This window comes from Carica papaya, chromosome 3 (assembly GCF_054855325.1).
Source record: "Carica papaya isolate Zhongbai chromosome 3, ASM5485532v1, whole genome shotgun sequence".
Classification (NCBI taxonomy): domain Eukaryota; kingdom Viridiplantae; phylum Streptophyta; class Magnoliopsida; order Brassicales; family Caricaceae; genus Carica; species Carica papaya.
The window spans coordinates 2,896,379-3,040,557 of record NC_142311.1 but is presented as its reverse complement, the minus strand read 5'-3'; the positions used below and the strand labels follow the sequence as shown (position 1 = coordinate 3,040,557).

General features: G+C 35.8%; 11 protein-coding genes and 1 long non-coding RNA gene across 16 annotated transcripts in view; 6 read left to right on the top strand and 6 right to left on the bottom strand.

The window, feature by feature from the left end:
- The first annotated feature begins 12,014 nt into the window (after positions 1-12,014).
- MSS1 (Major facilitator superfamily protein) lies at positions 12,015-17,558 on the top strand. Its single transcript, XM_022051324.2, has 5 exons — positions 12,015-12,265; positions 13,913-14,238; positions 15,259-15,383; positions 16,245-16,536; positions 16,630-17,558. Exons 1-5 carry the CDS (start codon positions 12,130-12,132, stop codon positions 17,347-17,349), a joined length of 1,599 nt encoding a protein of 532 aa, XP_021907016.1. The 5' UTR covers positions 12,015-12,129; the 3' UTR covers positions 17,350-17,558.
- Positions 17,559-18,702: 1,144 nt separating this feature from the next.
- Positions 18,703-20,499, top strand: LOC110821492 (Cupredoxin superfamily protein). Its single transcript, XM_022051356.2, has 2 exons — positions 18,703-18,991; positions 20,006-20,499. Exons 1-2 carry the CDS (start codon positions 18,832-18,834, stop codon positions 20,371-20,373), a joined length of 528 nt encoding a protein of 175 aa, XP_021907048.1. The 5' UTR covers positions 18,703-18,831; the 3' UTR covers positions 20,374-20,499.
- A 272-nt stretch (positions 20,500-20,771) lies between these two features.
- On the bottom strand, positions 20,772-23,035 carry LOC110821458 (sugar transport protein 8-like). Its single transcript, XM_088214680.1, has 4 exons — positions 22,827-23,035; positions 22,003-22,322; positions 21,292-21,918; positions 20,772-21,212 (listed from the first exon to the last, which is right to left on the bottom strand). Exons 1-4 carry the CDS (start codon positions 22,936-22,938, stop codon positions 20,772-20,774), a joined length of 1,500 nt encoding a protein of 499 aa, XP_088070806.1. The 5' UTR covers positions 22,939-23,035.
- Positions 23,036-23,809: 774 nt separating this feature from the next.
- LOC110821474 (Major facilitator superfamily protein) lies at positions 23,810-25,856 on the bottom strand. Its single transcript, XM_022051334.2, has 4 exons — positions 25,549-25,856; positions 25,147-25,466; positions 24,439-25,065; positions 23,810-24,352 (listed from the first exon to the last, which is right to left on the bottom strand). Exons 1-4 carry the CDS (start codon positions 25,676-25,678, stop codon positions 23,924-23,926), a joined length of 1,506 nt encoding a protein of 501 aa, XP_021907026.2. The 5' UTR covers positions 25,679-25,856; the 3' UTR covers positions 23,810-23,923.
- Positions 25,857-26,992: 1,136 nt separating this feature from the next.
- Positions 26,993-51,897, bottom strand: CLC-D (chloride channel D). 4 transcript variants are annotated; one of them, XM_088215115.1, is made up of 24 exons: positions 51,691-51,897; positions 51,296-51,570; positions 51,064-51,136; positions 50,311-50,532; positions 50,170-50,216; positions 49,984-50,082; positions 48,694-48,768; positions 42,532-42,620; positions 42,229-42,369; positions 42,064-42,134; positions 41,881-41,960; positions 41,628-41,771; positions 40,720-40,779; positions 40,553-40,627; positions 39,178-39,329; positions 30,069-30,204; positions 29,859-29,990; positions 29,255-29,332; positions 29,117-29,172; positions 28,937-29,023; positions 28,700-28,856; positions 28,414-28,515; positions 28,286-28,332; positions 26,993-27,350 (listed from the first exon to the last, which is right to left on the bottom strand). In XM_088215115.1, the coding sequence occupies exons 2-24, from the start codon at positions 51,473-51,475 to the stop codon at positions 27,272-27,274; spliced, it is 2,382 nt and encodes a 793-aa protein (XP_088071241.1). In that variant the 5' UTR covers positions 51,476-51,570; positions 51,691-51,897; the 3' UTR covers positions 26,993-27,271. The 4 variants fall into 4 exon arrangements, with proteins under 4 accessions (XP_088071241.1, XP_088071239.1, XP_088071242.1 ...); XM_088215113.1 differs by having other exon boundaries at positions 51,296-51,562; XM_088215116.1 differs by having other exon boundaries at positions 28,291-28,332; positions 51,296-51,562; positions 51,691-51,896.
- Positions 51,898-74,018: 22,121 nt separating this feature from the next.
- Positions 74,019-82,766, bottom strand: LOC110814060 (MACPF domain-containing protein At1g14780-like). 2 transcript variants are annotated; one of them, XM_088215112.1, is made up of 7 exons: positions 82,207-82,766; positions 77,852-78,090; positions 76,700-76,901; positions 76,529-76,606; positions 76,245-76,428; positions 75,696-75,862; positions 74,019-74,821 (listed from the first exon to the last, which is right to left on the bottom strand). In XM_088215112.1, the coding sequence occupies exons 2-7, from the start codon at positions 78,088-78,090 to the stop codon at positions 74,117-74,119; spliced, it is 1,575 nt and encodes a 524-aa protein (XP_088071238.1). In that variant the 5' UTR covers positions 82,207-82,766; the 3' UTR covers positions 74,019-74,116. The 2 variants fall into 2 exon arrangements, with proteins under 2 accessions (XP_088071238.1, XP_088071237.1); XM_088215111.1 differs by lacking the exon at positions 82,207-82,766 and adding an exon at positions 79,404-80,346.
- Positions 80,797-82,022, top strand: LOC110814065 (oil body-associated protein 1A-like). Its single transcript, XM_022041383.2, has 3 exons — positions 80,797-81,055; positions 81,160-81,563; positions 81,647-82,022. The coding sequence occupies exons 1-3, from the start codon at positions 80,934-80,936 to the stop codon at positions 81,823-81,825; spliced, it is 705 nt and encodes a 234-aa protein (XP_021897075.1). The 5' UTR covers positions 80,797-80,933; the 3' UTR covers positions 81,826-82,022.
- A 21,867-nt stretch (positions 82,767-104,633) lies between the features above and the next one.
- LOC148266608 (uncharacterized) lies at positions 104,634-106,679 on the top strand. The gene is made up of 2 exons (XM_088215110.1): positions 104,634-105,055; positions 105,851-106,679. Exons 1-2 carry the CDS (start codon positions 104,930-104,932, stop codon positions 106,202-106,204), a joined length of 480 nt encoding a protein of 159 aa, XP_088071236.1. The 5' UTR covers positions 104,634-104,929; the 3' UTR covers positions 106,205-106,679.
- Positions 106,680-110,545: 3,866 nt separating this feature from the next.
- Positions 110,546-113,462, bottom strand: LOC110825491 (large ribosomal subunit protein eL31-like). The gene is made up of 3 exons (XM_022055954.2): positions 113,324-113,462; positions 112,280-112,393; positions 110,546-111,022 (listed from the first exon to the last, which is right to left on the bottom strand). The coding sequence occupies exons 2-3, from the start codon at positions 112,360-112,362 to the stop codon at positions 110,743-110,745; spliced, it is 363 nt and encodes a 120-aa protein (XP_021911646.2). The 5' UTR covers positions 112,363-112,393; positions 113,324-113,462; the 3' UTR covers positions 110,546-110,742.
- Positions 113,463-113,984: 522 nt separating this feature from the next.
- Positions 113,985-119,267, bottom strand: LOC110825492 (Nucleic acid-binding proteins superfamily). Its single transcript, XM_022055955.2, has 10 exons — positions 118,875-119,267; positions 118,264-118,423; positions 117,690-117,751; positions 116,631-116,790; positions 116,409-116,529; positions 115,585-115,666; positions 115,326-115,429; positions 114,613-114,691; positions 114,377-114,427; positions 113,985-114,290 (listed from the first exon to the last, which is right to left on the bottom strand). The coding sequence occupies exons 1-10, from the start codon at positions 119,124-119,126 to the stop codon at positions 114,207-114,209; spliced, it is 1,155 nt and encodes a 384-aa protein (XP_021911647.1). The 5' UTR covers positions 119,127-119,267; the 3' UTR covers positions 113,985-114,206.
- A 13,991-nt stretch (positions 119,268-133,258) lies between these two features.
- Positions 133,259-133,848, top strand: LOC148266607 (uncharacterized). The gene is made up of 2 exons (XR_015817473.1): positions 133,259-133,416; positions 133,545-133,848. It is a non-coding gene; the product is annotated as an uncharacterized LOC148266607 (long non-coding RNA).
- Positions 133,849-143,774: 9,926 nt separating this feature from the next.
- Positions 143,775-144,179, top strand: part of LOC110817191 ((-)-germacrene D synthase-like) — a 3,634-nt gene continuing 3,229 nt past the window's right edge. The window contains exons 1-2 of the mRNA XM_022045629.2: positions 143,775-143,937; positions 144,050-144,179. The exon at positions 144,050-144,179 is cut by the window's right edge and continues 141 nt beyond it. Of these exons, the coding sequence (XP_021901321.1) occupies positions 143,806-143,937; positions 144,050-144,179 (262 nt within the window). The 5' untranslated portion in view covers positions 143,775-143,805. The remainder of the gene's footprint in view (positions 143,938-144,049) is intronic.

Below are 144,179 nucleotides of genomic sequence, written 5' to 3'. Positions count from 1 at the left end.
CCTCAAGTAAATGTTTAATAATTTTGGGGGTCAACGTGATTGGAGTTGACTAAATATGACTATGACTGATTATAATAATAACTCTTTTGACATATCTATTAGAAGTGAAAAAATAAGAAGAAATTATTATAATAATTGTGATAGTTCGAAAATATCATCGAGTTGATTTTTTATTGTTGATATATTTAATTTAGTATTTATATGTATTTAGAAACATACAATAAAATTAAAAACATACTTTAAAGTCAAACGGAAAAATGATAGATAGAGATGAATGAATTAGAATAAGCATAAAAATATATAGAAAAATGTGGAAATTTTTTTTAATAAATTAGTATAATGAAAAGTGATAACTTTTAGATAAAGTGACATAACGGAAAGTGACAAGTTTTAAATGAAGTAATATGTGAAAAGTAATAATTCTTTAAATAAAAATATATGTGAAAAATAACTTATTAGATAAAATGACATATAAGAAGTATTAATTTTTTAAATGAAGTGACATAATGAAATATTGTAACTTTTAGATAAAATGCCATGACGAAATAGTGACAATTTTTCTCTTGTGGTTTTTCACTCCTATAAATAGGGGATTGGAGAATGGAGGAAGAGACATTCTGGATAAGATAAAAATAGTAAGAAGTATAGATGCGAGGGAAGAAGAAGGAATACGAAGTGTGAGATTTTTTAGAGTATTGTGAAGTTTTAGATAAAAATCTTTTAAAAAAACTCTACTAAATTCGTGAGAGTAAACAAAGAGAAAAAGATGAGGAATAAGGCTCACAGTCAAAGAAAGTCATAAACCGTTAGAAATGTAAGTCTTTTTTTAAATTTTGAAGTTCGATTTCTCTTTAATTTTTGAAATTAGTTTTTGAGTATTGCATTTGATATTTTTTAGTCAAGAAAGTGAATAAAAATCATTCTAAAACTCTGTTAGATTTTTTACAGAAAAAAATCATAAATAAAGTTGGAACTCTATCAGAATTAAGATTACAACTGCTAAGAATCTAAGGTAAGTGGATATGATGGATGCATAACTCATGTAGTTTTAAAGTATTTTACGTATTTTCAGTATAAAAATGTGAAAATGTTTAATTTATTTTTCGTATTTGCTAAGTATTTGATAAAGTTTTACTTAAATAGAAATATTATTTCACTTTTTATTTTCAAAATGTGATTTTGATATATGTGCATCACTCGTTGTGGAAGGAAGCTGTTTCGAAAGCACCTGCATTAGGCTAGACTTCAATGTGGTCATACATAACTGTTCTGTATTCGGGTGTATAGGAAAACAGTCTGATATGCAGATTTTAACCGTTATGTGTTCAAGGGATAGCGGTGTTTCAAGGTACTCATGTGTCACAGACTATATCTCATCTTATAGTGTAATGGCTAGAACTTATTTACTTAAATCATATACATTTGAGTTAAGTGAAATAACTTAATTTTATTAATCATAAATGTAGCGCCCGGGGAAATTGAAGAAGAAGAGAAAAAAAAAAAAAAAAAAAAAACTCGCGTGCCACGTCAGCAGCCACGTCAGCAGACGCAGTCAGCGGTCCTGGCCAACCAGGACCTGCCACGTGGCAAAACCACGTCGACCGGGGACGGACTACGTTGGCGATCCGCGTGCGCGCGATCGGATGGCCCAGATTTAATCGCACGGACGGCCCAGATTAAATCAAAATGGACGGCTGAGATCAAAAAGTAAAAGGGTATAAATAAGACCCCCACACCAGACCCCAAACCCTAGCCGCCTGCCCTCGCCGGAGAAGACGAACCAGAAGCCGGCCGCCGCCACCCGCCGCCGCATCGGAGGGATTTCTGACCGCCGATCGAGGTAAATTTCATACCCCCGACTCGTTTTTCCACGCTGATTTCTCCAGTGGCCAAATCAGAGCCAAAATCCCGGCCAAACGGCCGAAAAACACGCCGAAAGCCAGCGGCGCCGCCGCGCCCCTTCTCGGTTTTTTGCCTCCGATGAGGCCCTTCTCGGCCTCCGTTTAATACAATTTTTATATCACCGTGATCACCATTCTTTTCTCTACAGGTTGATTGGAGCCGAATCACCAAAACACGAACTTCACCGGAGAGCCACCGCACCCGAGAGCACCGCCGCCGGTAAGCTTCGGTTTTTCGTAAATTTTCGGCCCCCGAGGGCCGTAGGGTTGTTTTATCGCAGGAACCAATGCGAGTGTGGCCGAATTCGGCCGGAAACGGCCAACCCGAGGCGAACCGCCGCTGTAAGCGGCGGCGCCGTCGCCGGAGCAAGGCGGAGCCGCCGTGCCGGAGTTGCGATATTGGCCGAAAGGGGCCCTGGGCCTAATTTGAGATTTTTTGGAACACGTGCAGGTACCAGTAGTGCGTTTCAGTCCCCCAGGAAAAATTCAGGAAAAATTGGGGACAGCCTGTAGGCGCACTGTGAAGCGGTGTTCGAACCCCGAAACGAGTAAGGACCCCTCACCTTATTTCCTATCACGGTTTTAAAGTTTAATAAATGATAAAACGGTATTTCATGAATCAACGAATGTGTGAAATTGCTTAAGATCACTAATGGAGCCCGAGTCTAGTGTGTTTGTCGGTTAACTGTTATTTGGCCTATTTTACAGTTTTAAATGCAGCATGAGGTTCGATGTTTTCATTTTATAGTTTCGTGTGCATATTTTACTGTTTTATTGATTATGGATTTAATGACCGGGATATTGATGTTGTATGTTGTCTGTTTGGCATAAATTATCGTTTTGCTTGTTTGTATGTGATTGATAATGCTGACTGAGGGAAAAGGAGAATGAAAGATTATGTAAATGGAAATTGTATAATGTGTTCAGCCTGACTAGATATCCTGGGAGATGGTGGACGGACCGGGTCCGTAGGGAACCCTACCGGGATTGTGGTCTCCCATACCGGACGGGGTATGGAGATCTTATGTGTTTTGGCGCCCATACCGGACGGGGTATGGGGACGACCCGTTTCACCCTCATACCGGACGGAGTAATGAGGTCTATGGTTTGGCGCCCATACCGGACGGGGTATGGGGACGGCCCTGGAATATGATTTCAAGTGTTAAGGGTTAACGGGTAGCGGGACCCCTATGGATCCCCATGGATACTAGTGGGCTGGTAAATGAGGAAAATATGTTGTGTACCGATTGGATTACGAAAAGCTTGATAGGTATTATGTTATACAGTTTATATATATGGTTTTATGATGATGATGATGTTATTGCTTTCGTATATTGTTTTATGAATTCACCGAGGTAAGTGAATGGTAAAAGTTTTATTATTAATAAAAGGATTTGTTGTAAATTATGCTCAATTGGTCTTTTTGTGTTTTCTACCCACCTTTATCTCCGTGACGGTGAGATATCGTGATGTCTTTACTGGGCTAGTGTAGCTCATTCCTTACTTAATCATTTCAGATCAAGAGGACATCGTTCCCGAGCCGGTTCCGCAGGAGGACGACGAAGGGGACGCCTAAAGACTCCTTAGTCATATTCGTAGCTTTTACTTTCAAGTTTCTCCTTTAGGTAGTTTGATCTTTTATATTTTGTGAGCACGTTTTTGGTTTTAGTGTAAGAGATGTTATTCAAATTTTGACTTCGCTTCCGCATTTGATATTTTTAATATACATTTCATTATGAATTTCCGGGGCTATTACAATAAAAGAGTAGCAAAAATATTACATCCCTTAAATATAAAATAAAAATATATATATGGGCCTCTAAATTTTTTTACTTACATTACTAAATAAAAGTACGAAACAGTAACTTTAATCTTAGAGTCTAGCTTCAAATTTTCTTTCATATTACCACTCATTCTGCAACGGTATCTTTAATATCTGGAGGGTGATAGAGGGTTAGATAAAATATCCTAGAAGTGATATTATAAAATCACAACATAACACACGCAATATATAGTTTCTTTACACACAACAAAATATATATTATATAATCTTTCCAAAATAGATATATAAATTAGAAGATGAATGCACAAATCAAAAAATAGATTCATAATTATTTCATTGTATACTTTATCACTATTATAGAGGGTTAATTAGTTATCATACATTATGTGTAGATACATATACTTATCACTAGTTTCCCATGTACCCAAACACGGAACGACATACATGAGTATCTTGAAATACTGCTACCCTCCAAACACAGAACAGTTAGGGTACGCATATTAGATTATTTCTCCAAATATCCGAACATGAAACGATTATATATGGGTATACACTTATCACTTCGTCAATACACCCCAATACATAACGGTTATGTACAGCTACTTTAAAGCCAAGCATAATAAATGTGCTTTCAGAACAATTTCTTTCCATAATAAGTGATGCACACATATTAAAATCATATTTTAAAAACAAAAGGTGAAATAACACTTACATCAAGCAAAACTTTAACAAATACGAAAGACAATTCAAATACTTTTACATTTTTATATTGAAAATAAATAAAATACTTCAAAATTACATAGGCTTCCATAATATCCATTTACCTTAAGTTCTTAGCAGTTGAAATCTTAATTTCGATAGAGTTCTAGCTTATTTATGATGTTTTTCTCTAAAAAAATTGATAGAGTTTCAAAATAATTTTTGGTCACTTTTTTTATTTAAAAATATATAATATAATACTCAAAAATTAATTCCGAAAATTAAAGAGAAATCAATCTTCAAAACTTAAGAAAATACTTACCTTTCTAACTGTTTATAACCTTATTTTGACCGTGAGCATTCTTCCTCTTCTTTTCCTCTTTTTTTACTCTCACGAACTTAGTAGAGTTTTCCCAAAATTTTTATTTAAACTCTCACAATACTATCAAAAATCACATATTTCGTACTTTTTCTTTCCTCACCTTTATGCTTTTCACTATTTTTCTCTCATCTGAAATGTCATTTTCTCCCTTCTCCCATCCCCTATTTATAGGAGTGAGGAGCCACGAGAGAAAGTTTACTACCATTTTGTCATATTATTTCATCTAAAAGTTGCTACCTCTCATTATATCACTTTATCTAAAAGATTATCACTTTTCACATACAACTGAATCTAAAATATTACCACTTTTCACATGCCCCTTTATATAAAATATTACTATTTTTTATATGTCACTTCATTTAAAAATTGTTACTTTTTGTTATATCACTTTATCTAAAAATTATCACTTTTTGTTATGTCATTTTATCTAAAAATTATCACTTTTTATTATACAACTTCATATAAAAAGTTTCCACCTTTTTTCATGCTTCTTCATGCTTATTTTAACTCTTTCATCCTTATCACTCTTTTTTCTAGTCGACTCTAAACTATGTCCTTAATTTAATTATATAATTTCAAACACATATAAATGCTAAATTAGATATATCAAACATAAGAAATTAACTCGGAGGTATTTTCGAGCTATCACATTCTCCTCCCTTTAAAAAAGAAATTTGGTTCCTCCAAATTGAACTTACTAATTATCACAAACATATATTGGTATTTGGCCTTTATTTTCTATTCTGGCTCCCATGTGACTTTTTCAGTTGAATGATGTTGTCATAATACCTTTACTAAGGAGATTACCTTAGACCGTAATATCATTTCTTTGCGATCCATTACATGCACAGAAAGCTCAATGTATGACAGGTTGTCCTAAAATACAAGGGGTTTATATTAGAGTACATGCGATGGATCTTGGTAATATTTCTTCAGTATCGACACATGAAAGATATTGTGTATATTATCTAACTCAACTGGCAATGTTAAATGGTAGGTGACAGCTCCCACTCTATCCAATATCTTAAAAGGTCTGATACATCTAGGACTGAGTTTTCATTTCCTCCCAAATCTCATGATCCCTTTAATTGGTGATATTTTTAAAAAATACATGGTCGCCTACTTTGAATTTTAAATCTCTTCTCTGATTGTTGGCATAAATTTTCTGCATACTTTGAGCCTTTAGACGATGTTTCATGATCAATTTCACATTTTTTATCGTTTCTTCCACTAATTTAGATCTAACCAATTTTCATTTCTGAACTTCTTCCCAATAAATAAATGATCTGCAAGGTCTTCCGTACAAAGCCTCATAGGGTATCATTTGAATGCTGGACTGATAGTTATTATTATATGCGAACTCAATCAGAGATAAATGATCGTCCCAATTACCTCACAACTCAATGATGCAAGTTTGTAGCATATCTTCTAGATTTTGGATTGTCCGTCCTGATTGACCATCCGTCTGAGGATGGAAAGACATACTAAAGACTATCTTAGTCCTTAAAGTATTCTGTAGACTGGTACAAAATCTTGAAGTAAATCAGAGGTCTCGATCGGAGACGATTGTGATTGGAATTCCATGCAATATCACAATCTCTTTAATATAGATCTTAGCTAATTTGTCTAGTTGGTCATTTATTCTGATAGCCAGGAAATGAGTAGACTTAGTCTATCAACGATAGCCCAAATGGCATCATGCTGGAATCCTGTTTTAGGTAGACCCACCACAAAATTCATGGTAATATGTTTTCATTTCCACTCTACTACCAACAAGGGATAAAGTAGTCCTACTGGCCTCTAACGTTCAGCCTTTATTTGTTGGTAGGTGAGGCATTTGGAAACAAACTCTATTATATCCTTCTTCATCCTATTCCATCAGTATTTGATTTTCAAGTTCTGATATATCTTAGTATTGCTAGGATACATAATAAATATAGAGCAGTGCACTTCTTCTAATATCTCATTTTTCATACTGTTATTATTCAGCACGCATGCTCTATTTCTAAATCTCAATACACTATCTTCCGATAGTTTGAATTTTGGCCTAAGTCTCTTACTGAGATCTTCCATAATCGACTTCAAGGTAAGATCAGACTGCTGAACTTTTCTGATTTTCTACACCAAAATGGGTTGTACTTTTATATTAGCTAGGTATCTTCCTAATCTCTTATGTCAAACATTTAGGTTCAACTTCTGAAACTCCTCTATGAGTCTCTATTTTGAGGTCATCATGTAGGCAAGAGTGTAAGTACTCTTACTACTAAGTGCATTTGTAACTATATTACATTTTTTTATGCTATAAGATCTTACAATCATAATTCTTAAGTAAATCCATCTATCTCGTTTGGCGTATATTAAGTTCTTTCTACAAAAATAAATACTTCAAATTTTTATGGTCAGTGTGAATCTCGAAATTTTTACCATATAGATAATGATGCTAGATATTTAAGAAAAAAAACTATGACAGCTACTTCTAAGTCATGGTATGATAGTTATGCTCATGATTCTTTAATTTTTTAGAACCATATACTATCACTTTTCCGTGTTGCATTAACAAACATCATAATCCTTTATTTGAAGCATCACTGTAGATAGAGAATCCACCAATACTGCTAAAAATAGTCAAGACTAAAGCTATTGTCAACTGCTTCTCAGTTCCTAAAACTTTTGTTCACACCTATCATTTCACTCAAACTTTGTGTCATTTTTAGTTAGTTGAGTTAGTGGAGTAGTGATCTTTGAAAAACTTTCAATAAACTTCTTGTAGTGTCCAAGTAGATTGAGGAAACTTTGAACTTCAGTTACCGTTGTAGGCCTTTTCTAGTTTACTACCGCTTCTACCTTAGATGGATCTATTAATATCCCATCCTTTGAAATTATATGTTCGAGAAAGGCAACCTCCTTTAACTAAAACTCACACTTCTTAAACTTGACATGCAACTTTTTTTCCTAAGTATCCCAAGTTTGTGGACCCTATAAGTCAGAATGAATATAATTCAACTTACCTCTGGTCTTGTGCACTACCTTTTTGTTGAATTTCACTCTGTTTTGTTTGCAAAACACACAGTATTAATAAGAACCTTAGTTCATTCTTTATACTTGTTCAATAAACTCTATATGCTCAAAACAAATAATCCATTGTCACTCATATGACCTAAACATAAATGCCACAATTGCTTCTAATTATTGTTCTCTGATGCTACAACAGCTTTCCCTAAAGCTACATTTTTTAAAAAAAACATACAATCTAGATTCTAAACTATCTTTCATGATTACCTTAGAGCCTTTACATACTTTAAGAGTACCATTCTCTACATAATATTTATAATCTTGAGATGCCAATATAGAAAGAGAAATCAGATTCATCTCATCTGAAGAATATGTCAACACTCAATAGTTTTGATGACACCATCAAATATTCTTAATATGATGTTACCAATCCCAGCTACAAATAATGAACTGCTATTTTCTATATACACAATATCACTCATCTGCTTGGAAGTAGCAAATTAATATTTATGCAAACACATGTGGAATATAGCACCAGAATTAAGAATATAGAAATTCTTTATATGATCTGAACTCATAAATAAAAATACCCCAACACTATTATCACTATCATCAAATTTATCCCTATCAACTATATTAGCAAAACTCTCATGCTATTTTCTTTTATTCAGTCTAGGACAATATCTCTTAAAGTGACATTTCTCCTTACACTAAAAATAATTTTTCTTTTTACCTCTAGATTTTGAACTGCTAATTCTTTGTGCTCTTCCCCTCCTTCCCAAACTTTACTCTTTTGTTCTATGCTTTGTAAAGTTCTTTTTCAATTCTTTTGATTTTAGTGCATTGCTAACATCATCTAGTAAAATACTATATTTTCCATACAATAAAATATTAATAAAAGTCTCATAAGAAGATGGTAATGAACACAATACAATTAATGTATATTATTTTCAATCTTAATATCTATGTTATTCAGGTTCATAATTAAAGAATTAAACTCATTAAGATTCTATTTAATCGGTATACTTTCACTCATTCTCATATTATATTGCATTTTCTTTAAATAAAGGCAACTTATCAGCGATTTTACAGTGTATATCTCTTTCAGTTTTTTCCACACAGTTGAAGTCAAAATCTCTTTAGCAATTTCTTGCATAACATTATTATTCACACTCATAAAAAGCACACATAAGATTCTATCTTGTAGATTTACCTTTTCTAACTCTCTCATACCCTCATGATATCTTTCTTCAATTGACCCACACAAGACTTATAGAATTAGGGACGAACTCATTTTAATCTTTCGTATCGCCATCAAATTTCTCTATCTTATACATTATGAATGTCATCTCAAATCCCCAGACTATGTACAAAAAATAAATAGAGAGAAATATAAATGTCAGAAAATTAAAAAAAAAATCACTCACAGGGAATCACTACTCCACGCAACCACCAGAGCATTGCACGTGCCTCCATATGCCTCCACACGCGCGGTCGCATGAGCTGTTACGCACCGCTGCGACCACCATTCACCATTGTCGAAAAGTATAAAAAAACACCACAGAACCGCGCGACTTGTCGGATCTAACACAAGTATGATGAAAACGCGCTGAAAAAAGTGTCGGGCAATGCCTTCAAGTAAAATGAGTGTCGCGACTCTTTTTTTTCTTTAGCCTGTATTTCGCTGCGTGCAGAGCCGATCGTGCACTGGTCTGCCTCTTTCTGCTGCCTCCTTGCACCAGTCTGAGCTCTCTTGAGGCTATTGCACAGTCAGCTGATGTGAATTGTGCAATTTCCTTATAGATTCGCGGATTTAATCGTTGGCTTGTAACTTGCCAACCGTCGCGCCAACCAAGCTTCCTCCTTCAGGTCGCGCTGCCGATCAACCTACCAGCTTCATCTAGTTATAGCTTTGTCAACAGTTGTTGCTACTACCGCGTCATTGATCTTGTTTTGTGGGAAAGACCATATCTGTTGTAATTTTTTTTATTTTTCTCACTAACTGATATGCTTTCTCTCTCTAGTCTAACTTAAACCCGAGCTCTGATACTACTTATTGAGAAAATTAAGCCCTGAACTATGCATAATTACACCAAAATAAAAGTAGAAAGAAAAGAACTCAAGATTTTAATGTGGTTCTTCGGCACTGTGCCTACATCCATGGGCAAAACCGACAAGAAAGTATTTCACTATAATCAAATAAGAGTATATCACCAATAAGTTAACAAATCTATTTATAGAGAGACTGACAGAGTTTTTTTTAAAAAAAAAAAAATTAGTAGGATATACATCAAATATTTTTTATGATAAATACAAAAATATTTCCAAAAAATACACAAAACACCCACTAGGATAAACATAAGCTATCATCTAAAATATAGATAAATATCACCAAAATTCAAACTACATCAACAGAAGAACTACTTGGTCTTGAGTTACTTTATCTTAATGCAATTGGTGTAATATTTTATCTTGCTAAAAATATATAATTTAATATAGTATTTTCTGTAAATTATTAGCAATATATTATTTTGTCATCTATAAGAAGATATAGGAATATAGTTAAATGTATATTCAAATATCTCTGAATAACCATAGACATAAATAAATTTATTTTATTTAAAGGATAAAAACAACAATTAATTGGTTGTGCAAATGCAAGTTATTTATTTTATCTATATAAATTTATATCTCAGTCATATTTTTTCCTCATATATGGTGATACAGTAATATTATAACAGTGAATAAACTAATATAGTTTTACTTGCTGTATATGAAGCAAGTCAAACATATATATAGTTGAGATTGATGATTCAGCATATTAAATAGACATGTGGTCTACCTAATACAAGGAATGTACTAACACTTTTTTATGAGGATAATAGTACATGCATAGCTCAATTAAGAGAATGATACATTAATGATGATTGAATAAAACATATTTTATCAAAGATTCTTTTTATGCATGATCTATAAAAGAACGGTGATATTGAAGTTCAACAAATACATTTGAATAATTTGTCCGTTCTATTTACCAAATCATTATCCACTATTAATTCGAAAAATTAATATGCAATATCGGTACTTGTTTGCTGTGAGAAATAAAATAACAATTTTTATTGTGGAGGAATATGTTGTATTCTCTTTTACTTGACCAAAGTTATCTTATTGAGTTTTTTTGGTTAGATTTTTAACGAGACAACTCTTCTATTTTAAAATGGATATCCAAAGGAGAGTATTATGAAATTTTCAAATTTTACAGGTTATGGATGCCTATACTTCTTCACGTTCTAATCCTCTTCCCTTGACATAATTTCCTAATTATTTGTTATTTATTTTTAATTTAATTATCAATCTCATATATTCCTATAAAAATAAGTTGTAATAAGGGTTGTTATATAATGAATTTGAAGAAAACCTTCTTGACTATCTTTTTATAACTTATTTATTTATGTATTTTTATTACATTGTTATCATACATTCTTAAAATTTATGAAAAATATTTAATATTTATTATCATAATTAAGAACATTTTATTAGTAATCAAATTTTTATTTTGTTTTATTGCTGATTAACAAATATTTTTATGAAACTTTTAAAAATTTATAAATTTATTTTTTATGAAAATATTATATAGTTAAGTTATTTTACAAAAATATTATCTAAATAAAGTCGTTGTTCTTGTAAGTTTAATATACCTTGTTTTACTTAAAACGTACATATTTTTAATTGATTGTGTGGACCGATCATAATTTTTATCATTAATTAAAAACACAAAAAAAAAAAAAAAATTCATCGTTGTTTAAACTAAGATTTTATATAAATGTCACCTACACTTTTGGCAGAATAATTTTGTCCTAATTAAAAAATTAATATATTAATATCTTATATTATATAAACCAATTTACAATAATATCACCCTTTTTATAACATTAATAAATACATTATTTAATTAAAAAAAAAACCATGTGCACGTTTTCTTAATTCTTTCTTGTTTAAAGTTTTGCTTTGACTAAAAGGAGCCAAATTACAACACTCCAGCCAGCACCCCCTATTTTTAATTATTAAAAACAAAATTGAAAATTCGCCTTCTCGTTTCATACTCCCCTCTTCATCCGAGAGCCGTTCATTGACTGACAACTAAGCGCGTCAAAGTGCCACGTGGTAACATCCTAACGCTGGTCGCCTACTGTAACACCCCCGACTCCCGCCTATAAGTACAACTTCCTCCCTACCATTCCATTTCAACTTCATTCGACGTTTACTTCTCCATTTCCTTCTCCATTTTGTTTCACGATAACGTAATCCTTTTTCTTCTTTCCAACAGTTAAGAGTTTTAAAGTTTCGTGATCATGCCTGCGGGTGGATTCTCCTCCGTGCCGCCATCGGGTGTGGAGTTCGAGGCCAAGATCACTCCCATCGTCGTCCTTTCCTGTATAATGGCTGCCACTGGCGGCCTCATGTTCGGTTATGATGTTGGTGTCTCTGGTAATTAGTCCTTTTACATCCTGATCTCTTGATCTGATCTCCTTTATCTCCACAATATCAATATATATATGCGCATTTATCTATAATTGCATTTGTGAATGCATAAACCATTAGTCCCGTGGAGAGGAAGCATTGTTCGATCACGGTTTCGAGTTTTAAAGTAATTTGTCTTTCGTCAGAAGAAACTGCTTTGGTCAACGCCTATTTCAAAATTTCATACCAAACAGTTCTTTGAAAAGCTCTTTCTCTCTCTCTCTCGTATATAATATAATAGTATATATATATATATATATATATTGTGTATATGATATGTATGTTTATAATTAACACAATCATGTCTACTGTGTCTTACAAGTAATTTCCCTTTTTCAATTTATGCAACTAAAACTGGTATTTTCTTAGCTCTATTTCTGTGTTTCAACTTCCAAGGTCATTCGTAAACCTAGTCTAAAATCGACATGGATAAACCATTATTGACGTTAGAGTCATTTGTTTTTGGTCGAAGAAAAGCTGTTTAATAAGTGCTGATTAATTTATTTAACTTTTTATTAGTTAAGGAAGGAGGAAAATTATAAGTTTTAGAATTGAGAATTTGACAAGAAAATGAGAGGGAATAGACGACTTTCTCCCGCCAAACTGGAATCTCTGGTCAGCTTCTGTTGATCAGTGTGAAAGTATTAAAATAGGCATGGTTAAGAAATAAAGCGTAGGGGTATTATAGGGATTTCAATTAATTTTATCGTCGTCACTCCGTTGACGAATAGAGCGTCGGTGGAGTCCGGCCGTTGATCTGTTTCTCTGACCAATAGAATTCACTCTCTCTCTCTCTAGCTGTTCATCTTTTTAATTGGCCATGATTCTACAGCTACCTCCTTCTGATTTAATTAATAGATAATATAAAATATATTTTATTTTATTTATTTTTTAATTAATTAATATTGATTTCATCCCGATGTTATCTGAAAGAATCACAAGCTTTAATTATTTGATATCATAATCTTTCCTGATTCATTGTGTGGATATTATAACTTTTTCTGGATGGCGTAATCCACATATCATACTTTAAATTACAAAATCCCTGTTTAATCGAAATCAAGTACGATTATAACTAAATGTTCTAAAATAGCATTTACCAATATGGAAAAAAGCACCTTTCGAAGTTTCCAGTTTCAGAGCCCGTGTTGATTAACTTTATGTTTTGCCTTTTTGGGGCAGGAACTGAATACTATTTTGCCCAAAAATAAGAAAAATATTGCGGGCATGTACCTGCCAAATAGTTTGGTGCAATTTTGTTAAAGGGAGTTGTCAACATAAAGCATGAAGTTTGCATGAGTTCATTTCTCTTTTCAGTTGGTTACTGGCAGTTATGATATTCAGTTGGAGAAAGTTGCTTTTAATTATGTAACTTTAGGCTATGTTGGGAAGAAATTAAATTAACCTAGTTTCTAGAATTCATTTGAATATTCAGTTAGTTTAATTACCATTAAGGGAAAATTCTATTAAAATTAATGAAATTGAAAATATATTCATTTAATTCAACTTTAAAATTTCCTAAAAATTTAATTTTTGTCAACTAGAAGATGTGACGAAGAAATAATTAGCAATTAATTAATATATGTGAATTTTGGTGGGCATGTCAAATTTCAGGAGGTGTAACATCAATGCCGGATTTCTTGAAAAAATTCTTCCCAGTGGTGTATCATAGGACGAAACAGGATGCGGAGCTGGATAGCAATTATTGCAAGTACGACAATCAAGGCCTACAACTCTTCACATCGTCGCTGTACCTAGCCGGCTTAACGGCCACCTTCTTTGCCTCCTACACTACCAGAATGTTCGGCCGGAGGCCTTCCATGCTCATTGCTGGCTTTTTCTTCATCGTCGGCGTCGTCCTCAATGCTGCAGCCCAAGACCTTGCTATGCTCATTATTGGAAGGATATTACTTGGTTGTGGGGTCGGTTTCGCTAATCAGGTATGTAATGTCCATAAAATTTATTTTTAATTCTTATAATTTAAGTTAATTCTTATAATTGTGGGATCGAAATCACACTTTTATATATATATATATATATATATATAAAGAAGGTTGGTTTTTATATGTGAATTTTGTTATTAATTAAAACTTAATTAATAGTTTATTTTTACATTTCCTTTTATAAGAATGTGAGTTAGAAATTGAATTATATTTTTGTATATGATTGATTATATTGATAGTGGTGTATAAATATTATTAGTTAAGAAATATATAAATTTACAGTCAAAAAATAAATCTTTATCTTATTTTGACTGATGATAACTTGAAAAGATTAAGGGTAATTATAGCGGTATTAAACTGGTTAGCTATTTAACTTCTTTGATGACAATTAGTAATATCCTAATTTGATCAAATATAAAATTCTCACCTCAAGATCTGTCGAATAAGCTTGTCGAATAAACCTGTCGACGTGCTTTCTTACACGGTGGGTGTACCAACTGGTGGAAAGAAGTGTTCCTGATCAATTAAATGAGAAACTGTGATAGATATATAAGCAAGTGTTTGACTTATCCCAGATGTGATTGAGACATTTGTCATCCTTTTCTGACTTTAATTTGAGAAGCCATATATATCGTACGATAAAAGACGTCAAAGCGTGGAGTAGATATTGAGAAAGTTCAATGAAAGCTCATTTCTTAGGACTTGCCACCTTGCTTTAAGAACCATTTTTTTTTTTTTTTTTAATTAATTCATTGTTGGAGACGTGATTCTCCAATTTCCAAATTTCTACTCTGTCCTCTTGTAATACTAATTAAAATATTACTGCTGCGGCGTGTGTATGACCCAAGGGGGGTGACACACTGAGACTGGCTATCTACATATCTCTTGCTAAAATGTATATATAGTTAAAACATCATGAACTTGTTTTTATTTCATCATTTTGAATGTTGAACTTATGCAGATATTTTCCTGATGTATAACTATTTCACTATAGTTAATTCAATATGCTTGAAACAGGCAGTGCCATTGTTCTTATCAGAGATTGCACCTACAAGAATTCGCGGAGGATTAAACATACTCTTCCAACTTAATGTCACTATCGGCATCCTTTTCGCCAATCTTGTCAATTACGGGACTGCAAAGTAAGTTGATTCTCTCAAAACACCGTTTCCAAATTCTTTTATTCGCTTCCACCCACAACAAAACAAACAACGCTATTTTAATAACCAGTAATGAAACCATTTTTTCAAAGTGATTATTATTTTTACGGATATTTAAGTTTAATTGTTTAATATGTACGTCAGTATAATTGTTGCTGATTTTCAGTCTGACCGTACACGTGCCGTGCGGCTACATTATATCACCTTAGTTAATAGGTTTATGTGCCAACTATTTTATTTATTTATTACAATTTATATCCATTTATTTTTTGAGAGGTAATTGGTAGTCCGTATTGACTTATTTATTCTTTTGTTTATTCAACGGCTGCGTGTTTGACTTATTTATTATTGTTATACCTGACGATGCGGATATATATATAATCTGGACAGCCGAATATTAGATTTATAAATAATTTAATAAAATACTTTATTCTATCAAAACATGATAATATATCAGGCTCTTATTTACTAAATAAAATCATTCTTATAGAAAGTCCAACATCTCGTAATTCATTATAAAAAAGATAAATATCAAAAGAATAAGATTTTTAACATGGAGATTGGTTTCACCTTGGGCACGGTGGAAGAGGCCCAAGGGCCGGTATTAAGTGTTCTTTACTAATTGTCAGGCCTTTGTTTATGTGGTAAAAAGCCAATATATATATATATATATATATATATATATATAGATTGTTCCTTTTTGGTGTCTGAAAGTTTGCCTTCTAGTGTGAATATTTCATCATTTTTGTAGCCCATGTATGCAAAGTTGGGAGAAGATTAATATTTTATTGCCCTGTACCAGTAATGAAGACTGATATAACATTGGTTTGGGTTATGCCACAGGATTGAGGGAGGGTGGGGTTGGAGAGTATCATTGGGGTTGGCCGGCATTCCAGCAGTTCTCCTAACCTTGGGGGCCCTCCTGGTAGTGGAAACTCCCAACAGCCTGATCGAGCGTGGCCTCCTCGATGAAGGAAAAGCTGTGCTCAGGAAGATCCGCGGCACCGAGAAAATCGAGCCCGAATTCTTGGAGCTCGTTGAAGCCAGCCGTGCTGCTAAACAAGTCAAGCACCCTTTCAGGAATCTCCTTAAGAGACGAAACAGACCCCAACTGGTTATTGCAGTCGCCTTACAGGTCCCTCGTCTTTTCCTTCTTTATTTTCCCCATATGTATGCAATTGATATTCATGTCTTAATTATATATAATATATTGGTGTTTTCCAAACAGATTTTCCAGCAACTCACCGGCATCAACGCAATCATGTTCTACGCCCCAGTCCTATTCGACACTTTAGGATTTCATAGTGACGCTGCCCTTTACTCAGCAGTGATTACAGGTGCTGTAAACGTTCTATCCACCGTTGTTTCTATCTACTCAGTGGACAAAGTGGGTCGGCGCATGCTTCTGCTTGAAGCCGGTGTGCAAATGTTTTTCTCTCAACTTGTTATAGCAGTACTACTAGGAATCAAGGTGAAAGACCACTCTAATAATCTATCCCAAGGTTTCGCCATCTTGGTGGTTGTGATGGTTTGCACTTTCGTTTCTGCTTTTGCATGGTCTTGGGGTCCTCTTGGTTGGCTCATACCAAGTGAAACTTTCCCACTTGAGACTCGCTCCGCCGGACAGAGTATCACTGTTTGTGTCAACTTGGTCTTCACTTTTGCCATAGCTCAGGCCTTTCTTTCTATGCTCTGTCATTTAAAGTTCGGCATATTCATCTTCTTCTCTGGCTGGGTGTTGATCATGTCAATCTTTGTTCTGTTTCTGCTCCCGGAGACTAAAAATATTCCGATTGAGGAGATGACGGAGAGAGTTTGGAAACAACATTGGTTCTGGAAGAGATTTATGGATGAGGACATTCATTACCCCCACCCACACCCACAAAACGGTGTCGCTTCTAACAAAAAGTGGCATGTCAATTCCTTTGATCCTGCTTCCCAATTGTAAGATCTTAATTAATTATTGCCGAATAGTTAGGAATATATAGACAGGGAAAAAAAGAATGAAAAGGAAAGATAGGTGCCCCATGTAATTTTGTCTTGCGTTTATGTATTCGCCACAATTTGATGTTCTTTGTAATTCAAATCGATCAGTTTCGATCTGTAGTATGATCGGCAAGGTTAACACTGAAGATGAAGTCAGAGCTCTTAACCCAATCCTTCTTCCCCTGGCTAATCTTCAAATTAACTTGAGTAAATATGACCCCTTCATTGAGGAATCTGTTTTGAAAGAGAAATGATAAAATATAATACTTTAATCCGACCAAAAAAAGGAAGTCGAAGGCAAGAAATAGGTGGAAGAACATAATGAATCACCGAACTGAAAGTCCACCGCTCTGCTATGCTGATTATTTGAATTTTTTACACATGGGAGGAAATGCTCCAAATGGGGGATTAGGCTGGTTGGTATTAAAAACACATTTCCTAAACTAATCATCAAGTTTGGGCCATGGACCATCAACAACTAGGCTGACAATCAGGGGATGTCCACCCACGTTAGTGCTGCAATTTAAGTTTAAAACCATTACGATTTCTTATTTTATTTGGTTAAAAAAAAAAAGAAGATAATCATGACTCGTGGGAATAGAAAAATAATGGGTGGTTTTGATTAGGGAAGAGATTAATTAAAATTTGTGGGGAATACAAGTAGATGTAGATGGAGATGAATTTGCATAACGTGGGGTAGGAGAGAGTAGCAGGAAAGCAATAATGTTTTTGTCATTTAAGGGGAAATAAATTATGATATTTCAACCAAAAACGAAACATAATTGAAGTGTTATTGAGGACAAATGATGAAGGAGAGTCATGATGGATGGCATTCCCCCTTTTGCCTATAGAAAATGAAACTCCATCCGCACCACCCCCAACTGCAAATATATACATTTGTTTCTTTTCTTTTTCTCCATTCCCAAATTTTCTTTTCTTTATACCCACGAGACGAAAAGAATACTACTAAGACAAGCACTCACCGCTGCTATTTTTTTTTTTTTTTTATAAAATTGAACCCATCAAAAATAAAAAGTAAAGAGAGTTTAAAAAATTTTAGTTGTCTTGTTACTTCATCCTTATTACAAATATGTGGATTTATTTCATCATATTAAAAAAATAATAATAATTTATATTTTTTTATATTTTTGATTAGTTTGTATATATTTTTTTTAATTAATAAAAATAAAAAGTGAACTTGGTGACTTAATTTTTCTGAAATAAAAAAACTAATACAAAAAATTGCTTAGAAGAAATGCGTGTTAAAGAAAGGGGGACCAGACCAAACCAAACCAAATGATGAATTGACGCACACTTACACCTCAACAATCAATAAAGGTCCACTCCAAAAGACTTATTTATAAACGCCTGCAGACACCCGAGTCCTTTCAATTCCCTCTCTCTCTCTCTCTCTCTCTCTCTCTTTTCTCGCATAGCTAAGCTCATGGCTTTGGTGGTGGTATTGCTAATTGCCATGGCCATGGTGCAGTTGTCACATGCAGCCGTTTACAAGGTTGGGGATTCAGCTGGATGGACCATCATTGGCAATGTTGACTACAAACAGTGGGCTGCTACCAAGAATTTCAAAGTTGGTGACACTATCAGTAAGTCTCATTTCCTTTTCTTCTTCTTTCTTTATTTCTTGTTTTGGGGTAATCAATCATATAACAGATACTTAATTTCTTGATTTGAACCCAATTCAATCTTCTCTACATCCCTAATTTGTATACTCTTTTTTTTTTTTTTTTTTTTTTTTTTTTCCCGCCTTGATCTGCTGAGAATCTCAATCTTCTATTTTATTCTATAAGATGTGTGTGTGTGTGTGTATTCTTCCTACCCAATTATCTGTCAATTCTCAGTTTTCTCTAATTATTACTGCCTTCTTCACTAGAACCCTAGTGGCCCTACTACTGTTTCTCTTTGGTTGGTAGATTTTAATTTTCTGGATTTTCTTTCAAGGTTATTTTATCTTCAGTGGTCCAAGTTTCACTTGGTTTGGGCATCATGTTCCCTCATTTTATTTTCATCTATCTTTTATGTTTATTTAATTTTTTATGGACCCGGATATGTAGAAGTTTTAAAAAGTAAAAAATATAATATTCTGAAACATGTAAGACATTATAATGCATGAAAAGAAAGGAATTGGCTATTCTTGATTGGGTTGTAAAAGTTATTTTGAAAGTACCAAGAATTTCTAAACTTTTGTCTGGTTTGTTTTGATGGTTTGTAAATTCTTGGAACTTGGTAAACCCTAGTTATGGCTTCTCTATCTTTTTGTTTTTGTTTTCCATTTTCAATCTAACATCACGCGGTCTCCAGCAATTGTAGGTATGATAGAAACTTTTTCTTTTAGTGTAGCATTGATGGAAAAGGTATCTTTTTCTTCTGTGCTTTCATTTTGGAATATCCATTCATCAATCCACCCATTAGCGCTAAAGCAGGCAAGAACTGTGAACCCATTATATCAATCTTTATCTGCATAAATTATGATTACCCACCCCCCCCCAAAAAAAAAAGAAGAAAGAGGCAAATGCAGCAAGTTTTCAAGTGAAGGAGCCGATGATTTGGGATCTGCCAATGCTAATTAATATTGTAATGATGTTTTATTGTGGGGACAGTTTTTCAATACAATGCTCAATTTCACAATGTGATGCGGGTGAATCATACCATGTATAAAGCTTGCAATGCCTCGGCTCCATTGGCAACTTTTACCACTGGCAGAGACTCCATCAATATAACCACTCACGGCCACCATTACTTTCTGTGCGGTGTTCCTGGCCACTGCCAGGCCGGCCAGAAGGTTGACATCAATGTCATTCGAGCTTCTGCGATGTCTCCAACTCCCTCCATGGAGTCTTCCCCTTCCCTTGTCCCTGCACTTGCTGCTTCTGCACCTTCACCCAATAATGCTCCTTCTTTCAAGGGTAGCCTAATTGCCCTCACTATTCTCGGTGTCTTCGTAATTTATGTCCTGGGTCTTGCTTAAACACCTTGTTGTTAGCCTTGTGTAGCCAGCTATTGTGGGTGTTTTGAATTACCTCCCAGCCAACTCATCATAATTTTGTACTCTTTCTTTAGAATTTAATAAACAATATTTTCATTGTTTATCTGACATTACCTTCAAATTACTTTCTTTCAGTATATAATTCTAAAGAAAGGTGCAAGTGCTGATAGAATGTATTCTATCATTGTCCTGCTGTCACAGATTGATCTGAATTGAAACTTTGAATGTATGTTCATAATCCAAATCCCCACGTATTTATTGAAGCAACAAAATTTTGAATGCTTGAATCATAAACTAAAATAGAGAATTAAATATAAAAAAAAGCCTAGCTAGCAGCAGAGTTTGAATTTAATGGAATCCAAGAAATGAAGAAGGGTTTTCTAAATGTTGGATCTTGAATCTGCATCAGCATCCTCCATATAATTTTTCCAGACAGGATGTTTCTTCCAGACTCTGTCAACCATGGCATCAATAGGAACACCCTTTGTCTCTGGCAAAAGGAAGATTGTGAATAATCCCATCACAAAAATCCAAGCAGCGAAGAAGAAGAAGATAAAAGCTCGCATATGACACATCATCGACAAGAATGCTTGAGCTATAATGAAGGTGAAGAGCATGTTAGAGCTGACTGCAAATGCAAACCCTGCAGTTCTTGTTTCCAGAGGGAATGTCTCACTAGGTATCAGCCAACCAAGGGGACCCCAAGACCAAGCAAATGCCATTACAAACAGACACACGAGAACCACCACCAACCATGCTTCTGATTTCGATAGCGAATTCGTAGCTTTCAGATTTACCAGAAGAATAACTCCAATCGCACTCTGCACAGTTTAATTACTCGTTATATTCATGTGTCTATCAATCAACTCATATCTGTAATACATAAACAAAAAGGTATACCTGGCTGATAAACATTTGTACACAGGCTTGGAGAAGTAATTTCCTCCTACCAGCCTTGTCAACAGCATAAATGGAGACTAAAGTGCTAAACACATTGACAAGTCCGGTAATAACAGATGACAACAGCGAAGCATCGTTCTTGAATCCAACAGTTTGGAAGAGCACAGGTGCGTAGAACATAATTGCATTGATCCCTGTAAACTGTTGAAACACTTGAAGACAGATACCGATAATCAATGGTGGTCTGTTAGATCGATTCATTAGATTCTTAAATGGGTGCTTGACCTGTCTTGCAATGTCGCAAGCTGTCTTGATTTGCTTGAATTCTACATCTACTTCTTGGACGCCTCTGATCTTCTTGAGTGCTTTTATGCCTGCTTCCTCTTTTCCATGCTCCACCAGGCTCGTGGGTGTTTCAGTGATCACCAACGAGCCAATGAAGAGGAAGATGGCTGGCACACCGGCCAGTCCTAGAGACAATCTCCATCCATATGGGTGCATGTTTGAGGTTGCGTAGTTCACAAGATTAGCTATGAATATTCCTATAGTTACAAATAATTGGAACAGAATGTTCACTGCTCCACGGCTAGTAACTGGAGCTATCTCGGACAAAAACAAAGGAACAGACTGCAAAACATATCAATGGTAAATCATTTGTTGGATCATCAACACATGAAACATACATATATATATATGTATAGATAGATATACCTCATTGCCAAATCCAACTCCCAAACCCAGAAAAATCCTGCCTGAAATGAGGAGGAAAAGGTTATGAGCAGCAGCACTTAAGGCAGCTCCGAGCAGGAAAAAGCACGAGGCTACGAAGATGGTAGGCCTTCGACCGAATGTTGAGCAGACTTTTGAGGCGGCGAAACTTGAAAAGAGAGCAGCCAGGTAGAGTGAAGAAGTAAAAAGCTGAAGATACTGGTTGTCGTATTTACAGTAATTATCTTCTTTAGCATGAAGCTTTTTCTCATATACAGAAGGGAAGAATTTTATCAGGAAATCAGTCATGGCGGTTACCCCTCCTGTACTCATCACATGTAATGAATCATAAGAGAACTTCCACTGTTATTGATCCAGATAGGAAGGAAAATGTTTGCAATCATTTTCAAAATTTTTTTTTTCCATAAAAATTTCATTAAGTAATAAATACACATGGATCATAATATAATTTTTTAACGAATATCAATTACATTACAATCAATTAATAAGAATGCACGAGATAATTTGATTAGAGATGAAAATACGATCTCATATATTAAGTAGGTATAATTTGATTGAAGAACAAAATTTAACAACAAAATTCCTTTGTTTATTTCAAATAAAACCTTAGTCTAAATAGTATCTCTATTACCACATTACAAAATGGATTCATGCATGAATTTATGCAAAAACTTAACAAATAATTTCAACTTTAAAACAATGTAAACCTGGTTTTTTACTATTTTAATTTTCATAAAACGATAAGTTAATTAACAATACAGTCTGATAATCAGTTTAATCACATCCGATAATAAAAGAGAAGAAACCTGAAATTCCAATGTCATAACCAAACATAAGACCCCCGAAGGCAGCAAGAATCCAACATATCACCACATAAACGGTGCGTTTTGATGGAAAATCCTCTGACTCATAACTCATTTCTTTCTCTTCTTCTTCTTCTTCTTCTTCTTCTCCTTCTTCTCCTTCTTACTGGGATCTGCTTCTCCAATGCTTTAAAGTTGAGAAACCGAAAATAAAGAGGAGAGAGAAAGACATTATTTGTATTAAATTAAATTAAATTAAATTTCTTAAGATGTAAAGTTGATTGGTAAAATCCTAAATTACTTAAAAGACGTTGCAAATTATGAGCAGAGACGGTCAACAGTCATTCAAAACATTTTACTCAATCTGTCCATTAAATTTTCATTTGTGATATTTTCCAAAACCATTTGTTATTCTTTCTTCATATATAATATATGCCAGCTTCTCCATTATATTTTTATATTCTCCTGCATTTTATATTATCTTCCCTACTCCTTTTCACTAATTATGCAGGAATAAATTCAAAATCTTCTTAAATGGAATTCTTGATCCAGTATAAATATATAATCTTCCTCATCACTATCACCATAATATTCACCCCAATTTTGTAAAATTCTCCTTTATGTTCTCCACCTCTTAACTTTTTGTATGTAAATCGAAGGGGGTTTAATATCTAACTTCACTACTATCATTCATGATGCTTGGTTCTTCAATTCATGGTGGATTCAAAATTTTTTTATACTCACTTGATTTAATATTACTGTAACTTGATCATTCTTATACATTCTTCTCAGATAAAAATCTAATCGTTTCGTAGATGAAGCACAATATTATCATGTTCTTATGGGTTCGTATTCTTTATTATTCTACTATTTATTTTATATTTTCTCGTGATAATATAATTATTAGTGTATTCCTCAATTTTATTATTAATACTCCTAAAAAAAATTTAAACTAAGTCACTATCTTTTCATTTTAACACAATAAATTAACGCCAAAAAGAGTAAATTATATGAATTTATCTTGTTAATGAAACTTATAAAAAACAAAAAGTTGGGCCATACATGGGAGAGCATATTTATATAAAATGATATAAAAACAATCAATCTTCATCTTGGCCGTCAACAAAATATCTCTTCCAGAACCAGTGTTTTTTCCAGACCTTCTCAGGCATGGCGTCAATGGGAACACCCTTGGTTTCTGGTATAAAGAAATATGCAAACAGACCCATCACCACAATCCAACCCACGAAGAAGAAGAAGATTCCGGCCTGCATGCTGCACAGCATCGACAAGAAAGCCTGCGCAATCAAAAATGTAAAGAACATGTTGCAGCACACCGCTAATGCAAATCCTGAAGTTCTCGTCTCCACCGGGAAAGTCTCGCTCGGAATCAGCCAACCCAGCGGCCCCCATGACCATGCAAATCCCATCACGAAAGCACACACGCAGATTACCACGATAATTGCCTCTGCTTTATCAAGTGACCCAAGTGGTTTCAAGTCCTTCAATAGAATCACTCCGATGATACCCTGTTTGGAAAAGAAAAAGACGTTTGAGATAAGATTTAACTCTGATGAAGAAGATTTTGACTATGATAATGATTATGATGAAGAACCTGGGCAATGAACATATGAACAGAGGATTCCAGAAGTAGAATTCTCCTTCCTGCTCTGTCAACCAGGTAAACACCAACGAATGTGCTCAGCACGTTGATACTTCCTGTAACAACAGAAGACAGCAATGAAGCGTCGTTTCCAAAACCAACAGTCTGAAACAACACAGGAGCGTAGAACATAATGGCGTTGATGCCGGTGAACTGTTGGAAAAGTTGGAGTAGCATTCCGATCACCAATGGAGGTCTACTGGCAGGGCTAAATAGTTTTCTATAAGGATCTTTGATCTGCCTTGCTGAATCACATGCTTGAACAATTGAATCGAATTCGAGATCGACATTTGCTACACCACGAATCTTTTTTAGAACTTTCTTGCCTTGATCCAGTTTCTGGCGCTCCACTAAGCTTGTGGGTGTCTCACAAATGGCTAAAGAACCCACACCGAGAATGAAGGCAGGAACACTGATTAGACCTAAAGCCAACCTCCAGCCATTAGGATGAATGTTGGAGCAGAAAAAGTTAACCAGATTGGCTATCAAGATTCCTATGGTTACAAATAATTGAAAGCAGATGTTGAGACCCCCTCTGAGCCTTGCCGGTGCAATCTCTGAAAGAAACAGAGGAACAGCCTGCAAAAAATCATCAAATCAATTTCAATAAAACCCTTCAGTTTAAAAAACTTAAAAAAGGAGAATTGTAATTGTGATTACTTGATTCCCAAATCCAACTCCGAACCCGAGAATAATTCTACCAAGGATAAGCATCCACAAATGTTGAGCACCAGCAGTTAATCCAACTCCAACCAAAGAGAAAAGAGAGGCTAATTGCATTGTGGCTTTCCGGCCAAGCTTTGAGCAAGACTTAGAAGCAATGAGACTGGCAACAAGAGCAGCTAAGTACAAAGAAGATGTGAAGAGCTGGAGTAATTGATTGTCATATTTGCAGTAATTATTTTCAAAGGCCACCTTCTTTCTCTCATATACTACTGGGAAGAACTCTTTCAAGAAGTCATCCATGGCTGTCACCCCACCTGACAGATTCACCAGTTGAAAAAAAAATGAATACATTCTCAAAAACATACATATTTACGTATATATCTAGAAAATTCTGACCTGAAATTCCAATATCATAGCCAAAAGTGAAGCCACCAAAGGCAGAAATAAGGACACAAACTAGGACATAGATGGTAACCTTGCCCTCAAACTCTGGGGCATCTTGAGAAGTGATGACAACTGCAGGCATGTTGGAGATATATAAATCTCCTGGTGTATGTAACTGGGTTTAAGTAGTAAAATGTGAATCAGCATACACGGGAAGCTCAGATTTGAGATGGAGCAGATGAATACAAAGCAAGTTAAAAGATCCGAAGTACAAGAGACAGGACAAACTGCGAAGAGAAAAGACCTGTAAGGATGTGTTAGAGAGAAGGGATTAATATAAATAAAAAGCAGACCAAGTCGAATAGAGATAAATGCTAAAAACGGAAATTGAACTAAAAATAGAATAAAGAAACTAGAGCCCCATGTATAGCGCTTTCCCAGCAGTTTTCTAGTGCCTATTTTGTTTTTCTCGGCTGTTTATCTCCCTCAGATATGAAAAGGTTAACGAATTTATCCTTAACAAAATCCAACAAAAGTATGAGTTTGCTCTTCTCTACTTGCCAACTTTCTCTCCCTCTTCAAACTTACACCCATAAGTAGGTTAAAGTTTCGGTTGGAATTTTATTGGATAACTACAAATTTGCTATTAAAATCTAAATATTTTGTTTTATGTATATTTTTTTATTGGCTTCCTTTTTAATTATTCCAGTAATACTGTTAATTTTGGTATAACGAAATATGGAAAATTAACAAATAAATTTGTAGTATGTCATGTCATGAATATAAGTAAATTTAGCACCAAAAAAACATTACAAATTTTTTATTTTTTATTTAGTTGTATAAATAATTTAATCCAATTTATCTATATTATTTGCATAAAAAAAAAATATAATTCAATTCAAAAAATTCAACACTTTTAATATTCATTTATTTACTAAATTATTTATTATAAGTTAATGTAAAATAAATTTTTTTTTTTTTGTGTAATTAAAATTTAAGTATCACTTATTTTGATAAATGACAAAGCATGTTATGTTTGTTTTTGTTTGTATGACATACTACATACATGTTCTAGTACATTAAACAAAACAAAATCGATTACTAGAAGCGCTCATCTCTGCAAATGTTAGGTTTCGTATATATTTAGCTCATTTTCTTCTTAGCATTTGAATTCCAACTCCTTTTTTTTTAATATAATTTCATTCTTTCACTTGAATCGAGTATTTTTAAGCCCAATCTCCCACCCACAAATAAATGTGTCCATATTTATAATGTCCATATAATTAGCTGCCCGGATACAGTACATGTATATATATGTATATATATATGTACATATATATACATGTACACAAAACACATAAACCTTCTCTCAAATGACTGAAACACGTCAAAAAACAACATTCAATTGCAACCTACTCTTTTGAACCAAACTTCTGGAACATATATAATAAATACCTTAACCATAATTATTCTGTTATAAAATTAAAAGCTCCATTAATTCCAAACTGTTGACACTAATTCATCTGAAGATTTGATATAATACAAAATTCTATGTGTGGTTCATGACAACCCCGCATTCTAAGGGGTTAGCAGTTAATGAAGCCTCCGTAGCCTATGATGATTTTATGGTGATAAACAAAAAAGAATATTATTCTCTGCACAAAGAATAGATTATGTGATAAGGAATTGATCTTCAAGGAATATCAGATAAATGCATTAATACGTTAATGATCTTCTAGCCCAGAAAACCATTTAGAAGAGGCCGCTCTGCATCTGAATTCCTCGAGAACATTCCTCTATTGCAGTGTGAACCACTGCCATCAGAAAATTTAAGGGATCAAAAAGATTACAAATGAATAACAAAGCAATCAAGTAAACATTGTAAAAAACTGTTTAAACTTCGATGGTATACATAATGAAATCAGTGTCTCATGAAAATAAAAAAGTTTTAAAAAAATTAGAGAGCATTTTCTTAGGAGCTGAAGGAGCTACATCCAAGTTTGAACAATTCTGATTCAGGTTCCATCACACATGAAAACATCAACTGGTAACATAAATGTAAAGAAAAAAGCCCTTTGATATGCATTAAATCCATAGATGGGGGTCGAGCTCCATCAACATATAAACATGCAGATATGGCAGTAACGGAAAGGAAAATTGAAAAGAAAATACTATATCCTTACAATGTAAACACTGCTCGGCTCACCACGAGGAAAAAGATCTCTACAGAACCATCAAATTGGAGGTAATCCAAATAATCCTATATCTTAACCAACTAAATAATCTAAACAAAAACATAGACCATGAAGCCCATCCTAATTGTTTGATGTACTTCCTTTTTCTCCTGTTATTTCGAAAAAAAAAAAAAGAAAAAAAACTTCTCTTTTCTCCTTGGAACTCTTGATTTACCCATCATTTGCCAGGAGAAAGTGAAAATCCATGTTAAAAACCCAAATGAGGAGGAAGTAAACAAAAATTTCCAGATTTTTCATTGTTTTTCTATAGAAAAGGGTATCCTAAATTTTCCTCCTTCCCTACCATCTCGTTCAGACAGACAGAAAAAAAGTTTTGTTTTCCATTATGTTTTTCATCCACACTTCTCTGGTCTCCCCTCTTCCAAACTTTTACCAAACAAGGTATGAAAAAAAATTAAAAATGTCAACAAGAAAAAAGATAAAGGCAACATATATCAAACTCAGATGAGAGAAGCACATGTGCATCAGGAATCCAAGTGAAGCAGCAGAGAGACCTTACACTAGTTGATTGGAGTTCCATTGTAGTTGAATCCTCATTATCCTGAAATAAAATCATTAAATCCAAATAATATTCCAATTCAGTGTTTGTCAAAAGTAAACACGAAGCTAATGTGATCAATACCTCAATCAGCAAATCCTTTCTGGTAATAACACCAACAACACGAGAAGCACGAGGAACAACAAATAAATGCCGCAATCCTAGTTGGCGGAAAAGGTTGTATACCTACACCATTGGTAAGATTAAATAATATTATCAGATAAGAGAAAATAAAGACGTACAAGAGCTTCTGAATATATTATATTTTCTTTTTGAAATAAATATATTATACTTTTATTTTCAGGAAAAAAATAGAGAGAAAATAAAGAGGTACAATAGAGAAAGATGGTAATCAAATAAAAGTACTTACCTTCGTCAATGACATATCTTCAGGAACAACATATGGAGAGGGATTCAAAAAAGGAGCAAGATCCATATACATTTCTAAATCATCTGTGCTTAGATGTATATCATCTAAGGATATTCCTTTACTGGAAACAGGTTTCACAAATTCACCAAAATTGTGCCTGCCATTAAACCCGATTCACCCAGGAGGAATAAGTAACTATAGAACTGACAGGTATTACAAATAAGATTTTATGTTCACCTCATTACTCTGGATCCAGGTCTAGGATCACAAGGCAAAGGACTATGCTGGAAATCTACTTTGGACTGAAGAAGTACAAGCAAATGACTGCATTATAAAACAAATAGAGAAGTTAGATTCCTCAGCCAAAAGTTACTTCCATCACAGATGCAGAATGTGTATAAACTCAATATTCTTTACCTGCGAAGCACTAACCCAATGACAATTGTTTCTCCATTCCTCACTTGATCAATTACCTATATGAGCCACAATATCAAAGATGCATACAGAATTCACTAAGATTATACAATGCAATCAAACATGGAGAGTTCAGCTTACAGGAAAACCATTGTGCTTGTTGCTCTGTAAAATGGAAATTACATCTGCAACCTTGACGACACGAGGGAGAGAAATAACCTTCAAAGGTGAAAAATAAACCAGTTAGGTTACATACAAATAGAACAATCTATGAATTTTTGCAAGCAATAAGGGGAGACGAGAATCACTTAATACAGGAGGGCATTGTCATGTGACATATCAATTTACATTTGAACAGGCAAGCCTATAGAACTACTCTATTCCATCTCGCTATTTCATCTTTGAAAGGCCAATTTAAGTAAATACATATGATTTTTCCAAGAGTTCCATTTATAACCAACTTGGAATAAGAAAGCAAACGAAGCATAGTTCGACTTCCAAATTACTAAAATAGTTTGGGACATCCAAAGAAGAAAAGGTGACTACTAAAATAGAACAGAATATGTTGCTTATTTCCCATATATACCAGAAAGTGTCCACTCCTCAAGTTCTCAATTTAGAGGACCACAATTTTGATCATTGTAATTCTTTATGGCTGCTTTTGACACCATAAGGACATGGATCATCATCTATTTTCCATGATTTAAAAGCCCCGTAAAACAGACAAAAGACAAAAGAGAGTCACCTTCTGAGTTCCACATGCTTCTTTTGCAGTCATTTTCCGCATCTGATATTTAGGTCTTGATTCTAGCAATGGAATGGCCCTAAGTTGTGCTTGCACTTCATACAGACCCTCATTAAAAGCATCACCAACAGCCTATGGTTGGAAAGGAATTGAGTACTTCTAAAAGAATAATAAATAATAGGAGAACAAGTAATGCTGTTTATATTATACCTTTGATATAAGAAGAACAAGCATAATAAGAGGTAAAAGTTTCAAGTTATTTGTGATTTCAACCATAATGACACATAGAGACACTGTCATCCGCATTGACCCTCCGAGAAAAGAAGCAGCTCCAAGCAGTGCATATCTAGAATTCGATCAAAATTTACAACAAAATATCAGCAATGGAATTAAAGTACGGCACAATATTGCTGAAGGAAATATTATAACTATATGGAAAGATATAGCAGCAGTGAACAGCCCACTAATAGCATAGAGTCCAATATGAAAGCATGTAAAGCAACAACATGAACCATCATTAAATTCATTAAAAAAAAAAACTAAAAAAAAGGAGAAACAAAGGGGGGAAAATTAGGCAAAAATGCGCTAAATTTGTGGTGTCACAAAGTCAGACCTCTATTTATGATTATCTTTTTACACCTACCAACTTCTTGTCTCAAATTTGGACCATCAATGAATTCTGGTAATAGTCAGCATAAAAAGTATTTCACATGTTCGATACATGTTAACATATTTTAAACTTAAAAAGATGCCCCTAAATTAAAATTTCACTTGCTGCTCAAGCTTTTTTTCTCTTTTTAAATTTTGTTCCTCTTTCTTTCATGCCAAACACACCCATTGGCCTTCACGCAACCATCGCTCTCTCCTGCTCCCATCCTCCTCTCTCTCCCACACACTCTGAAAATTCATTTCAATTTGTTAATTGCCAATTCATTTCAATTTGTTAATTGCCAAGAATGGTCTTGCACCTGAAGCCACCTAGACTCACAAGAAGAATTTGTAACTCGAAATGGCATTGACAAATTCAAAAGCATAACTAGTTCATTAACAGCAAAACAAACAGGAGAGCTTAATAAATTAAACAATGCGGACCTTGCTTAGGCTTCCCCAAAAAAAAAATATATATCACACATGGTATTCAGCTTCTTGATGATAGTGTCTAAGGCTTTGACCAGCATATCCAGGATGTTATGAAGGAATTCATGTGTAGATGGAACTGGTGAATCTATGAAGAGCGTCACATCACACAATCACAAATCAAATTCTCTTATCAACCATTGTAATGATTATATTAGATAGCTACATGTGCTGATACCACTAAAATTTGATCTATGGTAACCATACCAGTCCTATAAACTCTCATTAGGAGGGGGAGAGAACTAAAGAGGATGTAGCAGGAGAACTGGCACTTGGTAGACAGCAAGTGCATATTTGCAAGGAAATAATGAGCAAGAGGGGATTAAAAAAGCCCGCATCAGTAAGATTAGTCTTTATGCTAAGAGGCAAATTTTTTCATTTCAAAATATTACATTGTTGACTATCTGATACTTTTCTGGAAGAATGAGTTGTGTACTTTACTAAGTCTTGGAATTTTATTTATACAAATCCCTAACAATCATATAAGGAAACCGAGTTAATTACAAAGATCGCAAAGAATTGATATATTACTAATATATTTTTTACCCAACTCATTTACACAAGTACACTTTCCAACACTCACCCTCAAGCTAGCGAATAGATATTATCCATTCCTAACTTGCCAATAATAATCTGAAACTCATGATTACTCAATCTCTTGTTCAATACATCTGCAAGTTACAAAATAGTAGGCATGTAAAATGTGCATATCAATCTGCTATCTAGCTTCTCTTTGATAAAGTGCCGATCAACTTTAACACTTTCTCCTGTCATATTGCACAGGGTTCTGAGCAATACTAATTATTGATTTATTATCACAACAGAATCTCATAGATCCATCCTACTGAATCTTCAAGTCTTCCAAATTATCTTTAACTATAGTAACTCACATATCTCAAGGTCCATAGCCCTAAACTTTGACCCAACGTTGGATTAGGATACAAAATTCTACTTCTTACTTCTCCAAGTTACTAGATTTCCTCCAAAAAAGGTACAACATCCCGATGTAGACCTTTTGTGAACTAAAGTGTGACACCCTGCACCTTTGTGCTTCATGTACTATTAAAACTCTATTTTATTTGGGCTCTTGGACATTAAACTTTTATGATGTAATATTTTTTTTCATTTTATGTTATTTTGAATTTCTATAGTTTTTCTTTAATTTATCAAAATTTATTTTATTATCATTGAGTTATTTATTGTTGTTTTGTTTTAAAAATTTTTGAAGGTTTCAAATCAAAAGAGAAGAGAAAAGAAAATTTGGAAAAATTTTGTTGTGAGAAAAAACCCCAGCCTGCGCGGGCCTGCCCACATGCTCGCGTGAGAATGCCCCACACGTCGTGCACCTGCGCACACGCGCCAGGCCAGCTGCGCGTGCACGCAAAGGCACACGTCCCATCAGCCCGGGTGCCGTACCGCGCGCAGACACGCAAGTCAGGCACGTGGATCCCACGTGCAGTGCTGTCGCATCAGGCACACAGCAAACTTGGACCACGTGTGGACCATCTAGCCCTGCACTGTGCCACCTCGAGCTCCGCACCCCTGCCGCCACCGCTTGGGAGCCGTGCCTCCCCTTGACCGATTGACACTGATGATGTCATCATTTTCTTTCTACTCACGAATTCGCGACATTTTTCGAAAATCCGACGATTCTCTTCCCTTATAAATAAAGCCCTCCTCCACTCTTCCTCACCTATTTTCACCCTTAAAGACTGAAATTTAGAGAGAGAAAGTTAGAGAGAGAAGGAAAATTTGAAGAGAAAGAGGGACTAGATTACAAAGAGTTGTCGGTATCGGTAAAGAATTCAGTATTTTCTTACACATTCTAAAATGCATTTTTCGATAAATAAAAAAATAAATGTTGATTTTATTGCATGAATGTAGCATAATTTTTAATGTGTTATGAGTTATTAATTATGACAATTTTTTAATTATACATGCATCGTGTAAAAAGCTTAATTTGTTATTTCATGAACGAAGTTGAAATGCAATTGAAATGAGAAAAGATTACATGAAATTGTTGATATGACATGGAAAACATGAATGGATACATGAAACATAAATTAATCCGTTAGACTATTTTATCTGCTTCTGTTGTCCTCACCCTGTCTACAAAGACGTGAGATGACCACTCCCTATTGATGATGACGCGAAAGTGTGTAGGATATCCTAAGACCACTGTGACGAAGCACGGCCGTAATCATAAATCGTGATATGGTGTGGCGAGTTGCAAATTAGCTATGGTGTGCCGAGCCGCAAATTAGCTATGGTGTAGCAAGCCGCAAATCTATTGTGGTTAGGCAAACTGTAAATTGTCGTTAGTGTCACCACAGTAATAGTTGGGAGTTCGTACTAACCAGTAGATAAGAAGTCGTAACGGGTTTCGCGCGAAATATAGTAAAAGACTTAATAAAAGTTATGTTTGATTTGTTTGATTTTTTCACTTGATGAATTATCTATATGTTATTTGATGATCTTAATATTAAATGTTTTCTTACATCAATGAATCGTTAAAAAATGGTAAGCAGAAAAGTATTTTTCTTAAATACTTTAGATTTTATAAAATTTCTTAATTATATCAAATTTAATATTGTATACCTTACTGAGTTTCATAGAACTCACCCTTTTTATACTAGGCCCTCCCAGATGACGTCGAAGAGAATGTTTATGATGAGTTCTCCGAGTTACCCCTTGAAGCTTGCCTAGATCTCGTGGATCCATGATTGTTGACGAATGCATGTCCTATTCCGTACTCCGATGAATCCATTTATATAATGATAGAAATAGCCCTCTTTTTTATTTTATTATTTTGTATTTTATCGCCACTTTTGGTCTCAATTATATATGTAATTGGGAACTCTAATATTTTGTAAATGATTTTGTAATGCAAAAATTTCTCCTGCATGTATTTTATTTAATGCACTCATTCTGCATTGATATCCGGCACCCTCATGTTATAATTAGTATTAGGGATATCACAAATGAATCTGCATAATTAGCATATGTATATGTTTTATAGTTCTTTTTCCTAGAGTACTTTTCAAATAGTGGAGTATCCTATAGACACCCCGCAAATGCACTTCTCTGCGCTTGTGCATGAACTAACTCACTACATTCTCTACACATAAGATGTTTGCCCTTGCATATGACAAGTACATTAATTTTTCCACTAGCCTTTAATACAATTCCTTCTCCAGCTCGAGGTTTTCCTCTACTAGTCCCAGTTTGAGAATGGAATCAATTGGTCTATTGGCATGCTTGTATACCAACTTACAAGTTTCTTTCAAGAGATCTAGGAATATATTTTATTGAGATATAAATATTCAGAACTTAGAGTAAGCCATTTCTATAAAGAAGAAGTATTTTAATCTTCCCAACTCTTTAATCTCAAATTCTTTAGCCAAGCATTGCTTGAGAGCCATCTTTCTCCTTCATCATTTTTTGTAACAATTATATCATCTACATACACCAGTAGGGTTATGACTCCCTTTGCCTCCGAGTGTTTGATAAATAAGACATAATCTCTTTGACTCTATTTGTAACTCATTGCTAGGATCACCCTAGCAAATATCCAACACCATGCCTAAAGGATTGTTTAAGTCCATAAAGTGTTTTTTATTTTCAGTTTGTATATCTTATTCTTTTTTCTTCTTTGGTGAATCTAAGGGAAATTCTCATATAAATTTCCTCTTCCAATTTCCATACAAAAAGACATTCTTCACATGAAACAACTATAACTGCCAATTCAAGTTAGAAGCTAAGGATAGTAAAATATGTACCATAATCATCTGTGCAACGGGTGCAAAGTTCTCTTGATAATCAATCCAATACGTCTAGATATATCTTTTGGTCATCAACCTTGTCTTATATACCTCGATAGTTCCATTAAACTTATATTTGATAGTGAACTCCCATTGGCTACTGATATTTTTATACTTTATATTTCAAAAACGAAAACACTCATCTGCAGCCTACCGATCTTTTCCTTTTGAGTAGATTCACCACTTCCCAAGTCTGATTTTTTTTAATGTGCCTATATTTTAACATTCATAATATTTTTCCATTACTCACTGGTTAAAGTCTCACATTATGTTTTGTGGAATGGATACTGCTTTCAAGATTATGAAAAACTTTCACGAACATGAGAATAGTTTTCAAAAGACATAAAGTTGTAGATTTGATAGAGTGGATGCTTTGTGCATTATCTAGTCCCTTTTCTAAGTGCAATAGGTATATCAATATCAAAACAACAGTGATTCTTAGAGTTTACCTCACTTCCAACGCTCAACTCGAGTTCTTGAACCTGCTTTGGACCAGAATTAGAGTTTTTCCTTTTTAAATACACCTGAGTAAAGCATGGGTCTTGTATGGGTTGAGATTCAAGCTCATTTTGTGAATTATGATCTTCTGTTCAGTTGCTAAGCTCATAGTATAGGCAAAGTGTTAATAGGCAGGGGAGGAATGTTAAAAAATGAGTCTCCCAAATCTCTCTTATCTTCCAATATAGTCTCTTACTCAAGATAAGGTTGGTCAAAGAAAGACTTGGTCTCAACAAAGATCACATTAGCGGATGCATAAAAATTTTTTTGGATGGATAATAACACTTATATCATTTTTGAGCAGACGAACATCCCAAAAAGACATACTTGATGGCTCTAGGGTCGAGTTTCCTCTTTGTGACTGATGCATGTGAACATAGGTAATACACCTAATGAAACGAGAAATAAAGTTATTGGTGACTCGTACCTCCAGAAAGAATGTGGCTAGAACTCCCATCGGACTTTAGAAGTCTAGATTCCAGATGGCAATCGGTTGATAAGATGTGGCAGTTAACACAACTTCCTCTCAATGTTGTTTAGCTACATGGTATTGAAACAAGGCGGCAAATGTGGTAGTAAGCAAGTGGCTATTTTTCAGTTTTGCAACTCCATTTTGTTGTGGAGCATAGACACATAAAAACTCATGGTTAATTCATTCTTTTTGAAATGAGGTCAAGATCTGATTAAAGTAATCTCTAGCATTATTAGTTTTAAGACATCTAAATGTGACCATAAATCGTGTTTAATCATACATAAAACTAGGAAATGATGAAACTAAGCTCAGCTTTAGATTTTAATAGGAAAAGTCAACTAACCTGAGTACAATCATCAAAAAAAGAAACAAACCACTGCACTCTAGAGATGTTAAGACCATTTGAAGAATCTAAACATCACTATGAATTAACTGAAAAGGAAAATCGCTTCTTTTATTACTAGGAGTAAAGGTTACAAGCCAGTGCTTTGTCAGTTCACATACATTATACTGTAACCTTTCAATTTTGCAATTAGAAAATAAGGGAAACATGACCTTAAGGGTAGTAAAAAGAAAGTTATTCTAGCCTCTTGTGGTACAACCATAGTTTATCTAATATTTCTTTTTTGAGATAAACAACTACAGTTTATCTTATATGTTAATAGAAAGAACAGTATTGGGTAGATCAGGTGTATCCAGGAAATATAATAGTCCCGAACTCTAACACATCCAATCATCTTCCCTAGATTCTAATCACTAAAATTCATAAAAATGGAGGAAAAATTACTTTGAAATTAAGGTCATGATATAATTTGTTTACTGATATAACATTTATACACAGTTTAAGGGTACATGGAGAACATTTCGAAGAGTGAAGTGGGGATTAAGATTTATGGTTACAATTCTTGTTTCTATAGTTAGTGAACCATTAGTAGTGGCAATTTTCTTATTGCTGAGACATGGAGTATATGTATTAAATAATTTAGAGTTGGTCGTGTGGTTGGTAGTTCCTGAGTCCACAATCCACGACAATGCAAAAAATTTATCTAAGGCATTTAAATCATGGTAAATAGGAATTATGTCTGAAATGCTACAAGACCTGTGCCTTCAGATTTTTCAAGTAATTCAATTCGGGTCCGCAATCGTCAATTTTCCTTGAAATCACAGGTATCGGCATTCTTCTCCTCTTGGGCTATATATGTCAACCCCTGATTTTCCTTGTATCCTCAATCCTCGCTGGAGGCGGTTGACTTTCCATGAAGCTTTCAATATTTTTCTCTCACCTGCCTTGGTTTTTTGTAGAATGTACACAAGATTCTCCCTGCTCTCTCCACTCATAGCTGATATTTCACTATGATTTGATTTCTTCCTAAGTTGTTGTGGTTTGGAACCTTTGTTATCATTATGGAGCCATCAGTGGGATTCAAGCATACTTCCTCTTTTATTTTCCTCTATATTGATTAAGGAGATCACCTCATTCAAGGAAGGTATCTCTTCCTTCCCTAGGATCTCAATTCTCACCTGATCATATTTTTATTAAGCCCTGTCATAAATTGGTACCCATATCCTAACGAACCTTTTCAAGGATGCTGCATCTTTATTACTCTCAATAGTAATACTATAACATTAATCAAGTTTACCAATCTCAATAGTAATACCATACCATAAGCCTTTTAGAATATTGGAACACTCTATAACTGTCTTGTTGTCCTGTTTAGTTGTACAAGTCTTGATGGATAAATCATACATATGTATGGGCTGCATCTTTTCCCTTAAAATACATCTCTCGAATTGAATCCTAAATATCCTTTGCTATAGGCAGGCACATAACTAGTTCACTAATCTCTGGTGCCATGAAGTTCCAGAGTCAAACCATGGTCATTGAATCCTCCTCATCCCTCATGTAACCAACTCAAATAATCTTTACAATTGAAGTGGTAGGCAGCCTGGATGGGCTAAAATTCACTACTATTTTGTGCTGAGCTTCCCAGTGAGAAGTTTTGCCAGTAGATTGAAATGCAACCTCCAGCATCTGTAAACAGTAGATGGGTAGGCGACCTACACGTGGTTAGGATTAGTGACTGAGCATTGGTGCCGGGGCTGGGCAGAGGCATAGCCAGCTGTCTGGGACATACGGCTGAGCAGGGAGGCTGCAGAGCAAGGAAGCCACTGGAGTAGGGAGGCTGCTGGAGCAGGGGAGCTGCTGGAAGCAGCTGTTATGTGAGGTTGGCACGCACAGTTGAAGAGGGAGGTCGCTTGCATCCAATTGGCGGCTGGAATCAGCACAGCAGGGTGGCAGGTGAGTCTGGAATGGCAGGAGGAGTCACAATTTACAGCTCTATTTGTGGTGGCTGGCAGTGATGAAGGTCGGTTTAGCTGCTGCTGGTGGGCAGCTGCTGTGGTTTAGCTGCTATTGGTGGGCAGCTGCTGTGGTGGCTGTGGCTGGACTAAGGTGGCCAGCTATGAAGGCTAACCTGACCTCTTTATGGTTTTCTTATTTCAGCAACAGAGGCTGAATATGATTTGTACAGGGTTCTAGGATTTTTTAAACCTAAGACTCTAATACCATGTAGAAGAATGAGTTGTGTACTTTTATTGAGTATTGGGACTCTATACATACAAGTCCATAGCAATCATATAAGGAAATCCAATTAATTATAAAGATTAAAAAGAAATATATTACTAATATACCTTTTACCCTACTCACTTGCACAACTACACTTCCCAACAAATTTTACAATGACTATTATCGGAGAAATTGAGTTCTTTAAAGATACCATAAAAAAGAGATCTTACTATTTGTTTTGAGTAGAAATCCCACTTTTTCTTTAGTAATCATCCTAGTTCAAGACAACACAGATTATAAGGTATTTTTCACATAATTTTCAAAAGAAGACAAAAATAAAAATAAAATATAATGCAGACATTGGTTAGCTGATCATCAACTGGTTATCAGATAAAATCCAGCAGTATTTTTAGATAATGCTGAAATTAAATTTCACAAGGGGAAATACTCTTCCTTGACTAATTCCGTAGTTTTATTTTTTTATTTTAACCTTCAATTACAGTAGCTTGGAAATTAATCCAGCAAGACTTAACCACCTAATTTCCATCAGAAGCTTTAAAAAATAAAAAAATAGTGATAAAGCCACCAATCACCAAAAAACTGTGATAGAGTATATAAAGGATTGATTAAACCATGTTCAAGCGCCATAAGAAGTTTAAAAAACTAAGAGAAGTATTTTCCAACATGGGTAAAATAAGAGTTAGCATGAATCGTATGCATAAGGAGAGTAAGACAGTAAATTAAATATCTAGATCCATTAACAAACTTAATCAAAAGCATATGTATCCAGCAACAAACTTAATCAAAAACAGAAAAGAGACTCACGTTCCTTCCTCAATGTTGGGCTTCCTGTAAAACTTCACGACAAACAAGCCTACAAGACGACCGTAAGTTGATCCTATCATTATTCCAGGAACAAACTGACCAGCAGGAACAGCAGTACCAAATGTAACCACTGCTAAAGTATAGAACATGACCTGTTGAACATTAAAAAGGAGTTCAAAATTAAAACAAAGATTAGAGGGAGCAATAAAGAGACAGACTGAATTATTTGACATTTCTCAACCACTGAGCAAAATATCATTAAAAGAAGATGAAATTTCCACTTCGCAACAAACTTCTCGGGAAAGACCCAGTAAAATTTAGAGAAAAATATTAGATGAAAAAAGAAGAGAAATAAAAATAAAGGATAAATGTAAAAGAGATAATTCATAAACATATCACGAGGCAGCAAAAAGTGGCAATTCAGAGGGTATTAGATCAAAACAACAAACTGAACTATGCCCACTTTACAGTTCATTCATTGATAATTACCTACCAGATTATCCAAAATTTAACAGGATTTTGAAGATTTTAAATAGCACAGAAGAGCTTCATTCAACCTGCTCATAACAAAGTTGGGAGGAGGAGGAACCCCATTTTCCTTTTCAACAATATAGCTCAAACAAGATACTGAACTCCATCAGCAAATTAATATCTTAACCCAATTCTAAGTCATAAACGCTTTCTATTGAGGTTAGTATTAGAGCAATTAACTTATAAAGGAAATCAATCCAAGGACAGAAGAAACAATATAAGTTAAATTATGAAAAGTGCACCTTAAACAATTTAATCCAGAATCAGAAAATATTGATCTATTACTGAAATTGGAGGGCACAATATTGGTATTTGGGACCATTTAAAAAATTCATTCACATCTTAGTTCTTCAGCCAATCTTTTACTCAGCATAATCAGAACCCAATATCACGTAGCAAGAAGTTAAAATATTTCTTTTTTTGAAATAAAGCAAGAAGTCAAAAAATATCTGCAAAACTGACAACCATGGACTTGAAATAGTTTTTTCCTCATGTAATTTAGCTATTTCAAATGCCAGCCACATCCCTTTATGAGATTTTTTTTTTTTGTGACAATCCTTTATGAGATTTTGAAACAACCAAAAGAAAAAAAATGGAAAAGAAAAGGCTTCAAAGCAACTTTATTTAAGCATATGACACGAACGATAGCTAAACAAAATTATAACAAAGTTCGGTCCTAGAAGCAAAACTTAAGAGTCAACTAAAGTTTGACAATGAACAGAAATAGCTCTTCTCTTGTCCATAATATGCTGAGCTGGTATTGTTACAAGAAATCACAAAGATTAACAAGTCAGAACATCCAACAAAATTGGCAAATAGGAACTTGAGTAAAAGAACGCATTACCAAAAAGGTCAACAGACTTTGGGCACTGAACTCGTGAATTGTTTTAGCACTGAATAAATTTCTTATGGCATCATCCTGAAACAAATTAAAGTAAATAAAAACTCAAATTACCATTGAAAACTAGCAAGTAAAAGAAAAGCAAATACTATCTCCTGAATCTAACACACCTGAGTATTGAAGAAGATAGTAGCAAGATCATTGTATTCCTTCTGCTTACTGCAGTAAAACTATTTATGGCAATAGAAAGCAATAAGTATGCCACAAAGCATCAAACAGAATATTCATGTATGCGTATAGAGAACACATAGTAAGGAAAAGACAGGACCACTCAAGAAAAGATGAGTGACAAAAAATATATACACATATATATCTTCAATTACTTCAGCTATTACAAATTTGAGGAACAAAGGATAATATATTATTAAGATAAATACAGTTAAGAGTCGGGAACATCACATAGGAAAGGGATGAAAACATAGTACCGCATTAACTGAGAGATAATTGAATAATTTCTTAGGATTTTGGGACAATCTTCATGCACCAGCAAGTTTAACTCCTGTAATCTTCTATTTAAAACCACGAGACAGAGGAAGTCCAACCTCGAGTTGAACTATTATAGGATAATCATTTTGTTATAGAATTTTTTTATTTTATTCTTTTGAAATAAAAGTATGAGATATATTGATATAGGTGCCAAGGGGGCACCGTCCACGTACAAAATTTACAAATCAGTTAGCATACCTACAATGAGATCAAAATCATCAGTAAAATCAAGATTGTGCCCTAAAACAGTAGAGTCAAAATAGTGGAACCAGTAATCCTTGATAGTGTTAAAGTCAATTTCTTTTCCCTCAAAAGCACAAACAATTTTGTTATAGTATATACCAGCAAACTAGTTATCTACGGAACTAAAAGGCTATCAAATAGAGTTTAAAATATCAAAGCCATGCTGCAGCTCAGGTTACCAAATAGAGTTCAAAATATCAAAACTATGTTGCAGGGAAAGCATGTAAAAGAAAACAATTGCCACATAAAACAATCCAAAAGGAAAGCAACTCTGAAAGCCATATCTTACATTCACATAATTTCCATCCACTCCTGGATGCCGTGGACATTCAAAATCAGGATCTGATTCAGGGCATGGGCTGCATTTTCTTAGGAGAGGTAGTCCAAAGGAAATAATCGAGGTTATGATGGAGATGAGGCATGCTTCAATAATCTATAAAGGATTAAGACAGGAATGCTGACATAACAGATCAAACAAAAGATATGTAACAAGAAAACATAAACATGCATCAGGAATGTATTTTGATAAGAACGATCAATACCTTAACTCGATTCCCTTTCTTGTGTAAATAATTTTGACGCCAATAAGTAATATAGAGGGTAAGCTGGTTAAACAAAGCTCCTGGGAAAAAAGGGAGACAAAGTATGAGAAAAAATAGCGAACAAAGAAAACTGATAAGCGAGTAAATGAATAAAATGAACAAAAAAAAGCACCAGTAACCTACCAAGGAGACCTCCAATGACTCCAATAACTGCCATGGGCAGTAATTCCCCAAAAGAGTAGTCCTCTTGACCGCTAAATGGAAGGGGAGAAGGAAACGGTTAAACACCAGAAGAGAAATAAAACCATGGATTAGTAAATAGGAGATCTGGCAAGTTTAGATCTTAACTCTGATACATCCCATATTATGAAGCCACCTGCCCCAAAATGTCCGCAGTTCCCACTCTTGCACCATCCCATGGCAGTACGCACCACAACAGCGACAATTGCAGAAGTGAAAAAGACACGCCACATAAGCTGACTTCTCCACCTTCAAGAATATGCGCAAATGAAATCAATCTATGCAGCAAAATTTTTTTTGTACACTATTTGATAGGACTGAATGGATAACTATAATGCAGAAATGTACAAAAGGTTTCATAGGCATGCACAAGAGAATTAACATGAGGAAGAAAAGTATAGACTTCCTTACCAAGACGTGACCTCCTCCAGTGCAAATAATACCCCGCCAACTGGAGCTCTAAAAGCAGCAGCAACTCCAGCTGCACATCCACAGGTTACCTTTTCAAACCATTAGGGGAAAAAGAGGACAAAAACAGAATGTTATTTCTGTGCTTTAATTAAGAGAGAAAAATAGAGTACTTCTCCAAGAGAGAGAGAAAGAGAGAGGAGTAATGATAAAATTTTGCACTTCACAATGGGAAAAAATATTACATTAATTGGAAAACAGAAGAATCATAAGGATAAGACCTTTTTTTCTCTCATCATCTAATTTCTTGTTTGACAATCTATATCTAAATTTTCTATTATAAAAGTATTCCAAAATATAAGTAGCCAACAAAAATAGGATACAGTTCCACAAAAATATAATTTAATAATATCTACACCAGAAGTGCCCAGGGATATGCACTGAGATTAAACATAAAGTTTAGTCCATTGGTGGATTATCGTGATCAAAGTTAAGAAGAATCAGCTTTGCATTAGGATTTTGAAAATTTGTCAGTTTGGAGATATGATTCTTTGGTATCACATTCTTTTTTTTTATTTTAAAAGAGCACTAAATGCACATTTATAAATAATTTTTTTATACGAGCTTGCACCCTCTTGGTACTATTGAATATACTATACTTTTCTATTAAAAAGCAGTATGGTCAGCAAAGAACTTTTTCTAAAAATAAAATAAAAAGTATAACATATAATTAACACAACGGCACCAAGGGGATGTCACCCATGTTCAAAAATATTTACAAGTTTGTTGGTATATCAATAAAATTCCCAAAATCCCCCACCCTATTAACATCATGATCTAACCACAATGAACCCATATAGTATAGCTACTTATCCGTAATCTTGACAATCTCTCCTTCAATTCCCTCATAAGCCTTTTGGTCTATTTCCTTACAAACAACCCAAAAAACCAAAAAACCATAAACCATTGTCCATAAATTGTATACCACCGGACACCATAAGAGATGGTTAAAGGACTCCGCTCCCTTTTACACATAAAACATCCATTCACTAGAATTTTACCCCTCTTTATAAGTTTATCAATGGTAAATATACATTCTCTACCCACTTCCCAAGCAAAAAAAAAAACTACTCTAGGCAGAGACATTCACCCTCAACATCAGTTGACATCCTCATCTCTATTGTGTTTAACTTTTTTTTTAGATAAATCTCTATTGTGTTTAACTAGGTATCTATAATAAGATTTGACCGAGAAATTCCCTTTCTTCTTTAATTTCCACAAAGGTTGATCCATGTTCTCATTTATAGAAACAGTAGCCAACAGTCTACACAGATTCTCATATTCTTCAATTTCCCAATCATTGAGGTTTCTGATAACACTGATGTTCCATTCCCTGTTTCTCTCCCCATCTCTGTACACTTCTTCAACAGTGATGTTTTTCCTCCGGGCAATGGTAAAGATCTAGGGAAATTGAATACTAAGCTTTCCCCCTTCAACCCACTCATCTCTCCAAAACAAAGTGTTATTTCCCCTCCCAACATTTCACCGGATACACTCCTGAAAAGTCTGTCTTCCTCTACTTATTTTCCTCCACATCCCCAGCCCATATGGTCTAGCATACTCTCTATTGACCCTCCCCATCCCGAGTTCCCCATTTCACATCAATCACTCTTCTTCACATCCTATCATCTTCCCACAAAGACCTCCATAACCATTCCCCAAGTAGAGCCTGATACAATTTAACAAAGGATCCCAACCCCAACCCTCCCGAGGTCATTGGTCTTTTGACCTCCTCTCATCTCACCAAGTAATATTTTCTCCTTTCTTCATCGTAACCTGCAAAAATCTGCATTGAATTGTCTGTAGTCTTTTTGCCAATCTCATAGGGATTGTTGATAATGATAAACAGTAAATAGGTAGATTTTGCAATTTACTCCTTACCAGTGTTAATCTGCCCCCTTTGGACAAGAATACTCTTTTTTTGAGTAATAAAGTAAGGAAAGGTGAATTCATACTCATACATATACTCCCATTAAGACAGAATTCCCCAAAACACTTAACATATATCTCTCTTGATGATTTGCCAGCAATCTTTAAAGATTTGTCTATTTTTGAATCCATCGAATCCAGAAGCCGTGTTGATACCTAAAGCCCAAACAGCCCTCCATATTTCCTCTTCCTCAGACATTTTATCCATTCCTTTTTGTCACTCATAATGGGTACCCAATCAACTACTTCTAGGAACAGCCTTTGGTCTTCTTCTTCCTTTACATAAGTTCCTGTAATATTGAATAAGCTCCCTCCCTACTACATCCCTTCTTCTTTCAACTTCCCGGTTATCAAGCTCAAGTTCTTTTATTGCATTTTTCCTTCTTCAGCCGTTAATAACTTTATGGTATAGTCGAGTGTTGGCCTCCCCATCCTTGACCCACTTAATCTTCAATTTCTGATGCCAACGTCTCTCATCTAACACCAAGACCTCCGGCCTCTCACTTTTTAACTTTGATAGGCGCTCCGTCTTAATCTGTGAGATAGTACTCTCTACTTCCATTCTATCTAAATCTCTATCTCATTTTGAAGTTCTGCTTTTCATAGTCTCACATTTCTGAAGACTTCCTTATTCCAGATTTTCAGTTTATCCTAGAGGTGTTTTAGTCTCTGCATGCATTTGTATCCTTCCTAACCTTCCCATTCCTTGCTGTGCCACTCCTCTCTTACTATCCTATTGAAATTCGGATGTTGTGTTCACATATTCTCAAAATGAAACAGAGTAGGACCCCATCTGATCCACTGGAATCCAAGCACAATAAGGAAATCCCCTTACACAAGGCTTGGGAAAACTTCCTGCACCAGATGCAGGAAACTATCCACACAATGAGTAGAAATCAGGAATGCATCCAGGCAGCAAGAGATTACAGCATTTCTGTTAACAGACCAAGTAAATCAGGAATTGTCCAAGTCAGATTACAGCGTCTCACTTTTTAACTTTGATAGGCGCTCCTTCTTAATCTGTGAGATAGTACTCTCTACTCCCATTCTATCTAAATCTCTATCTCATTTTGAAGTCCTGTCTTTCATAGTCTCTCATTTCTGAAGACTTCCTTATTCCAGATTTTCAGTTTATCCTACAGGTGTTTTAGTCTCTGCATGCATTTGTATCCTTCCTAACCTTCCCATTCCTTGTTGTGTCACTCCTCTCTTACTATCCTATTAAAATCCGGATGTTGTGTTCACATATTCTCAAAATGAAACAAAGTAGGACCCCATCTGATCTGCTGGGATTCAAGCACAATAAGGAAATCCCCTTACACCGGTGTGGGAAAAATTCCCGCACCAGATGCAGGAAACTATCGTCACAATGAGTAGAAATCAGGAATGCATCCAGGCAGGAAGAGATTACAGCATTTCTGTTAACAGACAAAGTAAATTGAGCATTGTCCAATTGGATATCTTGAAGCCCAGAATCCTCTATAAAAGTCATTAAAGTTCTGCATCGAAGTAGGCATCCTTCTCCCTCCTAATTTCTCCCGAGGCCACCTGTATGCATTAATATCCCCTACGAGACACCAAAAAGGGTTACACAGACCAGATAGATAAGATAATTCCTCCAAACATGTGACTTACGTCCATACCTAGTGGGGCCATATAGATTTGTGATCTACCAATAACCTTTGCAGTTTATATTAAGAAGTATTGACTATGAATACACTCCCTCAATATTAAATACTCTGGTAGCCACCTAATATCCAAGATAACCAAAATTCCACCACAGGCCATTAGAGAAACGAGGAACAAACAATCTTTGAATCTATTTTCCCAAATATTCCGAATTAGGATATGATAAACTTCTTCCTTTTTTGTTTCTTGTAGCATGAAAACGTCTGAAGCTTATTCTTAACACGGCTTCCTTGATTTGCTTTCATTTCATCGCATTACCCATACCATTAACATTCCAATTCACTATTTCATAGTGTACCCAACAATCCCCTCTTTTTCCCATCTCCCCTCAACCATCCTAGAATTGTTCCTAAGACCCTCTAATACATGTTTTTTCCTATGAACATATGTCCACAAAGAGACAATCACTCTCACCACTTTCCCCGTGTTACCCACTGACCTAAAATCCATCTTATCCCGATCAAAGTTTATCAAAATTGGCTAATGCCCATCATTCTTTCTGGCATTACCTTGCTCCACTGCGATGTTTGATAACCCTGACCTTGTTCGTTTTGAGGAGTAAAAGGTTGCTTTTGACTAATAAACCTGTCCCTGCACTATATGAAGTATAGGTACGTTAAAAGAATTGAGAAGAGGATGGGTATTACAAGGAGCCTTTAGAGAGTCATCATCAGTATGTGGAAAGCAGTCAGTGGCTTCTTTAGGTGTATGGCCTTTAGATGAATTGCCATCTGTTGTAGGCTCTTCACTCATTTGAAACTCTTCCTACGTCTCTGTTTCCTGACTCATCTGTACATTGTTATCTGCAAACATGAATTGGAGTCTGTCCCACATCTCTTGTATAAGCTCTTGTGCAGCTATTTTATCGTACAATCTCCTCTAAGTCCTCCTCATCCTCCTCCACATCTAACTTAGCATCTTAATCCATCTCATCCATAATCAAATTGGACATAAACTTGTTTCAAAAATTAACTCCATCCAATGAAAGAATCTTGTGGTCACCCTAAATCATAGCAATTTAAATCTCTACCTCCACTACCACCTCATCCACTAACAACCAATTAGCTAGGTCCAACTTGGTTAGTTGCTTTTTTTTTCTCCTCTAATAAAACCCACCTCAACCTCTTTCTTGTTCAACTTCTCAATCACCCTAAAAAACTCCTTCCTCTCTATAACCCTGTTGTCATAAAAAAATGGAACTCCAAACTTTAATCTTTGAGTTAACGTAGGCGAGTCTTTTTGCAACACAAAAGCTCACATAAGCTAGACACATGATTAACTCACATAGGCGAGTCTTTCCCAAGAGGGTAGGGATTCTACCCCTACAAAACTCTCTAGGGCCATAAAAAAATAAATTAATTAAGACCAATTGCTGCGAAAAGATGATGGTGGGAAGAAACATGTGGACCTCATTTCTTGTTATATTTTGGGTGGTGCGGGAAGAAAGAAACAAGAGAGCTTTTGAAAGGATAGAATATGATTTTGATAGGATTGGACATAGATGGTTTCAGACCCTGAGCTTTTTGGTTATAAATCATCCTCTTTATTCTATGGAGGATTTTAGAAGTCTTATTGATATCTTAATTGAGATATAAATAATTTGTACGTGGGTTGGCACCTCTTTGGTGCTTGTGTATTAATGATAAATACCATACTTTTTTATTTCCAAGGAAAAAAAAAAAGACACATGATTTTTTAGGTTTCCCTTTACCTGTCATGCAAAGGAGTAGCTCAGTTGCACTATACTAAAAACGAGCAAAGACTTCCCTTTTCTATTTTCTTTCTTGATTTTGTTTCTTTCTGTTAGAGAATATTGCTAATTATTTGAGTCTCTTTCCTTAACAATTGATGAAGAATAGGAATATTTCCTATAGTCCATTAGAGAATAGTAGGTTGCTTTCCTTATATTATTTTATCAAATAGTTAATATTTTATCGAGGTAAGTTTTATTGTAATTAATTCCCTATTTAGTTGGATTTTATTTTTAGTTTTCCCATTCTTATTCATAGGCATCTCTATTAATATATGTATTTCTCCAATATATTTCAATTTATCCTTTTAACAACAAAATATCTCTCTTTCAAACAACTACTTGACCCCGTAGCATCAACTGAAGTTACTAACACCGGGATGAATTTATAGTGAAGAAGTACAATACTTGGTAAAAGCAAAATACTTATTTCTCATTATCAAGACAGAAAAATTAAACAGGAGCACAAAAGAGTCATCAGATATTATGACTATTCTTAAAAACATATGGCATGACAGATTTCTATTATTGTCTAATACAAGTTTATAAAACCAATTAGGAGACTATTGCTTAATCGTAGCAATTAGGAGAATATTGTCATACTACCAATTAGAGAAGTTACAAGTACAGAAGAAAGATGCTCTTAACGACAAAAGCATAAATTTTAAGATATTACATCCTACTCTATGGAAGTATAAGATTTTGGAATATAACTCTAGAAGGCCTTAGCTACTCACAAGATCACGGCGATCCCTGTCACTCTTAAAAAGTTGAAGCCACCTGGAACTTAAATGATATTTTGTGGATCCACCCTGTATTAGGAAGATGAAAAAAAAAATTAGATTGTACAACACACACTAAGATGGTAAAACTTGTATTATTGGAAGCAGAATAACAGGATTTGTAATAAAAGGTGTTTTGGCTTGAAAACTGTTAGTGACTGAAAAACCACTTATAAGAATCTAGCTTCACATTTTATTTCAAAAAAAAAAAAGAATCTAGCTTCACATCAGAACATACATGTCCAAATTGCCTCATGGCAGCACAAATTCCCATCATTGAAGAAAACAATTCCATAATTAAGAGGAAGTAACCCAACAAATCTAGATTCAATATATTTACAAAATACCTAGAATAATATAAAGATTCTAAAGTAGAGGTCAATGCAATCCTGCTGAATGATTGACAAAAATCATGATCATAGAAACTGGAAAAATATTCACGACCTTCCTCCAAAACCCCCTCCCCGCCCTTTTTGTCCGGCTAAAGAATTTTAAGCTAGAAGATAGGTATTGTTTCCCTGGTTCTCATGATCCCTTAAACACAAATAAATTCAACTGTCCTATCAAGTGAAGAAATATACTTGGTGATAAGATTTTTTTTTTAATATAAAAAATGTATGTTGTCGACATAAATAACAGTACCAAGGGGGTACCACCCGGTATACAAGATATCTACGTGTCAATTAATAAATCAATGACATTCCCAAAATCATCCAGCCTATTGAAGTCATAACCCAACACTAGTGAACCAAAAACATGAATCCATCAATCCCTAATATTAACAAACTTTCCCTTAATTCCTTCAAATGCTCTAGCATTCCTCTCTTTCCAAACAACCCAAAAAATAGAAAAAAGAATCAGATGAAGATAAGTTTTTTTTTATATAAGCCCGCCCATGCCTAAAGTTCATCCCTCAATGACCCTGCAATCACCCAATTAATCTTAGGAGACCGTACACCATAGACCAGATGCTCTACACCATTGGGCACCATAGAATTGGTGATATATGACCAGATGCCAAAAAATGCTCCTGAAGTTCTTTCAGATTACACCAAGAGGAAATTCAATTTCTTCACACATCATCTTTTCCTTTTCTTTTTTCAGTTTTTCATATAAAGATGAGGGGCATCAAAAGTACCAGAGAAATCAAACTTTCATCAATTCTTAAACAAAATCTATTTCAAACTACAGCTAAGTCATCTTTGAAAAGTGTCTAAACACCACTAAACCCAAACAATTGCTTACCTGCCCAAGCAAAGATGCAATACAAGCACCAGTGTGAACAAGAGGTCCTTCTTTGCCTAAAGCTAAACCACCTCCAACAGAACCAATGCTTCCAAATATCTGCATATTACAAAATGGATACCATCCAAGTATATATGTCATGTAACATCACCAAACACAAAAGCATTCATTGAAATGCCATCTCACCTTTCCAATCAAGGTTCTGAAAAGAAGGATACCAGGGATATCAACTCCTGCACATTTGATGAGATTTAATACAGACAGAGAAGATACCCACTAGAAACTCCTTAAAGAGTAAAATCAGAAGCAGATCAAGAAGTTCACTACCATTCAAATAACCCTTTATTTCAGGAATACCAGATCCTGCTGCTGCTGGAGCAAATTGGGTAACAATATATACAGAAGAAAAGACTAAGGCCAGGTTGATCAGTACGTATATTATAAAACCCGCAAAATATGATTTTTGTACTATTGCAAAAGTCAATGAAAATTTCCAGCCAGCAAAGTTCTCAACGGAAATATTGATGAAAACGGCGGCCAATCCAGTACCTGAAAAAATTGAAAATATAGTGAAAACATTATCTAAATTTGCAAAGATCATTAAATTTTTATGCATTATATAATTTCTCGCCAAAAACATAATATTGCCACCACTTTTAAATGACATCTAATCCAAATTATCTCCTGCTGCAAATGCACAAAAATATAATTGAAATGAGCAGGAATTCCTCTCCAAGAACATAGTATTCAAGTATCTGAATAATCAACACTCAGGAATTAATCTTACAACAAATAATTACAACACTCAAAAATTACAGTTAAACAAATAATACAATAGGACTTGTACTATGCAGTTATTTCCATCAAATGACACTTCTATAACTTCGTAAACAAGTAAAAATTCACAGCGTTTACTAAGAAAGAAAATTTTCCACTATTTCTAAAAGACATATTTCATTCAGATTATTCTCCTGCTATATAAATGCACGGTAATAAGATATAACTGAACAGGGTGCATAATCTTGAACTTCCAAAATCAAGTTCAAGAAAAAATGAAAGAAAACAACTATTACAACTTACCAATTCCTATTAGCAAAGCGAAGAACCATTTTACTATCACATAATATCCAACATATAGCCTCCCTCTTTGAGCCTATATATATAAAAAAAAAGAGTCAAATTAAAACCAATTTGCAGTTTCAGCAACTTTTGACTTAATTTTTTTAGTGTACTTTTCACTGAATTTAAAATAAAATAATTAAATGCCAAAGCGGACAAATCTCTATAAATTGTGCGATGGAGAGGGGAAAACCTGCTCTTCTCTGTAGGCATGATTCTCTATAACTTCATAATCCAGACTCTCAACACCGGCACCATCGCGTCTTGAGCTCAATAGACTGATTCCATCGAGCTCGCAGTCCTCCGATTCGGGAACCCGAGACCATGCGAGCCTCGCCGTCTCAACTCCGTTTCGTAGATGATTGGATAACATGATTGATATCACTATCTGAGTAAATCAGATGCTAAAACCCTAAATTCAAAGACAAAACCAAGGTCCAATCTCCCAGATTCCCTTCACCTACGCAACTCCGTGCAGCATTCGAGATAAAAACAATTTCATTTTATTAAAAAAAAAAAAAAGAACTCAGAGATTTCAACGAAAGATTAAGCAACATAAACAAAAATCAGAAAATTGAAGATTGTTACCATTGGAAGGGGAAGAGAGAAAATGAGAGCAGCGAACTGTGGTAAAGAAAAATGGGTGACTGTTCTCCTCCTGCTATTTCTACTTTTTGTTTCGTTTTGCACGCGCTCGGTGGAGGCGTCTTCTTCTTTGGGCTTTCCCGTTAATATTGACCCTGAATCTAATTGCGTCCACCTCCAAGCTGAACTTACAAATATGAGTTTTTATCCCCTGCATTCTAGCTGGCGACTTTCCAGAACGTTGTAGTTGGAAAATTTTACCTGGGAACTATTAAAATACGTAAGAGTAATAATAACAATAACGATCGAAGGATGGAAATTTTAAGTGATTTTATTATTTTAATATATATTAGCAGTCTATCATATTTTTCACCAACTAAGAAATATCAACGACGTCCAACTGTAATTATTCAATGAGCAATTTATCGTTTGATATTTTGTAATTTGGAGTTTCCAAAAATGACTACATATAATTTAATTTTTTAGCAGTTTTTAGTACTTGTAGTTTGTTAATAAGATAATTATCACATTATTAGTTTTAATTTAGTAATTTTATACTTATCATATATGCCATAAAATTTCTTGTATTTAATCATTTTTATTTATTTTCTTGGTTCATTTTTCCACACTCATGTATTTGGGAATATATTGTAACACAATTAAATACCTTAATTTATATAATTTTTAGATATTATTTGAATGATGGTATATTAATATATGGTATAGTTTTTTCATGATTTTATTTTGTTTGTTTACATTTTTCAAACACATGATATATTTTTTTTACGGTTGTCGCATGATTCAAAAATTATAATTTTTTTTATTTTTTCAAATCACCGATCAGTAGTTTAATGTTGTTTGGATAATTTTATTTCCATTTATACCCTTAATCTTTTTTCTTGTTTACATTTGTACTCATTTACCCTTTTTCTTCTTTGAAACCCGATGTTTCTTCTTCTTCTTCTAAAAAACAAGGGTTTGAGAAATTGCAACAGCAACAACCACCTTTCTCAGACTTCGTCTTCCATTCCATCATAACAAGTATGTTATGTCTCTTCTTCTTCCCATGATTTAGGTTCATTTTCAAGCATATTATACCTGAGTTTACTCTTCTTCTCTTAGAGCTTCTTCGTGCTTTTACCTCTCTCGAGCTTCGACTTTCATTCCATCACAACAAGCTTGTAGGTTTTTGTCAGGTATGCTACGTCTTCTCATGATTTGGGTTTGTCTTTATGACACGATTTATTACCACAGTCGTGTCAACCACAATAGTTCTACATGTAAACTATAGTCACGGTCGTACTTCGCCAAATGTGACCCTTACAATCATATCGCGTTACCACTTTCATTAGAGAATACGTCATCATTCACAAAAAACAGTCCTCTCATATCTTTTCAGAGCAGATAGGAGAGAAACAAAAATTTCTCAAAGATAAAAAGTCTAACGAATCATGTCATTTATAAATCATGCATGTCAATATCAATAAATATTTCTCATATTTACGATACAACATCATGCTTCATCATTTTATCATGTTATCATATATGTTTTATTTATTCATCTATACATATAATATAAACATACCTTAACATTTATCATATGCATAAATAATCATAACAATAATTAAACATGAAACAACCGGTTTATATTCACTAATATTCTATTTAATTAATCTAGAAATACTTCTTAGAATGTAAAAATAAATATTAAATTCCTTACTGAAACTTTAAAGTTCTTCCCTACATTTTTACTTCTTCTATTCCTACCCCTTCTCTCATTAGCTCTCTCTAAAATTTCTTCGATCGATGGAAGAATGAAGTTGAAGTGGTGGAGAAATGGTAAAAAAGGGGTCCTTATTTTTAAAAAATGGGGACCATTAGATTTGCGGTAAATGGTGAAATCTTGCGAGAAGAGAGGGAGGAAAAAAAGTGACATGATGCGACGACTGACGAACGCAACTGATGGATGGCTGATGCGGCGAAGGCAACGCGACAGTGGTGCGAAAAGCGGAGGCACGACATCCAAATAATGGCAGCGTGCTACCCAACCGGTGGCACACACTATCCAAACAATGGCGTCGCACTGCCCAATCGGTGGCGCACGCCCTTTAAGGGGAGTTGCTCACTGCCCAAGCCTACTGCGATGGTCGATGGCCTGCACGTGCAGGCTCGCGTATAGGGCATGCGGAGCTGCACGCCCATGCAGGCTCGCGTATAGGGCATGCGGAGCTGCACGCCCATCTACACGCGATGTGACGGGCACAAACTATGCGCCTCGCGCCCTGTGCAAATGGGACGTGCACGTAGGCACATGTTCTATATTGGGTGTGCGTGCTTGGGTGTGTGTGCATGTGAACGGGGAAACCTTTCCACGACCCTTTCCATGGGATTTTTTTACCGTTTTCCTTCTCCATTTTTTCCTGAAATTTTAAATTAATAAATGATAAAAACAAATACATATTTAAGAAAAATAAATGCGAAAAAATTAAATTTACCCGTAAAATATATAATTAACATGTCAAACCTATTTTCATTTAAAATTTAAATTAAAATAAGATAAAAAAAAAATTAAAGAGTTAATGGCCTTAAGACCTGAGTAATTAGAGATTTTACACAACAATTAAGAGCAAAAAATTTTGGAGTATTACAAGAAATATATCATATGATCTCTATATTCTTGATGCTTGGGTGCCTTGATCAATTATCTGCTCTAGTGTTATCTCTTCATTTAACGTACATTGTCAATTAAGACGTCATTCTCTGCATGTGTTGAAGAAGTTATATCCTTAGTTCCATGATGTACCTTTATTGGATTGCGAATTATGTCGATTTGTAAAATATCACCGTAGGTCGTCAGGTTCAAGGGTCAATAGACGAGTTAAGTATGCTTTTGAGTTAGTTCATTCTGATGTTTGTGGCTCCTAACTTGTTCCGTTCAAAACAAATTTTATGCTTTTTATTACTTTTGTGGATGATTTTTTTTGAATGAAGAATCATTATGAAATATTTTATCACTTTTATACTTTTTATGCTGAAATCAAGACACAATTTGATATTTATGTGTATGTGTAAGAGGTGATAATGTCAATAAATATATGTCAGACTCATTTCAGAACTATATGGCTCAATAAGGAATTCTTCAACAATCCTTGTATGTAGATACACCATCTCAAAATATAGTTGCCGAGAGAAATAACAAATATTTACTTGAGACAGCTTGAGCACTCTTGTTCCAAATACAAGTCACTAAGCAGTTCTTAACTGATTGTTGTTTCCACAATATATTTCTTGATTAATCATATGTCATTTACAGTACTTGATGGAGATGCTCCTTACAGTCTTCTTTTTCCAAATAAGTATTTGTTTCAAGTGCAACCTAAGATATTTGGTACCACCAGTTATGTTCGAGATACACAATCTAGTGTGACAAAATTGGACTCAAAGACCTTGAAATATATATTTTTGGGATACTCTCGCCTTCAAAAAGGATACCGGTGCTACTCTTTAGATCTCAATAGATATTTGATATCAACTGATGTGCTCTTTTTAGAGGATACACTATTTTTTTTCTCATTGTCTAAGTCTACAAGTCAGGGACGGATGATGAATAGTTCATCTATAATTTCACACTAAATACCTTTACTGAACAAATAGATAATGGTACTTCTCCAAATGATGTGTCTCCAGTCTTGCTTGAGTAAGTTGATGATAGTGTTAGTGTGCCTCTAACCCAAGTACTACCTCCAATTATTTATGTGTATTCTAAAAGATAATAGACTAATGATAAATGTCTTGCACCAAGTCCGTCATTATTTGATGTTGCCTCACAAGACCTTGATCTTTCTATTGGTTTTCATAAACGTAAACGTCAATACACCATTCCTATGCCAACTTATCACATTTCTAATTTTATCTCATATGATCATCTGTCTCTTTCGTCTAATGCTTTAATTGTTTTTATGGATTCAATTTCTATACACAAGATAATTAAAGAGGCTCTAAATCATCCTAATTGGCTTAATATCATGCTTGATGAGACAAATGCTCTTGATGATAGTCAAATCTGGGACCTGATAGATTTACAAAAAAAACTATAAGGTCCAAATGGGTATTTATAGTCAAAGTGAATATAGATGGCTCTATGGCGAGACTTAAAGCTTGACTGATAGCGAAAGAATATACTCATACTTATGAGGTAGACTATTCTAATACATTTTCTCCATTTATCTCTGTCTATTTATTCATATCTATTATAGTTTCTCAAATTGGTCGTTACACCAGCTGGACATTAAAAATATATTTCTTAATAGTGATCTCTTAGAAGAAGTGTATATGGAGCAACCATCTAGATTTGTTGCTCAAGAGGAGTGTGGAAAAGTATTTCATTTGAAAAAAATCTTTGTATGGTCTAAAATAGAGTCTTCGAACGTGGTTTGGCAAATTTAGTGAGGTAGTCTATGAGTTCGGATTAAAAAAAAGTAAGTGCGATCATTTAGTCTTCTATAGACAATCAACAGCTAATATTATACGTTTTATTATTTACATTAATGATATTGTGATTACAGGAAATGACTATGTAGGAATATTATTTTTCAAGTCATTCTTGTTGTTTACATTGATGATATTGTGATTACAGAAAATGACTATGTAAGAATATTATTTTTCAAGTCATTCTTATATACCAAGTTTAATACCAAAAACTTCAGACATCTAAAATACTTCTTGGGAGTTGAAGCAATAAGAATAAGGAAGGGATTCTGTTATCTTAGAGAAAGTATGTACTTGATCTACTGGTAAAAACAGTAAAGTTGGGAACTAAGCCATGCAATACACAAATGATACAAAATGTACATCTTATAAAAAATGATGTGATCCCCTTAATGATCCAGAAAAATACAGATGACTAATTAAAAAAATTGAATTACCTCACTGTGATTCATCTAGATATTACATACTCTGTCAGTGCTGTTAGTCAGTTTATGTTTGCACCTACAATTAAATATTGGGAGGTTCTATGATAGATTTTATACTACTTAAAAAGTGCCCTAGGACTTGGAATAATATTCAAAAATTACGGACATACTCACATTGAATATTTTTCAGATACTAATTTGGCTAGATTTAGGATTGATAGGAGATCTACCACGGGTTATTATATTTTTGTTGATGGAAATCTCGTACCCTGGAAAAGTATGAAGCAAACAATTGTATCTAACTCAAGCGCAGAGTCTGACTATAAAATTATGGTTCAATCTACATGCGAAGTCTTAGATACATCATCTTTTAGACGAAGTAGATTTGAGGCCCACATCTCCTACGAAACTATAGTGCGATAATCATATTGCCCTTCATATTGCCTCGAATCTTGTGTATTATGAGAAAATCAATACATCGAGGTTGATTGTCACTTCATCCAAAAGAAGATTCAGAAAAACCTTTTATCTACTAGATATGTGAAAACAAATGAGCAACTTTGTGATATATTCACAAAACCTCTGAATAAAATACGAATTGAGTATCTTTGAAACAAGTTGGACATGATTAATATTTAATACTCTACCTTATAGAATATTCCCTATACATAATAGTATGATTACCTTTTTAAATATGTTAGTATAATTAGGAAGAAAATTAATAGGTTGATTTATGTTGGTTACCATATATAAATCCATCTACATGTATATATATCCCTAATCTTATTTCAACAAAGTACAAGTAAATATTCGGTATTCATTTTCCTAATTCTTACAATACTGAACAAAACCAATATGTTGTTGGTGCTCTACAATATGTAATAATTACTAGACTCAACGTTACTTTCATTGTCAATAAACGGTGTCAAATTATGTTCACTCTATTTAATGATCCTTATATGTTATAGTTAAGAAACTTCTCCAATTTGCAAATCAAATCTTACATCTTAGTCTACATGTTCCTTCATCAATCTCTTTGAAGTGCTATTATGATTTTAATTGGGATGATTGTTTTGATGATCCCCACTCTACTAATTGTTTTGCTATAGATGATTTGTTAATTATATAACAAAATAGTAGGACCTGAAAGTTAACAAAATACTTGAGAAATAATGTTGGATCATCAAATTAGACATCCAAAATAAGCATTTTTCATACTAAAGAGTTAGTACCAGATTTGAACAGAGCAGATTTCATATAAGCAGCAATCTAAAAAATAACTTTTAACTCATTTTGTCCTTCAAGCAACATCAAACAACTATAATATTATAAAATGCAATCAATAAAAAAAAAATGAGACTAACCCTCTCTAGCAAATTGATCTAAAGCAATTTCAAGCGCTGAACATCATCCCACAAAGCGGAAGTCATCTCAAGCTATTTGGAGATAGAGGGAAAGGAAAGGGGCAGTGTACGGCGAAAAGATCGAACAAAAGCAAACATGATGTCAAAATCAAATAAAAATAAAATCAAATCGAACAGCTTAACATCACTAAAATCAAATCAAAGAAACAATGGGTAAATTAAGCTTAAAATATTACAAGATAAAAAATAAACCGAATGAAAGTTTTAAAGTTTCAAATAAAACATGACTTTTCAGGAGGCCAGAATGAAATCAAAGCATTCTATTCTATCTTCTACCAAAAGTAAAATGGCGAGTATAAGAACTAATGGGATACTAGTAATTAACCAGCAAAATTCATACAATCTCCAGCGTCAAATACCATATTCTCATTCATGTCTAAATGAACAAAATTCAAAGCAAATCCGATTACAAATAAACAGTAAAACAATAAGTTAAACGAACCATGCCGTTTACTAGCAAGTCTTCACCTTTACTTCTCTGCCTTCACTCCTTTTTTATCCTCTTTCTCTTCTTCCTTTCTCCCTAAAACCGAAGCTCTATCTCTAGATTCCTCTCTCAAATTACTTTTTGTTCTCTTCTCAAGCTCACCTATCCCTCCTTTCATGCCGATTTCTCCTCTTTTTAACACACACCGCCCTCCTTCTATGGCCATACGTTCATGCCTACTCTTTTCTTGCTTTACAGCAAACGCTCTTCCCCAGGGGTTATTGCAAATGGCTCCTTCTCTGTTGCTCAGGTACTCTGTATCTCATTATCGTTTTCACGAGCCCCTTCACGTACTCAACTCTCTCTCTCTTTCTCTCTCTCTGCCGTTTCTGCAGCTGGTCTCCCTATCAAAGATTAATGTTACAACTGTTCATTTTTACTTGAGCTTTTCCAAAAAAGACCAAATAATGTTACGAATATCGTAATTTTGTTGGAACACGAGTTCTTGAATTTTTTTTCCTTTTTTGTTATTTTTTTTCTTTTTTCTCTTTTTCTATTTTCAATATTATTATTATTATTTTAATTTTATTTTTTTAATGCATCATTCTTATGCACTAAGAATAAAACAGACAATATCTTCCCTTTGCAAAATCTAAGGCAAGTATGATGCTTTCCTATTGCCAGATTTAAGGCAAACATGATACCTTCCTATATGGAGGTTTAAGATGGACACAAGATAATGCCTTCCCATAATATAATTTAAGGCAAACACCCGACACTTTTTCATGATAAGATTTAAAGTGAACATGAACACTTTTCACAGTAGAATTTAAAATAAAACACAAAGCGATATCTTTTCTTTATGGGATTTAAAATAAATACAATATCTTTCCGTGATAAGATTTAAAACGAACAAGATACGTTTTCATATCAAGATTTAAAATGAACACAACATAATGCTTTTCCATGCGAAGAATTAAGGTGAACACGATATTTTTCTACGACAGAATTTAAAGTGAACATGATATATTTTATCTGAAATTTAAGGCAACTATAATAACTTTCAAAGAAGAAATTTAAGGCGAATATGAAATCTTCACGTGTAGGAATTTAAGCTGAATACAACATAATGTTTTTTCATGATGAGATTTAAAATAAAGATAATAATGTTTCATGATGGAATTTAAAATAAATCTTCTTCTTTCTTGATTTTCTCCTTTACATAGCTGCATTTGAAATTTTTTTCCTTTCATTTTTTTTATTAGTGAGGCGGCCTTTATAAATTTTCAATATATCATTATTCTTTTTTGTTTTTTTATTGTTTTTCTTTCTTTTTTCTTTTTTCATTTTCTTTTACATATGTAATACCCAATAATTTCTTTTTTTTTTTAAATATAGTTATTTATTTATTTAATTTATTTTAATTTAATGAAAAAATAGGTAAAAATTTGTTAAGGATAAAATTTGAAAATAATTTTGAGAAAAAGTAGTGAAAATTTGGGTTTTAATGATATTTTTTAAAGAAAAATAAAAAATCAAGGGTCAAAACGTGATTTAAAAAAATTGCGCCATGTCATATGCCCGGTCAGCAGCCCCGATCAAGCAGGACGCGTCAGGTGGCAGAGGCGCTGACGTGGGAGGCCACGCGGGAGGAGTCACGTGCGCAATCCGTGTGCGCGCGATCGTACGGCTGAGATCCGTTCCCGTGCGCACAAACAACCCAGATTGGAAGCGCGCATGGATGGCCCAAATTGAATCGCGCACTGATAGCCCAGATTGAATCGTGATTTGAACGGTTCATATTCACTCCTTATTTAATGGTGATCGGACGGTCCAGATCAAAAGCGATGAACGGCTCAGATCAAAAGCGGATAGGTATAAATAACCTCATTTACACCCAAATCCTAACCCTAACCGCCAGAACCCCTCGCCAGAGAAGATAGCCCAGCCGCTGGGGAGCCGACCGCCGCCACCCGCCGCCGCACCAGAGAAATTTTCGACCGCCAAACGAGGTAAAAATCTCACCATTTGCTCAGAATTTAATTTTAAAGACACCCATGACCAAATTGGAGCAAAAGGACCAGCCGATTAGGCAGAAAATGCTGGTAAAACTCGGCGCCGCCGCCTTGGGGTATTTCAAAAAATGGCTCCGATGAGGCGCTTCCCAATTCCCGTTCGATGTATTTTTCCACCATTGTGATCATCATTTCTTTCTCTATAGGTTGACCGGAGCAAAACATCCAACCGCAACATGAGCTGGAGGAGCTGTCGCACCAGAGAGCCCTGCCACCAATAAGTTTCAATTTTCTACGTTTTTTCGGTCAACCGATAACCCTAAGTGTGTTTTCTCGTAGGAACTGATGCAGATTTGGCTGAATTCGGCCGAAAACGGCTAAAAACAGCCAACCTGAGGCGGATCGCCACCGCTTGCGCCAGCGCCGTCTCCGGAGCACGGCGGTCGGATTTTCAAAATTGGCTGAGTAGGCCCTGGGACTAATTTTTGGGTTATTTGGGATATTTGTAGGTACCGTAAACGCGTTTTAGTTTTCGAAGAAAAATTTAGGGAACCGGGGACTGCCCGTAGGCACAGTAAACCATCTAGCTTTTTAATGTCAAATCAAGTAAGGACCCTTCACCCTATTTTCTATCATGGAATTGAAGTTTGAATAAATAATAATACGATATTTTATGTGAATTTAGAAAATGTACATAATTGATTACAGATTGTTAATAGAGCCCGAACCAGACATTGTTCTCTATTGATTGATTTTGCAGTCTAAAAGCATAATAATTTCTGCTTGATCTATTTTAAGGTTCAAATGCATGTATTACTGTCTTACTTAACCACTGTTTGATTTTGAGATTTGAGACATGATTGCATTACCTGATGCATGTTTATTTCTTTACGTGATTATATTTGATTTGGTAACGGAGACTAAGGAAAAACAGGAAATTGGTGTGATTAAATAAACAGATAAGACGACAGCCTCACTAGATATCTTGATAGATGATGGACAGACTGGGCTTATAGGGAACCCTACCGTAAACGTTGTCTCATACCAGATGGGGTATGAAGACTTGGTAATTTGGCGCTCATACTGGATGAAGTATGGGGACGGCTCGTTTCACCCTCATACTGGACGGGATATTGAGGTTTAATATCTTGGTGCTCATACCGAACAGGGTATGGGGACGGCTCTGTAATTAAAATTGTTAATGAAAAGGGTTCACGTGTAGCGGGGACACCCCTATGGATCCCCATGGATACTAGTGGGCAGGTGAAATAAGAAACGATTATGATTTAGTTATTGTTAATGAATATGAATTTATGATATGTTCTATGTTATCGATTGTGTATGAAATTATGATCTGTATGATGTTATTGTCTTTATAGGTTGTTTTAATAAATTCTACAATGGTAAGTGAAGGGTAAATGGTTTTATTTTTAATAAATGTATTGGTTTATATTTAGTGCTTCATTAGTTGTTTTAATTTTCTACCAACCTTTACTTTTGTGTCGTTGATATAGTGTGATGTCCTTACTGGGCTAGTGTAACTCACCTCTTATTTAACCAAGAGGACCTAGTTCCCGAGCCCAATCCGCAAGAAAATTGCGAATAGATACTAGATACTTTATATTTTTCTTTACTTTTCTCATTTTTCGTGTTTTTTAGAAAATTCATTCTGTGATATTTGTTTAGTACTTTTAAGTTATTGTGCAAGGGATATAAACTTTAATCTTTTATTTCGCTTCCACACTTAAATTATTATATATTTCCTTTTGAGTTTTCCGGGGTTGTTACAGTTTATATCAGAGTCGCGTTCTTCGGACCCGTCCCTTACACAATAATACCTAGAGAAACACCAAACCAATGAATTATCACTCAACCATTCCTTGTGAAATGCAGGTACAGAGAGATGAGGAGAGGAAGACCCCCACTAAATCAAGTAGCCCGGGATGGTTCGCTTAGAGGAGACATTGACAGGATATTTGAGATGCTGGAGAGACTCATTGCTGCCCAGCAGGGCCGAGAGGAGATGAGAGAACTATCTGACTCTCCCCCGCTGCCACAGGTTGAGCCACCACTGCAACGAGAGGATCCCGAGCCACCCAAGTACGACCCTGCTCCTCTACAGTACCACACGACACTACTGCAGTATGATCCGATGCCCCAGCCACAATACCGCCTGGCGCCGCCATAGTACAATCCAGTGCCCCCACCGTATCAGCAAGTACCACCACAAGGCCTCCCAGTCTATCCTCAGCCTGGCCTAGTCCCTTTTCCACGGGACCCAGTTCCTCCCACGATTGACCCATACTATATAGAGAGGTACAAGAGACTAAACCCATCTAATTTTGTAGGGGGATCCTCTTTTAAAGATGCCGAGTACTGGTTGGCAGAGATAGAGAAGGCTTTCAAGACCCTATGGGTGACTTCTGAGCAGAAGGTCACCCTTGCTACCTACATGCTAGTGGGAGAAGCAGATCACTGGTGGGAACTCAAACAGACCACCCTACCTATTCTAGTTACTTGGGAACAGTTCTTAGCAGCCTTTCAGGCAGAGTACCTTTGATATCTGAAGGAGATGGAGTTTATCCAATTGGTCTAGGGGAACATGACTGTGTCAGAATATGCTCGTAAATTCCTGGAGTTGGGCCGATATTCCCCTGAGACGTTATTGGATGAGGGGAGGAAGGTTAGGAGATTTCAATCGGGCCTCCGCCCAGAGATCAGGCAGCATTTGTTCGTGCTGGAGCTCAGGACTTATTCGGTCGTTCTGGCCAAGACACAGCTGGTGGAAAGGAGCTTCCACACCCTCATTCAGGCAGTAGGGAACATTAGACCATCAGCTCCACCCCGCAGGCTAACACCTATTGTGTCTGTCCAACATAACAAGAGGCCCAGACTGGTGATTCAGGTTCCCCCTCAGGCTCCAATGGCAGAACGTGGTAAGATCTGTTAGCATTACAGTAGAGATTACGGGACCGACCCTGCTACCACCTCAACAACACTTGTCGCATATGTGGTAGTGCCCAACATTATGCGAGGGAGTGCCCAAGGAACCAGAATCAGGACAGACCTCCTATCCAGGACAGAGCTTATAATCTCACATAGCAGGATGCTGAAGCCAACCCGAACGTGGTACAAGGTATGTATACTATCTGTAACTATCTTTCTCATATTTTGATTGATACTAGTGCATCGCATTCATTTGTTTCACCTGTTTTTGCATCCAAATTTAATGTATTATCTGATAAACTTGATTCTATGTTGTTTGTGTCTATTGCTGGGAGTATGACACTATTGGAAGAAGTTGTCTACAGGGCTTGTGTCGTAGAGATAGCAGATAAAAAATTGAGTATGGACCTAATAGAATTAGACACGGGGGATTTTGATGTAATTTTAGGAATAAGTTAGCTAGCGACGTATCACGCCACCGTAGATTGTTTTAGCAAGAATGTTGTATTCAATCCTCCTAATAAGGAGCCATTTACAAATTAATAAAATAATTTAGTACTTATTCTTTGATGACAAGTTTTCTTATTTGTCAAGTATTTTAACCCTACTGTTTTCTCTAACTAGGCAAACCCAAGAAAGAGAATTGTATACATGATTGTTTATTACTACTCCATGATATGACATCACCATTTAGTTAAAAAACATATTCAAAGCTATATTTTCTCTCATCTAAATCTCCTCCCTTATCAGTATCTGTATAACCCTTAAAGTGTAAATCAATCCCTTGATAACACAATGAGTACTCAGTTGTGCATTTGAGATAACTTAGGATTCTTTTCACTGTTTTTTAATGTACTTGACCAGGGTTGGATTGATATCTATTTACCATTCCAACTGCATGACATAGGTCAAGCCTTGTGCCTATCATAGCATACATAAGGCTTTCAACTGCACTTGAATAAGGAACTTTGCTCATTTATTCCTTTTTTGTGGTGTGTTAGAACACAACCTTTGGTTTAAAGCTTTACCTTTTATGATAGGGGTATCAATGAGTTTACAATCTTGCATATGAAATCGTTTAAGTATCTTTTTAATATACGACTCTTGTGAAAGAGATAAAAAAAATTTTTGAATGATTTTTTAAAATCTTAACTTTAAGGATATATGCAGTCCCTCCCTTATCTTTCATCTCAAAACGAGATGACAACTAATTTTTGGTTTCTTTTACATACCCTTTATTATTTCTAACTATAAATATATCATTCACATATAACGATAAGATAGCAAATTTATTTTTGGATCTTTTAATATATACACAATGGTTTTCTTCAATCATATTAAAGTTACGTGACATTATCGCATTATGAAATCAAATATACTATTGTCTTAAAGACTACTTAAGACCATATATTGACTTAAAAATCGACACACTTTGTGTTCTTGGCTGTTTTTGATAAAATGTATTGGTTGTTCTATGTATATTTTTTATTATAATTTTTCATTGAGAAAAAACAGTCTTTATATCCATTTGATGTAATTCAAGATCCATGCATGCTACTATAGCTAGAATTAGTCGGATTGAGGTAAATCTAACAACAGGTAAAAATGTTTCTTTGTAATCTATTCCTTCCTGTTGTGTATACTCCTTCGCGACTAAGCGAGGTTTGTATTTTTTCAATACTGCCATAAGCTTTTTGCTTGACTTTGAGAACCCATTTGTTCCTAATGGCTTTGAGTCCTTTCGGTAAATCGACCAACTCCTAGACTTGGTTAGATTTCGTGGACTCCATTTCTTCTTCTATTGATTTCATCCATTTTTCCTATGCAGGGCATTTAAAAGTCTCATTTATATTTCTTAGCTCTTCTTCATCTTTTGGAGTAACTAAGAATATTTCCCCTTCAATCTCAAAACAACGACGAGGAATACTTTTCCATTTGTTTGACGTATTTGAGATTCTTTTAATTACTCCCCACTATGACCAACTTCTATCTTTGGGCTCACCATTAGTTGTGATTAGGTTTTAATTGAAACAGGTTCATTGAATCTTACATCACTCTCACTCAAATATAGTAGGTCCATTTGTACTTATGGGGTGGAAACAATTTGGTCTTTGACTTTCATATAGAGATAAGTCTTGACCTATCTCACCATTTTTAGGAAAATTATTCTCTAATAATATGACATGTCGTGATTCAAATTCAGTTACATGATCATTTTCTTGTGTGCCAAAGAACACATATCCTTTTGATTGTTCGAAATATTTTATTAAACATATTTTTCTTCCCTCTTGGACCTAGTTTTCTATACTTACGGGAGGATTAAAAAATATAGGCGGCACAACCCCAAGATCTTAGAAAACTTGGGTTTGATTTTCTGTTAGTCCATAACTCATATAGTGTGGTGGTAACTAATTTAAAGATACACAGTTAGGAATATATCTGGCAAAAAATAATGCATCACCCTAAAAGGTAATTGGCAAATTAGCTTGTGCTATCATAGATCTAACCATTTCAAGTAAGGTTTTATTTCTTCTTTCTGTAATACCATTCTGTTGTAGTGTTACTAGAATAGTTAACTGATGTTCTATTCCCATTTCATCAAAAAATTCTTTAAACTAATCATATAAATATTCTCGTCCTCTATCGGTTTTTAAAGCTTTTTTTTTTATTATCTAATTGATTCTCAACTAAATTCTTATATTTTTTAAAGTAACTGAAAACTTCATATTTATAAGATATCAAATAGATATAACCGGATTGAGTATAATTATCTATAAATATGATAAAATAAATAGTACCATGTCTTACCCCCACATTCATTAGACCACATATGTCACAATGAATTAGTTGTAATAGACTATTTATTCTTACAGCTTTTCCAAATGGTTTTCTTATTGTTTTTCCAACTAGGCAATGCTCACAGATAGACAATTCTACTTTTTCTACATTTTCTAGTTTATCATATCGTTAATATATTATTTTGATGATCCAACAACCAAGAATATTTTAGATTAAATCATAAAATATTTGATTTTCATTATTAAGATCTCTATTTTGATGTAAAATCATTAATCCAATCAGGTCGGGTTCCATCATAGGTGATCCACCTGATTAAATTCAATAAAACTCTTGTCTTCTTTCATTTAATTGTCATGTCCAAGATTTTAATGTAATTGATATAATAAATGATGACAGAATTTAAACTTATTATCAAAATTGACAGATTCTGTCTTGATCAATTACTAATTATACAAGTATTTAATCATATTCAACATCATTTCAACTATATTGCTATAACTATAGGTGTTCAAAATCAAAATATGATAAATGATTTGTTAATTATTATGATGATATCAAGTCAAAAGAAATTCTTACATCTCATCATTTCAAAAGAATATTCTATTGACAGTTTAAAGTAATATTAATTATTAAGAATTCTCAATTGAGTCGGTTCAACGATCATATCTTCATATGCATCATTTAAACATGTGATTTAGTTGATAAAATCAACTAATATTTATCTTATAGAGACCGTCACATATATATTAGTCTTATCATATAATTAATGTCTTATTTTGATGATCCAACGACTAAAAATATTTTATATTAAATTATAAAATATTTTACTCTCATTATTAAGATCTCTATCTTGATGTAAATCTCTAAATATAATCAATAATTTTATCATATAAATTAAACAACAAGATAGTAAATATAATAATAAAAATATTATTGTCATATGTTAAAATAAATTATCAGATAAAAATATATTCAATATATTACATGAATAATTGTATTTTGGGCATAACAATTATATCTCTAACACAAAATATATATTAAGAAATTGTCAATTTTCTCTTTAATAAAGTGTTTATTGACCTTGATATATTTGGTATGATCATGTTCTATTGAATTATGTGCAATGTCTATGATTAACTTATTGTCACAATATAGGCGTACGACACTCTCCTACTTGATTCTTATATATTTTTTTAAAATTTTTCTTATTTATAATACTTCATATATCTCTTGAATCATTGTTCGGGATTCTAATTCTATATTTGATCTAGAGACTACATTTTGTTTCTTACTCCTCAATGTAACTATATTAGCCCAAGTAGAGTACAACAATTTGTGGTAGATCTTTTTGTACATAATTAACTTTACATAATCTACATTTTTAGACTTTTAAAAGCAATCTATCACTTTTATTGAACAAGATCCCTTTCCAAGATTACCCTTTTAGTTAATACAACATTTTGTAGGTTGTCTATAATCGCACTTCTTTAGGGTTATGTATAAACTGACTAAAACACTTCTCGCATAAGTGATGTCTGGTTTCGTATTGGATATGTATATTAATTTACCAACAAATTTACAGTATATCTCTTTATCTACTGGTGTATCTTATTCTACTACTCATAATTTATTATTAGGATCAATATGCGTACTTGTTGATTTATATGCCACCTTGCTAGTATCTCTCAATAGATCAATGAATATATTTTTACGAAAAAATCAATGTCTTGAATTTTGAATAGACAATTTTAATTTAAAAAAAAAATACTTCAACTTATAAAACTATTAGCATATAAAAAAATAATACGAAAATTGAAGATATATTTTAAATAGTACATTATCCAATATAAAAACTAATTTTAAGTAGCATAAGGACTTTTCAAGTATTTATCCATATTCTTTATTAGATTCATACATGCACATGTACATATGAAGAGCTTTTAGTTCTTGATTTATGTAGTCCCAATTCTAAAACTATTAGCATGTAAGTAAAATAAATAATACATATTGTATATTATATATCTAACTATCATATGTTTAATAATAATTACAGTAAATTCTTTTAACTAATAATATTTTAATTTTATAGAATAACGTGTATTAAAAGTTATAATCATTAACTTATATATCATATGTTAATTATAAGATGCTTAGTAATGATCAAAATAAGTTCTTGTAATTAATAATATTTAATTTATATAATATTTTTATAGATAAATATCTTCTTTCAAATTTATTATTATTAATATTTACATTGTATCTGATATTTTATTTGATATATTAGTATAATTCTAATTTATGTAGGACAGGGAACAATACAAATTAAATGTAAGAGCATAAATATAAGTAATCTATATTATTCATATTCAGTAAATATTATTTTTTCTAATTTTATATTTAATTTTTTTTCTATATATATTATATCTTTGAGATTTAAAAAAAATTAAAATATTTAATATAATTACATTAATAATATATTCCAATAAATTTTTTTAAAAAAAACTAGTGTGTGTCAAAAAATGAAGTATATAGATATATCTTTTCTTAAGTAGTATTATTAATTTGATAAATAAAAGCTGGTTGAGATGACAATTATATCTATAGCCTTAGGACCAACTAAAGAGAGTTTTTTTTTTACTTTGAATTTTCTTAATTTTAAATGGTAGTTCTTAATAAAATCATACTAAACCAAATTAATTTTATTGAACAACATTCACTAGCTTAATAAAATCATATAAATATAATTTTTTGTCACGTTGGACGAAACTAATAAATATAGGAAAATAAACAAGAGAAATTTCGACCATGCTGCAAGAACTCCAAACTTAATATCTAGTGTTTTAAACAATTATATATAAGTAAACTTGATCTCATGGGATGAGAATTGGAGCAAATTAAGAGCTGATTTGGATGGTTTTCTGTGTCTTTTTTCCAAAAAGAAGTTGGTGTTGTAGTTTCTAACTTAATAAAGCTACTGGTCATCTCTAAAATCTTCCAACTTTGTTTTAAAAACCTAGTGCCTTTCCTTCTATAAAATTCCTCTTTAATCACTTGATGATGCTGCAATTAACTTCTCTCTTTAATAAAACCCCAAAAACACCATGATCACTTAGGTATGGAGTACATATATTGTGATTAACACTTTAGTTTATACGATCAATAGTAGTCTCCATGTTAGGTGATTTTTGTAATCTTTATAAACACCATAACTTCATTTGTAACATTCTTCCTCTAAAAAATTCTTAAAATTCCAAAAAAGAAAAATAAAGCATGTGGAGTTGGATGAAAGGAATAAATCGTAATGGTTCATCAAATTCTAACATTATTAATTAAGCAAACTATATGTATTTATTCATCCAAGTAAAACACCAGTAGTACATAATAATAATTATTTTAGAGCATCATCATGCTTAACATGCATATATATATGATCTATAACTAGTGATATTACAACATTATATCACAATATTTGGATAATTCATCAACTTCTCTGCTTTTATGAAAACAAAGTCTTTTTCTTCCTCTTTAAGTACCAGACGCCTAATGCTTTGGTTGTCGAAAAGAATACCCACATCGCTGCAAGGAATTAAACGTGTACGAGGATACGAAGGGCAAAAATGAAATTTATACGAAGATGGAAATCGACCTTTTTGGATTTTAAACAAGCTACTTGCAGTTCCAGGACCATGATAACCTTTATCTCCTCCAAGCGTCACCACCCATCCATCCACTCCTTCAAAACGATTAACTTTCCACCCAGTTGTCTCTTCGCAATCTATAAGAATATTAAACTTGACATTTAAATCAGTAGATTCACGAACAATATTATCTTTATCGCCTTTTATTGGTAAAAATATTACTCGTTCGCCTACATTTAGATCTAATGATTCTTGCGTCACACTCAGAGGACAACTGTGTTCGTTTTCAGGTCCGGTAATATTGAGTCCACCACCACCACCTCCTCGAATTGACGACACCACAAAATAGTTGACATCATAGAAAACTGGCATGCCATCGATGTCAAGTACTGGCTCATATTCAATGGACCCATACGATGATTTTATTGTAAAAATTATAAATAAAAAGAAGAAGATAACTAACCAAGCTGGTTTTGTAGTATCCATTTTCAGGCTTCTTCTTCTTCTTCTTCTTTTTTCTCTAGTACGAAAACTAGTGTGGTGGAGATCTCATTCATACTGAAAAGTAAATGTTATTGAGTATATTTATTAAATTCAATTCACCACATGTCCCACATGTTTAAAAATATTATGACAAAAACAAAGTTTTAGGTTGAGATATTTTAATGTTGCTTGCTATTCGTGCCACGCCCCCCAAGGTTGACCGAGAAGTTCCACTAGGTATGACTGACATTATATATGTATAGCAAATAGGTACAAATAAATTAATTAACATAAAAGCAGTCTTACATTACAGAAGAAATTTCATTAGATAACAATTAAAATAAAGAAATTGATCGCAGTCGTAAATATATATATAGAATTTTTAGGAATAAAAATATATTTTCTGTCAAATGTATCTGATAATTTGGCGGCCACGTCTTTAAAAATATTATATAATAAGAAATATTATTATATTAAAATAGTACTACAGACGTAGGGTTGTGGATTAATGTCATCGAGGTACCACTACTCTTCACATGGGCTTTTAGGTCCCAAGACAATTAACTTGAAGACTTCCATACATTAATAATATTGATATTTATTATTATTATTTTTTTAAAAAATGTTATATGTGATTATTTGTGTATGCTTTTCAAAGGAGAAGTTATTAATATTTATGGGCCATATGGGTAAGCAACCTTTTGTCTCTTCCACTATACAAATATATATATTTCTCCAAATGTAAAAAAAGCCCAGATCAAGTTTAAAATAATATTTTAATTAAATTCTAATCTGTTTCGTAGGCGCAGCGAAATGGACATTGAAGATGAATATGCTTGAAAAATACATAAAAAGCAAAAAGCTCACTTCAATCAAACATTGTATGCTGTAGAACTATGAAGCTGCATTAGATTCAAACCCTAGTTCTAATTCTCACATTCATCTTTAATATGTTAATTAAAACACAGGTCATTGCACTTGCAGATTCCATCACTCCCCTTCGGCAGGATTCAGAATTTCGACCACTAAGGAATTCAAGTGGGTTAGTGTTAACACTCATCCATCATAAAAAAATTATGTTCTGTTTCATTATGCATATTAAGACTGGTACGAGAATAAGAACAAAAAATTGACAAGAGATGAACAAAATGCGTCCAAACCCAGTTTACTCCTAACCCATCAAAAAATTATACTAAAATTTTAACCTAATTGTAGTTATAATTAATTAGATTTCTTCTTTTGTTTAGAAAAATTTGTTTCCTTAGCCTTTGGACTCGGTAATAAAAAAGCAAGCAACTAACTTCTAGTGATTTAGAGCTCACCATAAATGCAACACAAATACAACATCAATGGAGTAGAGCTTCAATTGGCAAAATCCTCTCCCCCTAAACCGTGTCCTAAAAGCTAATTTACCAAATCTTCTCTAATATTCGGAAGTTTATCGCGTTAACTGATGTCACCATAATTCGCCCCGATACCTTTTCATTTTTGTTTCCTCACTTGATTTTCATGAATAATATTATCATTCAGAAAGGATTTTGATCGATCACAACTAGAAATTTTATTAAATTCGTTAGTATCTAATCCACAAAATAAATTATTTATAACCCTCACACTTAATTCCCTAACTTCTATTTATTATCGTCCCAATCATTTTCTGATTTCACTACAACTTGATTTCTTATTCTCTCAGCAGCAAATGTGGAACAACTTTCAGGCTTCATAATTTATGGCTTGAATATGTATTCTCATTCTAACCTTCTAATAATAATAATAATAATAATTTGTTTAATATACAGAAAGTTTATTGGTAGACTAATTCAAAAACCTTCATACTTAATTTCTAATGTGAACCGCTATTTATTTGAATTTTAAAATCGTTTTAAAACTCTTTAAATTTTGTATTTTGAGTTTTGGATGAATTTCATAATTTAATTATATATTTATTTAAATAATTATTAAAATTATTTTATTTAATTTAATCGTGAATAAATTTGTATTTAAAATTAATTAAAAAGATTTTGGAAAAAAACAAAAGAAAAATAGAAGAAATCTCACCGGAAGGATCCCACTCGTGTGGGGAGAGGATGTGCATGCGCGTGGCTAGCACAGGACGTGCACTTGTGAGCATGTCCCATCCGCGTGGGGCACAAGGCGCAGTCTGTGCGCCTCCCATCAAGCACAGACGGGCGCACGACTCCACGCGCCCTATGCGCATGCCATCCACACAGTAGGCTAGGGCAGCGTGCGTTGTCTCGAGTAATGCACGTCACCCCCTTAGGCACTATGCTCTGCCTTCAGGCACCGAGTAGCTATCAGCTTGGGCGGCGTGCCATCTTCGCTTAGGCAACATGCCGCTATCGCCTCTGATTTCTACGCCACTGTCACATCACGTCGTCTAACTGTCAGTCACATCCATCGGTTGTCACATCTCATCATTTCACCTTAACTTTTTCTCTTTTCACTAGATTTTACCACTTGGCGCAGATCAAATGATTCCCATTTTTTTATAAATAGGGACACTCACTTCACTATTTTCTCATCACTTCCACTTCATTTTTTCATCCACCAAAGAATTTTAGAGAGAGAGGGAGTGATCTAGAGAGATGAGAGGAAAAGAAAAAAAAAAGACATAGAAAATACCAAGATTTCAATAAGAAATTTAGTATTGACCTTTAAACATTCTAAAAAGTATTTTTATATTAAAATTAACGAAGTTTAAGTTTAATAGTTGCATAATTTATTTTATATGTTATTAATTGCATATTTTGTAATCATATGTAAATCGATTAATTTCACGTCCAATTTGGATGATTAATTGTTTGGGATAAATGTTGTGGCATGAGATATTATACGATGGTAAAGAAATGAAAGTGATGTTTCAGCATGAGAAATGTGTATTGGTATCAGCATGCATGATTTATAAAATATTTCGTTAAATTTTTTATTTTTAAGGAGCTTCTATTTCTTTCTTATTTTGTCTAAAAAGACGTAAGAAAATCATTTCCTTGAATGACGGTGTACCATTTAATGAGAGTGGTGACGCGATACGATTGAAGAGGTTACATTTGACGAAGTATGACTGTAATCATAATTTACATGTAGAACCAATGTGGTTGGCACGACCGTAGTCATAGATCGTATCACAGATTGACAAACCGCAAATGTGTCGTTGGTCTAATAAGTCGCAAATTGATGTTATAACTTAAATTGAATTAGTCATTCCACATGAATAATTAAAAATTCGTACCGCACTCAGTAGATAGAAGTCGAAATGATTTCGCATGAAAAATAAAATAAAATAAAAAACCTATCATGATTTATTTAATTTTTTTTATTTTCAGCATAATTAATTTAATTAGTATGACATAATTTTGACATAATATGACTTAATTTGATAATTTTTTTAATTATAATAAATCATTTTTATAATTAAACTTGTCATGACTTTCAATAGTAAATAAATATTTATACTTTTTAGTTACCTTTGAAATCTTATATTATTATTTAAATATTGTCTTCCTTATTGATTATATGAAACTCATTACTTTTCATGTCCTCTTCAAATGGGAAAAATAGTAAGAAATTGATCGCTCATCTATCCCTTTTAAGTTTTTAAAAATAGTTATTTCGTACTCTGAAGAGTCCATCTTTTATAAAGATTTGTAATTAATTCTGTTTCAGTATTGTATAAAACTCTACTATTATTTTGTAAGAAATTGTAATTATTTATTTCGCTACATACATTTATCTTATATGCACTCAGCACAATATTTACATTTAATCAAGGATATTCTAACAATGCAAACTTCACATGTAAACCAATCTTACCCTTATCCGTAACTAGTTTTGCAGCTGTTACCAACCAATGCCCTGGAGCATCATGTGGACCGCGTACAATCTCTGCTGTTTCTACATATTTAAGTAACTTCTTAGCACGAATTGGTGTGGGTGGACCATCAGGATATACACCGGAATTAAGTACTGCAGGAGTCTGCTTTTGTGGACCAGTGACAGTCTTCTGAGTGAATGTGAAGGTAGTGCTCAAATTAGTGAGGAAATTAGGCTTATTAGAAGCCTCAGGTGCGGCCACCCACTCCGTCTTCCGAATGACACAGTTGGGCAACTGGGTGAAGAGGAGACGCAAATGCAACACCGTCTTGGGCCACGTTCCTTTGCAGACGAGCTGCACTCCAGTTACGATAAAAACACCACTCAAATTTCCTTGAAGCCAGTTAGTGTCATGCTTAACAACTGATGTGCAGATGTTTGAATATCTCTTCCATCTGACTGGCTCTAGGAATTGGTCACTAGTTCTATAGTCATCAGAACCCCGCCAGTAGAACTTGCCTGTGTTGGCGTTAGCTACTGGAATGGTCATAATCTTTGGAAGACCTGAGAGATGCTGGACATGCAACGCCAGCTGGTTGCATTTCTTCCCTTCTAAATACAAACGCAGGCCAACGACAGGCTTTTGATCACTTGAAACCTGGAATAGACAGTGAAAGTACATTATGATAATTCATACAAAATAAATATTTCTGAACCGAATAAATTACACCAGTGATAACAAGCACATTTTCACATGCACAAACAAGCATATGATCTCAAGGAGAACCAAGCCAAACTTTTATTTGGTTAGTTATTTGTTTGTACAATAAAACCATGTTAAATAAGCCTTCATCTCTTAAATGAAAGGATCAAAGGACTGTGACACCACAGGAACTGTCAAACTTGGGGTTTAATTTGTTGAATTCACCACTAATAAAAATGACTTGGCTTTCTGCAATCCCGAAATTCAGTAACAAATGATCTCCAAAAGAAAAAAAGAACTAACAGCTTTGAAATTTACATGTAGCAAAACAAAAGGCCATTGACATGGGCAGCTACTCCCTCGATCAAATGGGGGCATTGACTTCACTTTATTTTGTGAAAAAAGACAGTATATTCAATATATAAATAAATTTTAATAAACAATGTTAAGATTATTTAATAACTTTCAAAAAAACAATATTAAATAGTTTGGTAAGTTTGACCCTATTAGTTACAATAAATGATAATTTCAACCCATTTGCTGCTAGAATAGAAGATTATTTCAACCTAATAATAATTTGTCAATTTTGTTCCATTTGTAAATATTGTTGCTCATACTTAATTGATCCCACTACTAAAATATTTTGACTCTGCCTCTACTAAGTGGTGAGCTAATTCCAACTCTTCCTCCAATAATTAACCAACATTTCCAATGAAAATCAAAAGATTTTCTGCTTTTGGACTTTCCATGCGCAGATCATATAGATATTACCATAGAAAATTCCATATTATGAACTGATCAATATCAATAACCTTTTACTCTTAAATACCTGGCTTGAGCTCACATAAAGCTTAGGACCCATGAAACTGAATTGCAGAGAAGCAGATGAAGCCTTCTTTCTCTGATGCCTGAGAGGAAGCTCACAGAACATAGGTGCCCAATGACTTGGCACCTGGAACTCCAAGAAGTAGTGCAAATCCTCGGGAGTAGGCTTGTCTACAGATCAAAGCAGCAATTTTTGCATATTATTTAACGTTAAAATTAACAAATAATTATGCAGAAGGTACGAGAAAAAACAGTCATATTGAGAAAATATTATATAACCTAAGTTCATTTTAGAAAAACAAATAACGTGATGTTTGTTTCATAACAAATGACCCTAAGTCTAAAGGATACAAAAACTATAGTCAGTGGGAAAGAAAAAAGACGTCAATGATCATAATTATCTCTTATCGAAGCCCAATAACAAAACATTTATCTCATTACTCATAACCTAGCTGATGGTTGAGAAATAGCAGAAGGTAAGCAATGTCCTATGGAAGATAAAGGATACTAGAAAAAAAACTCTTTTTGACTGATTGAGCATTGGAGCACTCACAACGTAGATACAAGTTGATCGCGTGACTAAGATAGCCACTACCAGGAATGCCGGTGAGAAGAGAAGTAATTGGTACAAATTTGAAGAGAATTGCTTCTGGTTTAGCTGGCACTGTTTGGAGCCAATTAGAGTGACTTCGCAAGAATACATCCCCTCCTCTCCTTGAACAAATAATAGTGAGGCCCTGCCCCAGATAAAAGATAGAGGATTAGAAAGAAAGTCAAAAGGCTTATAACCTTATAATACATATTGTAAACACAACAAATTTCAAGCTCTTGGCTTACATCCTTGCTTGATGTTTCTGTAATTGTGGTCAACTGCATCGTGTTTGACTGCAAAATATGATTGAACACCTCAGGAACCTGCAGTGGAATGTTGCATCGTTAGCTGTAGAAATCAAAAAACAAAAAATCAATAGCGGAAAAACATCCATTTTTATAGGAAGACACTAGTACATTTTGTTTGCCATCTCTTGTTTTTCTCTGTGGCAAGGAAGCACTTCTTCCATCTGAAAATAGACAATCTCCAAGATCTTCCAAATGTCTTCTAAGCTCTGCAGGTGGAATTGTTGAACAATGTTTCTGCCTGACACAAATTAAATCTTGACCTCCAACACCCATCCCCACTATTACGTGTGTCCCATAAGTTTGTATGAACCTGCAAAATGAATTTTGTTACCTACATATTTTCCAAACCCAAGATATAAAAGCTGGAGAAATTAACCACCCCTACTCGCACCAAATTCCCTCGCATTTTCTTTAACCTAAAAAAATCTTTTATTTTAAGAATAAGAGCAAAAATATCCTATTTCCATTGATACCTACATAAGTCTCCGAAAGGTCAACGAAATTGTTAAATCTAATAGTAACAGTAAAGTGGCTAAAATTCTATTTCTTTCAGAAAGTAAACTGACCCATAATTTTGACGTTTCTCTACCACTTAGGTTGAATACTTTTTCTTTTTCTTTTTAATTTTTTAATTAAATCATTGATTGAATTTTAGATTAGAAACTTAACTAATAGAAGTTATCAAAAAATACGTAAATTCATATCAAACAGAATAAAAAAACATATAAATATAACACAGTTAATTTATCTTTACAACTACAAAAAAATTAATATAGAAAAGAGAGAAGCAGCTCCTGCCCCCCTCAACAGGAGGCCAGGGCAATGACTGGCTGCTTGAGCAGCCAGTTTCTTGTTAGATATTTTAATAAAAAATTAATTTAATGTAGAATGGTATTTAGAAATTTAGAAAAAAAAAAAAAAATCTTATTTGGCAAGGATTAAGGTGGTGTAAGATTTGGATTAAGGAGGAGTTCAGGTTTAATGTCAAAATAGGAGACTTTTGCCTGAATTCTTAAAATATGAATTCTTTTTACATTAGGGTGACCTCACGACTGTTTCCGCAATTTTGTGATACTTTGTTTTAAAAAATTAACATTTTTTGTTAAGATTTAGTTGTTCAAGCTTAAGGGAAATGATATCAAAGAAAAGGAGAAGTGTTGCAGGGTACACACTCTGAACAATAATTTGTGCAAATTCTTTCTTCCATGCCACATATTTGCTTTCATAATGTCAATTACATTGAGAATGTAAAGATGGTACCTAGATAATGACGCTGGATCCCAGTGAGATGGAACAGCCTTCTTCACTTTTTCTTGCAGTATTAGCGGGGATGCTGTTAAGTGAAAATAATACAATGAAATGAAGTAACCATCAAACGCAAGATATTTGGCATCCCCAGCATCATGATACCAGTCTCCACTTAAATCAAAAACAGCATTAAAATAGCCTGAAGGAATTTTTCCTTGTACTGAAGATTTCTGATTAAGTAGCTCAGACATCTGCAAGGGTAAAATAGTATTGAAGCAGACATGATAAAACAGCCATGAACACAGTGCTTAAAATTAAAATGTCTTAGCATGGATGGGAAAGAAGATGAGAGGCTTTGAAGTAAAATGTAATGACATACAAATAGTATTTTCTTTTGCTTTATTTCTTAATAGTGGATGATCTCACAACACATGATAAAAGAAACCAATAGGTAGCAAACAAACCTAAGCGACAAAAAGAAAAAGGAAGTAAAAACGTTTGCTATTAATGACCATTGTGATGTTATAGCAACTACTGCAGAAGATGAAGTCTTGCTGTCACATGGCTACCCTTAAAATAGACACAAACCAACATATTGGTTGTCCTTATAGAACTCCAATCTCATATTTCAGAGTTTTTGCTCTGGAAAAGGAAAATTGTTTAAAAGGAAACAAAAGTAAACAGAGAATAGATGAACCAATTCAACATTTAAAAGGGGCAAACTCATGCAATATATTTCCATCCTCCCCTAAATAAATCCATCAGCTGGCAGGAACCTAGACCTTGTGGAGGTGAAACAACATAATTTGCTATCCAGGATAGGTGGGCATGTTACACTTTGAAAGAAAAGTAGTTAAGTGTATCTTTTGGCTTGAAGTCCTTAGTAAAAAATTTAAGAATCATGTTTTATTCCAATTCCTTCCATTCTAAAACCGCCTTAGACCATCAACAGTTCTCAGAGGTTCTCAACCAAAAAAAAAGAGTATAACATGCCAAAGCTGAAGGGAAAAAATAAGTAACCCCAGTGAAAACTAACTCTTACACATTCAGAAGTTCATGATTCATGCTAACTAACTCAAGCCCAGGAAATTCTTGGATTAGATGAAACTAAAATACACCCTATCTGCTGAGTGCTATAATCATTTTCCTCAACACAATCTGCCTCTATAATCAGCTTCCTCTAAGAAGTCTATATCTTACAAATGTAGAAAATAATAACAACATTGAACCCAAAAAAAAAAACTGTAGAAAACTGTACTAAAAGCCCAATAGCCGCAATTTCAGTTCAGATGCAGAAGAACATATCATTCTAACAGAGACCACTCGATTAAATACTTAAAAGACACTTCCTTCAATCAGACACACCCGCAAGTGATGCATAAATTAATTAGGTCACAATTCCATCTTATTGAATTTGCCCCAATCTAGGATTACTGTGAAGTACAGCAGAAAGTGCAACTGCTGCATAGCACCAGAACAACTGTGCAAGCAAACGCAACAAGCCTAAACCATGGTCCATGATTGGCTATTATCCTAAACAACCAAGAAAATATGAAATAATGACCTGATTGAATTCAAGGACATCGGATTTGAAACGGATTCGGTCGCCTTTATCAAGACGAATATCCTCGGAGACTTGCTTGATGGTAGCTCCACCAGGAACCGCAATGTCTCTCTTGTTAGCCTCATCAATCACCACCAATCTTCCACCATCGCAGCCCTTGGCGAATTTTAATCTAAAATCACTGCTCAAATCAAATCCTTTCCCTAGCGCCTCCATCGCTCTGACCTCGACAGGCTTCTCCGGCTCCTCCATCAGTAGAAGTCGGAGAACAGCACCGTTTAGCAGGGAGATAGAGACAACGATGAGAAGAAAGAACAAGCAGAGAAGAAGAAGTCGGCGTATATCTTTGAATAGGTTGTTGACGATATTGATATAGTAGTGCTACGGATTGCTTTGACCGTGGAGTAGAAACAAAAATTATAAAAATAATAAAAAACCATTTTAGACCGAAGGAAAAATTAATTGCAGCAGCAAAAAAGTGTTTGAGTTACAGAATAAGAGACGTAAAGAAATTGAAAACCCAAATTTATTTATTGAAATTTGAAGGCGAAGTTGAAAAGTCGAAGAAGAAATTCTTAGAGAACAAAAATATAAGTTGAAAGAGAAAGACGCGCGTGGCAGAGAATGAGGCTGTCAAGTCGTTGACGCGCGTGACTGAGAATGAATTTGTCAAAGAGATGAAGCGCGCGTAGCACACATTTCTTCATAAACAAATATGTTAATTGCGATTTGTCGGGTCGGGTCCACGTGGTGCTGACGGGAGAAACCACTCGGCTAGTTCGAAAGTCAACATTGATACGCAGTAGCTAACTGTACGTACCACTATCTCGCGTTTTGTTTGGAATGTTCTGTCGTTTTAGTAAACGGCCATAAAATTTCTTTTGGATTTACTTCACGCTGTCGTTTGTAGTTTAATTTAAGAAGAAAAAATTACCATAACTATTTTTCTAATTTTGCATGTAATTAGTCTTTGTCTATGTACGGTAATTCTATCTCTAATATTCCGTATACGTTAATTATATCTCTAACAAGAAAAATAAAAAAAATTATTAATTGACATTATATTTGATTATCATCGTATTTTATTAAATTAAAAATTTATTTTTAAAACAAACAACGAATATTATTTGAAATTAAATTACCTACTTATCATAAATAACTATTTATAAAATAATGATTGATTTAGTAATGAATTTTTATAGTTTATTTAATTGGCTTTCCAAATAGAACCAATGGTGCCCAAACCAGGCCCGGCCCGGAACGGACTGGACCCGCCCACAGAGCAATAATAGATTTAGATTAGTAATTGCCATAGAGAGAAGCCACGTGAAGCGCCACGTTACAAGGCCTGAAGCCACATCCGTCGTATGTCCTGCCACATGTTGCACTGCAAGTCTGCATGTAACGCCGATCACTGGAAATTCGAAGCCGATGATTTTTTAAATTCTCTTCTTCGATCCTCATTTTTTGGTGAGGAAGAAAATTTACAGGAAAAACAAAAGTTCAAGGGACGACAATATCTAATAAGGGATGGAAAGCCAGCCAAAAACCGCAGGCGAGCCAACTCACACAGGCACCGCCGTTCTCGAGACTGTAACTGCTACTATGCAGGGCTTCGCTCCCATAAACTCCATCCACCAACACCTATGCGCGTAAACCCTCATGATTTCTAACTCGGCTCAATTAGTTCCAAAGCAGCCCAGTTTTTAATTAGCACGAAAGTAAATATACTGCGTTGATTTTGATCTACCTGCAGGTTCCATTTTTACGCGCACGATATGACCCGCCAAGTGGAGGCGCACCACTTCTGTGGGCACCAGAACGAGGAAATGAGGCAGTGTCTATTGTACGACAGCCCGGCGGCGGACGCCCGGCTGGTCGGAGTGGAGTACATAATATCGGAGAATCTGTTCTTGACGTTGCCGGATGATGAGAAGAAGCTCTGGCACTCACACGAGTTCGAGGTGAAGAGCGGGATGCTTTTCATACCCGGCGTGCCGGGTCCTATTGAGAGGATGGACCTTGAAAAAGTTTGCAAGACTTATGGAAAAGTGTTTCAGTTCTGGCAGATCGATCAGGGAGACAACCTGCCTCTTGGCATCCCTAATATCTTGATGGCTGTTACTAGAGATGGCCAGATATATGACCACAATATCAAAGGTATAATACATACACGCATAACATATATATATATATATAACCAAAAATAGATAGTTCAGTTTATGAATTTTAATGGCGTGCAGATGTTGAGGAGAGGTTCGGGGTGTCTTTTGAAAAGCAGAGGGAGAGTAGAGGATACATGTCAGGGCCTGATCATGGGATACACCCTCTGGCTAATGGGGGAGGCAGCGGGCTCAAGACTGAACTCAGGGAGACCGACAGCAAGCTCCAATCCGAAGCTGCATCCACTTATAGCATATAGAAGAACGGTGGTCGACGATCTATGCGTGTGTATATCTTTTGTTTTTGTCAGATTGCAGTCCTTAAGTCTAGCTTGTTCTGTATAATGTGACTTTAAGTGCTGCCTTCAGGTGGTTAATGTTTATATATACATATATATACTATTTGAAAACTACCAATATGTTGGTTTTGTTGGAGAAGAAACATCTTGCGACTTGATATCGCCATTAAATCTCCATATTTCTCCATATATATATATATGTATATACACCCAGTAAAAAAAAAGAGAGGTACATGCTCATATCCCCTAATTAAGTGAAACAGAAAGAGTCAAGTAATTAGTAATATAGAAATGTATGTGTATGTATATATAACATGTTATGGAGAAGTGGGTGTGTAATACTTGTCTGTGGTTGGATGGGAGAAGGTGACGGGTCCGGTGACCCGAGCATCCACTCTATTATAATCACCGGTTGTGTTGTTCTGGGAGCCGATATTGCCTCTGTTAACAAAACTTGGTCCAGCCGCAGCTCCTTGCGTATGCTGATAATTAAAAGCGTCGTCGGGGTAAATGTCATTGGGCTGCGTTGAGTTCTTTGTAGGCTCGGACTTGGCTGCTACCCGGTCTCCATTTTCCTTGTTCATGAGCGATTCGAAAACCGTTCGAGCAGCTCCGGCCGGATATGTCGTCGGCGTATTATCAAACACCTGGTGAGCTTTGTCAAACCCGTCAACGGTGGCCGTGTCCGTACTTCCCGCTGCATGGTTTTTCATGCGTTGATCGTCGGAGCTTTTTTTCTGCTTTCCCTTTTGACAAGCATTGACTCCTCCCATGATTTAGAGCTTTTCGCTTCAGAAATTTTTTGCTTTGTTGATGCTTTCGCTCGATCACCTTCTTGTTGATTTCGTGTACAGCTGCAGATTTTTTAAAAAAGAAGTGTGAGAGAAGGAAGGAATCATAGACTTGGGTGGGAAGCGAATCATCTTTTTATTGAGATAAGAAAAGAATCTTCTTTTTTAAGTCGTAGATCTTTTATTTACACTGGTTTTCGTCGTGGCCTTGAGTGGGAATGCAGTTTTTTATTATCTACGCTGATATTCTTAGTTCCTTGGAATTTTTTTAAAAAATTTTAAAATTATATATTTAACAAGACTTTATATTTTATAATTATTTTATTTTAAAAAACAATTATGCAGTTACATAGTATTTTATTGATCATTGATAAACTATAGTTTTTAGTTTGATGATAAAAAAAAGTTTAATTATTAAATTAGCATATAATAATTTAAATAATTTATACATATTTGTAACGGGTTCCGGAATTTAAAAAAAAATGTATATATAAGAAAAATTCTAATTGCGAAAGTAGAATAAAATTTTTGATTAATATCTCTTACACAATAATTCAAACGTACTAAACGTATAAAAGAATAAACTAAATAAAGTAAATATTATAAATGAATGTTATAAATAAAACTATGAAATCTTTAAACTTCTATTCGCCGTCTTCCTGCGGAACAGGCTCGGGAACCAAGTCCTCCTGATCTGAAATAGTTAAGTAAGGAATGAGGTACACTAGTCCAGTAAATATGTCACACTATCTTACTGTCACAGTAATAAAGGTTGGTAGAAAACAAAAAGGACCAATAGAGTATAATTCATAACCAATTCATTTATCAATAATAAAAATCTTTTCTATCAATTTACCTTAGTGAGATTTATGAAAACAACTTATGATAAACAATAACATCATAAACATCATAAGATCATGCACACTCTGTAATATAACACATATCATACTTTTGTATTTCAATCATCAGACAAAAAATTTCATCTTTTATCAGCCTACTAGTATCCATGGGAATCCATAAGGGGTCTCAGCTACACGTGAATCATTTACATTAATAACTTAATTCTAGGGCCGTTCCCATACCCCGTCCGGTATGGGCGCCAAAACACATAAAGTCTCCATACCCCATCCAATATGAGAGACCACGTTCTCGGTAGAGTTCCCTATGGACCCGGTCCGTTCACCATCTCTTAGAATATCTAGTTAGGCTGTCGACATTATCCATTTATCAATTCACATACCTTTTTCGATTTTTCTTAATCTCAATTATCCAATTAAACATAAACACGTAAACTAATAATGGACACCAAATAAGGCAACACAACATCGGGTTCACAATGATTCAAACTATAATAAATGAAACCGTGATTCATGCATACGAAACCATAAAATAAACACATTAGGCACCATACTGCATTCAAAACTATAAAATAAATCAAACAACACCTGACCAAAAAATACATTAGATTCGGGCTCCATTAGCAACTTTAATTAATTATACATATCTATTAATTCATAACATACAATTTTATCATTTATTAAACTTTAATGCTATAATAGGAAATAGGGTGAGAGATCCTTACTTGTTTCGGAATCTGAAATCAGGATCTCATTGCGCCAACGGGCAGTCCCTAGATTCTCTGAATTTTTTTTCCGAAAACTGAAACACACTTTTGATACCTGTACATGTCCCCAAACAACCCCAAATCAGACACAGGGCCTTTTCGGCCAATTTCAGAATTACGACACGGCGGCTCCGCCGTGCTCCGATGACGCCGCCCACATCGGCGATTCTCCTCGGGTTAGCTGTTTCTGACTGTTTTCAGTCGAATTCGACCAAACTTGCATTGGTTCCTATGATAAAATACTCCTAGAGCCCTCAGTGGGCCAAAAAAATCTAGAAAATCGAGACTTACCCGCGGCGGAGCTCTCGGGTACGGTGGCTCCTCCGGCGCGAGTTGCGATTTGATGTTTTGCTCTAGTCAACTTGTAGAGAAAAGGATGGTGGTTACAGTGGTGTAAAAATTACATCGAACGGGAACCAGAAAGAGCCTCATCGGAGGCAAAAATTGAGAAAACCCGCAGTAACGCCGCTGGGCTTCGGCAGTGTTTTCTAGCCAATTGGCTGGTGGTTTAGCTCCGATTTGGCCACAGGTGGATTCAGCATCGAAAATCGAGCCATGGAAAGAAATTTTACCTCGTTTGGCGGCTGGAAAGTGCTCTAGTGCAGCGGGGGGTGGTGGCGGCCGGTTCCTCCGGTGGCTGGGTCGTCTTCTCCGGCGAGGGCTCTGGCGGCTAGGGTTTGGGGTTGGGTGTGAGTGAGGTTATTTATAATCTTCTCCTTTTAATCTGAGCTGTCCATCATGATTTAATCTAAACCGTTCAATCGCGATTAAATTAAAAATGAATCTGGGCCGTCCGTGGGTGATTCAATCTAGGCCATCCGCACGCGTAAAATCTGGGCCGTCCGCACGTGCTTTTGATCTGGGTCGTCCGTGCGCGCGGGAACGGATCTGGGCCGTCCGATCGCGCGCACGCAGATCGCCCACGTGGCTCCCCGCATCAGCATCCCTGCCACGCGGCGTGTCCTGGTTGGCCGGGGCTGCTAACCGGGCTGCTGACGTGGTGCTATTTTTTAAATTACGTTTTGACCCCCGGTTTTCGATTTTCTTTTTAAAAACACCTTCAGAATCCAAATTTTCACCCATTTTTTCCAAAATCATTTTCAATTAATTCCCAAAAATAATTTTATCTCAATTTATCATTATTATTGTTTTTTTATTTCTATTAAATTAAATTAAATTAAAACATATAATTATTACAAAATAAATTAATTATTAAAATGAAATAAAACCAAAATAATTCCAATAAAATAAAAATAATAATAATAAAAGGTTTGGGTGTTCCAACTCTCCCCCCCTTAAGAAATTTGGTCCTTCAAATTTGCCTCTTATTCTTGGTCGAACAAATGGGGATACTGGGCTCTAAAGTCTGATTCTACCTCCCAGGTAGCCTCCCTTGGCGAGTGGTTCTGCCACACTACCTTTATAAATGATATTTCCTGGTTGCGGAGTAGGTCCAGGTTGTACTTACGTAGCATAGATACATGGAATACATTGTGGACCTTGGAGAGCTCTGGGGGCAATGCTAGTCTGTAGGCGGCAGTACCAATCATGTCTAAGACTTCAAATGGTCCAATAAATCGGGGGTTTAATTTTTCCCTCCTGCCGAACTTACTAATTCCCTTGAAAGAAGTGACCTTAAGGAACACCCGATCGCTTTGCTCAAACGCTAAATCTCTCCTCTGGGTGTCCGCATAACTCTTATGCCTACTCTGAGCCGTCTGAATGTTCTTTCTGATTTTAACTATTTTAGACGTGGTCTCCTCCACCAACTCCAGGCCGAACAATTTTCTATCACCCACTTCTTCCCAACAAATCGGTGATCTGCATGGGCACCCATATAACACCTCATACGGAGCCAAACCAATGCTCGCTTGGTAGCTGTTGTTGTAAGCAAATTCTATCAGGGGTAGATGGTCATCCCAATGGCCCCCAGAGTCAAGGACACAAGCTCGGAGCATATCCTCAAGTGTACAGATTATCCTTTCTGATTGTCCATCAGTCTGAGGATGAAAGGCAGTACTGAAGGACAGCTTTGTTCTCATGGCCTGCTGAAAGCTACTCTAAAACCGAGAAGTGAACCTGGGGTCCCTGTCGGATACCACTGTCACTGGAAATTCATGCAATCTGACTATTTTTTGGATATACATTCTTGCCAACTTGTCCAAGGGATCGGTTATCCTGATGGCTAGGAAGTGGGAAGACTTAGTAAGCCGGTCAATAATTACCCAGATGGCGTCATGTCCTGAACGTGCCTTGGGTAATCCCATTACGAAGTCTATGGCGATATGTTCCCACTTCCACTCCGGAATCGGTAAGGGCTGAAGTAACCCGCCTGGGCATTGATGCTCTGTCTTGACCTGCTGACATACCAAGTATTTAGATACAAAGTCAGTTATGTCCCTCTTCATCCCATTCCACAAAAATCGGGGTCGCATGGTTTGGTACATTTTTGAGCTTCCGGGATGTATGGCAAACTTCGAGCTGTAGGATTCTGTCATGATGTCTCTCTTTAACTCACTGTTGTCTGGGACACGCACCCTGTCCTGGAAAGGAGGTCTTCTTTGGTTCTGGTTCCTCAGGTACTCTCTCACATAGTGTTGGGTACTACCACATATGCGACAAGTGTTGTTGAGGCGATAGCATGGTCGGTCCCCGTGATCCCTGCCGCAGTGCTGACAGATCTTGCCATGTGCTGCCCCTGGAGCCTGAGGTGGAACCTGGATCACTTGTCTGGGCCTCTTATTTTATTGGACAGGCGCAGTAGGTGCTGGTCTGCGGGGTGGAGCCGAGGGTCTGTGACTCCCTGCTGACTAAGAAAGGGTGTTGAAACTCCTCTCCACGATCTACGCCTTTGCTAGAACGGCTGAATATGTCTTGAGCTCTAATAGCAATAAGTGCTACTTGATCTCTGGGCGGAGGCCCCACTGGAACCTCTTGTCCCTTCTGCCCTCATCCATCAATGTCTCAGGGGAGTATCGGCCCAGCTCTAGGAACTTACAAGCATATTCCGACACCGTCATGTTTTCCTGGATCAGCTGAACAAACTCTGTCTCCTTTAAATGTTGGATGTGCTCGGGAAGGTACTCCACATGAAAGGCTGCTAAAAACTGTTCCCAAGTGACTAGTGTAGGCAGGGTGGTCTGCTTGAGCTCCCACCAACGATCTACTTCCCCCACCAGCATGTAGGAAGCAAGAGTAACCCTCTGCTCAGGAACCACTCTTAAGGTCTTGAAAGCCTTCTCTGTCTCCGCCAACCAGTATTGGGCATCTTCAAAAGAGGACTCCCCTGCAAAAGTGGAAGGGTTTAGTCCCCTATACCTCTCTACGTAGCCCGGGTCAATCAGGGAAGGAGTTGGGTCCCGTGGAAGAGGGACTAGGCTGGGCTAAGGATAGACTGGGGGGCCCTGTGGTGGCACCTGCTGATATAGTGGGGGCACCGGATTATACTATGGCGGTGCCAGGTAATACTGTGGCTGAGGCACCGGATTATACTGCGGCGGTGGTGCCGGGTGGTACTGTGAAGGAGCAGGCTCTTGCCGGGGTGGCTCGGGATCCGCTCGCTGCAGCGGTGGCTCAACCTGTGGTAGTGGGGGAGGCTCGGGTAATTCCTTTCTCCCCTTTCAACCTTGCTGAGCAGCAATGATCCTTTCGAGCATCTCAAATATTCTGTCAACATCTTTCCGAAGTGAATCATCCCGGGCTGCTCGGTTTAGTGGGGGTCTCCCTCTCCTCATCTCTCTGCACCTGCATTTCACAAGGAATGGTTGAGTAATGATTCTCAGTTTAGTATTCCACTAAATATTATTGTGTAAGGGACGGGTCCAAGGAACGCGGCTTTGATATCAACTCCTACTGATCTGAATTGGTTAAGTAAGGAATGAGCTACACTAGCCTAGTAAAAATGTCACATTATCTCACCGTCACAGTAATAAAGGTTGGTAGAAAACAAAAACGACCAATGGAGTATAATTCATAATAAATTCATTTATCAATAATAAAAACTTTTACTGTCCACTTACATTGGTAAGATTCATGAAAACAACTTATGAGAAATAATAACATTATAAACATCATAAGATCATGCACACTCTGTAACATAACACATATCATACTTTTGTATTTCAATCATCAGGCAATAAATTTCCTCTTTTATCAGCCTACTAATATTCATGGGGATCCATAGGGGGTCCCTACTACACGTGAACCGTTCACATTAATAACTTAATTCTAGGGCCGTCTCCATACCCCGTCCGGTATGGGCGCCAAAACACATAAAGTCTCCATATCCCGTCCGGTATGGGCGCCAAAACACATAAAGTCTCCATATGAACACGTAAACCAGTCCGATATGAGAGACCACATTCCCGGTAGGGTTCCCTATGGACCCCGTCCGTCCACCATCTTTCAGGATATCTAATTAGGCTGTCGACATTATCCATTTATCAATTCACATACCTTTTTCTATTTTTTTAATCTCAATTATCCAATTAAACATAAACACGTAAACCAGTAATGGACACCAAACAAGGCAACACAACATCGAGTTCACAATGATTCAAACCATAATAAATAAAACCGTTATTCATGCATACGAAATCATAGAATAAACACATCAGGCACCATACTGCATTCAAAACTGTAAAATAAATCAAACAACACCTGACCAAAAAATACATCAGATTCGGGCTCCATTAGCAACCTTAATTAATTATACATATCTATTAATTTATAACATACTATTTTATCATTTATTAAGCTTTAATGTCGTAATAGAAAATAGGGTGAGAGATCATTACTTGTTTCGGAGTCTGAAATCGGGTTCTCACTGCGCCTACGGACAGTCCCTAGATTCTCTGAATTTTTTTTTCCGGAAATTGAAACACACTTCCGGTACCTGCACATGTCCCCAAAAAACTCCAAATCAGACGCAGGGCCTTTTCGGCCAATTTCAAAATTCCGGCACGGCGGCTGCCGCCCACGTTGGCGATCCGCCTCAGGTTGGTCGTTTCTAGCCGTTTTCGGCCGTATTCGGCCAAACTTGCATTGGTTCCTGTGATAAAACACCCCTAAGACCCTTGGTGGGCCAAAAAAATCTAGAAAACTGAGACTTACCGGCGGCGGAGCTCTCAGGTGCGACGGTTCCTCTGGCACGAGTTGCGATTTGGTGTTTTGCTCTGGTCAACATGTAGAGAAAAGGATGGTGGTTACAGTGGTATAAAAATTATATCGAACGGGAGCCGAAAAGGGCCTCATCGGAGGCAAAAATTGAGGAAACCCGCAGCGGTGCTGCTAGGTTTCAGCGGTGTTTTCCGGCCAATTGGCCAGTGGTTTGGCTCTGACTTGGCCACAGGTGGATTTAGCATCGAAAATCGAGCCAATTGGAGAAATTTTACCTCGTTTGGCGGTCAAAAAGTGCTCCGATGCAGCGGTGGGTGGCGGTGGCCGGTTCCTCCGATAGCTGGGTCGTATTCTCCGGCGAGGGCTCTGGCGGCTAGGGTTTGAGGTTGGGTGTGAGTGAGGTTATTTGTAACATTCTCCTTTTAATCTCAACCGTCCATCATGATTTAATTTGGGCCGTCTGATCGCGATTAAATTGGAAATAAATCTGGACCGTCTATCGCGATGCGATCTGGGCCATCCGTGCGTGATTCAATCTGGGTCGTCCAATCGCGCGCACGCGGATCGACCATGTGGCTCCCTGCATCAGCGTCCTTGCCACGCGGCGTGTCTTGGTTGGTCGGGACTGCTGACCGGGTTGCTGACGTAGCTGCTGATATGGTGCTATTTTTTAAATTACGTTTTGATCCCCGGTTTTTGATTTTCTTTTCAAAAATACTCCCAGAATATAAATTTTCACCTTTTTTTTTCAAAATCATTTTTAATTAATTCTCAAAAATAATTTTACCCTATTTTATCATTATTATTATTTTTTTATTTCTATTAAATTAAATTAAATTAAAATAAAATATATAATTATTACAAAATAAATTAATTATTAAAATGAAATAAAACTAAAATAATTCCAATAAAATAAAAATAATAAAAATAAAAGGTTTGGGTATTACATATTAATATTCATATTTTTATTCTTTTAACTGATATTATAAACTTTAGTTTTTTTAATAAAATTTTATAGAAAAATAGTCACTTAATTGAACATATAGATTATAACAATAATTTTTATTCAAAATTTAATCTTTTTATTTTATAAAAATAATATCTATACGTATAGCCCCCTATGTATGTGCCGGCAAGTGACTGCTCATGGGCTTTCCTTCATTGATTCTGAAGGCCCAACACCTGACATTAAACAATCAATTGTATTTTTATGGATATTTAATATTAATTTATTATATCAAATATTTATTTATTTTTTCTGTTTAGTTTGATATTTGATAGTATATTTAAAATGTGTGTACATCCATGGTAAGTATATGGGAGGATTCAAGGATAAGTTTTGGATTATTTGAAACTTTACTTGCAAGTTTTAGTTCAAGATAATTGAAAAAATTGTAAGTAATTTATACTAAGAATATATTTTTAAAATTGAAGTAACATTTTGCAATTGTGAATTTTTAATACTTATCCTCCTAATGGGCTATAAAAACTGTTTTATGTTAAAGTGATCAAATAATCAATTAATATTACGAAATTATAAAAATATACTTACAAATTTTATAATTTTATATTAAAATATGAGACAAATCACAATAAAATAATTTGTAATATCCGATTGACTCTCTTTTCTCCTTCCAAATAGAATAATCAAAATCAATGTTAAAGCATTTACGAGTAAAAAAAGTGAATAGATATGAACGTTTGAATAAATTTTGTTTATAGATATGCTACGATGCTTTCATTATATTATATTAAGTTAGTAAAAATTCAAAGAATTATATACGATAGAAAACTTAGATAATATATGAATTTTTTACTATTTATTTGTTATATTCCTCTCCAATTTTAAATTTGGATGACTTATAAAAGAATATGTATGTATTACTTTCGTATTTTTCTTATATATTGTGTTTCTTTTTGAATTTTTAAAAGTTTTAATTTGACTATTTATATTTTGTATAGGGAGATTATTTCTATATAAGACTGTCAAACAATAGTTCATCATGTGCCACTTTATTTGCTTTTCTTCGTTTCTATTGCTTTGGAATTATTTTATTAAAACAAAAATTGGACAATAACATTAGTAAGGACTTATTATTTTTTTTAATTGGGTTAATTACAATAAATTAAAAATCTGGAATAACTTTTTAATAACTCTTTTCTTAAAAAACATCCATTAAATTCAACAAAGAACATTTGACATTACAGGCCACTGTGTCATTTTCTTTTGTCCGATTGCAGTCCTTAAGTCAAGCTTGTTCTGTATAACTTGACGTCAAGTGCTGCCGTCGGTTAATCGTTATACACCCACACATACACACGTGCATAAATATAAATACACATTGAGCTAGACTCTGACGTTGCAATATTTGAAAACTACAAATACGATGGTTTTATGAGAAGTGGGTGTCTCCTAGTCTGTGGTTGGTCTGGAGAAGGTGATGGGTCCAGTGATGCAAGCATCCACCCTATTATTATTTCCAGTGGTATTATTCTGTGAGCCGATATTTCCTCTGTTAATAAAAGTTGATCCAGCTCCAGCTTGCTTATTCCGATCATGAAAAGCCTCGTCAGGGTAAATTTTATTGGGCTGTATTGAGTTGCTTGCAGGATTGAAATTGGCTACTGCTACTCGATCTCCATTTTCCTTGTCCATGAGCGAGTTGGAAACCGCTCCAACCTGATGTGTCGTCGGCATTTCATCAAACACCTGGTGAGCTTTCTCAGACTCATCAATGGTACACGTATCCATACTTGCCGTTGCGTCTTCTCTCGTCGATTGATTATCAGATCTCGACTTATGTTCTCCCTGTTGGCTAGTGTCGGCTTCTTATATGATTTAGAGCTCTTCTTTCAGAAATGTTGTGTTGTTTATGCTTTGTTGGTTTCGAGTAGATCTGCAGATCTTAAAAAGAGAAAATTCTGAGGGAATAAATGAATCATGTTTTCTTTTTGGCTGGGATAATAATTGAATCATGTTTTCTTTTTCTTTCTGATTTTTCATTTACACTGATTTCGTGTTGGGGAATACAATTTACTGTACATTAAATTTTAGTTTATTATATTATACCAAAAGGACTGAAAATTATGAGAGGAATTTTCGAAAAGTATTTCTTTTTGGCTAAACTATTTTAAATTACTTAAATTAGTTTCTAAACAATATTTTTGCAAGTTTAGCCCATATACTTTAAAAAAATTTATGATTTATTTTCTAATCATCAATGTACTTTAACACTAAGTTGGGCACATATTATATTATAGTTGGATTAATATTAACATAAGATATCACGAGTTCAATAATGTAATATTTAACATTGTGAGTTTTAAAAAATTGAGAATTTATAAACCAATTAAAATAAATAAAAAGAAAACTAGTTTCATTAAATTTTCTTGTGAAATTATTATTGAAAGAAAACAATTTTTTTTCAAGAAGTAGCTTAAGACACTTGTTAACAAATTAATGTACCCTCAATTTTAAACCCACAAAGTTGTGCAAGAATTCTAAGGCCATGGCTGCTCACTCTTGTAGTTATGCCCTACCACTTATTAAGTTCTTGACAAGCTAATCTCTCTTATCATAAACTCTCATACTTTTGCACTTAGACATATGAGCTTCCTTGTGTGGACTCCCTCACGTCTTTTTACTCACTTACAGTCGTATATTTTAGCTTATATTATTATCATATTGATCAAAATCATACTCAATAACTTCAATTAAATCATTAAAGTCCTTGCTTTTTCATGTGGATCGTGAGTTTGATCTCTACTAATTGGAGTTCGGCTACTCTATGATCATTAGTAGGATTAGTAACCCTCATGCTAGAGGTCGTGAGACTCATTTATGATGGTAAATTTAGAGGTTTTCTAATGGATATTCTTATAGTCTCCATAAATAATTTTGGAGGTTGATGAGATGTGTTTTTGTTGGTCTTGCAAGGATGTATTGTTTCATTATGTTGTTGATGCGATTTTAGGTGTTATAGGGCTCTTTAATATTGTGCATATATTTTTGGATATTGATTCTAAATAGAAGTGAGCACCATCCTCTATTTTTATCAAATAAGTAAGTTTCGTTCTCATAGTATTTGTTTATTTGGTGTTTATGACGTTAACTTTTATTGTGATTGTTTGAGGGAGTTCGTGAAAGAAAAAGCCACTATAATGAGTAAAGATCAACAAATGAGAAGTAGTCACTATATCACAACCAATAAGAGTGCGAAGAGATGTTTGGAGAAGATTGACCATGGTGGTTTTAGGAATTTTATTCACCCAGTTCAAAATATGTTATTTTTTTGTTTACCTAAACTTGTATATAAATTCTTAAATTTTTTAAAATTATCATATCAGATACCACATCATTTGACACATAATATCTAATAGGAATTTTGACCCAAACAGAATGCAAGATGTGTTAAACTCTTTGTCACATGACATTTCTACTAATGGTGTTAGTATATATTAAAAATTAAAGATTAAATCATAAATTTTTTAAAAGGTATAAAGACCAAGATCATTAAAAAAAAGTGTAATGACCAAGTTAAATATTTTAAAGTAGTACAAATGTCAATTTAACATTTTGATTTATTTTTTTATTAACTTCCTGTATATATAAAAATATTTAATTATTTTTTTACAATAATAATAATCCAATCTCTTATGTATTTACTTCTTATGGAAGCTTTGATATTTAAATTGTTTTATTTATATATTTAGTCTCATTTTTAATAAATTTTTTTTATTGTTTACTCGAAACGTATATTTCTTAACTTTACTGTGTATAATAATATCGGTAATTAGTAATTTACATATATAACATCGTAATAAATACTCTAAATTAAGAACCACTAAAACCTTAGTATCTACAATTATAAGAAATTATATAATATGAATTATATGACTTTTGATCTATCATTATAAATAATTGTATAACATAAATATGAAGTTCTAAATTATTATGAAATATTTATTAAATTAACTTTTCCAAATTCAATGCACCCAAGAGAAAGAAAGGAAGTAAAGCGTTGTGAATTATGATGAGTGGAATTTTCTTGTAGAGAAATTTTCTCCCGAAAATGTGCACTTTGGATATTTCTCTTAATTTATAATGACTTGTGGTCCCTCTAAATCCCGAAAAATCTGTGACCGTCACATGTCAGTAATAGTACTGGAAAAAGTCCTTCATACAACCGATAATAGTCAGTAAGTTGGCTGATCTCCCCCTTCCCCCTACATACTAGAGTCAGGAGTGGGCGTGTCTCTTGTTTACGGTATATGTCGAGCACTCCATCGAACTCTAGTTTTTTATTTGTAGAGAAAATGAGAGCAGGTTCAGAGGTTGAAGGAGTTACGCTAGATGAACTCAAGAGGAAAATGACAGAGTTTGCGAAGGAACGAGATTGGGATCAGTTTCACAGTCCTAAAAATTTTCTTTTTTTCTAGTATTTAAACATGGAAAACCCTTTCTTCTTCAAAACCTTAGTTTCTTTGTAGCAGTTCTGGATCACGTATTCATAATATTCATTGCCCTTGTTTGTATCTCGAATTTGTTATTCTTTTCTGTTTGTTATTTTTTGTAATACCCTTAATTAATTTTAATATATTTAAAATTAATGTACAAATATAATTTTTGAATTTTTAAATTTTTATTTAATGTAAAAATAAAAAAATAGGTGGATGATGAAATTGAAAATAATTTTAGAAAAAATATGTGAAAATTTGGGTTATTGGGGTATTTTTAAAAGAAAAATCGAAAACTAGAGGTCAAAACGTAATTTAGAAAAAATGTACCACGTAGGACGCCCAGTTAGCAGCCCTAACGAACTGGAGCACGCCATGTGTCAAGGCACACTGGCGCGGTGCCACGTAGAAGGCCATGCTGCAATCCGTGTGATCGCGATCGAACGGTTTGGATTTGTTTCCGCACATGTGGACGGTCCGAATCCGTTATCCTTTTAAACACGATTGTACGATCCAGATCAAATCGTAATAAACGGTCCAGATTTATTTTCTATTTAAACGCAATTAGACGGTACAGATCAAATCATAATGAACGGTCCAGATTCACTTTCTATTTAAATGCGATCGGACAGTTAAGATCAAACGCGATGGACGACCTAAATTAAAAAGAGACAGATATAAATACCCCACTTCACACCAAACCTTAACCCTAGCTGCAAGACTCCCCACCGGAGAAGAACCAACCGCCGAAAAAGGGAGCCGACCGCTTCCCGCCGCCTTACTAGAGCCACCTTCGACCTTAAAAGAGGTAAAAAAAAACTTTCATTTGCTCGAAAATTGATTTTGAACACTCTCATGGCCAAATTAGAGCAAAAAGACCGGTGGATGAGCCAAAAACTGTGGATAAAGTCTGGCGGCATCGTCACAGGAAAAATAAAAAATCATATCCGATGAGACCCTTTCCGATTCCCATTTTGTATAATTTTTTCACCATTGTAATCACCATTCTTTTATCTACAGGTTGACCGAAACAAAACACCCAACCGCAAAGGTGAGCCGGCACAGCCGCCGGACCGAAACTCCACTGCTGATAAGCCTATGTTTTTCAACTTTTTCGGCCAACAGAGGCCTCTTAACGTGTTTTCTCGCAGGGAGGAGTATAAATGGGCCGAAAATGGCTAGCTCGAAGCAAATTGCCACTGCGGGTGACAGTGCTGACGCCGGAGCACGGCAGCACTACCGTGCTGGAATCCTAAAATTGGCCGAAAAGGATTTCTAACACCGATTTTGATTTTTGGGTATTTTTAAGTACTTGAAGCGTGTTTTAATCCCCGAAGAAAAATTCAGAAAACTTGGAGACCGCCAGTAGGTGTAGTTGAAAACTTAGCGTTTTGAATATCAATTTCAGTAAGAATCTCTCACCTTGTTCCCTATCATAAAATTGAAGTTTAATTATAAATAATATGGTATTTTGCGTAATTTAGAAATATCGATAATTAAATGTTATTAATAGACTCGGGACCCATTATTTAATATTATTTGTCATATTTAACTGATTGATTGATTTTACAGTTTCGAGTGCATGATAATACACTAGAACTGGTATGATAATTTGATCGTGTTTCATTGATGCATGTATTGCTTGTTTATATGATTTACAGTTAATTGAGAAGCTGAAAATTGAATGTAAATGGAAAATTGTTTGATTTAGTGAATAGATGAATAGTAACCTTACTAGATATGGTGGAAGATGGTGGACAAATCGAGTACATAGGAAACTCTACCGTGAACATTGTCTCATACTGGACGGGGTATCAAGGATTTGTATTTTGGCACTCATACCGGATAAGGTATGAGGATGGCTCGTTTCACCCTCATACCAGACGAAATATTGAGGGATAATATCTTTTGGCACTCATGCCGGACGGGGTATGCGAATGACCCATTAGTTGAAAATGTTGAATAAAAGTTCACGCATTGTAGGGACATCTCTGTGCACCACTATGGATACCAGTAGGCTGATAAAGGAGAAAGTTGTTGTTCCGACTGGTTGAAAATAAGATTATAATATTATTTATATTATTATCTCTATAGGTCGGTTTTACAAATCTCACTACGGTAAGTATGCGGTAAATAATTTTATTCATGAAAAATGAATTTACTTAAATTGAGAGTTCCATTCGTTATTTTTATTATTTTTACCAATCTTCATTTATGTGTCGGTGAGTAGTGTGATTGTAACACCCAAGTAAAATAAAATTTTATTTTATTATTTTTATTTTTATTTAATTTAATTTAATGAAAATAAAAATAATAATAATGATAAAATTGGGTAAAAATATTATTTGGATTTAATTGAAATTGATTTTGGGAAAAAATGGTGAAAATTTGGATTATGTGGGTGTTTTTGAAAAGAAAATCAAAAATCGGGGTCAAAACGCAATTTAGAAAAATTGTGCCACATCAGCACCCACCTCAGCAGCCACGTCAGCGGCCCGGTCAGCAGCCCCAGCCAACCAGGACCCGCAGCATGGCAAGGCAACGCTGACCAGGGAACGAGCCACGTGGGCAATCCGCGTGCGCGCGCTCGGACGGCCCAGATCCGTTCCCGCGCGCACGGACGGCCCAGATCAAACATGTGCACGGACGATCCAGATTCACGCGCACGGATGGCCCAGATTCAATCAGGCACAGACGGTCCAGATTACATCGCGATGGACGGCCCAGATTTAATCCCAATTAAATCGCGATCGAACGGTCCAGATTTAATTTTGATGGACGGTTGAGATTAAAAGGCAAAGGGTATAAATAACCCCACCCACACCTGACCATAAAAACCCTAGCCGCCAGTGCCTCGTCGGAGAAGAAGAACCAGACGCCGGATGAGCCGGCCGCCGCCACCCGCCGCCGCACCGGGGAAGTTTTCGACCACCGATCGAGGTAAATTTTCTCTCCCTTGCTCGTTTTTCGATGTTGAGTCCGCCTATGGCCAAACCGGAGCCAAACCACTGGCCAAACGGCCAAAAAACCCAGTCGAAGCCCAGCGGGGCCGCCGCGCCCCTCCTCGATTTTTGCCTCCGATGAGGCCCTTCCCGGCCTCCGTTCGATGCAAATTTTATACCACTGTGATCACCGTTCTTTTCTCTACAGGTTAATCAGAGCCAAACATCAAAACGCGACTCACGCCGGAGGAGCCGTCACACCCAAGAGCACCGCCGCCGGTAAGTCTCGGTTTTTCATAATTTTTTGGCCCACCGAGGGCCCTAGGGTTGTTTTATCACAGGAACCGATGCAAGTGTGGCCGAATTCGGCCGAAAATGGCCAACCCGAGGCGAATCGCCGCCGCTGTCGCCGGAGCACGGCACAGCCGCCGTGCCGGAATTCTGATATTGGCCGAAAGGGGCCCTAGGTCTGATTTGGGATTTTTTAGGTCACGTGCAGGTACCGGTAGTGCTTTTAAGTTTTCCAAAAAAAATTCAGGAAAATTAGGGACAGCCCGTAGGTGCACTGTAGAGTCGATTTCAGACCCCGAAACAAGTAAGGACCCCTCATCCTATTTTCCATCACGGTATTAAAGCTAAATAAATAATTATACTGTACTGTGTGACTTTATAGATGTATAATTGATTAAGGTTGTCAATGGAGCTCGAGTCTGATACAGTGTTGGTCTGTTATCGTTTGATTTAATTTCCAGTATTAAATGCAACATAATGTTTGATGTAATTATTCTATGGTCTCGTATTCATGAACTATGGTTCTTTTTATTATGATTTGTATTATGGTGAACCCGGTACTGTATTGTCTTATTTGGTGTCAATTACTGGTTTACATGTTTTGTATGATTGGATAATTGAGATTAAGGAAAAAGGCAAAAATGTTATGTGAATTGATAAGTGGATAATGTGGACAGCCTGACTAGATATCCTGGGAGATGGTGGACGGATTGAGTTCGTAGGGAACCCTACCTAGAACGTGGTATCTCATACCGGACGGGGTATGGAGACCTTATGTGTTTTGGCGCCCATATCGGACGAGGTATGGAGACGGCCCGTTTCACCCTCATACCGGACGGGGTATCGAATTTCATGGTTTTTACGCCCATACCGGACGGGGTATGGGGACGACCCTGGAATCAGGTTGTAATGTTAATAGTTCACGGGTAGCGAAGACCCCCTATGGATCCCCATGGATACTAGTAGGCTAGTAAAAGAGGAAAATATGTTGTTTAATCATTGAAATGCAAAGGCATGGTAAGTGTTATGTTATAAAGTTTATATGATTTCATGATGATGATAATGTTATTGCTTTCATATGTTGTTTTCATGGATCTCACCAACGTAAGTGGACAGTAAAGGTTTTTATGTTAATAAACAAGTTTGTTATAAATTATGCTCCATTGGTCATTTTTGTTTTCTACCCACCTTTACTTTCCGTGGTGGTGAGATAGTGTGATATCTTTACTTGGCTGGTGTAGCTCATTCCTTATTTAACCATTTCAGATCAGGAAGACATTGTTCCCGAGCCCGTTCCGCAGGAAGACGGCGAAGGGGACGCCTAAAGACTCCATAGCTATATTTATAGTTCTTATCTAGAGTATCTCTTTTAGTTAGTTTGTTCTTTCATGTTTTGAGTACGTTTTGGTTATTGTGTAAGGGATGTTAATCAAAATTTTTATTACGCTTCCACATTTGACATTTTTAATACATATATTTCATTTAAATTTCCGGGGCTGTTACAGTGATATTCTTACTGGAGTAGTGTAGCTCACTCTTTCATTAATTATTTCAGATTAAGAGAACCAAAATACAGAGCTCGATCCACAAAAGGGTTGCTAGTAGGACGTTCAGTTTGTTTACTTTTCTTGTATTTCTTTGAATATTAATTGTTCTTTTAGAATGATCATTCCCGTAGCCCTATTGGGTATTTTGAATTATTGTGTAAGGAATATAAACCTTAACGCTATTATTTCGCTTCCGCACTTAATTTATAATTTACTTCCTTTTAAGTTTCGGGTCGTTACATTTTTTATTCGAGTCATAATGATTTACGCTTTGATCATTTATTCCCTAATCGGTAGTCATATAGGGTTTAATTTTTGAGAAGAAAATTTTGATAGTAACTTTTAGGGGATCGAGGAATTGGAATTCAGATAAGCAGAAATCTATGTTAAAAAAATCAAAAGTTTTGATGTGTTTCTTAAATTAAGTTTTTCGATTTATATTTGAATTCTTAACATAATAAGAATAGGTGATTAATCCGTTTAAAAGATCCGTATACAACCCATCATCCATATTTCTAGATTCATTCATCCCAATTTTTTCATGTTGACTAGTGTCGGCTTCTTCTATGCTTTAGATATCTTTTTTTAAAAATGTTGCTTTGTTTATGCTTTGTTCGATCAACTTTGTGTTGGTTTCGAGTAGATCTGCAGATCTTAAAAAGAGAAAATTCTGATAGAATAAATGAATAAGGAGACGTATAATCTTTTTGGCTGGGATAAGAATTGAATCATGTTTTATTTTTCTTTTTGATTTTTTATTTACATTGATTTCGTAAGGGGGGAATACAATTTACTATACATAAATTTTAGTTTATTATATATAAAAAAGGACTGAAAATTATGAGAGGAATTTTTGAAAAGTATTTTGTGGCTAGACTATTTTAAATTACTTAAATTAGTTTCTATACAATATTTTTGCAATTTTAGCCCATGTACTTTCAATTTTTTTTTTGATTTATTTTATTATCATTGATGCACATTAACAACAGTAATGGAAGGAGTTAGAGCACATGTTATATTCTATTCGGATCAATATTAACATAAGATGTCACAAGTCTAATAATGTGATATCTAACATTACGAGTTTTAGAAAATTGAGAACTTATGAACTGGTTAGGATAAATAAAAAGAGAATGGATCTGGTTAAATTTTCTCAAGAAGTTATTCTTAAAATAAAACAAAATTTTCTCAAGAAGTGCTTAGGACACTTGTTAGCAAAACAATGTACCCTTCATTTTGCACTCACAAAGTTGTGCAAGAATTCCATGGCCATGGTTGCTCACTTTTGTAGTTATGTCCCACCACTTACTAAAGTTACCGACAAGTTAATCTCTGTTATTAAAAACTCTCATACTTTTGCGCTCAAACATTTGAGCTTCCTTGTATGGACACTTACAGTTGTATACTTCAGCTTATGTTGCTATCACATTGATCAAAGTCAAAGACTCAATAACCTTATTAAATCAATATGTCCTTGTTTTTTCATGTGGATCGTGAGTTTGATATCCACTAATTGGAGCTTGGCTACCCAATGATCATTAGAGGGATCGGTAACCCCCATGGTAGAGGTTGTGAGGCTCATTTATGATTGTAAATTTAGAGGTTTCTAATGGATATTCTTATGTTCTCCGTGAATAATTAGAGGTTGATGAGTTGTGTTTTTGTTGATATTGTAGGAGATGTGTTGTTTCATTATGTTGTTGATGTGATTTTAGGTATTATAGGGATCCTTAATATTGTACATATATTTCTTGTAACATCCCGCATAATTGGACGCTTAGTTTTGAAAGTGTTTTGTAAGAGTTTTATTTAATTAAAGGATCTTCCACAAATTTAAAAGTGCTTAAGGACTTAAATGAAATAAAATTTTAAAATCTAGAAATCAATCCTTAGATCCATCGGTACCCCACTCAACTATAAATACCTTACATTTGTTGAATTCAAACCCTAGAGAGAAAAGAGAGTGTAGTAAGGAAGGATAGGGAGAGAAGGTCGATCGTGAGACAATAGAGAAAAGGAAATTTAAAATTTAAGGAAAACAGAGAGGAGGAACTGCATGTGTTCCACAATAGTAGAGCTAACGGGAAAATCGTGCGTGAAATAGCGAAGGAAAAGACCGACCGACTCAACGACGTCACTGTGAACAAGTGTAAGTACCATTTACTCTTCACAGCTCAAATAGAACTTTACATTCTAAGTTCTTTGTGATTTATTCTTTTTGTGTTCGTGGGGTATAGAATTGATTCGAGAGACAGATCTAAGAGGTAAAGACAATTATGTTAAAATTTCTAATAATAACATAGAAGAGGGAAGAGAGGGACGAGGTAAAAATTTGTGAGAAGGAGCTCAGAACTAGGAGGTCTTTATTGGCTGGGTTTAGAGAGGTTTTGAACTAAGGGAATGAGGGAAATTATGTGATTGATAAAGCTTGGACAGAGAGAGAAAAAAAAAGGCTAACTGAGCCGATTAAGAAAAGAAAGGGGAAAGAGGAAAACTGAAATGTGTGTCGATATATGTATAAATGTGTATATATATATATATTTACTTGGTGAATATTTTTTAAAATGCTTGGTGACCCTCATACGGTTAATATGTGGGGATTTACACAATTGTTTTACTGTTCATGTGCTTGTTGTACTTGAAGTATGCGAAAATTACAATATAGTGGGCCTAGTGGTTGGGTCGAGGGGTCGATGCCTCGAGTTTGTGTGACTGAAATTGATATATCATTGGTGGGTAATTTTAATAATTGCCATTTTGTGATCCGAAATTGAAGGAGTATGAGATTCTGTTGTGGCCTAGTGGCTGGGTCGAGGGGTCGACGTCCCGAGTGTGTGTGATTGACATTAATATGTCGTTGGTGGGCAATTGTAATATTTGTCGTTATGTGAATCTAGAATTGAAGGAATATTGGATTTTGTTGTGGCCTAGTGGGGGTTGAGGGGTTGATGCCCCGGGAACTAATTATTTATCTATATTGTTTTCTTTTTCTTTTTTTCTTCTCTAGTTCGATTACTTTTTTCTTTTCTTTTCTGCTTACAATCTTGGTACATCCGATGGCTGTAACTGGTGAATGGATGAATATCCAGTGGCTCAAAGTGCCGTGGAAATGTTGTAAATATGCCAAAAGGGAAGTTGGATTGATGGTAATTAGTGTTAGGGGTAGAAATTAAGAGAGGGGATAGGGGAAACAAAATATGGGCGAAACTGAAGTGGGAAACAGAGGGAGTTTGGTGAGGGTGTTTTGAATAATTTAAAAGGCACAGGTGCTCTATTAGGCAAACTAGGAAAGTTAAGGAGAGACATATGGTGGGACTTTGACTAAGGTACTGGGCAAGTACTGATTGACGGAGAATAGACTTGGTAGGGGTAGATTAATCTGGTAAGAATTAAGGAAAGGCAGATAGAGGTATATGGTTGTGAATAAATGACTTTTTAGGAGGAAAATTAGGTGTAAGCAGAGTGAAAGCTTGTTGTAGTGGATTAGGGCTTGATAAGCTGTATGCAAAAACTATATATATGACCAGTGGCAGTGAGAGAAGGGAGGGGAAATGGTTAGGTTGGATAATGCTTGGTACCGAGAAGTTAGATGTAAATTTTCTATTTATTTTGGTGTGAATTTCAAATCTTACTTACTGGGCTATGTAGCTCATTACATGTTATATATTACAGAGCAAGTAAAACAAGAGCAGAAGTTAGATGTACAAAAAACATGTCTCCAAATTTAGAGGTCAATATAGACGGGTATTACTGAAGAGTTTTCGGTTGTTGTTTATGTACTACAGTTTAACTTAGACATAGTGATATTTGACACTAACTTTCTCTAATGCTAGCCTAGAATGTCAGGAGTTATAAATGAAAGTTTTGATTCAATTTCTTTATACACCGCATGTAAATGAAAATTGTTAAAACAAGTGGCGTTGAACATTAAGAAATGGTAGATGAATATATGATGGTTTTTGAAATATATAGACTGCACCATAATGATATCCAACCTTCACTTGGTGGGGGTGTTACATTTCTAGATATTGATCATAAGTGGAAGTGTACACCATCCTCTATTTTTATCAAATAAGCAAGTTTCGTTTTCACAGTATTTATTTCTTTGGTGTTTATGATGTTAACTTTCATTATGGCTGCTATAGAAAAATTCACTATAAGGATCAAAGATCAACAAGGTAGAAGTAGCCACCATGTCCCTGCCAATAAGAGACGTTTGGAGAAGATTGACCATGGTGGTTTTAGGAATTTTATTCACCCAGTTCAAAACATGTTATCTTTTTTGTTTATCTAAACTAGTATATAAATTCTTAAATTTTTAAAAATTGTTATATCAGATGCCACATCATTTGACACATAACATCTAATATGAATATTGACCCAAACAGAATGCAAGATGTGTTAAACTCTTTGTCACATGATATTTCTACTAATGGTATTAGTATATATTAATAATTAGAGATTAAATCATAAATTTTTTAAAAAGTAAAAAGACCAAAATCATAAAAAAAAAGTGTAGCGATCAATTTGAATATTTTCAAATAATATAAATATCAAATTAGTATTTTAATTTATTTTTTATTAACTTCCTATATATATAAAAATATTTAATTATTTTTTTACAATGATAATAATCCAATCTCTTATGTATTTACTTCTTATAGAAGCTTTCGTATTTAAATTATTTTATTAATATATTTAGTTTTATTTTTAATAAAATTTTTTATATTTCAATCAAAAACATATATTTCTTAACTTTATTATGTATAATAACATTGGTAATGAGTAATTTACATATATAATATCGTAATAAATACTCTAAATTAAGAACCACTAAAATTTCAGTATCTACAATTATAAAAAATTGTGCAATATGAATTATATGACTTTAGATCTATCATTATAAATAACTGCATAACATAAATATGAAAATTTAAATTATTATAAAATATTTATTAAATTACCTTTTCGAAATTCAATGCACCCAAGAGAAAGAAGGGAAGTAAAGCATTGTGAGTTGCGATGGGTGGAATTTTCCTTGTAGAGAAATTTTCGCCCGAGAATGTGCACTTTGGATATTTCCCTTAATTTATAACAGCTTGTGGTCCCTCTAAATCCCGAGAAACCCGTGACCGTCACGTGTCAGTAGCAGTAATGGAAAGTCATCCACAATAGCCGGTGAGTTGGCTGATCTCTCCCCGTTCCCACTACATACTAGAGTCGGGAATAGGGGTCTCTTGTTTACGGTATATGTCGGGCGCTCCATCGAACTCTGGTTTTTGATTTTTAGAGAAAATGAGGGGAGTTTCAGAGGTTGAAGGAGTAGTTACGCTAGATGAACTCAAGAGGAAAATGGCGGAATTTGCGAAGGAACGAGATTGGGATCAGTTTCACAGTCCTAGAAATCTCCTCCTTGCTCTGGTATTTAAAAATGGAAAACTCTTTCTTCTTCGAAACCTTAGTTTCTTTGCAGCAGTTCTGGATCATGTATTCACAATATTCATTGTCCTTGTTTGTATCTCTAATTTGTTATTCTTTTCTGTCTGTTATTTTTTCTATTCGAGTCATAATGATTTTCGCTTTGATCACTTATACCCTGATCGGTCTGCATATAGGGTTTAATTTTTGAGAAGAAAATTTCGACAGTAACTTTTAGGGGATCGAGAAAGAGGAATTCAGATAAGCAGAAATCTACTTTAAAAAAATTTAACATTTTGATGTGTTTCTTGAATTAAGTTTTTCGATTTATATTTGAATTCTTTAACACAATAATAATAGGAGATTAACCCGTTTAGAAGACCCGTATACAACCCGTCATCCATATTTCTAGATGCATTCATCCCAAATTTTTCATGTTCTATCATTACATAGGATGAATCAACTTTAATTAGAGCCAGAGAAAATTGTAGAAAGGAGAAAATAAAAAACATCAGCAACAGTGTCAGTTTGATTCTTTTTGTTGGTTCTTAAATTACAAAATTCACTGTCGCAGATGTACTGGACTATCAGGAACCATCAGTTTATTTCTCACATGGATCATAGTTAGAATAGGAAAGTAATAATGAACCGAATTGTCTCACGTTCAGACTACTGGGAAAGGCACAGGATCCGGTTGGGTTTACTCTAAAATACCGAGTCCTTTTTTATTTTGTTTGTTTTGCACAGTGAGTTATGTGGTGTATATGCATATAAAATTGTACGTATATGCATATTCAGGTAGGGGAAGTAGGAGAGTTGTCTGAGATATTTCAATGGAAAGGGGAGGTGCCAAGAGGCCTTCCAGATTGGGAAGAAGAAGAGAAAGAACACGTTGGTGAGGAGCTATCAGACGTGTTGCTTTACCTTGTGAGGCTATCTGATATATGCGGCGTTGATCTGGGGAAAGCAGCCCTCCGCAAACTGGAACTGAATGCAGTTAAATACCCAGTAAAGCTTAGTAAGGGTTCTTCCAAAAAACTTCGGCTAATGAACACTACAGCTGACACAATTATTAATGGCGTTGGGGATGATGAACCTGCTCCTGTTTCAGCTGTTAACACTGACAGCAAACATAACAGTGGTGCTGTTTGATGGTTAGGTTCTCATCTTTATCTTGAAACCTCAGGCTAGGCTCTTAGGCTTTTGATGTTATTTTAATGGTGGAAGACAGTACAGCAAATGTAGGTTGTACAGCTTTTTTTTTTTTTTTTTTTATAATAATACTTCTCGAAAGGAAATGATTTTGGATCAAATTTAAGATAGAAGGTGAAATAGGTTAGATTATAAAAACACTAAATAAGGTTTCAGGTGAATATATTGAACTTCATCCAGAAGAAGGAAAAAGAAAACTGAAGGTATTGAACTGGAAGTTGATATACGGTGAGTTGTGTAAACAGTGATGGTGAGTTGATTTGAGGTTAGGGGTTAGCGTGTTTGCATGAGCACAATCTGGGGTGGTGTGCCACCACTGCCATGGTTTTGGCTGCTATTAGTTGTAAGGTCACAAGAAGCGAAAAATTCTACTCTGCCTGTGGTGTTTTAATTAATTAATTTAAATTTCACAGAACACAGATTTAATAGGATTCTGGGTTTAATTTATTAATATGTAGGTAAAATTAAGTTGAATTTTTGTGATAGTTAATTTTTTTTAAATTTATTTTTGAATAGCTCTCTAAAACTTGGAGAATTTTTTTGTAGTTCAGACATTTTTTTAGGGGAAATTATTAAGTTAGGTTTTAAAGTTTGAAAATAATATTTTTTAATTTAATTTTGATTTTTTTTTACTTACTTATTTTAAACATTTAATTTTTTATTATAAAAAATTGAAAATAATTAAGTTATATTTGAATAGTTTAAAAAATATTTTAGAAGATTAATTTTAATTAATTAAATTAATAGATTAATAAGTAAAAATAAAATTATTTTTGTCATTATTAATTTAATAAATTAGTTAAATTATTTTTTAAAAATGTTTAAATATATTATACATATTTTAATCTTTTAAAAAAGAATAAAAATTCAAATGTTTAAAATAAATAAATAAATTAGTAATTAAATTATAATAAAAGTATAGAAAAATACTAGATAATAAATACTATATTTGGAGGACTAATTTAATTGTTTATTTTTTAATTATATTATTATTTTTTATACACGAAATAAAAGTGTAGCCTGGCCAGATCTAGTACTTGAAATGCGACTGGGTGTAGGCTGTACTCATGGCTTGTGTTGGTTTAGTAGCTGTTATTGGCACTGTGCAACTGGAAAAAAGCTGATAAAGAAATTGAACATTCATTGTTAAATTTAGAACAAGAATTCAACAATTAAATATTTTATGTTATTTTATTCATATTATAAATGTAATACAATTAGGACTGCAGTACAATAAGAATCAAATTTCATGAAATTAGTTTTTATAATATTATGATAATATAATAACGTAACTAAAAATATTTATGAAATTATTTATATGGTAATAGAATTTTATACATCAAACAATTAATATTTAAATTTCATATGGGAAAGTCATGAGTAAAATATTATGACAATTTAACTAGAAGCCCCAATAAAAAATTAATATATGCAAGTTGCACGAATAAAACTATATCACCTTTTTTTTTTACCTTCAATAAATATATTTTTTTTCTTAGTTCAAGTATATATCCTAATTTTTCAAATTTAACTTTCTTCTTTTACGAAAATTACTAACCAAATGAATACTTTGCAATAATATAAAACAAGAAATTGTAAATTCATCAAATAAGATTAATATTTATTTGCACATTTCAAATAACTCTTAAAATTTTAGTATAACGGTCCCGGAAATTTAAATAAAATGTATGTATTAAAAATCTCAAATGCGGAAGCGTAATAAAAATTTTGATTAACATCTCTTACACAATATCCAAAACGTACTTAAAACATAAAGAAACAAACTAACTAAAAGAGATACTCAAAATAAGAACTATAAATATAACTATGAAGTCTTTAGGCGTCCCATTCGCTGTCTTCCTGCGAAACGGGGTCGGGAACAACGTCTTCCTGATATGAAATGGTTAAATAAGGAATGAGCTACACCAGCCCAGTAAAGACATCACACTATCTCACTGCCACGGAAGTAAATGTGGGTAGAAAATAAAAATGACCAATGTAGCATAATTTATAACAAACTCGTTTATTAACATAAAATCCTTTACTGTCCACTTATCTCGATGAGATCCATGAAAACAACATATGAAAGCAATGACATTATCATCATCATGAAATTATATAAACTTTATAACATAACACTTACCATGCCTTTGCATTTCAATCGTTAAACAACATATTTTTCTCTTTTACCAGCTTACTAGTATCTGTGGGGATCCATAGGGGGTCCCCGCTACACGTGAATCATTAACATTAATAACCTGATTCTAGGGCCGTCCCCATTCCCCGTCCGGTATGAGGGTGAAACGGGCCGTCCCCATACCCTATCCGGTATGAGCGCCAAAATACATAAGGTCTCCATACCCCGTTCGGTATGAGAGACCACATTCCCGGTAGGATTCTCTACGGACCCGGTTCGTCCACCATCTCCCAGGATATCTAGTCAGACTGTCCACATTATCCATATATCAATTTACATAACTTTTTTTTGTCTTCTTCCTTGATCTCAATCATCTAATCATACACAACATGTAAACCAGTAATTGACACCAAACAAGATAACACAATATCGGGTTCACCATAATAGAAACCATAATAAAAGAAACCATGATTCATGCATACGAGACCATAAAATAATTATATCAAACATCATACTGCATTTAATACTGAAAATTAGATCAAACAACAACTGACCAATAATGTATCAGACTCGGGCTCTATTGGCAACCTTAATCAATTATACATCTATAAAGTCACAAAGTACAATTTAATTATTTATTTAGCTTTAATATCGTGATATGAAATAGGGTGAGGGGTACTTACTTGTTTCGGGGTCTGAAATCGACTCTACAGTACGCGTACGGGCTGTCCCTAATTTCCCTGAATTTTTTTCCGGAAAACTGAAACGCACTACTTGTACCTGCACGTGTCCCAAAAAATTCCAAATCAGACCTAGAGCCCCTTTCGACCAATATCGAAATTCCGGCACGGCGGCTCCCCTGTGCTCCGGCGACGGCGCAGCCGCCTACGGCGGCGATCCGCCTTGGATTGGCCATTTTCGACTGAATTCGGCCAAACTTGCATCGGTTCCTGCGATAAAACAACCCTAGGGCCCTCGGGGGGGCCAAAAAATTACGAAAAATTGAGACTTACCGGCGGCGGTGCTCTCGGGTGTGGCGGCTCCTCCGGCGTGAGCCGCGTTTTGATGTTTGGCTCCGATCAATCTGTAGAGAAAAGAACGGTGATCACAGTGGTATAAAATTTGCATCAAACGGAGGCCGGGAAGGGCCTCATCGAAGGCAAAAACAGAGGGGAGTCGCGGCGGCGGCGCCGGACTTCGGCGGGGTTTTTCGGCTGTTTGGCCGGTGGTTTGGCCCCGGTTTGACCATATGCGGATTCAGCATCGAAAAACGAGACAAAGGGAAAAAATTTACCTCGATCGGCGGTCGAAAACTTCTCCGGTGCGGCTGCTGGTGGCGGCGGCCGGCTCCTCTGGCGTCTGGTTCTTCTTCTCCGGCGAGGCACTGGCGACTAGGGTTTTGTAGTCAGGTGTGAGTGGGGTTATTTATACCATTTGTCTTTTAATCTCAACCGTCCATCAAGATTATATATGGACCGTCCGATCGCGATTTAATTGGAATTAAATCTGGACCGTCTATCGCGATGCAATCTGGGCCATCCGTGCGCGCATTTGATCTGGGTTGTCCATGCGCGTGGGAACAGATCTAGACCGTTCGATCGCGCGCACGCAGATCGTCCACGTGGCACGTCTCGTGTCAGCGTTTCCTTGCTACGCGGCGTGTCCTGGTTGGCCGGGACTGCTGACGTGGCACAACGTTTCTAAATTGCGTTTTGACTCCCGATTTCTAATTTTTTTTTCAAAAACATATCCAGAATCCAAATTTCACAACTTTTTTCCAAAATCAATTTCAATTAAGTTCAAATAATATTTTCACCCAATTTTATCATTATTATTATTTTTATTTTTATTAAATTAAATTAAATAAAAATTTAAAAAATTCAAATACAAAAAAAAAAAAAAAAAAAAAAATAAGAATAAAATTAAAAAAAAATACTTAGGTGTTACATTTGGTCCCTTTAAAATTAAAAACAAAAATTTTTATCATAAAAGCAAAACCCATTATTTTTTTCTTTTTTTTTTTTTAAAATCGAAGCCCACATTATAATATGAGAATTCCAAATGCCTTTTGATACTTTTAGCCCAGCCCAGTATCTTCCTCATTATATCCTTCGAAACCTAACATTTCCCAATTAAAATAAATATAAATTCAGAAATAAATTTCATTTAAATTCCAAATTCATTGTAAAGATATCCATAAACTAAAACTCAGTCGTTGGTACCAAATAAATAAATTCAACTATCCTAAAGATTAAAACCAAAATATAGCAACTTAAACCCAGTGTTCCACAGAATTCATACTCAGGAAAAATTCATTTAAACTCGTATCTCAGCGGAAACATTACGCATCTTCTTCAATACTCACCGTTCCTAGACCTTTCAGTCCTTCTGGTGGAATCTCTGCAACTGTCACAAGAGAATAAAGGTCTTCTTTTGCATCATCATTGTCATTCCTTCTACGAGAAATGCGGACTCTAATCCTCCTCGGAACAGATCGGATACCACAGCTCCAAATTTGTTTGTTGAGTTTAACATCAACCCTCACGTCATTTGTTCCCATGGCTTTCTGTGCAAACTTCCTGATTTCTTTGATGGCCTTAGGAGCCTTCTTCTTGAAAGTACTGCATTTTGAATGAAAAGATAAAACTGATCAGTTAAAATTTGTTACTGCATTCTTGGCATTGCTACAAACTACTACTCATGACCAATACTCAATAGTTAAATAGCTAAATCTATGTAATTTATTTCAAAAACAAGCTGGACCATGTTGCACGCTACAAAAGAAAAGAAAAGGTGGTGGGGCAAAAACTTCCCAATTACTGTGATAGAGAAAGTATGTGCATCCATAATCCTGTCACTATCACAACATAAGAGAAAAGTATAGAGGAAAACGGCCTTATTCCATAATACAATCAACAGTTGGAATAATACAAGCAAAGTTAATGAAAATGACAACAAAAAGTAAGAGCACTCGGTGCTTCCACAATATGTGACCTATACAGCCCAAGAGATTATTCAGACTGAAAAACAGAGACAGAAAATAAGACCCGAGAATATTGCATTCCACCGTTCCCATCAGCTTAAGTTTTAAAATAAACCCAATAAGAAGACTTCCAGTGAATATTTGCCTAAGGCCAGATCCAACATGTAACATTCAAAAATCAAACAGCAGCAGCAGACAGCCAAAACCAGTTCTACAAAATATCTCTCACTTTAATGCATACTAGAGCATATTATATAGCCCACAGCACTGTGTTACAGTTTCTATGAAGATGAAGAATTTTAATCAATATGAATGATCATTCAACAACAATTTACAATTCATACATTCGGTATCACAGCCATCAAATTTTGTCCATTGACAGGTGAAACGTACAATTGTTATCGCTAATTTAATGAGTAGTATATTGACAGCAGGCAGACTGAACTTCCGCAGGCAACAGCCTTCTGATCCACAATTATAGCATAAATAAAGAGAAACTATAAGGAGAACCATAAGACATTATGCCAAAACCTCCTCCGCAACTAATAACAAGTTCTTGCTAATATTCAGGAAACCAAATGTCAAAATAGTTCTACTCTACTGATAGTGAGTCATCACAACAGCCTTATCCAGTTAATCTCAAGTAAAATGATGACTACAATACTTCAGCAATCATTTAACCTCTAACAACTAGTGTTCCAATAGCTAACTGGAATGAGACACAGAAACCACCAAAATTACCAACAATAGGAATAATACAAAAATATAGTAACCAACCAAGCATTACCAAACATTATTGTGAAAATATAATCTGATAGAACAAGCTACAAATATAAAACAGAAGTATGAAAGAATATAGCAATATGGAAAAGACAAAGCAGAAAAGATGGGTTACCATCCATGCAAGCGTTTATGGAGGTTGATTGTGTACTCCCTGGTAACCACTTCCTCCTTTCTTCCCGTTCCCTTTTCCACCATTTTCACAATCTTTCCAACTCTTCAATTATAACTGCATTGATTAATCCACAAATTGGTTACAACTAGACAAGCATAAGAAAAACAGAAAGATTAGCTTGCTTGACGAGAAACCAAAACAAAGCAATGCAAAGGGTTAGCAGTTAGAAGACCGAATGAAAATAACCTCAGGGTTGAATAACCAGACTAGAGAATATAATACATAGTCCTCACTTATCAAATTAAGATTCAAACATTATCACGTTGTAAAAAACAAATCATTCAGTCAGCCAATAAAAATGGAATCAGAGATTAAAAGGTAACGTGTCCTTTCCTTCAACTTACAAGAAAAATTAACGATAAGAGGTAATCAGATCCTCAAAGCTGCTTTTATTCATCCTGCTAGCCTAACCCACGTGTACTACGAAGTAACATGACTGTCTTATACGAACAAAGATTAAGGGCGCAAGAATCCTCATGCTAAAATATTAAGGAACATCCAAAAAGCATATATCCAACCTTATTATCCGTTAGAACAAAAACTATATCCCTCATTGACAGAAGAAAAACAAACTCACAAACCAGATTACAGTTAACACTGCAATCTTCTTCTTATCCAAGACTGCACCAGGTTGAAAGAGTTAAAACGAAAAAAAAAATGTCGCCGGGGATTCACAAGCCAATTTTATCAGTGGATTTTCTATAAAAAAGAATTGAAATCCAAACAAGACATAAATGCACAAATCTGAAGCTGAACAACATAAAAACAAGATCTGAAACTATTACGAACATGCACAATAATCAGATTTCATGAAATAAATAACTTAAATATCCTTTTTTTTTGGTCAAAACTTCAATACCCAGTAAAAGAAAATCAGAAAAAGAAAAATATATCTCCACAATTAAAAAGAAGGAAATACCAGAGAGCAAAACCGATGTTAACTTCTCTATAATGAATGTGAGAAGAAAGGAAGAGACACGTTACCTGAGGAGGTAGCAGACGCTCTGGCGACCTTGAGAGCGAAGGAAGAGGGAGTGGCGGAGTTTAGCGCGAGAAGATGATGGAATCGGAGGAACGAGTTTAAAAATGTTAGGGTTTTGAAGACACATAGATGAAGGTAATGGGCCGGGTCAAAACTGAATGATGAAGGCATAGCCTTAATAAAATAGTGTTCGGCTTATACGAAAAATATTATTTTTATTTATTTGGATGTAGATAATTAATGTAATTATATTACAATATATTTAATTTAGAAATATAATTATTTGACCAAATGAAAAAATAGGTTTAAGTTATTTGAATTTAAAATTAAATTATTCATTATTTTGTGTAATTTATCACATTTAAATTTAGAAATAATTAAATTAATCACTATTTTAATGTTTTAAAATAAATATACATATATAAAAAATTATTTTATTCACATACACGCATGTCTTAAATAATAAATTCTATAAATATATTATACTATTATATCTTAGTTCTGTCTAAATAAACCTCTTCTTAATTTATAAATAAAATTTGAAATTAAATTTAGTATTTTCCAACTAATCACATGCATTTTATACCTTCAAAACCTTCATCCCATTTGCATATATTCATATATATATATATATATATTATATTATATATGAGCGTGTCTGCGTGCATGCAAATATATATATACATTGCAGTTGCTAGTACAAAATCATACATTTTTAACTTGAAATGAATAATTAAAAACAGTGAGGAATAATATGATGTAAACCCATTTGCTGGCCTAACCAGTGGTCTGTAATTTCTGTACAGCAATTTTTTCTTTAAAGAAAAAGCTTCAAACTAAACATGAATGGCTTCATAATTTGCAGAATCGAAAGTGACATTTTATTTAAGGAACTCGTTCTAACACCCGCTGCAAAGACTTCTTTATACCTTCTTGATCAAGTGATGTTGTCAGTTGGATCTCCTGCACCTGAATTGCAGATCCAGAGCAGATTAATAAGAGATTAAAAATCGAACAGAGGAGGAGAGGTGAAGCCATACAGGGCTTCATTTTACCTGTCTTCCCGCGCGAGCAAGAAGGATAAACTTTCTATCAATTGGTGGTGCCTACATCGATACAAACCAAAAAAATTTCTCAGCTTATTTGTTTAGCGAAATTAATACCTTTCTTGCATAAGAATGTAAACTCAAATTTGCTTGAGCATAAACCGAAAAATTATGAGAACAAAAATGTTCACTGCACAGATATTAAATTTCTCAGGAAGGCAAAAGCTAGATCATGTTCAACTCACATTTGAGAGCCAAAGCTGTAGGTCTTGTGAAACTACTCGTTTCTCGAACCCTTGTCGATTGATTCTTACATCAATTATGCTGCACAAGAACATCATTTCAGAAACTGTCTTAATATTTTTTATAATCTACAACTTACTTCTCAGAAAACTAGTAGTTATGTGTTAATATGAAAGGAACCACATGCTGATAAACAATTTATAAAGTATTTTAAAGTTACAATACATTTGAGAGTTACTTCCAGGGTGAACATTTTCTAGATCTATTCATATATAAATAATAGAATGAGTCATTTTTTATTAGTTTAAATCTTTTAAATAATTAATTACGATCAAATATTTAGCATAATATTATAGCCTCATGTGAGTTTAGTTAAAAAAAAAATCAATTAAATTCTATTATTTAATATAGTATCGATTTAGTGTTCAAATCTAATTGTCCCATTTTTTCTTAAAATTTAAATTTGGCATAAGATTCGACATGCTTGGTATTTAATGTACACATCACCCTAGTGAACTTTACCTAAGGAGCCTTTTCCTATCAACTTAATTTTTTCAAACAACCTAAATATGTTCTTCCATATTTTTAGATCTGATGCAAATGACAAGTTCACATTCAAAGGGAAGAAGTTCACTGAAACCAGTTTCCGGTATTCCACTTAGAACACCATCGCTTAGGAAAGAACCTATTAGATGTAGACAGTAAGGAACCATACCCATCTTCTTTGAGCAACTCTTCCACTATTGCTTCAAGCCCCGGAAGAGGCTCAATTTTGCTCTCTTCATCTATATCCAAGGAATGAGAACCAACAGCATTATCCTGTGAAGTCAATTGCAGCAGCTGACTTAATTTTGCCCTCTTTTTTTTTTTAACAGCAAACAGAACATTTTTTCAATATTGACTTAATTTTGTTTTGCTGATTCATCTAAGATAGCCAAAATACACATAAGCATACAGAATCTGGTATCACAAACCTGGGAAATCACTTTGTCTAAAGTTTCTAGAAGTGGATCTTCCTCCAACTGTTTGATTGACAGAGTAATCCTAGATCTTTCCCTGCATTGATTCTTAATCAAAAGCAATTCAGTTGCTGCGATAATATGACCCAGATGTACAAAACCAAGAGCAAAATCCCGTGAGCAAAAAAAAAAAGTAAGCAAGTTGATACCAAGTTTGTTAGAATATAAATAATTGATTGAACACTTTCCAGTCAGCTTAACTTTTTCTTAGTAATTGGTTTACTCAATTATTTAACATGACATCATAGTCTAAAGTCTAGTATCCGGAACCTGGTAGCTTCATTTATATTAAAATTAACTTTGCACAATGTTTGATGGGTCTCTACATGCTTCCCGCTTTCAGCTGGTGGGCATATGTGTGCAGGAGGGTGTTATAATATAAATAATTGATTAGCTACTTTTCTATCAGTTTTAACTTTTAGGATACTGGTTTAATCAACGGTCTTAAATAAAGTTAATTGACACTATAGAGCACCAGAAATTATGATTCATCACATCATATAAACCCAAAACTTTGAACTTCCAACTTCAAAGTATGAGAAAAGAGAAAAGAAGAAATATATACGGGCTGTAATAGTTATAAATGAAATAAAACAAATGGAAGTCTTTCCTTTATCAGGAGCAGTAACAACATTATACATTATCTTTTTCAGATGTGGCAATTGGGATGATTTCCTCAGATGATAATTCTTGTTGTCATAGATCTAGAACTGGACCCGACCATATAGGTTGAAAAAATGTTTTAGGAGAACTGAAACTAAGAAGTACGACAAACTCACCTGTCAATGTTGATGATTTTGACTTTAATTTCATCACCCTCATTTAATACATCTCTGATGTCTTGAACTAAATCCCATGAAACTTCTGAGACATGAACTAGTCCAGTAAGATGATAGAGACCTGCAGCACAGTTTATAAAAACAGTCACTAATAGTTTTGCACAATACAAAATCACCAAAAAGCTTGATACACACAAGTCAGGGAAAGCGAAGAGTGGATACCATCAGGGAAGCGTAAATGAACAAAGGCACCATAATCCTCCACACAACCTACTCTTCCTGTAAAAATATCTCCTACATTAAGTTTTTCAGAGAACTTGGACCATACAGCTTCTTTTTCTGAGAAAATCAATTTCCTGTTCTCTTCATCTGCTTGGATTACCTAAACAGTTAAGGTACAAAATATATAAAAAAGAATCTCAAAATGTTTAACTGAGTGGATGCAAGAAAATAATTTTAGTATCTGAATCAAAATGTAATTCTCTCTCTGTTTATTGCCCTTCCAGATGCACAACCCATGGGCAATTAGGTATTCAGCTGCATAATTAAGTCCACTAAGCATTCTGACATACCGGGTTAATATTTTCTGGATGACTGTAAAGAGAATATCATGGACAAACCAAGAGCACATATAAAAAGAAAGAGAAGACTGAGGAAACAAAAGAAGGTTTCAATTTTTTGAGTTCAGATAAAAACAGAACCGAAATGGTAGCAAAAGTCTCCTATTAAAGGGAACTCCACAACATCATGAAACAACTAAGGAGTAAGGGGTACAATGAGGCATCTAAGTCAGAGAATTTCATTTACATCAAGAGCAATTGATCAACTAGAGGCTCCCACTCTTATTTATTCTCCTTTATCTCTCTTTCTTAATAAGGAAAAATTGTCCATGATGCATCCAGGGAGAGAATGCCACAGAGAGAGTAGCAAGAACCACGATTACCACTTCCTCTTTCTTTATCACTTGCATGCACAATTGTAACCTTTTTCAAAGTCCTCCTTTTCGCTAAAGGATTTACCATGAGATATGTTTCAAAAAGTTCTACTATCATCCCTAATCAGTGCTTACAAAGATGCTCGTATCAAACATATATATAAACATAGTAACCAGCAGCAAAAGTATGACATTCAATGTTTAATATAAAGGTTAATGACTTCGTTGGCTGGATCTCTAGCCTAAGAATTCACCAAAAGAGTAAAAAAATTCCGTCACTTTTAATTGACATGAGATAAAAATAAATATATCAACTAAAATTAGCATATAAATAAAAGAAACGTTACCTTAACAGGAATAAGTGAACCTGTCACATCTTTGGCAATCTCATGGATAGATTTGTCAGGCTCTACAGCAAAAAGATATAAAAATCATAAAAACTAACTGCATCGAAGTTTGAAAATGCTATGTTTGGAATAACTCCATAAATGATAAAAAAAAATCCATTTACAAATGCACACTTTGTTTTTGAGTGGAGAATCCGTAAGTTGTATTACAATAAAAATTATATAGAATTCTATGGGAATTGGGAACAGTACTCCAAATTCCATTGATGGAATTTAGATTGTGTTATTCTAATTCCATTTGGAGTTTCATGTAAATCTAATTTTTATTGCATTTCCTAGTTACCACAAATGTAATTTCAAAAATAAACTTTGCATAAATTTTCGGTTTCCTCAAAATCTAGGCTAACTTGAAGAATATTAATTTGATGAAGATCCTCCAAGCATAAGCTATCACTTCAAAGGGAAAAAAGAAAAATCACAATCCAAGAGCTCCAAGGTTTTTAATCAAGGCATTTGTGCAAGTAAATTCTATAGTATTAAGAAATTGGGAACTTGAGCACAAGTAAAGTAGTACCTTTACATGTGCGTGATGGACTCAACTGTGGGAAAGGGAGAAAACCCGAAAGAGAATAAAATCGAATCAACAAACCTCCACCATTAAACCCTTCAACCCTACCCTCGTAGATAGATCCACTACTCTGATAAGCTCTTGCCGCCTTCCAGTCAGCAGACCTCTACTTCTTTGCAGAACTAAGTATTAGATTATACAGCATTAAAAAACGAATGAACTTCAACCATTATATATATGTATATACATACATAATTAAATTAAGGATATCATTAAAAAGGTGGTCCAAGCACAATATATTTATGAACCTCATTTATAAGAACTGTAACTATGACGATAAGTAAAAATTCGTAGTTATCTAATCATCCATAAAATCACTATAAATGATGGTTCATCACTTATAGGTTTCTTAAATAATATAAAATTCAAATGAACTAAAATTCTAATAAATGATAAATACTAAATTTATTTAACATATAGAATATAAAACTATTGAACAAGCATTCATGCTATTATGAAATTGATGAAGTTTTAGCACAAATAATGAAGACCAGAAAAGGAAATACATTATATAATTAAACAAGAACACAAAGTAATGAAAGGAAACAAGGACACACCCGGGCTGGTCGAATCATATCTGAAGAAAGGTCGATAACTCCGGTGGCGGCAGAGGCTTGATCGGTATTCTCCGCGGAAGATGCAGCGAGTTTGGCATTGCAGTGAAGTGGGTTTTTACAGAGAGAGAACTTCGGGAGTTTTAATGGGTAAGCGAGAGAAAAGGAGGAAGAATGAGTGTGAGAAGCGGCAGCTTTGAAGAGATGCGAGAGGTAGCCGGTGACTGATCCCATGGAAACACTGAACACCGGCATTTTTGTTCTCGCGCTGGGTAGGGGAGAAGATGGAGTAGTGGGACATGAAATTTTGGAGACTGGGGAGGAAAGAGAGAAGGGTTTTGGATAATTTGGAGATGAAGTTTTTCTGAAGAAAATTCCATGTGTCAATTTAGCACCCACAAAAAATTCTCCGTCTATAATCTACTTTCCCCCAGTTACAGACACAGAGTTGTCAATTCCACAACCGCAAATTCCAGTAAGAAAATCTAGCTCAACATGTCAAACTAAATCCTGCTCAGCCGAGCGCTGTATTTATATATAATATAGTATAATATAATATCTATATATATAATCCACTCCTCAACTAGCCCAACTAAAGCCCATTGCAATATCTGATTCATAAAAAAAGCCCGTTGCCATATAAATATAAATATAAATATATATATAATCACCTTGAATTGAAATCCAACCCATTTTTGAAAAGTGATCTGATTAGCCTAAGTCCCTTAAAAAGGACTTGGAAATTCATTTGAAATAAGCGATTAAACAATAATATATAAATGTGTATATATCAAATTCAAATTAATAAAGCACTCGTATTATACTCAGTTTAAGTAAAGATAATATTTCTCTTCAAAATAAATAAATAAAAAACTAAAATATGATTGAATTTATTTTAGTATATAAAAATATATAAGTTTTGATTAAAATTTTATACATAAATAATTAAAATTTAATAATAATAGATAATAAATAAGTTCATTTATAATTGTTATGTAATATCCGGTTAACATCAAATTATTGTTTTAATCGTTAAATTCTTAACGTTATTTTAATTACTAAAATAATTTTAATTAATTGTTAATTCTTTATTTCTCAACCAAAGATATTGAAAATATTATAGTAAAATATTTTATACTTGATATTTAAAGTTTTTAAAAATGTTATGAAAAAATGATAAAATAGTTTCAATAATTAAGGTAATATCTTCAAAATAAAAACACTATTGAATTAAATATTCTGAAGATGTTATAACGAGTTAAATTAAATATTCTAACATAATATGTAACGGCTCCAGAAATTTAAAAGAAAATACATATAATAATTTGAGTGCGGAAGCGAAATAAAAGATTAAGATTAACATTACTTATACAATAACTTAAAAGTACTGAATAATATTACAGAATAAGTTCTCTAAAATAAATACGAGAAAATGAGAAAAAATAAAGGAAACTATAAAACATCTAGCATTTACTCGCCGTCTTTTTGTGGATCGGACTCGGGGACCAGGTCTTCTTGATCTGAAATGATTAAATAAGGAATGAACTACACTAACCCAGTAAGGACATCACACTATATCACTGTCACAGAAGTAAAGGTTGGTAGAAAGGAAAAAATAACAAATGGAGCAAAAATTTTAAAACAAAACATTTATTTAAAATAAAACCACTTATCCTTTTTCTTACCATTGGAGAACCTGCGAAAACAATCTATAAAGACAATAACATCATACAGATAACAATTTCATGCATAATCAGTAACATAAAATATATCATAAATTCGTATTCATTAACAATAACTGATTATCACAGTTTCTCGTTTTCACCAGCCTACTAATATTCATGGGGATCCATAGGAGTGTCCCCGCTACACGTGAGCCATTCTCTCTAACTGTCTTAATTCAAACCACCTATTCATGGCAAATTTGGAGGACCAAATATATTTTAAGGGGGGGGGGGGGGGAGATTGTAACAACATGACCTGAAAGAAACAAACCCAACCCATCTGCTTCTTTGAAGCAGGAAAAGGCAAAACGACATTATTTTGGAACACTCCAAAAACAATGTTGTTTTGATATAAAGAAAAGAAAAGTAGAAGCAAGTGAAACGATGTCATTTTGAGAGCATCAAAATGACGCTGTTTTGGTGACAGAAAAAGAAAAAAAAAATTAGGGTGGTCAGAGGCATGACGAGGAGGAAGTTGGAACCTGCACGCCGAAGAAGAAGGAAGAAGAGACGTGCAGGCTCTCTGTCCTCCCATCTATTAAAGGAAAAAAGGAAAAAATTAGAAAGGAGAGAGAAAATGGATCATAAAAAGAGAGGAAACAACTCGAGAGAGAGAGAGAGAGAGAGAGAGAGAGAGAGAGAGAGAAGGTGGGTCTAGTGTGTGCGACGCTCAGATCTGCAAGGCCAACAGCTGCATGAACCCAAAAAAACGAATGGACTCGGTGCGAGACCAAGGAAGAAGGAGATTCGTGATGACTTGCAGCCAAAGAAGAAGGAGATCCGCAACTGTTGATTGTACGATCCCGCATATTCCTGGCTCCTTCCAACGTGGTTTTGCCATGTACATGCTGGATCTGCGTGCTCAGCTCATTCTGTGATGGGTTATGGCTGAAGCATGGCGGTGCGTGGGTGGTTCTGGTGGCGCGTGCTAGCTCCAGCGACGGGGCATGGTGAACTAAGGACACGCGTATGGTGGCTTGTGGCGATCTCGATGATCCGGGTTGAACTACGATAAAATTCGATCCCCTTTTTGTATTCTAATTATTTTTACAAGTGTCCGTTATTAACTCACATGTTTTTTGTTTATAAATGAGAGAATTATCTGAACAATACTGGATTTAGAGGAAAGCGTAGGCCCGAGCCAATGAAGATTCTGACACTTTTCGATTCGACTGTAGGTAAGGGATTGAGTTAGTCTTATTCAGAGGCTCTCATATTTTTATGAAACCTTGTTTTTCATTGAAATGACTTGTTTAAAGATTTTATAAATTGTTCATATTTTTTGCCACGAGTTCTGAGAACTTAGCATATTCATGTGTGTGCAATTGCGTATGATTGAAAACCTATATGATATTGTGCATGACATATAGTTATGTATTCATATTGTTACTTGTATATATATGCAAATTTTATACATGTATGTTATCGAGTTATAGGTGCGTGTGAGGTATATATGTATACATGTATAATTGTAGGTTGTGCAACGTGTATATGTATGAGTGAACAACTTGTATATGTTTGCTTATAGAATACATGCATGTCTTGCATAATAGTAAGAGTTCATCTTGTAAAGTCCACTTAATTATATTATAGTGATACAATGTAAAGAATTGTATGCCTCATGATTTATAATTCCGTATAAGAGATGATTGAATCTTAAGTTTTTTCTTATTGCTACGTAAATTTATCATGTTATGTGTGTAAAATAACACTAATTTCTCAATAGAGAAAGCGAACTGTTATATGGTTAGCTTCACATTATACTCATAAAGTAACAAGTTATATATTCTTAATAATGTTATAACTCATAAATATTAAATAGAGTACAATAATCTTAACTATTAAATTTCTGCATTGATGATCTTATTTTTTTTAGATGATGTATATATACTAATATTATATAGTTATGGGCTATCAAGCGAATTTACTAGGCTAAGAAATGTAGTGAAATGATAATTTAATAATTTATTTATTATTATAAAGTCTTTTAAATATCTAAATAACATGAGTTTTAATTATATTAATAGACATCACCGTACAATTTTGCTTTTACAACAAATAAGTCCATACATTATAATGGTATGGTCTATATTTTTCATAAAATATGGTAGACTTCTAACATCATTTCGAAAAACTATAGATATATAGATACATGCATACATATATATATATGTATATTTATGATAAAAAAACATGTCTCTTGATCAAGTTTATTCAGCTAAAACTCAAGTCACCAAACTAGTTGAGGAAAATTATCCCTGTGGAAACTTTCAACCTAATTGTTGGAATACTCTTTTTCTCTTATACGATTCCATGAAACTTCTGGTAAATCAACTTATATTTATGATATTTACCTATATGCATGTCTATATATGTATATATATACACATGCATACGTATTTTGCATATATATATATATTATATGCATATATATGTTGTCTATTTCTCGTTATCATTAATTTTCTCATTGAATTTAATTAAGAAATATGATGGAGAAATAAAGTATAAAAAAATTGAAGAAGAAGTGAAGCAGATGGTAATGGCTATTGTTGACAAGCCTTTACGTGAGAAACTTATCTTCATCGATGCACTTCAACAATTGGGTACATCATACTATTTTGAACGCGAGATTGATCAAATCTTGAAGCAAATTTATGAGACTACCAAACTAGATCATCATGTTGATCATGATGACGACGACGATGATATTCATATCACTTCTCTTTAATTTCGACTACTAAGATAACGAGGCTATAGAATTTCATGCAATATGTTTCTTGTGATTTCAATTTTTTTTTATACTCTATTTTCTATGGTAACATGAAGTAAATTTGTCATGATCATTTTTATAAGATTAACATTGCTGAAGTTAAAATATAACATAAATAATAAATTAATTTCTTTTATGCTATTTTAGATTTTTGAGAAATCAGTTTAATTTTGTTATGTTCACTAAGTACAAAGTTTCATTCACATTTCTTTTGTTGTCTTATACATTTAGATTTATGTGTATGTAAGAATATTGTTTGAAATACTATATAATTATACTATTTTCTAAGAAAACCCTTTGAAAAAAATTGATTTTGTTTTTTTATTCAATTTCTTTATACAATTTCTTATTTTTCTTTTTATAAAGTTGAAAAATTATTGTATATGCACACACATATGTGTGACCATTTTTATTTAAAATTAAATTGTCTTATATAACAATTAACTAATATATGAACTGGTGGTGAATTGAACATGAGTGTTTAATAAATTTAAAGATGAAAATAGAAATTTCAAAATATCCTTAACTAGTAATGTTGTGGGATGTTGGAACTATATGAAACTTCCCATTTGCGAGTGTAACAGCCCCGAAAATTCATAATGGAATGTATATTAAAAATATCAAATGCAGAAGTAAAGTCAAAAATTCGATTAACATCCCTTACACTAAAACAAAAAACGTGCTCACAATATAAAAGATTAAACTACCTAAAGGAGAAACTTAAAAGTAAAAGCTACAAATATGACTATGGAGTCTTTAGGCGTCCCCTTCGTCGTCCTCATGCGGAACCGGCTCGGGAACAATGTCTTCCTGATCTGAAATGATTAAATAAGGAATGAGCTACACTAACCCAGTAAGGACATCACGATATCTCACCATCACGGAGGTAAAGGTGGGTAGAAAACACAAAAAGACCAATGGAGCATAATTTACAACAAAACCTTTTATCAATAATAAAACCTTTACCATTCACTTACCCGGTGAAATTCATAAGACAATATACGAAAACTATAACATCATTATCATCATGAAATCATGTATAAACTGTATAACGTAATACTTATCAAGCCTTTCGAAATTCAATCGTTACACAATATATTTTCCTCATTTACCAGCCCACTAGTATCCATGGGGATCCATAGGGGTCCCGCTACCCGTTAACCCTTAACACTTGAAATCATATTCCAGGGCCGTCCCCATACCCCGTCCGGTATGGGTGCCAAAACCATAAACCTCATTACCCCGTCTGGTATGAGGGTGAAACGGGCCGTCCCCATACCCCGTCCGGTATGGGCGCCAAAATACATAAGATCTCCATACCCCGTCCGGTATGGGAGACCACAATCCCAGTAGGGTTCCCTACGGACCCGGTTCGTTCACCATCTCCCAGGATATCTAGTCAGGCTGACCACATTATACAATTACCCATTTACATAATCTTTCATTCCCCTTTTCCTCAGTCAGCATTATCAATACACATACAAACAAGCAAGACGATAATTTATGGCAAACAGACAACATACAGTATCAATATCCCAATCATTCAATCCATAGTCAGTAAAATAGTAAAATATGCACACGAAACTATAAAATGAAAACATCAAACCTCATGCTGTATTTAAAACTGTAAAACATGCCAAATAACAGTTAACCGACAAACACACTAGACTCGGGCTCCATTAGCGACCTTAAGTAATTTCACACATGCGTTAATTCAAGAAATACCGTTTTATCATTTTGAACTTTAATACTGTGATAGGAAATAGGGTGAGGGGTCCTTACTTGTTTTCGGGATCCAAATACGATTCACAGTGCGCCTGCAGGCTGTCCCTAATTTTCCCTAAATTTTTCCCGGGGAACTGAAACACACTAACAGTAACTGCACGTGTTCCAAAAAAAAATCCAAATTAGGCCCAGGGCCTCTTTCGGCCCAAATCGCAACTCCGGCACGGCGGCTCCGCCGTGCTCCGGCGACGGCGCCGCCGCTGGCGGCGGCGAGTCGCCTCGGGTTGACTGTTTTCGGCCGTTTTTTGGCCGAATTCGGCCACACTCGCATTGGTCCTTGTCAGAAAACAACCCTAGGGCCCTCGGGGGGCCAAAAAATCACGGAAAAGCGGAGCTTACCGGCGGCGGCGCTCTCGGGTACGGCGACTCTCCGGCGAGGTTCGTGTTTTGGTGATTTGGCTTCGGTCAACCTGTAGAGAAAAGAATGGTGATCACGGTGATATAAAAATTGCATCGAACGGAGGCCGGGAAGGGCCTCGTCGGAGGCAAAAACCGAGAGGGGGCGCGGCGGCGCCGCTGGGCTTTGGCCGCGTATTCTGGCCGTTTGGCCGGGATTTCGGCTTCGATTTGGCCACTAGGGAAATCAGCGTGGAAAAACGAGTCGAGGGTATGAAATTTACCTCGATCGGCGGTCGGAAATTTCCCCGGTGCGGCGGCGAGTGGCGGCGGGTGGCGGCGGTCGGCCTCTGGTTCGTCTTCTCCAGCGAGCGGCTGGCGGCTAGGGTTTGTGGTCTGGTGTGGGGGTTCTATTTATAACCCCTTGCCTTTTGATCTCAGCCATCCATTTTGATTTAATCTGGGCCGTCCGTTTTTGATTAAATCTGAGCCGTCCGTGCGTTTGAATCTGGACCGTCCGATCGCGCGATTGATCTGGGCCGTCGGATCGCACCCACGCGGATCGCCAACGTGGCTCCTTTTGGAGTGACGCGATCTTGCCACGTGGCAGGCCCCGGTTGGCCGGGACTGCTGACCGGGCCTGCTGACGTGGCTGCTGACGTGGCCCCCCCCCCCCTTTTTTTTTTTTTTTTCCTCCTCCTTTCCGGGTGCTACAACTCTCCCCCCCATAAAGAAATTTGGTCCCCAAATTTGCCTCATTACTCTTGATCAAACAGATGAGGATATTGGGCCCTAAATTCTGATTCCAGCTCCCAAGTCGCCTCCCTAGGCGTGTGGTTCTGCCACAAGACTTTTACAAATGATATTTCCCGGTTACGGAGTATTCTGCTTTCTCGGTCCGTGATACTGACCGGTACTTCTTCATAAGACAAGTCCTCTCGGAGTGAAAGCGGTTCATGAGCCACGACATGAGAAGGGTCCGGATTGTACTTGCGCAGCATAGATACATGAAACACATTGTGAACCCGGGAGAGCTCAGGGGGCAGTGCAAGTCTGTAGGCAGTGGTACCAATCTTGTCTAAGATTTCAAAGGGTCCAATGTATCTGGGGTTTAATTTTCCCCTTCTGCCGAACCTACTAATTCCCTTGAAAGGGGTGACTTTAAGAAACACACGGTCACCTTTCTCAAAGGCCAGGTCTCTCCTCCGGGTATCGGCATAGCTCTTTTGCCTACTCTGAGCTGTCTGGATGTTCTTTTTGATCTTAACTATCTTGGACGTGGTTTCTTCCACTAAATCCGGGCCAAACAATCTTCTATCGCCCACTTCCTCCCAACAAATCGGTGACCTGCACGGACGCCCGTATAGCGCCTCGTATGGGGCCATGCCGATGCTTGCTTGGTAACCGTTGTTGTAGGCAAACTCTATCAGGGGTAGATGGTCGTCCCAATGGCCTCCGGAGTCAAGGACACAAGCTCGGAGCATATCCTCCAGCGTACGGATTGTCCTCTCTGATTGTCCATCGGTTTGGGGGTGGAAGGCAGTACTGAGGGACAGCTTTGTTCCCATAGCTTGCTGGAAACTATTCCAAAACCGAGAAGTGAATCTGGGATCCCTGTCGGATACCACTGTTACTGGGACCCCATGCAGTCTGACTATTTCCCGGACATACATTCTTGCCAACTTGTCCAACGAATCAGTCATTTTGATGGCCAGGAAGTGGGAAGACTTAGTGAGTCGGTCAACAATTACCCATATGGCATCGTGTCCCGATCGTGCCTTGGGTAGTCCCGATACGAAGTCCATGGTGATGTGTTCCCACTTCCATTCTGGAATCGGTAAAGGCTGAAGCAACCCCCCTGGGCGTTGATGTTCTGCTTTGACCTGCTGACATACCAAGCACTTAGATACAAAGTCGGCTATATCTCTCTTCATCCCATTCCACCAGAATCGGGGTCGCATAGTTTGGTACATTTTTGTACTTCCTGGATGCATGGCGAACCTTGAACTATGGGACTCTGTCATGATGTCTCTTTTTAATTCATTGTCGTCTGGGACACACATTCTGTCCTTGAAACGAATCAATCCGTCGGCAGAGATCTGAAATTCTGAGTTCACTCCCTGTCTTGCATCCTTCTTGCGGTTTACTAGGGCGGGGTCGATTGACTGGGCTTCCTTTATTCTTTGGATTAACTCGGGTTGGACTGCTAGGTGGCTCAAACATGTGGCCCTCTTCAGATCTTGCAGTCGAACCTGCTGCGTAGCCCCAATGGACCTGCATTCCGAAACCATCAGATGGGCTAGGGTGCCTGCACTCTTCCTACTGAGGGCATCGGCTACTACGTTGCCCTTACCTGGATGGTATAGGATGTCACAATCATAGTCCTTGAGGAGTTCCATCCACCTTCTCTGACGCATGTTGAGATCCTTCTGAGTGAAGATGTGCTTCAAACTCTTATGATCGGTGTAGATCTGAAAGGTCTCTCCATACAAATAATGGCGCCAGATTTTCAAGGCGTGTATGATTGCGGCAAGCTCCAAGTCATGGGTAGGATAGTTCTTCTCATGATTCTTTAGCTGTCTAGACCCATATGCTATAACCTTTCCATGCTGCATCAGGACACAACCCAGGCCCAGATAGGAGGCATCACTATAGACTGTATACCCTCCTGATCCACTCGGTAGAGCCAGCACGGGTGCAGTAGTCAGTCGCTTCTTTAATTCGGAAAAACTCCTTTCGCAGTTCTCATTCCAATCAAACTTTGCATTCTTCTTTGTGAGTCGGGTTAGAGGGGCCGCTAGACTAGAAAACCCTTCGACAAACCGGCGGTAATAACCCGCCATCCCTAGGAAACTGCGAATTTCCTTAACTGTTGTCAGCCTTTCCCAACCAAGTACCGCTTCAACCTTTTCGGGGTTCACCGACACCCCTTCCTTCGATATAACATGTCCTAGGAAGGCGGTTTGCTCGAGCCAAAATCCACACTTGCTCAACTTTGCATACAACTTCTTTTCCCTGAGTACCTGGAGGACTTGGGCAAGATGATGAGCATGTTCTTCTCTACTTTTTGAGTAGACTAAGATATCATCGATGAACACGATGACAAATTTATCCAAAAACTCTCTGAAGATTCTGTTCATTAGATCCATAAAGATGGTCGGGGCGTTGGTTAGCCCAAACGGCATAACCAGGAACTCATAGTGTCCGTACCTGGTTCGGAATGCCGTCTTGGGGTTGTCTTCAGCTCTCACTTTCACCTGATGGTAACCTGATCGTAGATCTATTTTAGAAAAGACCTGTGCACCCTGCAACTGATCGAAAAGGTCATCAATCCGGGGGAGAGGGTACTTGTTTTTAATTGTTACCTTGTTTATCCTTCTATAATCAATACACAGTCTCAACGTTCCATCTCCTTTCTTTGCAAAAGTAACCCCGGCACCCCATGGGGAAATGCTGTGTCTAATGAAGCCACTGTTTTGTAGCTCAGTGATTTGTTTCCTTAGCTCTTCCATCTCGATGCGGCTCATTCGGTAAGGAGCTACCGAGATGGGTTGGGTTCCTGGCTGTAAGTCTATGGTGAACTCGACCTCTCTGTCCCCTGGTAGACCGGGCAGTTCATCCGGAAATACGTCTGGAAAGTCTCGGACTACTGGAATCTCTTGGATACAAACTTCCTTCTTGGGTTTACCTAGTTAGGGAAAATACAATATCAACGCACTGGGAATTAAGAAGAAAAGAATTTGTCATTAGGGAGAATCAGTACCGAATAATTTTATTAACTTGTAAATGGCTCCTCGTTGGGAGGATTAAATACAATCTTTTTATTAAAGCAGTCTATGGTGGCGTGATACGCCGCCAGCCAATCCATTCCTAGGATTACATCAAAATCCCCTGTGTCTAACCCTATCAGGTCTACCCTCAATTTCCTATCTGCTATCTCCACGGCACATGCCCTGTAGACAACCTCTCCTAGTAATGTCTCCCCCCCAGCGGTAGATACAAACAATAATGAATCAAGTCTATCAGGTGGTACACAAATTTTGGAAGCAAGAATATGTGAAATAAAAGAATGTGATGCACCAGTATCAAACAAAATATGAGCAATGTGGCCAGAGATAGTATACATACCATGTACCACGTCCGGGTCTGCATCGGCATCCTTCTGGGTAAGGTTGTAAACTCTGCCCTGGATTGGAGGCCTCCCTTGATTCTGGTTCCTAGGACACTCCCTCGCATAGTGCTGGGCACTGCCGCATATGCGACAGGTGTTGTTGAGGCGGTAGCAGGGTCGGTCCCCATGATCCCCGCCGCAGTACTGGCAGATCTTCCCACGAGCTGCCCCCATAGCCTGAGGAGGGCCCTGAGCGGCAGGCCTGGGTCTCTTGCTGGGTTGGACAGGCATGGTAGGCGCTGGCCTGCGGAGCGGGGCTGAAGGTCGGGAACTTCCCGCTAGCTGAGGGCGGGTGTCGAAGCTCCTTTCTATGATCTGCGCATTTGCCAGGACTGCCGAATATGTCTCGAGCTCCATCACCAACAAGTGCTGTCTGATCGCCGGGCGGAGACCCCACTGGAATTTCCTGGCCTTTCGGCCCTCATCCAACAATGTCTCCGGGGCATGTCGGCCCAGCTCCAGGAACTTGCGGGCATATTCCGACACTGTCATATTACCCTGGACCAACTGAGCAAATTCCATTTCCTTTAAATGTTGGATGTGTTTAGGGAGATACTCCGCATGGAAAGCCGCTAGGAACTGCTCCCAAGTAACTGGTACAGGCAGGGTGGCCCGCTTGAGCTCCCACCAGCGTACTGCTTCCCCTACCAGCATGTAGGAGGCAATGGCAGCCCTCTGCTCAGGAATTACTCCCAAGGTCTCAAAGGCTCTCTCAGTCTCCGCTAGCCAGTATTGGGCCTCTTCGAAAGAGGATCCCCCTAAAAAAGTAGAAGGGTTCAGTCTCCTGTACCTCTCTATGAAGCCGGGGTCGATCAAGGAGGGAGCGGGGTCCCGAGGTAGAGGGACTGGGGCCGGCTGAGGGTGAACTGGGGGACCCTGTGGTGGCGCCTGCTGATGGGGTGGGGGCACTGGAATGTGCTGTGGCGGTACCTGTTGGTACTGTGGCTGTGGTACCGGGTCGTACCGCGGCTGTGGTGCCGGGTGGTACTGTGGAGGAACAGGCTCCTGCCGGGGTGGCTCGGGATCAGCCTGCTGTAACGGGGGCTCAACCTGCGCTAGCGGAGGAGGTCCGGGTAACTCCCTTCTCTCCTCTTGCCTTCGCTGAGCAGCTACGAGAGCTTCCACTATCTCATATAATCTGTCCAAATCCTCCCGAAGCGAATTATCTTGGGCCGCTCGGTTTAGTGGGGGCCTTCCTCTCCTCATTTCTGTGTACCTGCATTTACAAGGAATGGTTGAGTAACGACCAATCGGTGAGTATTTCTTTAAAGGACTATAGTGTAAGGGATGGGTCCGAGGAAATGCGGCTCTGATACCAACTGTAACGGCCCCGGAAAATATTAAAAAAGAAATGAGTATTTAAATATATCGAATGCGGAAGCGAGATCAAAATTTCAGTTAACATCCCTTACACGAAAAAACCAAAAAAACGTACTTAAAATATAAAAGGTTAAACTAACTAAGAAAGAAAACTCGAAAATAAACTATGCGTATGACTACAGAGTCTCTAGGCATCCCCTTCGTCGTCCTCCTGCGGAACGGGCTCGGGAACCATGTCTTCCTGATCTGAAATGGTTAATTAAGGAGTGAGCTACACTAGCCCAGTAAGAACATCACGATATCTCACCGTCACGGAGATAAAGGTGGGTAGAAAACCACAAAAAGACCAATGGAGCATAATTTACAATAAACTTGTTTATTAACATAAAAACCTTTACCATCCACTTACCTCGGTGGAATTTATGAAAACAATATAAGAAAAGTAATAACATTATCACAATCATGGAATAATATAAGCTGTAAAACATAGCACTTATCACGCCTTTTGTAATTCAATCATTATACAACATATCCTTTTCTCATTTACCAGCCTACTAGTATCCATGGGGGTCCCTAGGGGTCCCGCTACCCGTTAACCTTTAACATTCATAATCAGTTTCCAGGGCCGTCCCCATACCCCATCCGGTATGGGCGCCAAAACCATAAACCTCAATACCCCGTCCGGTATGAGGGTGAAACGGGCCGTCCCCATACCCCGTCCGGTATGGGCGCCAAAACCATAAGATCTCCATGCCCCGTCCGGCATGTGAGACCACAATCCCGGTAGGGTTCCCTACGGACCCGGTCCGTCCACCATCTCCCAGGATATCTAGTCAGGCTGACCCCATCATACAATTATCAGTCTATACAATGTTTCATTTCCCTTTTTCCTCAATAAGCATCATCAATTCACATTTAAACAAGCAAATCGTAATTCATGCCGAACAGACAACATACAATATCAGTTCTTCAGTCATTCAACCCATAATTAATAAAACAGTAATATATGCATTCGAAACTATAAAATGAACACATCAAACCCCATAATGCATTTAAAGCTGTAAAACAGTGTAAAACATGCCAAACAACAGTAAATCATTAATCACACTAGACTCGGGCTCCATTAGCAACCTTAAGCAATTTCACGCATGCGTTAATTCAAGAAATACCGTTTTATCATTTTGAACTTTAATACCGTGATAGGAAATAGGGTGAGGGGTCCTTACTTGTTTTCGGGATCCGAATACGATTCACAGTGCGCCTACAGGCTGTCCCTAATTTTCCCTGAATTTTTCCCGGGGAACTGAAACACACTAACAGTACCTGCACGTGTTCCAAAAAAAATCCAAATTAGGCCCAGGGCCTCTTTCGGCCCAAATCGCAACTCCGGCACGGCGGCTCCGCCGTGCTCCGGCGATGGCGCCGCCGCTGGCGGCGGCGAGTCGCCTCGGGTTGACTGTTTTCGGCCTTTTTTGGCCGAATTCGGCCACACTCGCATTGGTCCTTGTCAGAAAACAACCCTAGGGCCCTCGGGGGGCCAAAAAATCACGGAAAAGCGGAGCTTACCAGCGGCGGCGCTCTCGGGTACGGCGACTCTCCGGTGAGGTTCGTGTTTTGGTGATTTGGCTTCGGTCAACCTGTAGAGAAAAGAATGGTGATCACGGTGATATAAAAATTGCATCGAACGGAGGCCGGGAAGGGCCTCGTCGGAGGCAAAAACCGAGAGGGGGCGCGGCGGCGCCGCTGGGCTTCGGCCGCGTATTCCGGCCGTTTGGCCGGGATTTCGGCTTCGATTTGGCCATAGGAGGAATCAGTGGGGAAAAACGAGTCGGGGGTATGAAATTTACCTCGATCGGCGGTCGGAAATTTCCCCGGTGCGGCGGCGAGTGGCGGCGGGTGGCGGCGGTCGGCCTCTGGTTCGTCTTCTCCGGCGAGCGGCTGGCGGCTAGGGTTTGTGGTCTGGTGTGGGGGTTCTATTTATAACCCCTTGCCTTTTGATCACAGCCGTTCATTTCGTTTTAATCTGGGCCGTTCGTTTTTGATTGAATCTGGGCCGTCCGTGCGTTTGAATCTGGACCGTCCGATCGCGCGATTGATCTGGGCCGTCGGATCGCACCCACGCGGATCGCCAACGTGGCTCCTTTTGGAGTGACGCGATCTTGCCACGTGGCAGGCCCCGGTTGGCCGGGACTGCTGACCGGGCCTGCTGACGTGGCTGCTGACGTGGCCCCCCCCCCCTTTTTTTTTTTTTTTTTCCTCCTCCTTTCCGGGTGCTACAGCCAAATAAATCTTTCCGATAAAATACTCATTTCTCTTGATCAAGTTTATTTACTTGAAGCTCAAGTCACGAAGCCAGTTGAGAGAAAACGCATGTATGGAAACTGTCAACCTAGTTGTTGAGATAATCTTTTTCTCTCATATGATTCTATTAAACTTCTGGTAAATTAACTTATATTTGTGATGTCTACTTATATACGTCTCTATATATGTACATATATACATTTACATGCCTGTTTTGCATATATATATTCTCATTATCGTTATTTTTCTCCTTGAATTAAATTAAGGAACATGATGGAGAACTGAAGTATACTAAATTGAAGGAAGAAGGGAAGCAGATGGTAATGGCTATGGTTGACAAGCCTTCGCATGAGAAGCTTCATTGATGCTCTTCAACAATTGTGTTTGTCTTACCATTTTGAGACATGGAAGATGTCTTCAAGACAATAAAGAAAATTTACTGCTTTATTTCAGTTAGGAGTAGATTGAAATTGACTGAATTTAATTTTTTTTCTTTAAATTTTTTGGTTTTAACTTTTAAATTTCCTCTTTTTTGGACAAATATCATATAAATTTTTTGAACTATTTTAATTCAGACTATAAAAATTCAAACCTTTATTAGGCATTCCGAGCGTATAACTTAATAATAGTAAAATAAATAATATTGAAATTTATAATTTAGCAGAAACCATTAAAATTTAGGGTTACATTTATTGCATGCTCACTTAAAATACTTAAAATGTCCAATAGTGTTACAGGAATACCCTTGAAAGTCTTAAATAAAAAAGAGTGATAAGAAAAATTAATGTGTCAACGTCTACTCGAAACTGGGAAAGCAGAGAGACAGTCTTCTAGCTAGCTTTCTTGTTGTTTAGGATTTGAGGTTTGGCCGTCTTGATCTAAAATGGTTAATAATAAACGGTGAGTTGTACTACGTCAGTAAGAATATCAACGTCTTACCACTGATATAGAAAAATTAAAGGTTTATAAAAATTGTAAAATAATAAATAGAACTTATTTTCAATAAAACTCGTTTAACCAAAAACGTTAATTTTCTTAACTCACGTGTAAATCCTTAAATATCATTTATTGAGGCAAATATCAGGATAATAACCTACAATGTGCATTCTAAGAATATATAATAATTAACCTTTCATTATTTCCCAAAACTGAATTTCTATCACATTCTTCTTTATCACTTTACCTTGCCTACTGGTACCGTTGGGAGTCCATAGGGGTCCTCATTACACATGGACACGAGCATTCATTATATAATCAAATAGCCATCCACATTTCTCGTCCAGTAATGAGTGTCAAAACACACAACTGCCTCGATACCCCATCCGGTATGAATACAATTAAAACAATTCTCAACCCCTTCCGGTATGGGACTTCTTAGTCTTGTTCGACAGAGGGTAACATTCATGAGAGGATTTACCCTATGCACCAAGTCTGTACACTCTTTTCCAAGGTACCCCGTAAGGCATTTTTATTTGACACTATTAATTCATGAATATGCTCACTTTTATTTACTATTTAGGCCTAAAAAATACGTATATTTGTATGCTAACCACATGAGTAATGAATTCACATTTTAGGGTAAGTACATGAAATAAACATGCATTATATCGATAGAAACCTATTAAACGCACAATTGAATAATAGGACACAATACATAAAGAGGCCTTATCATGTTCGCCATAGAATTCAAAACAAACATATTAAGGTACATAGTACAGTGAGCAAAATAGCATAATAAACAACTGTAAGAATCTTTACTGTAATTAAAAACTCAAACAGAAGTAAACTGATTGGTTACTTGCTCCATTAGTAACCTATACTTTAATCAATTAGGAGATCATAGATTAACTAAGTTTTTCATTTATTTATCAGTTTAGCTTCAATTTTATCGAACATGAAAAATGGGTGAGGGATTTTTACCCTAGGTTGGTGTCTTGAATACCGTTTTTTCACTATGTTTTTTGATAGTTTTCGGTTCTTAGATTTCTTGAATTTTTCTGCTAAAACTGAAACGTATGTCAAAATAGCATGAAAATAAGTGAAAAAATGGCCAAAGGGACAAAAACTCTCACTGAGGTTTGATTTTAGGGTTCCGACGTGCCGACACCGCCAATTCCTCCATATCTAGCGGCTCCTCCTCTCAATCAGGCCATTTTTGGTTGGTACTTAATAAAAACCTATTTAAATCATGATTAGGAGGTGTCTATCAGTAGAAAAAAAAGGAAAAAAACTGAGGCTTATCGGTGTTTTTTGATCTTCGATGCGGTGGCTCAACTGGGCTCTGTTAATTTTCTCTTGCGACTCGTGGCTTTTTCGGTTGCCCTGCATCGAAAATAGATTATGCGGCTAAAGAGTGAGGAAAACAAAATAAACGGGAAGAGAATTCGGCTTACCAGAGTATTTTTCGATTTTTGATGCAGCGACTCAGTTAAGCTCTACCCTCCGTTTTATCAGGTTACGGCCTTTCTCAGGTTTTTTTGTATTAAAGAGTTTTTTGGGTAGCTTAGAATGGAAAAAAAGGAGGAATGAGAGAAATCGCACTTACTGGCATTATTTTGGGTCTTCAGTGCGATGGTGCCAGTGGCTGGTTTCTCCTCCAGCCGCCCTTCTTCTTCTTCTCCAGTGAGAGGGTGTTGGCTAAGGTTAGGATTTTGGTTTGGAAAAAAAGTTTAAATACCCCCTCCTGTAATGGCCCTGGAAATTTAAAATGAAATATGTGTATTAAAAATGTCAAATGCGAAAGCGAAGTCAAAAATTTTGATTAACATCCCTCACACTAAAACCAAAAACGTGCTCAAAATATAAAAGATCAAACTAACTAAAAGAGAAACTCGAAAGTAAAAGCTATGAATATGACTATGGAGTCTTTAGGCGTCCCCTTCGTCGTCTTCCTGCGGAACGGGCTCGGGAACAATGTCTTCCTGATCTGAAATGATTAAATAAGGAATGAGCTACACTAGCCCAGTAAAGACATCACGATATCTCACCGTCACGGAGGTAAAGGTGGGTAGAAAACACAAAAAGACCAATGGAGCATAATTTACAACAAATCCTTTTATCAATAATAAAACCTTTATCATCCACTTACCTCGGTGAAATTCATAAAAACAATATACGAAAGCAATAACATTATCATCATCATGAAATCATATAGACTGTATGACATAATACTTATCCCGCCTTTTGTAATTCAATCATTACACAACATATTTTTCCTCTTTTACCAGCCTATTAATATCCATGGGGATCCATAGGGGTCCCGCTACCCGTGAACCCTTAACACTTGTAATCAGATTCCAGGGCCGTCCCCATACCCCGTCCGGTATGGGCGCAAAAACTATAAACCTCAATACCCCGTCCGGTATGGGCGCCAAAACTATAAACCTCAATACCCCGTCCAGTATGAGGGTGAAACGGGCCGTCCCCATACCCTGTCCGGTATGGGCGCCAAAACACATAGGGTCTCCATACCCCGTTCAGTATGAGAGACCACAATCCCGGTAGGGTTCCCTACGGACCCGGTCCGTCCACCATCTCCCAGGATACCTAGTCAGGCTGATCACATTATACAATTATCAATTTACATAACCTTTCATTCCCCTTTTCCTCAGTCAGTATCATTAATTCACACACAAACTAGCAAAACAGTAATTTATGCCAAACAAGACAACATACAACATCGGTTTCTCAGTCATTCAACCCATAATTAATAAAACAGTAAAATATGCACACGAAACTATGAAATGAAAACATTAAACCTCATACTGCATTTAAAACTGTAAAATAGGCCAAATAACAGTTAACCAACAAACACACTAGACTCGGACTCCATTAGCGACCTTAAGCAATTTCACACATTCTTTGATTCAAGAAATACTATTTTATCATTATTGAACTTTAATACCGTGATAGAAAATAGGGTGAGGGGTCCTTACTCGTTTTGGGGTCCGAACACGGCTCCATAGTGCGCCTACAGGCTGTCCCTAATTTTCCCTGAATTTTTTCCGGGGAACTGAAATGCACTACTGGTACCTGCACGTGTTTTAAAAAATCCCAAATTAGACCCAGGGCCCCTTTCGGCCAATATCGCAATTCCGGCACGGCGGCTCCGCCGTGCTCCGGCGACGGCGCCGCCGCTTGCAGCAGCGATTCGCCTCGGGTTGGCCGTTTTTGGCCGAATTCGGCCACACTTACATCGGTCCCTGTGATAAAACAACCCTAGGGCCCCCGGGGGGCCAAAAAATTACGAAAAATCGAAGCTTACCGGCGGCGGTGCTTTCAGGTGCGGCGGCTCTCCGGTGAGGTTCGTGTTTTGGTGATTCAGTTCCGATCAACCTGTAGAGAAAAGAATGGTGATCACGGTGATATAAAAATTGCATCAAACGGAGGCCGGGAAGGGCCTCATCGGAGGCAAAAATTGAGGAGGGACGCGGCGGCGCCGCTGGGTTTCGGCCGTGTTTTTCGGCCGTTTGGCCGGGATTTTGGCTCCGATTTGGCCACAGGGGAACTCAGCGTGAAAAAATGAGTCGGGTGTATGAAATTTACCTCGATCGGCGGTCGAAAAACTCCCCGGTGCGGCGGCGGCCGGCTCCTCCGTCGTCTGGTTCGTCTTCTCCGGCGAGGGCAGGCGACTAGGGTTTTTGTGGTCAGGTGTGGGGGTTCTATTTATACCCTTTTGTCTTTTGATCTCAGCCGTCCATTTTGATTAAATCTGGGCCGTCCGTTTTTGATTGAATCTGGGTCGTCCGTGCGTGTGCATATGGGCCGTCCGTGCGATTACATCTGGGCCGTCCGTGCGCACGCTTGATCTGGACCGTCCGTGCACGCGGGGACGCATCTGGGCCGTCTGATCGCGCGCACGCAGATCGCCCACGTGGCCCGTTCCCTGGTCGACGTGGTCTTGCCACGCGGCAGGTCCTGGTTGGCCAGGGCTGCTGACTGGGCCGCTGACGTGGCTGTTGACGTGACATTTTTTTTTTAAATTAAACTAAATAAAATTAATAAAATACTAACAAAAAAATGCCCATATTGTTTGGGCGTTACACCTCTCCTCGATCTGGGCCGTCTATCCAGGCTCCCGTTGAGTCCCTTAAGCCGTCCAATCGCGCCTATTAGGGAAAAAGATATGGGCCATTCGATTGAAGGCATGTGGATCTTTTGAATTCGATTATTCGAGAAGTCAATTTCGGCCATTTATGCGCATGGAAGTGAGCATGAGTCGTTAAATCGCCAGGCACACGGATCACTCATGTGGAGCTTGTACTAGCATGTCCGCCACACGACACGTTCTGATTCGCCGTGTCACTGACGTGACCATCCCACGTGACCGCATTTCTCTTTTTTGCAATTTGGCACCTTTTTTTCGAACTTTTCTTTCAAATATATCATCCGTTATTTACAGTTTTGCCATGTTTTCTAAAATTATTTTCAAACTCATCCAAAATTCATATTATTTAAACATAAAAAAAATTAAAATTAACTATTACTATTATTTTTATTAAGAATTAAATTATGTCATCCCGTGTAACGGTCCCGAAAATTAAAAGGAAATGTATAAATTTATTCTAAGTGCGGAAGCGAAATAAAATAGATTATGATTAACATCTCTTACACAATAAGCAAAACGAATTAAATGTATAAAAGAATAAACTAACTAAAGGAAATACTATGAATGAATACTATAAGAAAAACTAATAAATTCTTAGGCTTCTACTCGCCGTCTTCCTGCAGAACGGGCTCGGGAACCAAGTCCTTCTAATCTGAAATGGTTAAGTAAGGAATGAACTACACTACCCTAGTATGGACATCACACTATCTCACTGTAATAGAAGTAAAGGTTAGTAGAAAACAAAAACGACCAATGGAGCATAATTTATAACGAACTCATTTATCAATAATAAAAACCTTTACTGTCCACTTACCTCGGTGAGATTCATGAAAACAACTTATGAAAAACTATAACATCATAAACATCATAAGATCATGCACACTCTGTAACATAATACATATCATACTTTTGTATTTCAATCATCCGGCAACAAATTTCCTCTTTTATCACTGTCACATAAGTAAAGGTTGGTAGAAAACAAAAACGACCAATGGAGCATAATTTATACCGAACTCATTTATCAATAATAAAAACTTTTACTGTCCACTTACCTCGGTGAGATTCATAACAATAACTTATGAGAAACAATAACATCATAAACATTATAAGATCATGCACACTCTGTAACATAACACATATCATACTTTTGTATTTCAATCATCAAGCAACAAATTTCCTCCTTTATCAGCCTACTAGTATCCATGGGGATCCATAAGGGGTCCCAGCTACACGTGAACCATTCACATTAATAACTTAATTCCAGGGCCGTCCCATACCCCCGTCCGGTATGGGCGCCAAAACCATAAACCTCAATACCCCGTCCGGTATGAGGGTGAAATGGGTCGTCCCCATACTCCGTTCGGTATGGGCGCCAAAACACATAAAGTCTCCATATTCCGTCCGATATGAGAGACCACGTTCCCGATAGGGTTCCCTATGGACCCAGTCCGTCCACCATCTCCCAGGATATCTAGTCAGGCTGTCGACATTATCCATTTATCAATTCACATACATTTTTCTATTTGTTCTTAATATCAATTATCCAATCAAACATAAACACGTAAACTAGTAATGGACACCAAATAAGGTAACACAACATCGGGTTCACAATAATTCAAACCATAATAAATAAAACCGTGATTCATGCATACGAAACCATGGAATAAACACATCAGGCACCATACTGCGTTCAAAACTATAAAATAAATCAAACAACACCTGATCAAAAAATACATCAGATTCGGGCTCACTGCTGACCGGACTGCTGACGTGGCACTATTTTTCTAAATTATATTTTGAGCTCCGAGTTTCAATTTTCTTTTCAAAAACACCCTCAGAATCTAAATTTTCACCCATTTTTTCCAAAATCAATTTCAATTAAATCCCAAAAATAATTTTACCATATATTATTATTATTGATATTTTTATTTCTATTAAATTAAATTAAAATCTCATAAATTAATTATTAAAATAGAATAAAATTAAATAAAATTCCAATAAAAATTAAAATAAAATAAAAATAAAAATAAAATAAAAATAAAATAAAAAAAATTTTGGGTGTTACAACTCTCCCCCCCTTAAAGAAATTTGATGTCCCAAATTTGCCTCTTACTCTTGGTCGAACAAATGAGGATACTGGGCTCTAAAGTCTGATTCTAGCTCCTAGGTAGCATCCCCTTGGCGAGTGGTTCTGCCACACTACCTTTACAAATGATATTTTCCGGTTATGGAGTATTATGCTCTTTTGGTCCGTGATACCGAGTGGTACTTCCTTATAAGATAAGTCCTCTTGGAGTGGAAGCGGTTCATGAGCCAAGACATGAGAGGGGTCCAGGTTGTACTTACGTAGTATGGATACATGGAACACATTGTGGACCTTGGAGAGCTCTGGAGACAGTGCTAGTCTGTAGGCGACAGTACCAATTCTGTCTAATACTTCATATGGTCCAATAAATCAGGGGTTCATTTTTTCCCTCCTGCCGAACCTACTAATTCCTTTGAAATGAGTGATCTTAAGGAACACCTGGTCGCCTTGTTCAAACGCTAATTCCCTCATCCGGGTGTCCGCATAACTCTTATGCTTACTTTAAGCCGTCTGAATGTTCTTTCTGATTTTAACTATCTTAGACGTGGTCTCCTCCACCAACTCTGTACCGAATAATTTTCTGTCGCCCACTTCTTCCCAACAAATCGGTGATTTGCATGGGCGCCCATATAACGCCTCATACGGAGCCATACCAATGCTCGCTTGATAGCTGTTGTTCTAGAAAAATTCTATCAGGGGTAGATGGTTGTCCCAATGGCCCCTAGAGTCAAGGACGCAAGCTCGACTGTTAATTACAAAAATACGATATTTCTATTTATTAGAACTTTAATTCCACGATAGAAAATAGAGTGAGGGATCCTTACTTGATTCGAAGTCTAAAACTGGTTTTTCACTGCGCCTACGAGAAATCCCCTAGATTTCCTGAATTTTTTTTCCGGGAACTGAAACGCGCTTACAGTACTTGCACATATCCCCAAATAACTCAAAATCATACCCTGGCCGAATTCAGCCAAACTAGCACTAGTTCCTACGAGAAAACACACGTAAGGCCCTCAGTGGGTCGAAAAACATAAAAAATCGAGACTTACCGGCGGCGGGGCTCTCCGGTGCGGCGGCTCCTCCGGATCGAGTCGCGATTTGGTATTTTGCTTCAATCAATCTGTAGAGGAAGGAACGATGGTCACAATGGTGGAAAAATTACATTGAACGGGAATCGGGAAGGGCCTCATCGGAGGCAAAAACTGAGAAAACCCATGGTAGCTAAGCTTCAGCGGTGTTTTCCGACCGATTAGCCGGTGTTTTGGCTCCTATTTGGCCACAGGTGGGTTAAGAATCGAAATTTGAGCCAAGGAGAGAATTTTTACCTCGATTGGCGGTCGAGAAGTGCTCCGGTGCGGCGGCGGGTGGCGGCGGTCGGTTCCCTGGTGGCTGGGCTGTCTTCTCCGGCGAAGGCTCTGGCGGCTAGGGTTAGGGTTTGGGTGTGAATGAGATTATTTATAACCTTCTACTTTTAATATGAGCCATCCATCGTGATTTAATCTGGACCGTCCAATCGCGATTAAATAGAAAATGAATCTGGACCATTCATCGTGATGCAATCTGGGCCGTCTGTACGTGATTCAATCTGGGTCATCCGTGCGTGAGCGATCTGAGCTGTCCGTGCGCGTTTTTTATCTGGGCCGTCTGTGCGTGCGGGAACGGACCTCAGCCGTTCAATCGCGCGCACGCGGATCGCCCACGTGACTCCGTTTCGCATGACCTCTCGCATTAGTGTCTCTACCACGCGGTGTGTCCTGGTTGGCCGGGGCTGCTGATCGGGCTGTTGACGTGGCACAATTTTCTAAATTGTATTTTGACTCCCGGTTTTCAATTTTCTTTTCAAAAACACCATCAGAATCCAAATTTTCACCTTTTTTTTTTCCAAAATCGTTTTCAATTAAATCCCAAAAATAATTTTATCCCTTATTATTATTATTATTATTATTTTTATTTCTATTTAATTAAATTAAATTAAATTAAAATCATATTTTATTACATAATAAATAATTATTTTCATATAAAAAAATTACAAAAAAAAATTAAAATGAAATAATAATAATAATAATAATAATAATAATAATAATAATAATAATAATTGGGGTGTTACAAAATCTAACTGTCCGATCGCATTTGGGGAGGAAACAGATCCGAGCTGTCCTTGCGCGCGAGGTCGAATCTGGGCCATTCGATCGCGGGCACGTGAATCGCTCGCATGGCCTCTTGCGTGGCACCACGTCAGTGTCCGTTGCCACACAGTGTATCTTGGTTCGTCGGGACTGCTGACTGGACATCCCACATGGCACAACTTTCCTAAATTATATTTTGACCCCTAATTTTTTATTTTTCTTTTAAAAATACTCTTAAAATAAAAAATTTTGCCCTTTTTTTCAAAATTATTTCTAATTTTATCCTCTATCAAATTTCTTTCATTTTTATACTAAATTAAAATTAAAAAATTATATTTATAAATTAATTTAATTTACATTAAATTAAATTTGGACATTACATATGAGAAGAATAGTACATATCTATTGTGTAATACATAACATATCATACACGCATGTTCTTTTGTTTTCTTGTTTTTTTTTTAAGGAGATAAAAAATGAAGTTGAATTACTTAGCTTGTTGTAATTGCTTGTAATTCAGTGAATTTAACAAATAAAACATTAAAAATTATCGTGTTTAATTTTATAATATATTCATAAAATAATAAATTTTATATTTTTAATAATATTATAATTCGTAAATTTTAAATAGAATACGACAATCTAATTATTTAATTTTTGTGTTGATGTTCTTATTTTTTGGGTTTAAGCAATGAATAATAAATGATATAATATACGAATATTATATATTTATGGGCCGTGAGACTAATTTATTAGGCTAATAAATTTGGAGAAACGATAATCTAATATCTATTTATTATTAGAATATTTTTTAAAAATCGAAGTAACACAAAGTTTTTATTGTAGTATTTGGATTTATAAAGTTCTTGACATCTGGTAAATAAATAATATCTAATCATTCTGTTCACCAATTATCTCACAAAACATATATTTTATATTCATAAAATTTTGAATTTGTAAACTGAAAAATTATGGAGGCCACAAAATTTTGTTTAAATTTATTAGAAACCGACATGTAGAGAAAAATGGGACCAACTGATTCTAGTACTGCGATTGTTTATGTTTTCAAACAAATTAAAAAATTTAATTTCGTCACGTGTTTAATACAAGAATCACATGTTACTTTGTTTTCAAAAATATATATATATATATATACATATAGATATACAAACACACATAACCAAATATAGTTTTCTAATAAAGAAAATATGTCTCTTGATCAGGTTGATTTAGCAGAAGCTCAAAGTATCAAATCAACTGAGAAAAAACGTCCTAGTGGAAACTTTCAACCCAATCATTGGGATGATTTTTTTCTCTCATATGATTCCATAGGAATTCTGGTAAATTTACTTATATTTGTAATATCTATCTTTATATGTGTTTATGCATACGTGTTTTTCATATGCATGTGTATTTGTATTTATTCTATTTTTCTCCTTGAATTCAACTAAGGAACATGATGGAGAAATAAAGTATAACAAATGGAAAGAAGAAGTGAAGCAGATGGTAATGGGTATTGTTGACAAGCCATTGCATGAACAACTTATCTTTATTGATGCACTTCAACAACTGGGTATATCTT

Coding starts and splice junctions, on each gene's coding strand:
- MSS1 (XM_022051324.2), top strand. CDS start 12,130: ATGCCTGCGGGTGGATTCTCCTCCGTGCCGCCATCGGGTGTGGAGTTC. Junction 12,266..13,912: donor TTATGATGTTGGTGTCTCTG/GTAATTAGTCCT, acceptor GTCAAATTTCAG/GAGGTGTAACATCAATGCCG. Junction 16,537..16,629: donor TTATTGCAGTCGCCTTACAG/GTCCCTCGTCTT, acceptor TTTTCCAAACAG/ATTTTCCAGCAACTCACCGG.
- LOC110821492 (XM_022051356.2), top strand. CDS start 18,832: ATGGCTTTGGTGGTGGTATTGCTAATTGCCATGGCCATGGTGCAGTTG. Junction 18,992..20,005: donor CAAAGTTGGTGACACTATCA/GTAAGTCTCATT, acceptor TTGTGGGGACAG/TTTTTCAATACAATGCTCAA.
- LOC110821458 (XM_088214680.1), bottom strand. CDS start 22,938: ATGAGTTATGAGTCAGAGGATTTTCCATCAAAACGCACCGTTTATGTG. Junction 22,323..22,826: donor TTATGACATTGGAATTTCAG/GTTTCTTCTCTT, acceptor TGATGAGTACAG/GAGGGGTAACCGCCATGACT. Junction 21,919..22,002: donor GAGTTGGATTTGGCAATGAG/GTATATCTATCT, acceptor TATGTTTTGCAG/TCTGTTCCTTTGTTTTTGTC.
- LOC110821474 (XM_022051334.2), bottom strand. CDS start 25,678: ATGCCTGCAGTTGTCATCACTTCTCAAGATGCCCCAGAGTTTGAGGGC. Junction 25,066..25,146: donor GAGTTGGATTTGGGAATCAA/GTAATCACAATT, acceptor GATTTTTTGCAG/GCTGTTCCTCTGTTTCTTTC. Junction 24,353..24,438: donor TTCATATGTTCATTGCCCAG/GTTCTTCATCAT, acceptor TTTTCCAAACAG/GGTATCATCGGAGTGATTCT.
- CLC-D (XM_088215115.1), bottom strand. CDS start 51,475: ATGTTATCCAATCATCTACGAAACGGAGTTGAGACGGCGAGGCTCGCA. Junction 39,330..40,552: donor AAAGTCTGTTGACCTTTTTG/GTAATGCGTTCT, acceptor AATGTTCAACAG/GTCATGTTCTATACTTTAGC. Junction 30,205..39,177: donor CCCAACATTGAGGAAGGAAC/GTGAGTCTCTTT, acceptor ATCGAATTCTAG/ATATGCACTGCTTGGAGCTG.
- LOC110814060 (XM_088215111.1), bottom strand. CDS start 79,655: ATGGAGGAGCCGGAGAAGCCTGTCGAGGTCAGAGCGATGGAGGCGCTA. Junction 78,091..79,403: donor ATGTCCTTGAATTCAATCAG/GTCATTATTTCA, acceptor TTACCCTTGCAG/ATGTCTGAGCTACTTAATCA. Junction 76,902..77,851: donor GATCCAGCGTCATTATCTAG/GTACCATCTTTA, acceptor TTCATTTTGCAG/GTTCATACAAACTTATGGGA.
- LOC110814065 (XM_022041383.2), top strand. CDS start 80,934: ATGGAAAGCCAGCCAAAAACCGCAGGCGAGCCAACTCACACAGGCACC. Junction 81,056..81,159: donor ATCCACCAACACCTATGCGC/GTAAACCCTCAT, acceptor ATCTACCTGCAG/GTTCCATTTTTACGCGCACG. Junction 81,564..81,646: donor ATATGACCACAATATCAAAG/GTATAATACATA, acceptor AATGGCGTGCAG/ATGTTGAGGAGAGGTTCGGG.
- LOC148266608 (XM_088215110.1), top strand. CDS start 104,930: ATGAGGGGAGTTTCAGAGGTTGAAGGAGTAGTTACGCTAGATGAACTC. Junction 105,056..105,850: donor GAAATCTCCTCCTTGCTCTG/GTATTTAAAAAT, acceptor ATGCATATTCAG/GTAGGGGAAGTAGGAGAGTT.
- LOC110825491 (XM_022055954.2), bottom strand. CDS start 112,362: ATGGTGGAAAAGGGAACGGGAAGAAAGGAGGAAGTGGTTACCAGGGAG. Junction 111,023..112,279: donor CATAAACGCTTGCATGGATG/GTAACCCATCTT, acceptor TTCAAAATGCAG/TACTTTCAAGAAGAAGGCTC.
- LOC110825492 (XM_022055955.2), bottom strand. CDS start 119,126: ATGCCGGTGTTCAGTGTTTCCATGGGATCAGTCACCGGCTACCTCTCG. Junction 118,424..118,874: donor ATATGATTCGACCAGCCCGG/GTGTGTCCTTGT, acceptor GCAAAGAAGTAG/AGGTCTGCTGACTGGAAGGC. Junction 115,667..116,408: donor AAAATCATCAACATTGACAG/GTGAGTTTGTCG, acceptor GAATCAATGCAG/GGAAAGATCTAGGATTACTC.